This window comes from Pinus tabuliformis, chromosome 4_2 (genome assembly GCF_031772625.1).
Source record: "Pinus tabuliformis cultivar Carrire ecotype Pingquan chromosome 4_2, CPIR1, whole genome shotgun sequence".
Taxonomy (NCBI): Eukaryota; Viridiplantae; Streptophyta; class Pinopsida; order Pinales; family Pinaceae; genus Pinus; species Pinus tabuliformis.
Window position 1 is genome coordinate 1,009,896,170 of NC_142304.1, and position 144,179 is coordinate 1,010,040,348.

Sequence of the window (144,179 nt, forward strand, 5' to 3'; positions counted from 1 at the left end):
GGGCTTCCTCGAGAGCCCAAACTAATGCGATGGGTCGCAGTTATGTCCCGTCATCCGGACGAGGGGACAGAGGTTGTTCGATTCAAACCTGAGTATTTCCAATGGTTGGAAAACCAGGATTTTTCTATTCAGGACTTCCCTTACGTTGGGGTAGATTTTCGTGGTGACCCAGACATGGCTCTTCCACCAGGAGAGCAGTGGGATGACTCGGGTAAAATCATTTTCAACATTTTTCCTATTTTAATTTTAATTTTTTTATTTTTCCATCGTCCCAAAACTGATAGCAAAAGTTTGAAATGCAGATGTGGGTCCACATTGACCAGCCGCTCTTCGGCCTTACGAGATGAAACAACCAGTTGCAGCCGCGCCAGCCCCACAGGACGAATCAGTATAGGTTTTTGCTGAATTGGAGGGTCATCTCTTGTGCTTGACACGAGATCTTCCAGAGACCACTATAGATGAAATTCCTCCTCGACTTTAGCGCTATGTGATTGGGGTCCCAGGACCTTTTAGGAGGTTCCTTTGCAAGGTGGCCCGTGTAGTGGTTTCTCATCGAAATCATCACCAGTCACAAGATGATCACTTATGGTGGGCACATATGACAATTTTGTTTTTTGTACTTATCATTTTTGCCAATCATAAGGTGTTTTTCAACCTATGATCGAGGACGATGTATTTTTTGACACACTCCTATATATATATATATATATATATATATATATATATATATATATATCACTATTACTGGCTTACCTTGTAAATCATGTTATGGAATGGTTTTAAATTTACATGTATGATTATTGCAAATGTCTACTTAACATTTGAGAAGCAATTGCATCTACTAATGTATTTAAAGATCTTGGAATATGTTGATATTCAATATAATCAAATTCACGTTCCAAGAGATGCACTCTCAAAAATAATCTTAATAACATTGGATTTCTAATGGCATACACTCTATTAAGCTGTAATACAACGAGTTCAGATTCTAACCTCACTATCAAACTCCGAATCCCAAATGAAATAGATTCAGATAATAACTCAATCACTTCACTATACTCGGAAATGTTGTTCGTTGTTTGACCGAGGCTTAACCCATGCATAGATACTAACCCGTCAGAGGGCGAGTAGATAACCCAAGTTGTGGAAGAAATGTTACGTGTATTATGACAAGTACCATCAGTGAGACCAATGTATGTTTCGAGAGGCATCGACATCTACAATATCAAAAGTAAAACCAAGATAAGAAGGAATAATGACGAAAAACACTCTCTAAGCTAAGCACACTGTTTAAACTAAAACACACCAGCTAGAAAGAAAAACTATCCTAACTAAAAATCTCCATACCCTATTCTTTAAGCATAATACCTCCTCAGGTAAAGACCATTTTTGGGTAGTCCCCGTCAAAGTCTACCAATTCATAGACCCTTTTTGCTAGCTTTCGCTTGACAACATAGGGACCATGCCATATAGAAACAAATTTTCCAACGCCTAATTTATCATTAGCTTGATCGTAAACTAAGACTAGATCTCCTTCCGAAAAATTTTGAGGGGTCACATTTCGATCATACTGAGCTTTCATACGTTTTGCGTGAGTCTCGATCGCCAATGCAGCATCACGTCGATTCTCATCTAATTGAGCCAAGTATAACAAACGCTTTTCCTCTTCGGAAGTGGCTGGAAGTAACTTAATGGCCATTTGCAGTGACGGGATTTCGCATTCAATGGGTAACACAACTTCCAGACCATAGACTAGTTGGAAAGGAGTGAACCCTGTTGATGTTTTTACTAAGGTACGATATGCCCAAAGCGCTGAAAATAGCATGTTATGCCAATTCAACCGATGAATCACAATGATTCATCGGATCATGACGACTAAGAATTTGTTGATGGATTCAACCAGACCATTAGCTTGTGGATAATAAGGGGTTGAACTATCGTGACGCAAACCAAGCTGGTCTGTAAGTTTGGTCATCATAACGTTTCGAAAATGACGCCCATGATCAGTGATTATCGCTTGTGGGACACCAAACCTAGCAATTATTTGATTGAACATGAAAATTACAGCTGTCTTGCCATCTACCTCAAATGTAGGCATCGCCTCGGCGCACTTGGTAAAATAATCTACTGCAAGGATGATATACGCATGCTCCCCGGCCGAGTGAGGGTTACATGTAATAAAATTGATACCCCATTTGGAAAAAGGACCAATGGAAATTATAGGGTGGAGAGGAGTAGGTGGGGCGTGCATCTTTCGATCAAAAATTTGGCAGTTGTGGCATTTTCAGACCGCAGTAATACAATCTTTAAACAAAGACAGCCAGAAGTAGCCAGCGCACAATATCTTTTGGGCTGTGGCATACCCAGACATATGACCGCCACACACTCTAGAGTGACAGTCATTTAGAACCCTTTCAGCTTCCTCGTGAGTTAAGCAATGTCGAAAAACAGAGTCCTCCCCACGGCGATAAAGAGTATCTCCAATTATCCTGAATTGTTGGGACTGGAATCGAATTTTCCGACATTCTGACCTTGAAATTTCTGGCCGAAAGGATTGGGTCTAGAGATAAATGATGATATCCCCATACCATGGATCTAAAGTGCTGATTAGAAACAAGGATTCGTTTGCAATGGGCTCTTCCGCCACAGTTTCCATGTCAGCACGCGAGAAATCACACATTAATTCCGCAAAAACTAAAGATTTCTTAGACTTAGATTTTTCAAATTCCAAGTCAAACTCTTGCAGGATAAAAATCCATTTAGATTACTTTCCCCCTAGCAATTTCTTGGTCAAAATGTAGATCATAGGGTTGCAATCCGAAATTACTGTAGTTTTATGTAGTGAAATGTAATGACAAAAACGTTGGACGGCTTGAACAGCCGCCAATGCCAATTTCTCCACATGTGAGTATTTTAGCTCAGTTGGATTTAAAGTTCGACTAAGGTAATATATCACATGCTCAGTTCTGAATTCATCTTCCTGAGCTAAGACCATTCCAATGGTGGAATGAGAGGCGGTGAGATACAAGAAGTAATCCTGGTTGTAGTTGGGAGGATGCAATAACAGTGCATGGGTCAACGCGTGTTTGAGTGCATCAAAAGATTTCTGAGCTATCTCATCCCAATAGAATGGAGTATTCTATTTCAACAACCGGGTAAAACCCTTTGTAACCTCGGCGTAGTTCGGAATGAACGTCGTAAAAAGTTTGCTTTCCCTTGCAAACTTTGGAGTTAGCAAAGACATGAAGGAGGAGGCAATTTGACAATAGCTTCGACCTTCGAGGGATCGACGCGAATGCTGGATTTCGAAACTATAAACCCTAGCAATCAACCTGTTTCTATACAGAAGACACATTTGTGGGGGTTTAACCGAATCCGATAATGCATACACCTCATAAAGATTGCTCGTAAATGGACGAGGTGATCAGCTCGATGTAATGAATGAGCGGGAAAATCATCGAGATAGGGTTGCACAATGTGCTTGATGTCATGAAACGCATAAGACATGGCCCTTTGAAAAGTTGCTCCGGAATTCTTGAGCCCAAAAGGTAACTTGAAATAATAAAATGCCCCCTATGGACAAATGAAAGCCTTTTTTGGTTGATCGGCAGGTAGAATATTTATTTGGTTGTATCCGGAAAAACCATCCATGAAGGAGAATATTTCGCTGCTGGCACAATCATCAATGATTTGATCGATATAGGGAGTTGGGTAATTTTCCTTTGGACAGGCTCAATTAATGTCCCTATAATCGATGCATATTCTTATTGTTCCCTGCTTTTTGTTAACTGGAACAATATTTGATACCCAATCCGTTAACGGGATCGGATAAATGAAACCTGCTTTGAGTAATTTTTCAACTTCTGCTTTAATTGCAGTAGCTTTTCTTGGGTGAATCTGACGCAAACGTTGTCAGACGGGTTTAGCGTCTAGGTAAGTCTTTATTTCATGAAAAACAATTGCAGTATCAATTCCTAGCATTTCCTCATAGGACCAGGAAAACACGTCGCAGAATTCTTGAAATAGGGCCTTATATATTTGAATTTCGTCATCTGTACACGAGGCACCTATATGAATGTTCTCAACAATTCCAGGCTTAACCGAAATGTCAATAGGAATAGTTCGAGAGATGTTTCCCAAATTTAACTCTGAATCAAGATGTTTCATTGGATTCTGAGGTTCCTTGACATATTCAGTCGTAAAAATTGATGAAAAATCATTTTCAAAACGATCATTCTCAGGTAAAAATGAAGATCTGTGATGGAGATCTTCCCTTGGTAAATCATCTACACATAGGATTTCACTAATTTTCTCATTAGACTGAACAAGTTCAGAAAATGTGATTAAATCCGAGCTTGATGTGAAAAATGATTCCTCACGGACCACATTCATGAAGTCAATTTCGGTTGAAGATGGGTCGGTAAACGATTGCATGGCCTCATAAGCAAATTCCATATGGACTCAAAGGCATGGCATCACCAAATGACTCTATCTCAGATTCAGAAGGAATGATCCAAGGATCATCATAAACAATGGTGTCTGATGTAATCATATGAATAGTTGCAAATGAAGACGATGCGTTGATAGGAGGAAAATGAAAAGTTCCCAGTAAACTGGCATCTTTAACTAGTCCTACTCCAACATCCTTATATGGGATAGTCATTTTACCGACATGCTGAATACTTTCAGAAGAGGCTGGGTCGGATGAAAAGTAAGCCAGCTGGTCTATTGTTACGATCTTTCCATTATGAGGAAACTTTATAACCCGAAAGACCGATGAAACGATCGTTGTCATAGCGTAAGACCAACTTTGACCCAAGAGAAGGTTGTAATCTAGAGGGGCATCAACCACCTCCACATCTAGATTAATGGTTTTTCCTTCAACCCCTATAGGAAAATCCTGTAGAATGCCAAAAGGGTGAAACTCACGGCCATCAAAGGCCTTTAGAATCGTCGGGGATTGATTTAGCGTAGGAGAACCAAGCGATCTCCAACACTGTATCGACATAATACACGTTGAGGCTCCCTCATCAATCACAGTCGGATGAATAGGCTTGTTTTTTACTATCACTGGAATTTGGAAAGCCATTTGATGAGGTAAATGCAATGTACTATTTTCTACATCGAAAATTATTAGGTTCGAGTCCTGAACGTCAACAGCTCCTATAGCCGACAAAAGTAATTTACGATGTGCTGGACATGATTGCACCACTTCCAAAGCCGACATTGCTGAGGGCGAAACAGTTAAATCCTCAACAATGTTATAGTTCTGAGCCACTCTCGCATGTGGATTGAAAGCTGACTTTCGAAGTATACTCTTGGCGGGTGGTTTGATTACCAAGTCTGGATTAGGTTTCTCGATCTGTAGTGGATCAAAACCGGGAGCTGAGGTTGATGGATTAGAATGAGAATATTTTGCTTCTTTACCATCAACAGGACTTTTACTACCATAATCATGCGCTCGAGTCGCAATCCTAACATGGGACATCATCAGGATGGGTTCTTCATTGGCACTCAAGGAAGAACCTATCATCTTACTGTCTTGAGCTGGAAAAGGATCCTTCAAAACAACAGGCGTTTGGGAATCTTTAACAATCTTTGCAACCTCGGCACGATGAGGGCAGTCTCTTGTAAAATGTTCATCATCACAAATGGGACAAGGATAAAGAGGTTTGCATTTTTCATCATTTGATTCCGATTTTTCAGGTTTCTCCTTTGAATTTTTATCCGTTTTATTCTTCTTCTTTCCTTTCTTCTTCCCACCAGATTTTGATTTGGCTATAGAAGTCTCTACAACGTGAATATCATCAGAAATCTCCGCAGAAGAATCTCCTGTCAGGGAATCAGGCAAGGTTATGATAGGAGAAGAATTCTTGGAAGACTTCTTCTTACTTTTAGTGTTAACCGTACCAATCATACCATTTAAGGCATGAGATCCCAAAGGAGCTACAGCGATTTGATTTTTCTTGGGAAGATCGGGGATTTTCTCGTGTAACATACCTGACTGAGTATAGACCAAGTCAAGGTACTGTGCTTGAGAAATTACTTGCTCCTCAATAACAACTCCGGCTTTAGCTACATCTTCAGTGATCTTTGGCAACAAAGACTTTACAAACCATTCAGCCAAGATCTGATCCGGAATAAAAACCTTCACTAAATGGTGTCGACATCTCCACTCATGAATATGATCTGAAATGTAAGTGGACGTCGATTGCTTTAACGAAGTTAACAATTCCCGTGCCATTGTCATATCAGACTGGCAACTGAAAATGAGTTAAAAATGAGGTAGCTAACTGACTAAAATTATAAAAAGTGCCTCGCGGTAACTCAATGTACCACTTGGCCGCAAGACCAATTAGACTGCGCTGGAAAAGTCTTAGACGGACTGAATCATCTGAAATGGAGTTAGACGCACACCAGAGGTGATAAGTCATCACATGGTTCGACGGGTCCTCTCCCGATTTTCCTTCGAACTTAGGAATATCACTATGCAACTTATTCGACATTGGCGGCCAAAACGGAAGATAATTAATGGGATCGTTCGTTAGGCACGACAAGTTAGGCAAGTCCAAACTTACGATAAACGGTAACTAATGATTAGGGTCCCTAAAACTCTGGGCCATGAGACAACCCCCAGGAGGAGGATATCCAAGATAACTAGCAATGGGAATTGCATTTGGGATATTGTATCCTCTCGGAAAACCAGGATTAACTGGACCATACTGGGGTTGTTGAGGTTGTTGATATGTGTACCCAGGGTATGGTTGATACTGATAGACTGGCTGCTGCACAATAGGACCGAATTGGTACTGTCCCTGGTACGGTTGATAATTAAATTGTGGTTGACTTGTGACAACCGTACTTGAACCAGGTTGTCTTACAGGAATCTGAACCGAAGTTTGAATCATGGATCCAGATGGTGGTAAAGATGTCTGAGGAGTAGATACAGGAACAGTAGAAACCGGAGCTGACGATACTCCAGAAGTAGGTGGGGTAGATTGAACAGATGTCGCGGCAGTTGCAGCAGTTGTTTGAGGCGGAGTACGAGGCATACTAGTCCCGGGCTGAGAAAATACCAAAGGTACAAAAGTTTGAATATTAGACTCAACTGGTTGCTGGGGTGTACCAGAAACTAAAGGTTGTCCAGTTTGAGATGACAACTGTACATTTGGCTTCAACACCTATTGAGTTTGCGATGGATCCCACACTATATTCATTCTGGGGTATGGACCCATAACAGGTTGAGAATATTGTGGACCATAACCGGGTTGAGGGTAAGATTGATAATTCAAAGGTACATTTCTCGTTCCTTGAACATATGATTGACCGAAGGGTGGTTGGAAACCTTGGTTCGAGTACTGACCTTGGGGTTGACACCCTTGAGGAACATACTGATACTAGGGTTGACCTTGGGGTACATATTGAGTCTGGGGTTGACCTTGAGGAACGTATTGTCCCGTAGGTATGTACTGTCCTTGAGGTTTCCCCCCAGATGCAAATTGGGTACCTTGAGGTTGCCCCCCAGGCAATATTTGAGGTTGCCCCCCAGGCAGTAACTGGCCACCTATGCTCAACGGTTTAGTACCATTGCTTCCAGTTAATAACCCTTGCTCAATGGGTTGAGGAGATACTCCCGAAAAAGTACCAGAAAGTTACTGATACCCAGAGGGAACAGAAGGTCCGACGTACAAAAAGGATTCAGGCGATTGAGTAAACATGGACGACTATCTTGACATATTTAACAGAGGATAATAACCTCTAGGTGTTGGGTGATAAGGAACACGAGGTGGTGAAAAACTTAACCCTGGGTTTTCTAAGAAATTAGTCAAAGAAAGATACCAAGTACTGCTCCTAGGTGGACTGTAAAAAATTGATTCACGCTCCCTTAGCTCAATAACAGGTTGATTTTCAGGGATAGGGATGCCTACTTCTTCTTCCGGAGTAGCAAGTTATTCAATAGATATGAGTCCAGAAGGAAGATCTTGGGTGATTACTCTTTCTACCCTAGGTGAACCAGGACCACTAGAAACTGGAGAAGCAAACCCCGATGTCGGAGTAGCAGCAAATTCACTTTCAAGTTCGGATATTTCAGGTTCCTCATCTATATCACTAGTAGATGAAAAGCTACCAGTAACTTCGGAAATAGACACTGATTGCGGATTATAATCTGCTACTAAAGCTTGAAAATTAGGATGTACTACCAAAGAAGACTCTCCTTCTTCAGGTTACCCAACTCTACTGTCTCTAGGAGTTACGAGGACTTCCAAGCCTTAAAGCTGGCTCGGTGAAAACTCTGGAGGTTGGCCCCGAAGTCTATGGGACTTCCTCGGTAATTCAGCCACAGTTAAAAACTTTTAACTAATTCACACGCAAACAAAGTAAAATCTCAATGAAAACCACCTAAAGCCTCTAAAGAACCAAACAAATTTGAATCACACGCCTAAGAATCTAGGAGGTCAAACACACACAAACAGTAACTTTCCGTACTGAAAACACTAGTTGGTGATGAAATCCAACGTCGCAGAGTTCAATTCAGAAATGGCGGTTGGAACAGTTACCCCGGCAACCTGCTTAATGAATACACTGGCACAAGCTCCTCCACTTAACTGTCTCGAGTGAAGAGAACCCCCCAGAAAATCCAAGTGAGTCTAGGTGACGTTTGCTCCTGGTACAGTGGGATCTTCCCACCACTGTCACCTTAGGAAGAATCCTAAAGAATATGGCCACTAAGGTTACCAACTGAAACAAATATACCTGGGGGAACAATCTACGATCCGATATGCACTCAAGGGCAGAGTAGCAAGCTCAATCCCCTTGAAGGCTCCCTGACATAATCCAAGGTTTACCAACAAATGACCCCAGGCTCCTTGACAATGGTTAATCTGAGGTTTACCATTTTTAATACGTGAATATCTGGCGTCATTCCCAATGAGGAAGGATTGATTCCCACACTGGTTCGGACACGATCTCATGCTTCTCCTTTAAGAGGAGCTTTCCCAGAGCATAAATGCAACAATTGGATTTCTTCCCTACCACAAGATACAGCTACTTGTTTGTTTTTACTGTCTTGGATAGTTAATTACTCTCCTACTCCAAGACACTAGCCTAAGCTAAGTTGGTGTATCAGAGCCCTAGAAATAAAAATGTTACTAGATGAATTTTACTTTAAGCATTATTTTTATTGGTTTTTGTTTAAGTCAAAAGGTGCGGAGATGAAACTCATGGTATGAAGAATCGACTCAAAATCACTAAAAATGCACCTAAGATAATTTAAACAATCTTTTCCCTTCGATGAACTTCTAGCTAGGAAAGAGTTTGAGAATGCAAAATACTTTGTAAACACAAATCTTTCTTAACACACAAATTAAAAGAAGAGCTTTTGTCCTTTCCAATGCACTCAAAACGAGACAACTAGTTATTTCAAAAAAAATTCCCTTTTCTTTTCAAAGCACTCAATCAGTACAAAAAACAAACTTTTTCCAAAAGAGATCTTTTTTATTTTTTATAAAAGACTCAAAACTATGAAAATGACTAACTTTGAGATCTATAAACTATAAAAACCTATTTGAAGTCAAAGCCTACAATATGTCTTTTTAAGGATGTTTTACTTAGCTAGATGTAAGCTAAGGACCAATTTATGCAGAATCACAAATCAGTCAAAAACAACCAATTTTGTTTTCTTTTTTAAAAATTAAAATCTATACTTTTAAACACAAGCTTTTCGAAGTTTTGTAAAGAGAAAACACAAAGCGGATTCCTCAACAAGGGGAGATCTCATAAATGGTCAGACTCATAAGAAAGCTAGCGGCAACCAATGTGATCTGAGGTCCCTACAGCTTCTAAGCTCATAGCTACTACAAGACCAAAATGAAAAACAAACCCAACAAGCAAAACTCCTAGGAATTTCACCTAAAACCCTAACACCAATGAAATCAACCTAAGGAAAGCTTCTGATAGGTTATATGCAGGTCTGGGCAGTAGATAATAACTTCTAAGAAAAAATAAGCTGACTAACAGAGGAAATCTTAGGTTTTTCAAAATTTTGACAGGGTCTGCAGGCCCACAGTTAACACAGGTGCGGTCCTTCTCTGTGCTAAAAGCAAAAGTGTGGATAAGTACGCATTGTGTCAAAAGGCTAGGGTGCGGTCCTCTCCAAAAGCTATGAAAAACGAAAAATAACCCTGGATCTACAAACTCTACCCAATTCCACACACAACAAGCCAAAAATAGAAACAAAAACACATTTTCTCAGGTCAAAGTAAAAACAAGGAAAAAATCAAGTCCCCAGTATGGTCGCCATTTTGTCACACGGAATAAGTCGATCTTGCGGACAAGATAGACCTTCCTAGAATCTAAACAAGACCTAATGACAAGCAAACCAATCACACACTATCTTTCTCTAAATATGCTTTTATAAACAAGGCCTACCTTAGGTCCAACGCAAGTTTGTGGAAGCCTTCGCTCCGTTGATTCCAAATGAGCTCCTTTGTCGCAAATATGCAAACACAAACAAGAAAACAAATTAAATAGCACCTGAAAAGCCAATATCATAAAACATATTTAACATGAAATTCAAGGAGTTCATGAAACAAATGACATGAGACAAAATTTGTTGAGAAAAATGAGTTTGATTGTATTAATTCAAAAGAAGAAGAACTTTACAACCTGTGCCTCGACGTTGTACAAGCTCCTCCCAGGGTCCAGCAAGAAGTCTCCTCTACTTTGACAAGTTTCACTCTCTTCCCATTGAAGCCAAAAAGGTATGTGATCTCTCCTCTTAAGCTCAACTAGGAAGTCTTAATTTCACCAACATTTACCCTCAAAAATGTTCAGCTTCTAACCTCCCTAGCAACCAGCCCAATGCCTCAATTTATAGTGCAATGGAGGGAAGTTACTAGGTCCTCCTTCAAAGGGATAAAGCCCTCCTTCAAAGGGATAGCTCCTCTCATCAAGGGATTAGCTCCTTCTCTTTTGGGATGCATGAACCACTTAAGAGCGACCAATCCACGTCAAAATTCCTTCTAGAATCATCTAGAATTTACCCAAAGTGAGTTTTTTAGAATAAAATTGCACCTTTTTGAATTTCACAGGGGTCCGAACCCACACCTTTAGGGACAGAGCGGACAGGTCCACAGTTTTTGTAAACAGAAGGTGCGGGACCTCAGGTAACAGTGAGAGAAAGTGCGGAACCAGAGTTTCATTGATTTTCAATGTCTTTCTCTCATTTTAAAAATCTTGACTTGAAGAGCTGAGGTCTGAGACTTGCTTAGGAGGACGGTACAAGTGATGATAGACCCATACTGACTGCAAATAATCATGGTGACGATATTTTTGTGTAACAGTTCCTAGAAGGAGTTTCATTTCAGGTTCTCTATCTCAAGGTTGTAAAGGTTGTATGCTTGAGGAATGTAATAGTTTGAAACATACCTTGCAAGAAGAAGGTGCGCATAAGCATGCACTTGAACAAGAAAGTGGTGAAAGATCTAAAACCATTGAAGGGATTGATGGTGTTCGAAAAGGAGCTTCTTCTTCATTTGATTCACCTCCTCATGAAGGTAATGAAGCTGAAAGAGAAAGGTATAAATCTGATTTCCATCACCCTTCCTTTGATCATGTAAAGCATGGAAAATTTCCACACAAGCATTGGAAAAGAATTGCATGTTCTTTTTGTGGTTTAGTTAACCATAATGTTTCTAGATGTTGGAAAAGAATGGCAACATACAAGAAAATTTTGAAGGAAAGGAGGAAAGAAGCGAAAGTTCCATTAAACAATGCAAATCATGTTGTCGAGAAGATGAACATGTGTTGCACTTATTGCCATAAGCATGGACATATTGTTGAAAGGTGTTGGACTCTGAATCCAACAATGCTTCCACGAAAGTTGAAGAAATTGGAGAAAGAGTATGGCAAGAATGGGAAGGAAGTTTCCATCATTGATATGTGTAAGGATGATACACATGTTGATATCGATGTGCAATTTCCTTTGAAATGGATTGGTAAGAAATGGTTAGAATTCTTATCCAATTAAAGTTGCATGTATTTTGATTGAATGGATTTCTTTGTTAAGGGAATGCAAGTTGCAGGATGGAAAAGATGAGTATGAGACTCACTCTATTGCAGCAAAAGTTATATTCATTTCAGCTTTGAAAGTACATGTACATGTGATCGAGGATATTGTACTTATGATTGTACTTAAGAGAAAGTTGAAGGATAAACTGCATGCATGAGGATGATATGCATGAGCACAGGGATCATGATGATTTCTTTGTATTTTAACCATGCATGTAATGTCATATTGACTTGGAAAATGTTAATTTGATCTCCAAGATTGTAAAGAGGAGAAATGATGAAGTGTTTCATCTTTGTAAAATCCTTCTCATTTGGGAGGCAACTCTTCTTCTGGAGCGGAGGTGCCATGGATGGGCATCGTGACAGTTTGCAAGCCCACATGTTCAGAGGAAGATTTCAGCTTATATATCAACAAGTTTCATTGCTGGTTTCTGCAAATTTTCAGTTTCTCTGGCGAACAAACTGACTTGGCTTATGCAACAAAAAGTCGCCATGACGATCGTTGGCAAGGCAAGACATTTTGGCATCAGAATGCTCTTTTGGCTGACCGGAAGAGGATATTTCTGTTCCTCAATTGTTGTACAGTTCAATTCAGAGATTTAGTAAGCTTTTGGGGACCAAAAGCCTTCTCATTTGGGAGGTGTGATCAGGAGCTCAGGACCAAGTGTCGTAAAATGGTCAAAAATGAAAGTGCTCAGAACTGATTTGAACCTAAACGACCGGATAGAGCTCGTCTTCCTGATTCTGGCACCACAAACGGTTCGAAAAACGGTCTCCGTATGCAGAAGTTATGCCAAAAACAAAATCGCCCAATGACTCTTAATTTTTGAATTTTTTCAAAAAAATTTAAAAGAAGAATATTCCACAGAATGGCGGAATTGCCAAATTTAGTGGGGCTATTTGGCAGTTAGCCAGTTTTAACTGGAGTTTTTCTAGGGCAGACTGGAGAAACTTTAATGAGCCATAACTTTGGCTAGGAAAGCCCTTTTTGGACGAATTTTATTTATTTATTTTGGGTCTCTTCGACCTTCTGAATCCATTGGCACAGGTTTCACAACCATCTGAGGTTGTTTGCAGGTGTTTTGGCTTCTTGGAAGTTCCAGGAGCCACCAGGACCAAATCAGTTTGGGAGATGCATTGGGAATTGTGCAACCAATGAATGTGGAACGAAGGTCATTCCTGAAGGTTTTTAGCATTCTGAATCTATTTCTACAGCTCGTTTTTCCTGTTGAGGCATTCTTCTCATTGTTTAGCTTCAGGGAAGCTTTCAGGGCCACTAGGGCCATTTCAGTGTTTGAGCTATTTGGGGGCTATGTTCATCCATTTTTGGTGATTCAAAAGCCTATGTATGCTATTTTCGACCTTCTGAGTCTAATGGCAGAGGTTTCAAAACTAATTAAGGTCATCTTCACCTCGAAATTCTCCATGCAAGTTTAAAGGGCCACTAGGGCCAATTGGGGAAAGTATTGTATGAGGTACAATCTCACTGTTTAGTGTTTGGGAAAGAGAATGTTTAGCTAATTCCTATCTTCTGATTCTGTATTTACAGTCAGATCTGTCTTTCAAGACATTCAAATTCTTGTATTAGCCTTTGTAGCATTTTTAATACAAGAGGACAAGCCTAGTTTGAGAGGTTTGGTCCAGCAGATGTAGCCCAGAGGGGGTGAACTGCTTTATCATTTTGATATCTTTATTTGCTGAATATTATATGCTAAACAAAACTGATATAAAGTGTTAAACAACAAATATACATAACTTGCATACACACATAATCACCTATTCACCTGCAGAAAGTTATTTGTCTTATTCCGCAAGACATCAAACTTCAAGTATGTGTATGTCAAAGACTTCTAAGTGTTTACTTTGTTGTTTCTTTAGGCAGAGCCTATAGAGGGCCATGTAGCCTCTGGAACTCATCATCTCTTTAGAAGTGACATGTCCGGTGAATGCCCCTACAGTCTATCTTTGTATAAGAAATAAGAAGTTTTCACATTTTCAGAGGTCATTTGGAGTGTATAGCTCACATTTGAAATTATGTGAAATGGATACCTTGCACCCTTAAACAAGTACATTCCATTTTCAGATCAATGGCACATACAGATATGATGGAGGTTGCTTCATGGACCTCGATGTGGTACATCAAGAGTCAGAGCTTGATGAGATGATCTCTTCACTTTGAGGAGATGGATGTTTTGCAGATGGATGATGATGTTGGGATAGGTGCGGCTGATTTCATGCAACACATTGGCACCAAACATCATGGACATCATGTTGCAGATGAGATGGAGATTACTTCATGGACCTGAGCATGGCTTACACTTGTATGGAGATGGATTCTTGATCGAGTTGAGGATGTGACGGGATGTTTAGAGAAATGATTGATGATGACATGAGGATGTGCATTCTCATGGTTTGAGTGGATAGTTGGACTGATCACCCGACTAGTTCAAACATGAGAGACGTCAGTGTATAGAGATGTGTTAGCATTATGTTGGAGTATCATAACAACAGTTCACACGAAGACGACACATGATGAGATCAACACGATTGTCACAGAAAGCATGTAGCTTGAGATGGAGGGGCCAACATTCCACCATGGAGAGCAGCATGTGGAGATTGTGACAAGGTGGTCGATGATCATGGATTGAGATGGTTTCCAATGTATGGCATACCGATGGGGTATATGCATTGATATGGATAGCTTGGTGACAGATGGTTGCAGGGACGAGATGTTGTCGAGGACAACAATGATTTCAAGTGGAGGAGGATGTAAGGACCTGCGGTCCAAGGCACGATTGCTACGCGAAGTGTGATGAGTTTGGCGAGCAAATGAGCGCACGGTTAGATGAGTTAACAAATGGTGCAACGAACACTTGATGCGTGCATGCGAAAGTGAAGAGCGATTCATGTATATTTATAGATGATGAGTTGGTGGGTTCGTTCGAACAAGCCAACAACAAAGGAATGTAACTTGGGGCATTGGTCGATGGGCCGACCCATCAAATAGGCATACAAAGGCGTCGGTTGAACATAGAAGCACAAGTCGGCCATGGGTGGCATGACCATGTGTGAAGCATATATATTGTTGAATGTTGGAGCGTTGAAAGCCATCATTCAAACTTTGTCATTCTCTCTACATCAAAGGAGCAGTGCGAAAAAGTGTAGGAGGTCGAGCGGAGGCGCAGGTCTATGCGCCCGCTCCACGGGCAAAGCTACACAGAGAATAGCACGCAGGTTTGGTGAAGGGTGGAAGGCGCGGGTAAAGGCACCTATCGTTCGGACGAGGAGCATAGGTGGTCACTCAGGTGGGTTGCCCACCCGACACGCAAGAAGAAACGTAGTGGAGGTGAACGGGGACTCGGGTGAGGTCGCCTGCCTGCCGTGTGAAGGTGTCTCAGGTGACTCGAGTGGGTCGCCCGCCCGTTGTGTAAGAAGAAACACAGAGGTGTCTTCAGGTGACTTGGGTAGGTCGCCCACACGCCGTGTGAAAGTGTGAAGGGTGACTCGGGTAGGTCGCCTATCCGTCGAAACGAAGTTCGGTTGAGCGGTTGGAAGCACGTGTGAGGGCACGCCCGCCCAGCTTAGGCAAGAAACTTTGGTTGACACACAAAGGTGTGGCAAGTTGTAAATTTGGCTAAGTATGAAACTTGGTGTTTCCAAGTATACTTGTAAAGCTTTGTAACATTGAAAAGTTGATTAATATAATATATTCGAGCAGACTCATTGTTCAGGGAGTTGCCCATCCCTTTATACTATGCAATTTTGTCCTTCACGTATAATTTCTAATAATAATGAATGTGTATGGGTGTTCATTGGTATAAAAGAAACATAATAATTACTTGGTTGAAAAACACAAACTAAGTAGGACATATGGTTAGGCGTAGTCCATGAACATAAGTATTGGTGAAAAGAAAGTGTTCGGTGATGCCACACCTCGCCAAGAGTGGTTGAAATACTACCGCGGGCTTGGGGGCGTGACAAGAAGGGTCTAATGAAACCAACAACTTTTATATTTGTGTCATAATAAAAAAATTGGATAATATTTTAAATATAAAAAGGTCACTCAAAAGTTTTAACTTTCACACAAATCGATGTTTTATTTGAGTATCATCATGTGGCTTCCTTGAGTAAAACATGTGTTTGCTGTTATTGTATTTTGTAAATTTTGACACATGAAAATCAACTTTAATGCGTTTAGAGATACACCTATTTCATTAAACTCCTAAATTTCTTTTTCTTTTGTAACTTTTATTCACAAACCCCTAATCATCTTTTCATTTTCGTATCTTTTTAGCAAGTAATCTAAACATGCTAAAATTTCACTAAAAAAGTAATAGAAATTTTATTATGATTTTAAGAAAATTTAACAAATAATTTTGAAAATCTAGGTTACAAGTTTAAGTTTTAAAATTTTAAATGCTTCAAGAGTTTTTAATAGTACCAAATTCATTCTTGCCATTAAAAAAACCATTAAAACGTTACACTACTTTGATTTCTTAAAAAGGAATCGCCGAATTCCAACCACAAAAAAAAATTCAGTGTAAACAAAATTGTGATGTGATCTTAATAAAGAACACCTCTTTTTAATAATCCTCTCAAATTATTCCTGTAGTTATTATACCACCTAACTCTGACTTTTTAACTTTTCATCACAAACTCCTAGAACATCTTTTGACTTTCTTATCGTTTTAATCATTCACTCAAAGTATACACGGAGTTATCATACTACTTGAGTCTTTGACTTAATTGTAAGTCGTAAGATCATGTTTGTCTAGGGGTTACACAATATTTAACCAGTAGCATATAAACTGTTGGATTTGAATTGCTTTTATCACTCATCACAGCATTGAATGTTGCCTATCATAGTTTCATGGTGCATTGAATGTTGCATATCTTAGTGGATAGATGGGACCGATATCTAAGTATGATATTTAAAAGATTAATTTTAAGTTAAATAATGCATTTAGTTAATTTTTTGAAATTAAATATTAAAAAATGAATTAAAAATTAAATATATATTTAAAAATATATAATATTATAAATAAAAGGTAGTGTTTCTAATTATTTAAAATGTTTATATATTAGATATCATTTTTGGGATTCAACTGCGTTAAGTAAGTCATTCAAAGTATGACCATTTCCATGAGAGGTAGTCGTAAAGTGACTAATTTCTCATGATTTTTGAATAGTTCACTTAGCACTCATTGCATCGGGTGATGCTCACAGGGGTGAAGAAGTGGGATTGAAACTAGTGAAATGTGGAGAACGAATCACATAGCATCAATCATCACTTCCGGGGCTTGCACCCGGTAACCATGACTTCCCAGGAGGTCACCCATCCCAGAACTCCTCTGGCTCAAGCGCGCTTAACTGTGGAGTTTTTCCCCACAATCAAGCCCACTTAGCTTGCTACCCCATTTGCAAAACCTTAGCAAGTATTGTGCCTCATGAACCATTCAAGTAGAGATCCCTTGACTCTTTTTGAATTTAAGTGTGGGGGATTTACGCAGTGCATTATATTAGATATCATTTTTGGGATTCAACTGCGTTAAGTAAGTCATTCAAAGTATGACCATTTCCATGAGAGGTAGTCGTAAAGTGACTAATTTCTCATGATTTTTGAATAGTTCACTTAGCACTCATTGCATCGGGTGATGCTCACAGGGGTGAAGAAGTGGGATTGAAACTAGTGAAATGTGGAGAACGAATCACATAGCATCAATCATCACTTCCGGGGCTTGCACCCGGTAACCATGACTTCCCAGGAGGTCACCCATCCCAGAACTCCTCTGGCTCAAGCGCGCTTAACTGTGGAGTTTTTCCCCACAATCAAGCCCACTTAGCTTGCTACCCCATTTGCAAAACCTTAGCAAGTATTGTGCCTCATGAACCATTCAAGTAGAGATCCCTTGACTCTTTTTGGTTTATTTGGTCTATAGTATATGGTGAGAGGTGTTTTTGTTGACATTTTTTTGGTGTAAAGATCATATATTAGAAAATTTGTGGGAAAAAAATCTAACCATGGTAATTGCTGGTGTGGTCTAGGCTAGATGAGGTCCCTAGGTAATTTTGTTGGCTTAGATGCTTTTGGTAATGACTAGCTAAGTAACAAGTTAGTGATGCTAATGATATCGAAAATGACATAAAATCGGAAACAAAATAATACTAAAATACGTTATAATCTCAAATAAAACTTCTTGAGAGGTTATATATACATTAATAATAATCAAATTGTAGAACCATTAATCATGTGCTTTTAGAATAATTTCAAAATGTTAAATTACCTTCTAAAAGATTAAACACAATCACAAAACTTGTTTTTTTGTTTTTCTTTTTAATATCGATGTAAGAGATGATACAATTTTTATCCATATGATGCATTTGGAATGCATCACATATTTATATTTTGAGCATACTCCAATCTTACTTAACCATAGTAGCCATATTTATTCTAAATCTAGTTTAAAAAAAAATGTAATAGGTCTAGAAGTCTTTGTTAAAAGGTGGTAATCTTATCAAATTAATATGAAAGTAATAAAGAGACCTTACTTGCATTATAAGTCTCAGGAACATGATAATCTAGCATGACTATATATTTTGCTTATTATTTAGGTTAAGATATTTATGATTTGGAGTTTCCAAAGGTACATAAAAACATTAAATTAAAGGAAATTAATCTTCAAGACAATTAAGCATGTTAGTTTTATTGAAGATATGGTTATTCAATTTATCTCTCAAACCATGTGAAAATGCACAAAAGGATAGAATATTGGAGCACAATCTTTAATGCATAAGTTTAATGATAATAAAAATTGTGTTACTTTCTCTCTATCTTTCTTAAGAATGTAACAAATATTAATAATGATTTGTATTACTTTCTCTCTATCTTTCTTAAAAATGTCACCAATATCAATAATGATGTTTCAACCTTTAATGCTACAAAGAATATGTCTATATAATGATGTTTCAACCTTTAATGCTACAAAGAATATGTCTATATAAATCTCTACTTGATATGAGGTAATAAGAAATATAATGATAAAGCTTTCTCAAAATATTTTCAACATATCACTGCGTTAATGTCAATACTACTATAAACAAGAAAAATAAACTAAAAACATATAATAAAAAAATAGACATAAAATCCAACATCCAAATTTAAAACAATGTTAAAACTAAAATACTCATATAAATCAAATAATTAATAAACATTTAGAAACCCATCACTTTTATGCATCAAATTTTAACAAATGAAAAAAACATAATAACTAAAACAAAATTCTTACTCTCCACCAAAACTCTATTCAAAATTTCACATAATAAAAAAAACAAAAAACAAACCCACCTTTTTCCAATTTCCAACCGTCATCTAACTACAAATCACAACATCTATCAAACCCAGAGCTCGACTCACATACTGTTAGAGTCACATGTCACTGCAAACAGACATCAAAGTTCATGTTTTTTCTTTTTTACAATTAACTCACATAGTGTTAGGGTCACATATGACTGCAATCACACATCAAAGTTCATGTTTTTCATCAAAGTTTATGTTTTTTAAATGCCTCGGCAATATTACATCATCTGACTTGTAATTGTTTTTATGGTAGTTTAAAAGGATTATAAATTAATTCAGAAAAATAATAGAAATTTTGGTAAAATTATGACAATATTAATAAAAATTGTTGAAAATTTGAGTTACACTTATTAAATTTCAGAATTTTGGCTGTCCAAAAATCCTTTATGGTACTGAATCTATTTCACCATAAAAAAAGATTCAACACTCCATCCTTCTTATTTTTTGAAAAAAATTACCAAATTCTAACCAGAAAACTAAGAATTGAGAAAATTTATAATATCAATAAACAACAACATTTTTTTTTAATTCGATATTTTCTTTTATAAATTATAATATCGGAATTTATTGTAAATCATGATTTCAACCCCCCCCCCCCCCCAAAATTAAACATTTAAATTTACCAAATGTAAATCATAATTTCACTCCAAAATGTTTAAAGATTATGACATCACTCTTAAATGTTACGTGATCATGATCGGGTTTATACTCACGGTGACGAGGCATCGTGAGCCCAATTATGGAGGGAGGCGCCCGCTGGCAAGGACTGCAACCGACGTCCCTAGCGTTTCATCTGAGTTTGGTGCAATAGAGAGTCAACTTAAACGTGCTTAGTGATTTTATTCATTATCCAAATTTTCAAAACTATTTTCACTTTTAATTTGCTTTATCATTATTATCGTGTTTAAAAACAAAAAAATATTTTTTAAATATCTCTATCCACGTGACTTACTTTATCGTTATTATTATTATTAGTTGAAAATTATCTCTATCGCCTTTACAAGTCATACTGGAGGAATGAAATTTCTAGAAACTCTATAAGTAGATATTTTGTACGATGTCTTCGTCAGCCGTGACTGTTGGGTTTCTACCCTTATGATTGTGATCCAACTTGCTGATGTGGACATGCATTGCATCCCACTAGGTGGACTAAGACCACTATCTACAATTTGGTAAAGAGACAAGGAGGGTCTAATGAATCCAGCGACTTTTATATTGGTGTGATAACAATTTAAATATAGAATGATAACTCAAGTATCATCATGATGCTTCCTTGAGTAAGACATTTGTTTGTTATTATTGTATTTTGTAAAATTTTGACTCACGAAAATCAACTTTAACGCGTTTAGACATGCGCCTACATTCCTAAAATTCTTTTTCATTCCTCACTTTTAGTCACAAACTCGTGGAACATCTCACCGACTTTTGTATTTGTTCATCATCCACTCAAATTATACATGAAGCTATTATAACGCTTAACTCTTTGACTTCCCAACTTTTCATCTCAAATTCATCGAACATCTTTTGTTTTTCATGTTTTTTTAATCTTCCACTCATAAGTATACATGCACTTATTAATCCTTATTTAGCTAAGGACTATAGCACTCGCATGTAGTTAAAGTCTATTTATTCTCCATTAATTTATTAGTTTTCGTAACTTTAACTAAAGTTTCAAGGAAATGTTTTATATTTTTATTTTTCTTAAATTTAAAAAAAAAAAAAAAAAAAATTATTTTTGATTTTCGTTGGTCGAGGAAGCTTTGATGTGACATAATTCACCTAGTGGAAGACAATTTATTTCCGGTATTTGTTAGTGCCTAACAAATCACTTAAAAAAAAAAACTAATATTTTAAGTGCCTATTTAGTTGGTAAGTGCTTTGACGCTGACATTGAGACAATGCTCTAAGCAGATCCTTTACGTAAGCAAAGGCGGGGGGAGGAGGCATTTCATCAATGAGTTCTCTGACACTGATATTGACACTAACACTTTGAGAGAGGCTGCTATGGCATTTAACTCTTATTTGGTTACCTTTTTTTTTCATTTTAAATTTTTACAAATTCAACTGTGTGGGAGAATAGGGGCATGAAGATGTGAATATTTGTGAAATGATAGATGTGCAAAAGAGGGGGTCTGTGTAGAAGAACGAGGGCGTATAGAGAAATTTCTTCCAGAGACATGAACTAATTTTTAAGTGGAAACTTGGTATCCAATATTAAAAGAAATGTCTTTTTAATGTATGTGAAAAATAAGTGTTGTGCGGAAGAATGGGTGTCTAAAGCAAGGAACAAAAAATTTCATTCGCAATGTTCTACATCTTTGCATACATTTCCGTTCGACACTTCTTCCGCATACTCTTTGGATTATTAAAGTTTAAGACATGAATATTTTGGTTTACATGTATATCGGGTGTGAAATAAGGGTGGATAATTAACTTTTTCCATTACTATGAATTTTATTTGATATTTGGATACAAAGGAGTTGTTGCAAAACTGCTTTGTTGATGATCTGATGAACAATTTTCAAAAATATGTTTGACTTCTTTGATCGTTTAAAAACTAGAAAAAATGAATCTTGGTATTCAAAGTTCACAAATACTATGTGCATTTGTGATTTCACATTTGTGAATTAAATACTTATTATGCAATATTAAATGAATTGTCTTTTCCTTTTATGTTACTAGGGGAATTGATAACTCGACTGGTTTCTTACTCGTGTGAAATGGGGATTCCAACCGCTACCATTATAACCCCTACGTGCCTATGTACCCCTTTCTACAGACATGGGTTAGTTAGGGGTGTTTGAACTGGAATTACTTCGATCATAACACTTAAATTTACATGGGCTTGCGAGTCAAGCTACCCGCCAAGGGCTAAATGAAGTGTCTTTTTAATGCGTGTGAGGTAGAAGTGTTGTGCGGGAGAATGTTTGTGTAGAGTAAGGAACAAAAACATCTTTCCATAATGTTTCATACCTCCACATACATTCCCACATACCTCCTTCTGCACAACACTACTTATTGATCAATTAATAATTAGCTTCTTTGGCTTATTAAAGTTTGGGGCATGAAAAGTTTGGGTTATGTGTATGTCGGGTGTGAAATAAAGGTCGGCGATTAACTATCCCCACTGATGTGTCTACATGGGATCGTTTTATTTGAGTTTCTTGAATACTAAGTGTGATTTCACATTTGTGAATTAAATACTTAATATACAATATGAAATGAAGTGTATTTTTAATCCGTGTGAGGAAGAAGTGATGTGTAGGAGAATGGTTGTCAAGAAAAAACGATAGGAACTTTCATCTATAATGTTTGTATCTCTGTATAAATTCCCCCCCTACACACTTCTTTCGAAATAAGGGTGGGCGATTAACTGTCCACATAACTATGTCGACATGGGCTTGTTTTATTTGATATCGAGATGCAAAATACCATTGGAAAAATTTCTTTGTGGGTGGTTTGACGTGTGATTTTATAAATTATGTTCAAGGCCTATGATCATTTTACCATAGTCAATGGCTGATATCGAGTGCAGGGTTCATGTTCTATTTTTTATGAACTTCTTGCGCTACAAACTAAGGTATATTAATATGTAAGTGTTTTGGGTATTTGTTCAGTGAATTGCTCCATAATTAGGACATCGTAAGAGTGCTTAGAAGAATTTACTTTGGTAACTTGTTTCGTTATTAACTAATGTTTTACTTTGGCACTTACATTAAAACTCACACTAACATAGGGATTGCTAGTGTGTTTACCTCTTTTTTCATTATTTTTTTCCATTTTGAACCTTTACAGATTATGCTATGCATGAGAATGGGTGCATGGAACCGTCAATGTGTGTTGAATGAAGGATTTTCAAAAGAGGGTGTATGTGCGGGAGAATAGGGGTGCAAAGGGAAATTTTTACTGTAGACATGAAATTAATTTTAATTTTAAGCACAAACTTAGAATCCAATATTAAATGAAGTGTTTATCTAATTTTCTGACAAAGTAGTGTGAACTTTTATTCATAATGTTTTGCATCTCAGCACACATTTTCAAATTGCACACCTGTTTCTTATACCTCCAAATACTATATGTTAATCAATTAATTACCGGTTTTGACTTATTAAAATTTGGCGCATGAGATTTTTGGTTTACATGTATAACGGGTGCGAAATAAGGGTGGGTGATTAATTTTTTTCAATACGATATCGATGTTGGCTTGTTTTTTTTATATAGGGATGCAAAGGGGCTGTGAAAAATTTGATTTCCTGATGATCCAATGTGCGTTTTTCAAAACTATGTTCGATGGATTTGATGGTTTAATTTTTATTTTTTTTGTAAGGCTTGGTAGGACCTCCTGTTTTCTATTTATAAAATACAAGTTTGCACCACATAGACGAGATAGGTGGCCTTAACTTGCCCAGTGGGAAACCAACTCTGTTGGCCACCTATCCTCGTTATAAGCCATCAAAAAATAATATAGTTTAAGGCGATCTACCCAAGCTATATACATCTATATCATGATAAGAGTCTTAGTTTCTATCTATCATAAGCATACATTAATAAAAGTAAATGCTATCTGTTAAAAACCAAAAAACATTCAAGAACCTGACTATTCCTTTTGATCGTCTAAGGCTGAGTCAACCAGGGCCAGGTCTTCAGCTGAGTATCCTGGTGCATTTGCCAGCTTGATAATACAAGGGATATGCCTTTGAATACGATCTAGGCGAATGTCCTACTTGCATAACTGGAACTGGATGGCCTGCAGGTCTTTCCTGTAGTTTGGCATGTCCTAGAGGGTTATTGCCATCCCCATTGATAACTGCTCCATTGCCTTCTCCATGAGGCTCTTCATGAGCCAATACAAGTATAGAGTCTGCTTAAATTGTGTGAGTCTTCCCCTAGTGTTCCCTGGGTCCAGGATTACCTCACGCTAGGCCTCCATTTCCTCTTCTCAATCCGCCTCCTCTTTTATTTGTGCCTCCCAATCTTCTAAGATCTTCCGAATGCCTACATCTATCCCTACCCTATACGCTATTACCGCTTCATTGATAAGCCTTTCTATTGGCTTTCTTCCACGTTTGGGATCCGAGGTGCCCGGGTCAGTTGCACGAGGTAGTGCCCTTCCCCTTCTGCCTCGTCCTCTTCCACGGGTTGGTCTAACCATTTCTCCTGTTGTGCGAACCTATTCACATACATTTCGGATTAGATCACAGACAATAAGTTTTGGACTTTCCACAATGTTGCTGCTTCCCCTCTCCTCACATTTCCTGCCACACTCGTCTCTACCCCGGTGACCCTCTGTCCAAGGCTACAATACCTCTCCTTTTCCAAGATTATCAGTGCCTCTCCCTACCATGCAATAGCCTCTCCACCTTTTTGGTGTTTGCCTCTCCCTACTCTTCACCCAGGGGTACTAGCTTGGTGACCAATTTGAGTGAAACTTTCGACACTGAACGCCCTCCCCTCGAATTAGATAGCCACTATAACCATTTGATCCTCTCTATGACTCCCAGTTACCCTCTCTCATGCCTGATTATCTACATAATCTCCTTCCTCACTGGTTATCGCGCAGGCCAACTTAATTGTGGGTGTTTCCTCATGGTCTCGTCCCTGATGGTCTCTCTCTTTTCCATTTACAGGTTCGACCCCAGTCCCCTTCCTTCCCAGCATGCACAGGTCTGTCCCACCTATTTCCCAACACCCCTATCTGGTCATATGCCTCATTCCCCCTCAATGGAAATTCATAGACAACATTGCAATAGACGAATAGGGCCAGATAACATACCCGGTGCTACTTCGAAGTTGCGATTGCAGGTCTCTAGGTTGGTATTCCTTATTGTTTCTCTGTCTCTCCTCCGCAGCTATGCTCTCCCCATCACCTTTCATTCCTTCATAATCCCCTTCCTTCCCTCTTTGTCCCATCCATCTTGATGTCCTATCCTTCCCACCTCCGTCACTACCATGGCACTGGCTGCCACTTCTCCATGGCCCTCTGTACATTGTCATGCAGGAGGCCACTGCACCCATCACCATGGGCATGTGTGTTGCGGTGGGATGTATCCAGCATTTAGTTGTCCTGACAACCATATCTATATTTCATCCTCGGGTGCTCACCTCGATTGGGAGTTTAATCATTTAAAAATTGAAAACAACACGGCTTCTGAATATAGTATTGTAAGCAAATGAAGTGTGCGAAAGAAATGTGTGGAGGGAGAATGTACGGGAAAGTAAGAAACATTGTGGAAATTTTTTTATGTTCCACTTCATTCAATATTGGACAATAAGTGATCAATTCACAAATTGTCAAAGAAATCTAAGTTTTATGAATCTTTCTTCCTTTGCAACTCTACACTCCTCACATTGTATCAAGAACTATACACTTGATTTCTTTAGCACCCAACTATATTTATGGATGAACATAAATCCAAATTTGTTCGAATTCCGAGACAAACTAAATGTAACTTCGTATTCTTTAATCAAATTCCAACTATATTAAATATATAAATTTATAATTAACATAAACTTATTAATTCCATATATATTAAATATCCAAATCTATAATTAACATAAACTCAAATTTGTCTAAACCAAATTTATTAAAACAATGTATCTATGCGGAAGAGAAGTTTGTGGAAGAACTGTGTAGAGGGAGAATGTACGTGCACATATAGAACCTTTTCGAAATTTTTTTGTGTTTTTTACTTGTCATACATGTTCTCTCAGACAACATGTATCAACCACTATAAGCATGATTGTTGTACCATCCTACTATATTTATGGATGAATATAAATTCATAATTGTTTAAATTTTCACACAAGCAAAATGTGACCTTTTATTTAGTTAATGAAATTCCAACTGTAATTAATATCTAAATTTATAATTAATATTAACTTACTAATTTCGTATCTATTAAACATCCAAATCTATAATTAACATAGACTCAAAGTTTTGTAAATCAAATTATTTAAAACAATGCCTCTTTGCTTTGCATGTATGCTTCTATGTTGTGATTTATGTAAAAGTTTGGGTTACATGCATATTAGGTGAACAAAAAGGTGGGCGATTAACTATCTCCAATACTATATTTACCTCGGCTTGTTATATTTGAGCTTCCCAACCACTGAGTACATTTGTGATTTCAAAATTTTCAATTAAATATTTATTATTCAACATTAAGTGAAGTGACATTTTAACGCGGGTGAGAAAGAAATGTTGTGTTGGAAAATAGGCGTCCCAATAAAGAATAGAAACATTCATCCACAATGTCTATACCTCGCATATTTTTTTTTGGGGCAATGCTCTGCATCTCCGCATACCTCACTGCTGCACAATAATACATATTAATCAATTATTTAACAATTTTAATCTATTAATTGTTTGGGCGTGAAAAAATTGGATTGCGTGAAAAAAAATACCAGATTCTCGTAAGAAAACAACTATTTCGATGAATTTGTGGTATCTGTAAACTACGACATTGTTTTTGCTAATTCAATATTTTCTTTTATAAATTATAATATTGTAATTTAGAGTAAATCGAAATTTCATTCCATACCTTAAAATTTTTTTTTTTTACCAAATGTAAATCATAATTTTTTTTTTTTCTACAAAAAAAAGTTATGATATTATATTGAAATTATATATACAAGATATTCAGATAGTTCTGTATAAGAAAAAAAATTAATGAATACTGCCGATAAACATATAGCATAATACCCTCAAACTATAATGTACTAAATCATATAGCAACATTCAACTGATTGGAAGATAAATAGCAGAAAGGAAAGAGAGAAAAATCATAATTTCACTACCAAAAGATTAAAGATTAATATATACCTAATGTTTACCTTTTTGGCAAATGACACAACTCATAAATGTTCCGTGATCATGATCGGGTTTATACTCTCACCCAAATGGTGAGGAGGCATTGTGAGCCCGATTATGGAGGGACGCGCCAGCTGGCCAGGAATCGCAACTGACGTCCCTAGCGTTTCATCCGAGTTTCATTATCCAAATTTACAAAACTATTTTGACTTCTAAATTTTCCTTATCATTATTTTCATGTTTAAAAATAAAAATTTATTTTTTAAATATCTCTATCCACGGGACTTATTTTATCGTTATTATTATTATTAGTTGAAAATTCTATATAGCCTTTACAAGTCATGCTGATGGAATGAAATTTCTAGAAACTCTCTCAGTGGATATTTTGTACGATAGCTTCGTCAGCTGTGGTTGTTGGGTTGCTACCCTTATGATTGTTATCCAACAGGCTGACGTGGACATGAATTGCATCCCACTAGGTCGACTAAGACGACTATCTACAATTTGGGAAAGAGACAGGCAAGGTCTAATGAATCCAGCAAGGTCTAAATATAAAATGGTAAGTCAAGCATCATCATGATGCTTCCTGGAGTGAGTAAGACATTTGACTTGTGAAAATCAACCTTAACGCGTTTAGACATGCTCCTACATCATTGAATTCCTAATATTATTTTTCATTTCTAACCTTTAATACCAAACTCGTGGAACATCTCATTGACTTTTGTATTTGTTAATCATCAACTCAAATTATACATGGAACTATTATACCACTTAACTCTTCCACTCTCTGACTTTTTATTACAAATTCTTAGAAAATCTTTTGATTTTTATGGTTTTTTAATCTCCCACTCAAAAGTATAAATGGAGTTATTAGTCTTTATCTTGCTAGGGACTATAACACTTGCCTCAATGTCAAAGTCCATTTACTTTCTATTAGTTCCCTGAGTTTTTGTAACTTTAACCAAAGTTTTTGGGAAAAAGTTGTATATTCTTATTTTTTGTAAATTCAAAAAATAAAATTCTATTTTCTGAAAATCTTATTTCTAACTTTCTATTGGCTAAGCAAGCCTTGACGTGACATAATGCACCTACTGTAAGGAAGTTTATTTTTGGTATTTGTTAGTGCCTAACAAATCACTTAGAATAAAAATAAGACTAATATTGTAAGTGCCCATTCCGTTGGTGAGTGCTCTCACACTGACATTGACACCGTGCTCTGAGCAAGTCCTTTATGTAAGCAAGGGCGGGGGGAGGAGACATTTCATCAGTTTCCTTGATGTGACATAATGCACCTAGTGGAAGGCAATTTATTTTCGGTATTTGTTAGTGCCTAACAAATCACTTCGAATAAAAATAAGACTAATATTGTAAATGCCCATTCCATTAGTGAGTGCTCTCACACTGACATTGACATTGTGATCTGAGCAAGTCCTTTACATAAGCAAGGGCGGGAGGATTAGACATTTCATTAATGAATTCCTTGACACTGATATAGACACGGTCACTATCACAAGGGGATGCTACTGTGTTTACCTTTTATTTCATTTTTTTTTCATTTTAAACTTTTACATGTCCAACTCTGTGGGAGAATAAGGGCATGGAGACGTGAATCTTCGCGAAAAGAAGGATGTATGGAAGAGGGGGTCTGTGCAAGAGAACGAGGGTGTAGAGAGAACTTTCTTCGAAAGACATGAACTAATTTTTAAGTGGAAACTTGGTATCCAATATTAAAAGAAATGTATTTTTAATGTTTGTGAGAAATAAGTGTTGTGCGGAAGAATGTGTAAAGCAAGGAGCAAAAACTTTCATTCACAATGTTCTGCATCTTTGCATACATTTCCGCTTAGGACACTTCTTCCACATATGTTTTGGCTTATTAAAATTTAGGGTATGATTTTTTTGGTTTACGTGTATATCGGGTGTGAAATAAGGGTGGATAATTAACTCCCTCAATTACTATGTGTTTTATTTGATATTTGGATACAAAGGAGTTATGGAAAAATTGCTTTGTTGATGATCTGATGAACAATTTTCAAAATTATGTTTGACTCCTTTTGATCGTTTAAAAACAAGAAAGAACAAATCTTGGTATTCACGGTTCACGAATACTATGTGCATTAGTGATTTCACGTTTGTGAATTAAACACTTATTATGCAATATTAAATGAAGTGTCTTTTTCTTTTATGTTACTAGGGATTCGACAACTCGACTTGTTTCTTACTTGTGTGACACATGATCGATTCCAACCTTGACCACTATAACCCCTTGGTGCCTATTTACCCCTTTCTGCAGACATGAGTCAATAAGGGGGATTTGAACTCGAATTATTTCGATCATAACACTTCCATTTACATGGGCTTTCCAATTGAGTTCCCCCCCAAGGGATAAATGAAGTGTCTTTTTAATGCGCATGAGGAATAAGTGTTGTGTGGGAGAACGTGTGTGCAGAGTGAGGAACAAAAACTTTCTTTCCACAATATTTCATACCTCCGCAAACATTCTTGCATACCTTCCTCTGCACAACACTACATATTAATCAATTAATAATTAGCGTTTTTGGCTTATTAAAGTTTGGGGCCTGAAAAGCTTGGATTACGTGTATGTTGGGTGTGAAATAAAGGTGGGGCGATTAACTATTCTCACTACTGTGTCTACATGGGATTGTTTTATTTCAACTTCGTGAATACTAAGTGTGATTTCACATTCATCAATTAAATACTTATTATTCAATATTAAATGAAGTATGTGTGAGGAAGAAGCATTGTGTGGGAGAATGGGTGTGCAAAGAAAACAATATGAACTTTCATCTGCAATGTTCGTACCTTGTATAATTTCCCCCCTACACACTTCTTTGGAAATAAGGGTGGGCGATTAACTATCCACATAAATATGTCGACATGGGCTTGTTTTATTTGATATTGAGATGCAAAAGACCTTTGGAAAAATTCCTTTATGAGTGGTCCAACGTGTGATTTTATAAACTTTGTTTGACACCTATGATCATTTTACCGTAGTCAGTGGCTAATATTGAGTGCAAGGTTCCTATTCTAATTTCAATCAACTTCTTATGCTAGAAACTAACGTATATTAATATGTAAGTGTTTTGGGAATTTATTCAGCGAATTAATTTGTAACTAGGACATGGTAAGAGCGCTTAGAATCGTTTACTTTGATAACTTGTTTCGTTATTAGCTAATGTCTTACTTTGACACTTAGATTAACACTGACACTAACATAGGGGCTGCTAGTGTGTTTACCTCTTTTCTCATTTTTTTTTCCATTTTGAACCTTTACGGATTAAGTTCTGTAGGAGAATGGGTGCATGGAACCATCAAATTGTGTGGAATTAAGGATTTTCAAAAGAGGGTGTATGTGCAGGAGAACAAGGGTGTAGATGGAACTTTTTTATGTAGAAATCAAATTAATTTAAGCAAAAACTTAGTATCTAATATTAAATGAAGTGTTTATCTAATGCATGTGAGAAAGTAGTGTGAACTTGTATTCATAATTTTTTGCGTCTAAGCATACATTTTCCATTTCCACACTTCTTTCAGATAGCTCTCAAGTCTACATATTAATAAATTACTAGTAGTTTTGGCTTATTAAAATTTTTTGCATGAGATTTTTGGTTTAAATGTATATCGGGTGCAAAATAAGGGTGGGTGGTTAACTCTCTACATTACCATATCGATTTTGGTTCGGTTTTTTTATATAGGAATGCAAATGAGTTGTTCAAAGATTTCATTCTTGATGATCCAATGTGCATTTTTAAAAACTATGTTCAATGGATTTGATCATTTAAAAATGGAAAACAACATGGCTTGTGAATATAGTATTGTACGAATATGAAGTTTTCGAAAGAAATGTATGGAGGGAGAATGTACGTGGAAGTGTGGAACATTGTGGAAGAAAATTTTTGTTCCATTTCATTTAATATTGGACAATAGGTCTTCAATTCACAAGTGCTCAAAGAAATCTATGTTTTATGAAACTTTCTTCCTCTGCAACTCTCGACTCCGCACATTGTATCAAGAACTATACATGTGATTTCTTTAGCATCCAACTATATTTATGGATGAACATAAATCCAAATTTTTTCAAATTTCGAGACATACTAAATGTAGCTTCTTATTCAATTTATCAAACTCCAACTATATTAAATATATAAATTTATAATTAACATAAACTTACTAATTTCATATATATATTAAATATCCAAATCTATAATTAACATAAACTCAAATTTATGTAAATCATATTTATTAAAACAATGCATTTGTGCTTTATGCTCATGCTTTTGTGTTGTGATTTACGTAAAATTTTCGGTTACATGGATATCGAGTGCGAAACAAGGTTGGAAAATTAACTATTCCCATTACTATAACTATGTGGGTTCATTTTATTTGAGCTTCTCGAATACTAAGTGTTGGGCCTTTGTCAAATACCCCGGTAACCTCGCATGTAAAAGTAGGGAGTTAGAATTTTTATACAATTACCACAAGTAATTAATCAATTCACAACTCCACAAATCATCACTAACCATTAGATATACTATTCATTAGTACATCAAGTAATTTGCCATCAAGGACGGTAAGTTTCATAACCATTGCATAACCTTTACCATCACTGTAATAACATAAACTGTCTCATGAATCCATGCATCCATTTCTTGATATCCTTAACCATGTTAGATAATCATGTACTAAGACATTATGGTTGTCACATCAAATAAAGAACCATCATCATTAAGAACCCATCATTATCAACGGACACATAAGGCAATCACATCAATCACACCATTTGAACACGGATATACCCTGGAAACCCCGTAGGGTGAAAACCAGCAAACGTTTAATCTTATTATTAAACGCTCGTGAGGGTTTTCACCCCTCACTCAATGGCTTATAAGGGATTCCATCCCTTAACCATTGTATTAAAATCTTTACAATGAATTATCATTAAGCTGTCACATAACTAGCTAAAAGCTAATATAATTTTCATGTAATCTTTTATTTACATACCGCCACATGCAACATTCCTTGTGGCATAATTGTTCTAGCAATGGACAATACTGCAGCTTGAACTCATCTGCATGGACGAATAATCCTTTCCTGCCAATGTTAAACATTACTTTCCTTTGGCACCAACCGCCATCTTTTCTGTCAATGCTGTTGACAACAATCTTGGCAACAAGATTAGTTACAATATCAATAATCCATTAAACAACCTCTAAAAATGCTCTTTTATCATCTACTCATCTGCATGAGCAAGCATCACATACTACTACTAGTACATCTATTCAAGTAAACTCTTGTTCCACCCTTCACACATATCTCTCTCTAAGAGATCTATCCATTAGTTTTACAAGTCCATGTTTTCTTCTAAAACATATAACACATTCGTTATGTTTACATACCAAGTAATAACTATTACTGTGCGCCCTTGCACATGCATTCCTTTCCAATAAAATCCAACTTACTTCTATTTCTATTATATGCATTCTTTCTTTCCATAAATGCATTATTAACTTCCATTTCTTTAATATGCCAAGAATGCATTATTTAGATCTATTTCTTTAATATGCCAAGAATGCATTATTTAGATCTATTTTCTTTAATATGCCAAGAATGCATTATTTACATCTATTTCTTTAATGCATACTGTCGCTTGAACTCAAAGCCAGCAAGGAAATCAAATGTTTAACATCTACGATACCTGTCATAGCCGAGCTTATGAAAGATTTATCCCCAACCAATCAGAGGACTAATTGTTCCCTATTGTCTGACACCTCTGCTCATGCCAAGAAAGCCCTAAGGGGAGAACCGGCCATGACCATTCATCGTCATGTACATACAAAGAACAGTCACCGTCTGCTGATTTGAGGTTAACTTAACTACAGAGAAAGTATATACAAAAATCAGTCAGTTCCCGAGAGTCAGTAGTCAGAATCTTCATCTTCCCATGGTTCGATCTCGGAAACTTCAGACTTCCATGGTTCGATCTCGGAATCTTCATACTCCGTTGAGTCGCCTCCAGAAATCTCCACACAGGAATGAGTCCTCGTTGTACCTGCACGGGATGCAAACTGTAGCAGGGTCGGGAACCCAGAACATGGTCACGCCCTGGAGCTCGATGGAAACCTGAGAAGGGTTTTGAGACCACTTAACATTGCGAGGAGGTAGCTAGGAGCAAAGAAACACGGTGATTTTTTTGTCCGAGAATAATATACTTCCTGCTCCATAATCGTGTGCATACCAATAAGGGAGAGGGCATAAACCCTTCCATGCGGAAGAAGTATAGAGATAACCGTGGCTTCGGCAATCAAACGCGATTTCCAGAACTTGTATGTGGTCTACTGTGGATAATAATATATCACATTAATAGAGAAAGTAAGTGGGGTGAACGTCACCGGTATGAACAGATGTTACTTGAGCAAAATTGTAACAAAATCCAAGAGAAAAGTCGGACTATAAAGCAACGCCCTGAATAAAACACATCACAAGATTATGCAAGGCACTTTGATCTGAACTACGCCCTCTTGTTGCAGGCAGCAAAATCAGTGATAAAGATTAGGGTTTCAATTCTGCCGGATTTGATCAACCGTTGCAGAGGCCGCCCACTCTCTCCACGCAAAATGTGCATGTAGTGGCTTTCAAAAAACTAACCACCGAGTCGACGGCTTCTCCTATTAGACAACATAGCATAACACCAGAAACAGTTGTCTCCCCTCATTCAGTTCCATGGAAATCAAGAATCGGTTAATAACTGATAAGTAATCTTGAATTACTTTTACGCAGGGTTACGATTATTTATGATAGGGATATTACATACTCCCCCCCTTAACAGGAACACCGTCCTTGGTGTTCATCTTTCATTGGAACTTTAGACTTTACTCATGGTATTACCATCTAAACCACACAATGTGATCCTTTCTCTTTGAAATCAACAATTTCATTTCAAGAAAAGATGACAAACAAAATAGTAATGATATAGTCATAAGAAATATCATTAGTTATAAGCATCAATAGTCATAAGCATTCGTAATTGCAAAAATATGCAACTTTTAATTGCCACCACTTGGCCCTTATTCATTCATAATAAACAATTCTCTGTGTCAACTTACCATTACTTACCATCTATTCTTGAAAATCATGAATACCTTCATGTAAGCATTTTAATAGTGGCTGGACAACTCTTCAACCCTCCATGGTAAGTAATTCCTGTAACATATGACTAACAAATTCAATCACATTAGTCACTATATTTTGAGTCAAATGAAATACGTTTGACGATCAATCAATTGTGCAATGCTAGATGATTTCTAAATCTCAGTACTTTTACAAGTACTTAAAGAGCACTAACACTAATCATCAATTGATAAATCACTTCTCACGTGCACACTGAACGAATTCTCACTAAAGACATCCGCAAAGTACTTCTAAAAGTACCAAAAGAGCACCTAGCTCTCTAATCATCAAAACAGTCAATCACTGCATCAAGCAAAAACTGTCTTAGCTCCCACTAAGATGTTCACAAAATTAATAATACAATAAAGGAATTAAAATTTCCAATTACTCCTTATTGAGCACTAAGCTCATCTCCTGTTAAATGTGCATAACACATTTCACACAACTATATATAGAATTTATTTTTAACATCACATACAACTGATTAGTTAATTCCTTTAGCCATGAGACCACAATGGACTAAATAATTCCCAACCCATGGGAACTAGTTTCCACAACCCAATCGAGTCATTTTCACATCCAGACAGTTTCTTTGATAGAGACCTTACCAGGTCTAACATGGAATTCCACTGGCCAACCTGCTCAAGAATTCCAGGGAGAGGAAATCTGCGCAGACAAGTACCATCAACCTCTCCGGGCAAGTAGCTGCCATCAACCCAACTCTGGGCAGACAAGTACCATCAACCCCTCCGGGCAGGTAATTGCCATCAACCCAAGGCATTCCAGCCTTTCACAATCCGCGCAGACAAGTACCATCAACCCCTCCGGGCAGTTAACTGTCATCAACCCAATGCATTCAAGCCTTTCTCAATCCGGGCAGACAGGTACCATCAACCCCTCCAGGCAGGTAACTGTCATCAACCCAACTATCCGCAACTGTCTGGCATGTTAAATTTCTCTTTTATTACTCTTTCTCAAAGTAATTTACACAATGAACCATATAATCATTATCATTAACAAAATAAACATGCATGTACACCATGCATTTACACTTAACCCTCAACATGGGTCCACAACATCTAGATTGATGGGAACCATATCTATCATACACGTTGTATGCATGCAAATTTCCCATAATTCATGCATATCATATAACATCATTCTTTCTCATTTATGATTGTAATATCATACATGTTGTATGCATGCAAATTTCCCAAATAACATAATTCATGCATATCATATAACATCATTCTTTCTCATTTATGATTGCAATTCACATTGCAGCAATTTACGTGATGAGTTTTCTAGTTTCCATTAAGCTACCACCACTTAATCTTATCAACAACGTTAGTTATAAATATGCATCAGTTAACACGTATTCAATTTCCAAGCGTGTGCATGCATATAATATTGTCATGTATAAAAGCATATGAAAATACTCATTAATGGAGTATTATCTTACGTTTACTATGGCTAGCTTGGGTCATGCATAGTTAATGTAGTTAAACATAATCTCTCTAACATACAAAGATTATAACTCTATATCACAATGACTAATCTTTGTGCATACCATTGCTTATCATATAAGCCCTTCTTTAATGTATGCAACACATATTCCCTTCACTAGAATACTACCATCATTTCATACAACAAACTACATACCTCTTCCTTAAAGGAAGTCATTTTAACCTCATCCCTTTCAGGGAATTATTAAAGATATTCATCTTTATGCATAAAAATCAAGATACAGAACAAGATTTACTTATCCATCCAAAATCAAGAAATCAACACAAGTTATCTAGCAAGACAATCTCTTCAAAGATTATTGTCTTCAAGAAAGTTAACATGATCACTTCCTCTATGTACACACAGAGTCACAATAGCTACCATTATGCAACATGTCTTTTCCTGACACAATTACTTTACATCATTGCACATTGTTCTTTTCATGAACCAAGTAAGGATTTTGTTTCTTGCATGAACACTATTCTAATGTGTCTTTAAGGGAAAGAACCTCTAACTCTCACAAAATCCTTCATCTTCATGCATGAAGTATGCACACTCTTAGAATGAAACTATATTTATGTATATATATATATATATATATATAATATACTCTTTCTTCAAAAAGTTAGAAGTGAATATCTATGTGCCTAGAAGCACATCTTTAGCTATCTTTATCATGCATGTAATGCATAATCATTTCACTAGAACTTAGAAACTAACTAGTATCATAATGCAATTAGCATATATATATTTTCCAAGAAACTTTTATCAAATAAAAATACATATTTTAATTCAAGAAAACTTGGCCACCCTTCATGCTATGTCCTCAGGACATTTATATGCCTCATCCTCTTTTCTCAAGAAGATACTTTGGCTATATTTAGCAAGGATTTTATAGACAAGAGACAAGCATTTCACACACAAGACTCACGTGGAGTCTTTCTAATAGGAACTACCTATTTTCTTTATTAAGAAAGTATATAAAATAATCAATCTTTAACTGCATGCCTTAACACATTTCCTTTACCAAGAAAATCTATAAAAGAACTATTCTTTTATTGCATGCATTCAAATACTTTCTCTACTAAGAAATCATATAAAACATTCATACGTGTTCTTCAAGGAAGTGAGCAAGATACTTATCTTATCCTTGGGTCAACATGCATAACTTACAAATTAAACCACCCTTACCAGAAGCAATTACTCTACTTATGCAATTAGAAGCATAATCTCCTAAGTGTCACACATGCACCAGAGCTACCACTTGGTGCTATATGCAACAACTATCATAACACTACTATGTGACCATTTCAGAATAATGAGTTCAAGGAGACATTATGAAAATCATTAACATCAACAAACTAGAGTTATCATTTTCCAACTCCTTAAGCATGGTCAAGGGAATACTCACATGCACATCGAGTGCTATCTAGTCATTCCCAGACTTAGAGTTTCCTGCAAGATTCTGACACCCAAAGCTTGCTCTATCTGGTCATCACCAGACTTAGCGATTCTTTTTCCCATCTCCGTCTGTCCCTACAGCACGGTCTTCTTCCTTCTCCTTGCTTCCATTTCCTTTGGAAGCATCTATAGTTGGGGAAGGTAGTTAGAGTTTACTGACAACTATATTAACATAGGTAGTCTATTTATGAATAATTATCACATGTAATTATACCATGAATGGGTCCTAGAAATGTTACCCACTGAACAAGCCTCTCCAATTAACTTCACACTGGAATGCAACATGCATAAGAAATCCATCATTCCCATAGTAGAGATAAATTCAACCATCTCCAATGGTTTTTATCTCCCAATAAGTAATGATTAACATAAACACATACCATGCTAATGGATTTCAATTAATTAGAGGGTAATCATCATTAAATCTATTAGTACATAAGCATATACTATTCATCATGCATTCCCATGGTGAATAAAATTAAGAACTCTTCTCATAAACAACTGGAACTATAGCATAGAGAGAGTAAGAATCTTCATACCCACATTCCATGCATGTAACATCAATCAATCTTCACTTATTTTCGAATTTGTAATAATCTTAAGTCCAATTGAATTAATGCATATAAGTTCTATGGGTTAGTCATACAACACTAACCAATCTCAACTACCAATCATCTTCATGCATCCATGACAAGATTGAATCAAAAGTTAGTTATGACAATCAAGTCTCGCTGCTTGACTCATTGCATGTTTTCAATATCTAAAGGGGTTCTTCTAATGTCCTTTTTAAAAAAAAATTTCATCCTATTCAAGGATGTTCCCCATAATTTATATTCATGCATTGACTCATTAAGTTTCGTTCATTGTCAATTCAAGTTTGTTTAATGAATATATCATTGTTTTTACCATATTTGCAAATCAAAAGCTGGTAGTTCGTTGTCACTTTCCTCAATGACTGTTCAATATTTTTCTTACGTGTAATGAGTATTTAATATTGTTCATAAGTGCGACAAAAGTTTCATTGTCTTTTCCCTCATCAGGAATCCAATGTTATGAATGTAGTTATGCAACAACTTTATTACTTACTACTCAAAGCAGTTATAAATACGAATGACACATGTCACGCCAAAATAGTGTACTATGTAAATCAATATGTGAATGATTAAACTCCTACCTGAGTTAATACCCACTAACGACGTACCTCAATTTCTTTTCCGCTTACCAATTCCCAAAGGCGCCAGTGCTGCAACCTTTAGCTTTGATACCACTTGTCACATACCCCGGTAACCTCGCATGTAGAAGTAGGGAGTTAGAATTTTTATACAATTACCACAAGTAATTAATCAATTCACAACTCCACCAAATCATCACTAACCATTATATATACTATTCATTAGTACATCAAGTAATTTGCCATCAAGGATGGTAAGTTTCATAACCATTGCCTAACCTTTAACCATCACTGTAATAACATAAACTGTCTCATGAATCCATGCATCCATTTCTTGATATCCTTAACCATGTTAGATAATCATGTACTAAGACATTATGGTTGTCACATCAAATAAAGAACCATCATCATTAAGAACCCATCATTGTCAACGGACACATAAGGCAATCACATCAATCACACCATTTGAACACGGATATACCCTGGAAGCCCCATAGGGTGAAAACTAGCAAACGTTTAATCTTATTATTAAACGCTCGTGAGGGTTTTCACCCCTCACTCAATGGCTTATAAGGGATTCCATCCCTTAACCATTGTATTAAAATCTTTACAATGAATTATCATTAAGCTGTCACATAACTAGCTAAAAGCTAATATAATTTTCATGTAATCTTTTATTTACATACCGCCACATGCAACATTCCTTGTGGCATAATTGTTCTAGCAATGGACAATACTGTAGCTTGAACTCATCTGCATGGACGAATAATCCTTTCCTGCCAATGTTAAACATTACTTTCCTTTGGCACCAACCGCCATCTTTTCTGTCAATGTTGTTGACAACAATCTTGGCAACAAGATTAGTTACAATATCAATAATCCATTAAACAACCTCTAAAAATGATCTTTTATCATCTACTCATCTGCATGAGCAAGCATCACATACTACTACTAGTACATCTATTCAAGTAAATTCTTGTTCCACTTTTCACACATATCTCTCTCTAAGAGATCTATCCATTAGTTTTACAAGTCCATGTTTTCTTCTAAAACATATAACACATTAGTTATGTTTACATACCAAGTAATAACTATTACTGTGCGCCCTTGCACATGCATTCCTTTCCAATAAAATCCAACTTACTTCTATTTCTATTATATGCATTCTTTCTTTCCATAAATGCATTATTAACTTCCATTTCTTTAATATGCCAAGAATGCATTATTTAGATCTATTTCTTTAATATGCCAAGAATGCATTATTTAGATCTATTTTCTTTAATATGCCAAGAATGCATTATTTAGATCTATTTTCATTAATATGCCAAGAATCCATTATTTACATCTATTTCTTTAATGCATACTGTCACTTGAACTCAAAGCCAGCAAGGAAATCAAATGTTTAACATCTACGATACCTGTCATAGCCGAGCTTATGAAAGATTTATCCCCAACCAATCAGAGGACTAATTGTTCCCTATTGTCTGACACCTCTGCTCATGCCAAGAAAGCCCTAAGGGGAGAACCGGCCATGACCATTCATCGTCATGTACATACAAAGAACAGCCATCGTCTGCTGATTTGAGGTTAACTTAACTACAGAGAAAGTATATACAAAAATCAGTCAGTTCCCGAGAGTCAGTAGTCAGAATCTTCATCTTCCCATGGTTCGATCTCGGAAACTTTAGACTTCCATGGTTCGATCTCAGAATCTTCATACTCCATTGAGTCGCCTCCAGAAATCTCCACACAGGAATGAGTCCTCGCTGTACCTGCACAGGATGTAAACTGTAGCAGGGTCGGGAACCCAGAACATGGTCACGCCCTGGAGCTCGATGGAAACCTGAGAAGGGTTTTGAGACCACTTAACATTGCGAGGAGGTAGCTAGGAGCAAAGAAATACAGTGATTTTTTTGTCCGAGAATAGTATACTTCCTGCTCCATAATCGTGTGCATACCAATAAGGGAGAGGGCATAAACCCTTCCATGCGGAAGAAGTATAGAGATAACCGTGGCTTCGGCAGTCAAACGCGATTTCCAGAACTTGTATGCGGTCTACTGTGGATAATAATCTATCACATTAACAGAGAAAGTAAGTGGGGTGAACGTCACCGGTATGAACAGATGTTACTTGAGCAAAATTGTAACAAAATCCAAGAGAAAAGTCGGACTATAAAGCAACGCCCTGAATAAAACACATCACAAGATTATGCAAGGCACTTTGATCCGAACTGCGCCCTCTTGGTGCAGGCAGCAAAATCAGTGATAAAGATTAGGGTTTCAATTCTGCCGGATTTGATCAACCGTTGCAGAGGCCGCCCACTCTCTCCACGCAAAACGTGCATGCAGTGGCTTTCGAAAAACTAACCGCCGAGTCGACGGCTTCTCCTATTAGACAACATAGCATAACGCCAGAAACAGTTGTCTCCCCTCATTCAGTTCCATGGAAATCAAGAATCGGTTAATAACTGATAATTAATCTTGAATTACTTTTACGCAAGGTTACGATTATTTATGATAGGGATATTACAGCCTTGAAATTGTCGTTAACTTCCATTACATTTTTCAATTATATTTCCATATTGTCACCTTCATTCCAACTCTATTTCATTACATTCACCTTACCATTATCATTATTGGGCCACATTTATGTTTTTCCAAACTTTATTAATTCTTATCATTTTTAAGTGAATTTATGGTTAAAAATTAGAAAATAATGTACATATTCTTATATCTAACAAGTGGGATGAGATTGTTGACATGTGTAGGTCAAAAGGAAGCTTCTAAAAGAGCCTTATGTGGCCTCCCAAAACAAAATTCGAATTTGAGTGGAAAAGATCATGGGATCATAAGGATATGTGTCTCATTTCCTATTTGTATTGAAACTCTAAAAAGACATGTGTCTTATAATTTCCTATTTTGATTATAACTCTTGAGATATAGGGAGAGATTCATGGAATCTCATTAATAAGGTAGCTTCTCATATTTTTATATAAATAGGGGAAGTTTTCTCCTATCATTGGTATGTGAAATGTTGGGGAAATTCTCTTGTTTTGAATATAGAATTTGGATTTGGCACCATACTCATGAGTGATGTTCACTTTGATTTGGTTATACTTGTATTTGGAGCCTCTCAACTTTCCATGCTTCATGCTTTTGGATTGGCCACCTATAATATGTGAGATTTATTGTTTTTCATAGATTAAGATTTGTTGTTTTCATAGATTAATATTTATTGTTGTCATAGATTAAGATTTATTTATTTCATATCTTTTCCTGTGTGAGAGGTTAAGAGTGATTGTTTTTATTTGCTTTCATATTTAGAAATTAAGAGTGATTATTTTTGCTTTCATTTCATATCATGTGGTTTTGATTATTCATTTCATAGGATCCTTATTTGATAATGCACACATGATCCCTTAGAGTAGATTTCATTTCATGCAATTTCATTTCTTCGAGTGTGGTAGATTAAGATTTCAATTACTGCAAGTGTGATAGATCAAGATTTCAATTTCTGCAAGTGTGGTAGATCAAGATTTCAATTCCTGCAAGTGTGATAGATTAATATTTCGTAGTTAGATTGATCTAAATTGGAAGTTAATTTCTAGCATATATAGTACATGCATGCTTCGCAAGTTTTACAAAAGCCCTGGGTTGACAATTAAATGGTATGTCATTAATTTGCCTCAACATTTTGGCGCCGTTGCTAGGGAAGTGTGCATAGGAGCTAGCTTTCAGTTTAGAGTGTATTTTATTTGTTTTTGTTTTTATTAACCATTTATGGACAAAGGGTCTAGAATGTAGCCGAAATACTACATTGAGGAATGGTATCAAAAAGCAATTACGCCACAACATTCATCAATTCTTCAAGAGATCATTGCAGCAAATCGAAAGGTCAAGTCGATTTCGCATATCCTTCCAAACAATCAGGTACATTTTTCATGTTTGGATATGAGCATTTCAAAAATTCTAATCTGTAAATGGCTTCATTGGAAGCATGAATATACTTAAAAAGAAAATAGTTTTTAGATAGATAGAAAAAATAAAAAGAAAAGGATTGATAAAATCTTGACATGCTAACAAAAAAAAGGAAAAAAATCTCAAGTGTGCTCTCCTTCTGCACTTCGTGTGACCTGGAGGATCAGAAAAATAAATTGTTTTGTTAGTATATCATAAAAATTAGTTAGCTACATAATGCAATTCTTCAACTAATTTATCTTTTCATGATTTGAATTAATTCAATTTTATTTTTCAATAAACTTATTAAAAAAAATAAAAAAAATCCAAATGCATTTTCTTTATTAATAATTTTTTTTGTTTAAATGAAAGATATATGTATATATTTTTACTTAAAAAAAATGTATTATATATAAATTTTAAAACAAAACATATAATAAACATAATAATAATAAATCTATAAAAAAACAATACCAACGGAAACATATACGATAAAACAACACATATAATAAAAGAAAAAAAAAGGGCATGCATTACAAAATAAAATCCAACGTTATTATTGAACTGCATAAAAATGAAGGTAAAAAATTTATAAACCATTCGTCGTATGATTATGCGCTGGTTAATAAAACCCTTAGTATATGTAGCACATTGCAGTGTCAAATTTGATGTGTTCTTAGCTGCTCAGGTTTAGCCTGCCAAAAAAAAAAAAAAATCCTTGTATCTTGCACAAAACTGTCAACATTTGTTCAATGATAAAATGTTGGATTATATAATGAAAATATCTTCAATGTTTTCATGTTATACATGATGTTACACATACTATCTCCACTTGTTAGCATTGCAGAACTCGATTGATGTGTTTTATGCCGCCTCTCAAGAGCACAGGCACACAAGCACACTCGAATAGTGTGGTTAATGTTCTTATTATTGCACCGAGGTATATTCTGGTTGTAAGTATGCCTTGCATCTCTTCTTTTGTTTCATGGCCATAAAAACACCAAAATAGCCATTAAAGATAACTTACTGCAATTTTATGGCTAGATCACCATTGCAAGAAATTGCACCAGTCTTGACACCTGATTTAAAAAAAAAAAATCAGAGCAAACCAAGCCGAATCTGAAAAAATTGGGATATGGGTTTTTTCCAAAACGTGATGAATTTAGAAAAATAAAAATTGTTTCCTTGGATTCCAAACCGTTCGGTAGAAAATCATGGTTCCTCGGGACCCTATTTGGTGACTACATGAGGAAAACAAATTCTTTTTTTATGCACAAGGTTTTTCCTCGCAATAACACATTTAATTCACTAAGACTTCTAATGAGTCAATGACTCTTACTCCTCCGCAAAATTTCAACAGATTTACCCTCCTTACATCTTTGAACACTTGGAAAATTGCTAACTGAATGTTTCACTGATGTGTATACTCGTTTCGTCACGTGCCAGTGCAGTCAAAGAGTGATTCTGTTTTGAATGTTATCAAGTGTGAATACACAATCAATGAATTCAGATTTGTGGTCAATACATTAATGCGACTTGTGTCAAACTTGCAAATCAAAAATTCAACCACCAGAAATTGAATTTGGTTGTCGAAACATTTCTAGAAAACGTAATTATTTTTATAGACGTTTTTAACATGCATTTTCTGAATAAAACAAGGTGAATTAGAAAAATCCAAGACATGGGTTTTTTCCGGAACAGGGGCAGTTAGGTAACCCAGAAACCATTTTCTGGATTTTGCAACCAACAGAGCGAATTATGCGGTTCTTCAGAGCCCTATTTCACTGTCTATGTGAAAAAAAAAACGATTTTTATATATACACAATGAATGGTTTTTCAGCAAGCTTGTTGATCTTGATTGTCACTTGTGTGATGCATTTGTACTGTTAATTATATTGGCCTGTCTAATTGATGGATTTGGAATCGGATTAGCTATTACTCTTGTGCCAACTTATATATCAGAGATTGCATGTGGACAATTGAAGACTCTACCTCAGTTCTCTGGTTCTTTTGGGATGTTCAATAATGGCTTGCAGAATAATTGAAAAATTATTTAAATGATTTCTAAACATTTGACATTAATATTGTTGCTCTGTAATTTTTTTATAAAGTTTTAACTTGCAGGACATGTTATCCCTAAGGTGCAGCGCTGCTATTTTAAAGGACAAAGGAAGGAAATGGTCTGTTTTGATGTCATGGAGAGGTTCCTGCATGGTCCATCACCCCATTGTCCTCACTCTTGCACTCCCATTCATGTCCATTCATGTCCTAAACTCGACCCTCACATCATAACAAAACAAAATTTTTCCTTGGCCCTACACGAATTAACCCATTTTTGCTCGAACCTTACCTTTCCACCCATATGCGCCCTTTGCACATTTCTCAAGGACATCCTGTACCTCTGTGTCCCCCCGCCCTTGATCTTCCCACCGATCTGATGGTCTGCACTTCACTCGATCGATGTGATATGCTCGATTAATCATCACCATTAGATCATTCTTGCCAGATCTAATAGTTATCGTGCATATCGCTCGGGCAACAAGCGAGAGGGATACGCGCACAATAAAGGCAGTTTCCTCTCTCTCCTCCACTACTACGTGGCGCCCGATGAATGAAATCGGGTGTGCTTTGACCTTTACCGCTTACCGCCCAATTGACCGCCTGATAGAAACCATTTCTGCTCAAATGAAACCGCTCCTGGGTGTTATCTTCTGAACACCTCCTCCGCCCGATATCCGTTCAATCTACCCATCCAAAATTTGATGGCTTGGACTTATTCCACTCCCGCCATGACTCCAAGCCTCTCGTGATTGATCTCCTTTGTCCATCTCTCCTGATCCAACAACCTTCATTCATGATAACCTCAGTTCATCCTCCATCGCCCAACTAGCATCCCAACTGTCAATTCATGCCATCAAATGGCCCATGTGCCCCCGTACCCCACTTCCCATCAGTCACCCGGGGAGGAAAGTTGTTGGCTCTGTTAGTGTTTGTGACAGTCGAACAGTTGAACTGAAATAATAGAACACTTGGCTGAAAGGGGAAAAACAACAGCACGATGTAGCTGAACCAGCAAAAATGGTCACGGGATGTCACTGGCACGAGCGAGCCACCTGACAGTGCAGCAAAATTACTAGAATTTGATTACTGTGTTTGTTAGAAACATAGCCCCTATGCTCATGTTTGTCTGGTTATGGCATCAAGTAGTTAGAAGTCAAAGGAGATAGATTAAGACATCTCGAGCCCTAGAGAGCCCAAGAGCATTGTAAAAAACCTATAAATGGCTAAAAGTTAGAAGGAATAAGTGTTCAAATTTTGGAAACTATGGATACTCTGTTCCTTCAGTGTCTCATCTTCATTCCAGTAATACAAGCTTCTTTTGCTGTTACATGTTCAATTCCCATTTTCTCCTCTATTCTAAGCTTGCACTTGAATAGGTTATTCACGTTTTCCTCTGTATCTAATGCCAAATAACTGTCATCTTATCTCTGGGTTGATAAATTAGATTTGCAAGATTCATTTACTTTCTGTAGCTAGCCATTCATATGTGTTTATGTATGTATCTACTGGTACAGTCAGGATTCTCCATTTATTCATTGAATCTATAAACTATTGAGCATTAGTGGTCTAAAGCCTTATCAAGCTGAGGGTGTTCATGCATGTCTTTAGTGAAAACAGAGTTGAAATAGTCATCTGACTTGATCCAAACCATCATTCATTCTAATAGTTCCGAGAACGATATTGAAGATTTATATGTTACCAGGTATCTCCGAGCTACAACCTAGGAGAGTTTCCTAGAGTTTTAACATAATTTGCATTATTTCTAGGGTGAGGAGACTGAATCTTGGCTTCCTTGGGGGACGACACAGATCCAATTTTGATGATAGACAAAGTTTGGACACTTTTTTGGTTGTAATCATCTATCTGGCGACTCTACTGGAGGACGAACCTCTTGGCGACTCCACTCCATAGTTCTCGCTCAGTTTGGGAGGCATACTTGGAGAAATCCTCAGAAGCCACAAGATGACCCAGTACTCGACCTTGAAAATATCATCAAAGAAAGAAAGGCATTCTAGAAAGGAGCATCAGGTTTAGGTAGCTCTAAACAATATTCTATATCTCTTCAAGAAAATCCTGTAATAGAACAAATACATGTTGAGAGTATAGCATCTAATCCTTGCAGTGAAGAAAAAATCTCAGAGATCCATAGAGCTCCTTATTCTTTAGGTTCTTCTTTCGTTGTAAGCTAAAAGGGAATCTCCCCTCATATCCATCATACTCGTTTAGTCATATTAGTCACTCCTCAACCCTCTGTCATTCAGACTTCCAGTACCCTCGTAGCCACCACAGCTATGGCAAGACCACAAGCACCTACCAAAATGGAAAGAATCATAGCTGCTAGGTATGGACCTCTAATACTGCCCACTCCTTTGAATGCCATGCCTACTGGAGAATATCAGAAGTATAGGCCTAAGTTCACTAGGACTGAAGGTGTTATAGCTGAGGAACATCTTGAATCATTCTATAGCTATGTTGATAACCTAGACATTAGTGAAGATGATGTATGGATGAGAGTCTTTGTCCAAAGTCTAGATGGAGAGGCTAGAAAATGGTTTAGAGAACTGACCCCAAGGTCTATAGCAGATATTGAGGCTTTAGATGATGCATTCCTAAAGCATTGGGGGGATAAGAAGGATCTACTCTACTACCACACCGAGTTTGGAAACTTAAAGAGGGAAAATGGTGAGTTGTTGTCTGATTTTAATAAGAGGTTTAACTGCATGTACAACAAGATACCAGCTGAAGTAAAACCCACCACTACCTTTGCTAAACTCACCTATGCTAGTGCCTTTGATTATGAATTTTTGTCTACTATTGAGGGAGAGATGATGTGCTACCTTGGCTGATATGTGGGATGTAGCCCTGGAAGTAGAATAAAACATCATGGCTATAGAGAAGCTCAAGGGGAATGTTGATAGAAGGATACACAGGGGCAAATCTTCATCATCTTCAGAACCCAAGATAGATAAAATGACCAAGATGATAGAGTAATTAGCCTCTGAATATCCAAACTAAAGGTTGAGAAGCACCCTGGGAAAGGAAGAGTTCCTAATACCTTTGCTCCTAGAAACCCAAATCCATATAGAAGAGCTAATGAGCAGTTGCAGATTCTGCAACGAAGTAAAGATGCCAATGAAGACCAAAGGCTAAAGACCCCTTTCCAGAATGTATTCATGGAAGAAGAGCAGTTTGAAGAAGATGACGAGATCCATTGTATGGAAGACAAAGGGAGTGCCTCCTTTTTTACCTTAGCTGCCTATGAAAAGTCATTATTCAATGACCAGATGAACCAAGAGTGGGATGTTGGAGTTGTTCTGCAAACTAGTGATCAACATAGATACGATCTAAGGTCGAAGATGAATCATGTCAAGGAAACTCCTGTTCAGAAAACTGTTGTCCCTGTAATACAACAAGATAATAAGTAGAAACGACCAGAAGCTGATCCCATCATCCTCAAAGCTCCCACTCACGAGGTAATAGGGCTTGAAAAGTCTCCTTCTCCTTTCAGTTTTCAATCAAAAATTCAAAAGCTAAGAATACCTATACCTCTAATTGAACTAGTGAAGAATGAGCCCTTTAAAAGATCTATCCTTGAGGTCCTTGAGCCTAATGCCATCCAAGTCTCCACTAACTATGTAAATTTGCAATATGACAAACCAGCTCTTGTTCTCATCCCATGATTGAAAATTATGATGACATCTCCCCAACATTCTTTGTCTCTCTGACTATTCATGACAAAATCCTTCACAGTTGCCTTCTAGACACAGGAGCCAGCCATAATCTAATGCCCAAAGCTGTCATGGATGAGCTGGGTCATGACATTACCAAGCCTTATCATGACCTGTTTTCATTTGAATCTAGAAAAGTGAAATGTTTGGGATTAATCAAATACCTAGCCATCACCTTCTCTCAGCTTCCCATGAAGAATATGATGATGGATATTGTGGTAGTAGATGTACCCCCGAAGTTTGGCATGTTTCTCTTCAGAGGTTGGATCAAGAGATTAGGTGGAACATTGCAAAATGATCTGTCCTATGCTATTGTCCTAGTTTTTGGAGGTGAGAGTAGGAGATTATACAAAGAATCTTAGCTGGATTATATCATCAGTGATGAAAGGAATCCCACTAAACATCCCATCTATGTTGTCGACACTAACTTTGGAGCTTGTATTCTTTAGATTGAAGAATCCCAGTTGGCCTCCATGCAACCTAGGAAACTGGTCTGCCAGATCACAGAGGAAGAAGGCCCACAAATTTGGGACATGTTCTTTAACGGAGCTTGCTCTAAGGAAGATGCAGGGGCAGGTGTAGTCCTTGTGTCCCCCACACAAGAATGCATTCATTTATCTTTCAAATTAACTTTCCAGGTCACAACTGACATAGTAGAGTACGACGCCTTGATATTGGGCTTAAACATTGCTAAAGAAATGGGCATCAAAGGATTGAAGGTGTTTGGAGATGTAGACCTTATCATTCAGCAGGTGAACAAAATTTTCCAAGCAAAACATCCAAGGTTGAAAGCATATAGAGATGAGGTACGGAAGCTCAAGGGTTCTTTTAATAGTTTCAACATTTCTTACTTTCCTAGAATGAAGAACCAGCTTGTTGATTCCCTTGTTGTGTCTGCTAGCACGTTTATCTCTTCGTTGCCTCCTAAATTAAATATGAAGTTCAGGTGAAATATAGACCACCTCTACCTGACAATGTCAAACACTGGAAATTTTTTGAAGATGATGATGAAATAAATAGGTTTTTATAAGTCATTGATGAATTTTCTGAAATGCACATTGACCAAGAAAACAAAACCATTGAATAATGCAACCAGTCAAGATAGCATTGTTCAGCTACCTAGTAACCATATACCCAAAGGATTGGTGCCCATAGAGAAGCTGTTTGATCATAATGATGTACCTTACAGGCCTGCCAAAAAAGAAAATGATTTTGCAGTTCATAGACATAATGTAGGGAGTCCAGACCATCCAAAGTATATAAATCTATACACCCACTTGTCTTCTGCCCAAAGTTCTGAGTATCGGACCCTGATGAAACAATTTGCTGATATTTTTGCTTGGGAGTACAGTGATCTTAAGACCTATGACACAAACATCATTCAACAGAAGATTCCACTAGAGAAGAACACCATCCCTTTTAAGCAGAAATTAAGACCTATCAGCCCTATCTTATTGCCTTTGATTGAAAATGAAATCAAGAAGCTGTTGGATGCCAAGATCATAGTTCCTCTAAGGTATTCAAAGTGGATAGCTAACCTTGTGGTATTAATAAAGGAGAATGCGGAATAAGGATTTGTGTTGACTTTAGGAATCTGAACAAATGCTCTAAAAAAGACAACTACCCCCTGCCTAAGATGGAACACTTACTACAAAAAGTTTCAGGGGCTAGAGTAATGTCTTTCATAGATGGATTTTCAGGTTACAATCAGATTTTTGTACATCCAGAAGATTTAGGAAAAGACCGCCTTCACTACTCCTTGGGGCACTTTCATGTACTCCAAGATGCCTTTTGGACTGATGAATGTTGGGGCTACTTTTGAAAGGGCCATGGACATAGCCTTTGTGGGAGAGAAGGACAAGTTTGTCCTTATTTACCTTGATGACATAACAGTCTTTTCCAGCAGTCACAGGGACCATTTGCAGCATTTGAAGAAGGTGTTTCTGAAGTGCAAACAATTTGGAATTTCAGTGAACCCAAATAATTCATAGTTTTCTCTTGAAGAAGGAAAACTTTTGGGACATATTGTTTCTGCTGAAGGTGTGAATATTGACCGAGCAAGAGTTCAAGCAATTCAGACATTGTCCATCCCAAGGTCAAAGAGGGACATTGAATCTTTCCTGGGTAAGATTAATTTTGTGAGGTTCATTCCAAAATTTGCAAAGCTAGGGAAGCACATCACTTCCATGCTGAAGAAAGGATCATAAATAAAATGGACAAATGTTGCAAGAAGCTCTTTTGAAGCCATCAAACAAGCTATGATGGAGGCTTCCACTCTAATCAGCCCAGTTTACACCAAGGAGTTTTATATCTTCTCTTTTGCCTCTTATGATACACTTGTAGTAGTTCTATTGCAGAAAAATAATGAAGGTATAGAGCACCTTGTGGCCTTTTTTAGCAAAACTCTGAGGGATGCTGAACTAAGGTATGACCTTATTGAAAAATAGGCTTATGCTCTCATAAAATCTTTGAAGGCATTTAGAATTTATATCCTTCATTCTAAAGTGGTTACATATGTACCTTCAGCCTCAGTAAAAGATGTCCTAACTCAGCCAGATATTGATGGAAAGAGAGCTAAATGGATTGAAAAATTCATAGAGTTCAATATAGAGGTGAAGCCCACCAAGCTTGTCAAAGGCCAGGGCTTGGCTAAGATTATGGCTGAGGAAAATTGCGGTTTTCTAGACATAAATACATGAGATCAAATCCAGGTGGTGAGCAGAGAGAGGAAGCAGCTGAATCTGAGCAAGAGTAGAATCAGTCTTTGGTTGAAAATCTAGCCACTTGTAAATTGTATTCTAGTATAGTTATTTTTTTACAGAAGCTAGAAGTCCCTCCAAGGCTTAGCTCAAGTCAAGCCTGGGCCATTAAGCTTAGATAAGCCAAATTCTACATTAATAAAAGTCTGCTTTATTGGAGAGACCTATCAGGGATCCTCTTGAGATGTCTAGACAAAGGACAAACTATGGAAGTCATGCACCAGTTCCATTCTAGCATCTATGGAGGGCATCATTATTTGAAAACCACAGCCCATAAGATCCTAAGAGTGGGGTATTATTGGCCTCCTTTGTTCTCTGGTGTTTTTTATTTTGTGAAGTCTTGTGAAAAATGTCAAAGGTTTGAAGGAAGACAACAGCTAAAATATCTGCCCTTGAAGCCAATACACGCCAATGGTCCCTTCCAGTAGTGGGGCTTGGACTTTATAGGTGAGATCAATCCACAATCCAGTGGCCAGATAAAATGGATCTTGGTAGCCACTGATTATTTCACTAAGTGGATTGAGGCTATAACCACTAATAATGCTAATCATCTGGTCGTCATGAAGTTCTTGAATGAGAATATTTTCACTAGATTTGGTTGTCCAACAAAACTAATCACTGATAATGCAGTAGCTTTCAGGGCAAAATAATTGGTGGACATATGTGAATCCATGGGCATCCAATTAGTGCATTCTAGCTCATATTATCCTCAAGGCAATGGCCTGGTAGAATCATCTAACAAGAGTCTTGTAAGGATAATCAGAAAACTATTGGAGGACAACAAAAAGAGATGGGATTCCAGGTTGAAGTTTGCACTATGGACTTACATGGTTACCAAAAAGAAGTCCATAAGAAATTCTCCATTTAAGCTGGTTTATGGCACTAATGTTGTTTTTCCTATCCAGTTGATTCTCCCTGTGGCCAAATTCTTACAATAAGAACAGGATGAAGAGAATGACATGGCGAGGAGAATGAATAAGTTGGTTGAATTACAACAAATAAGAGAACAACTGGTTGAGAAGTCAAGAAATCATCAGAAGAAGATCAAAGAAGCCTTTGATAAAAAGGCAAAAATGGACAGTTTTCAGGTTGGTGACTCGGTTATCAAATGGGATGCACTGAAGGAAAAGAAGGGCAACCATGGTAAATTTGATGCCTTATGGACAGGACCGTTTGTCATTGCTCAAGATCAGATGAACAATACTTTCATTTTGCATAATTTGGAAGGGGAAGATGTCTTTGATGGCCGAGTCAATGGGAAATTTTTGAAACTTTACTTCATATGAGGCTTTAAGGCCTTAATATTGTAATAGGTTTTTCAGGTTTTGTTTTTATGCAAATAAACTCCATGCCCAATGGAACACTAGGAGATAAGTTTGTTTTGGTTGTTACTAGAAAGGCAGTAGTCTGTAGTTCTTGAAACCTCACGGGAAGGCTTTCATCCTTAGAAGGAGCCAGTGTTAGCCCTAAGGTGCAGCGCTGCTATTTTGAAGGCTAAAGGAAGAAAATGGTCTGTTTTGCTGTCACAGAGAATTTCCCACACAGTCCATCACCCCACTATCCTCACTCTTGCACTCCCATTCACGTCCATTCATGTCCTAAAATCGACCCTCACATCATAACGAAACCCACTTTTTCCTTGGCCCTACGCGAATTAACCCATTTTTACCTGAACCTTACCTTTCCTCCCATATGCACCCTTTACACATTTCTCGAGGACATCCCGCACCTCCATGTCCCCCCACCATCGATCTTCCCACCGATCCGACGGTTCACACTTCACCCGATCGACGTGATATACTCGATCAACCATCACCATTAGATCATTCCCACCAGATCTAACGGCTATCATGCATATAACTCGGGCAACAAGTGAGGGATACTCGCCTGATAAAGGCAGTTTCCTTTATCTCCTTCACTACTACGTGGCACTTGATGAATGGAATCGGGCGGGCCCTGACCTTTACCGCTTACTACCTGATTGACTGCTCGATAGAAACAATTTCTGCTCAAATGAAACTACTCACGGGCCTTATCTTCCGAACACCTCCTCCACCTAATAGCCGTTTGATTTACCCATCCAAGATCTGATGGCTTAGACTTATTTGGCTCTCGCCACGACTCTAGGCCTTCGGTGATTGATCTCCTCCATCCATCTCTCCCAATCCAATGGCCTTCGTTCATGATCACCTCAGTTCATCCTCCATCGCCCAAGCAACATCCTGACCATCGATTCATGCCATCCAATGGCCCATGTGGCCTCGTACCCCACTTCCCATCAGTCACCTGGGGAGAAAAGTTGTTGGCTTCGTTAGTGTTTGTGACAGTTAGACAGTTGAACTGAAATAATGGAATACTTGGCCGAAAGGGGAAAAACAATAGCACGATGCAGCCGAACAAACAGAAATGATCATGGGACGTCGCTGGCACAAGCGAGCCACCTCACAGTGCGACAAAATTACCAAAATTTGATTATCGTGTTTGTTAGAAACATAACCCATGTGCTCATGTTTGTCTGGTTATGGCATCAAGTAGTTAGAAGCCAGAGGGGATATATTAATACATCCCGAGCCCTAGCAAGCCCAAGAGCATTGTAAAAAGCCTATAAATGGCTAAAAGTTAGAAGGAATAAGGGTTCAACTTTTGGAGACTGTGGATACTTTGTTCCTTCAGCGTCTCATATTCATTCCAGTAATACAAGCTTCTTTTGTTTTTACATGTTCAATTCCCATTTTCTCCTCTATTCTAAGCTTTCACTTGAATAGGTTATTCATGTTTTCTTCTATATATAATGCCAGATAACTATCATCTTATCTCTGCGTTGATAAATTAGATTTGCAAGCTTCATTTATTTTCTGTAGCTAGCCATTCATATGTGTTAATGTATGTATCTGCTGGTACAGTCATGATTCTCCATCTATTCATTGAATCTATAAACTATTGAGCATTAGTGGTCTAAAGCCTTGTCAAGTTGAGGGTGTTCATGAATGTCTTGAGTGAAAATAGAGTTGAAACAGTCATCTGACTTGATCCAAACCATCATCCATTCCAATAGTTCCGATAACGATATTGAAGATTTATATGTTACTAGGCATCTGCGAGTTACAACCTAGGAGAGTTTCCTGAAGTGTTAACAGCACACAACGAATCTTTGTGATGCCAATCATTTTACTGAGCATAGTGCACGAAGTCATCCGATAACAGGGAGTTAATTTAATTTTCATGGTTATTTCTTAAAATGGATTGTTATCAATATCATGAATTGGACTGAATATAACACTTTTAATTTTCGTTAGTCTATTTCATTTGAAATTTTGTGTAAGAATAAGAAAGGAACTGATCATTTATTTTTTTGAACACACTTATGTTCTTTATGTCAAGTTTTTTTTTGCAGGTTTGGGATGATCGAATGATCAGTGAAAAAAACTAATTGTGTGCACAATTGGCCTTCAAAGGTGATCCAGACTTAGACAGGAACGCAACAAATTACAGAGATAACCATAAATATAGAGATGAGATAACCATAAATATTGAGATGCAGCGGAAATAATACTTCATTTCATTAATGGAAAATACTGAAATCTGCTTACAAACAGAAATGGAAAGAAACCAGCTAGGGCGATGGTAGCTTATCTCTGAGAAGAGATGTGGCGGCTACATGCCTCTAAACTGTTCCGAACTGTGTTACAATGAGGCTCGAAGGCCTATTTATTGTTGAGAAACAATGTAAAACCCTTCACATCCCGAAACCTAACCCAAGAAGATGAAACGCCAAATTGTGGGCCCCGTTTGGGTAAACTGGTACATCAATTTCCCAGGGTCGTAACTTTGGCATATGATATCCGTTTGACGCGTACGATAGCTCGTTAGAAATATCTATCCGAGTACTACCACTTTGGGAGGCAACATCGTTCCATGGACCCATGTTGCCCCAGATTCCCAAAAAAATGTCGTTTAGGGCCTCAAAACGACTCCGGAAGTTCAGGACCCGAAAAACTGCTAAAAATAGTAAACTGTGCTACAATTTAGGAAACTGAAAAAGCTGAAAGAGACAGTTGTGGGGGTCCAAATGGGATAGGTGGGTAGCCACCAACATCCACCTGGATCATTCCTCCCCCCTTAGGAAGCAATGGTCCCCATTGCGTTGAGTTCCTCCATCTGCTGAACTTGTCCTGCAATCTCTGATGTGTCCAGTAATGGTGGGAAGCATGGTCGACGATGGTCCATATTGAACACTTGGTGCAGGCAAAGGAATGGAGGAATGAGGTGCTCCAAAGAATTGTTCCCCACAGCCTTGGTACTGCTGTAAGGACCATGTCGGAGTGGTCTGAGCTTTTGATGGGTTCTGGTAAAGCGTTCTCTCTGCAGATGCAACCAGACTTTGTTGCCAACCTTAAACTTGTGTGGTATCTTTGTGGGTGAGGAGAAGTTGTTCCTTTGTTCTGTCATGACCGTATCCCTTTGTTGATGCTGCTGCATGGCGGAACCCTTTGCAGGGGTCATGGAGGTAGCAATGATCTTCCCCTTACTTTGGGAGTGAACCAGACAGATAAATTTCTTGGTCTGTGAGATGAGCTTGCTGCCTTTCTTAGCAGTGATCAAAGATGTCGCAGTAGGTGGGGCTACCTCCGGTATCTTGTATAATGAATCACCCAAAGAAATAATGACAGCACGAGGCCTTGACTCATATACAGCATGTCGCCTCCACAAGTATGGCTGGCTTAATAATACATCACAAACATCCAGAGGTGTAGCATCACACAATACCTCGTCTGTGAAGGGTTTGATGCTATAGGGAAGGCGGCACTGCTGGCGAACTTTCAGATCTCGTCCTTCGTGAAGCCACCCGATACTGTACGACTGTGGGTGTGGTGTAGTCAGTAGGCCCAACTGCTTCACGACCTCTGCTGAAACCAAGTTCTTTTGGCTGCCACTGTCGACAATGAATTGTAGCGGCGAACCCTTCACCCACATTTGTGAGTGGAAAAGACGCTCCCCTTCCTCTAGATTTTCGGGCTCATCTTTTTGGATCTTGGCAGTGGCAAGAGTGGCGCTGGGATCCGCATCAATGATCTGCTTCCCTTTTCCATTCCCCTTGTCGGGTTCTGGCTCAGGGTCGGAACATGCATCTGATTCGGAAGCCTTCAACTCAGCCACCAGTGACTGCTTGGTCCGACACTCACTTGTGTTATGAGTGGGACCCTTGTGGAACTCACACCACTTTCCTGTGTCCTTCTTCAGCTTCGTGGTGTTGTTCTTTTCTTGTGGCTTCGACTGGTTGTCTTGGGTCACCCCGCCTTGGCTTTGTCCTTTGGGCTTCGGATTTGCAGATCGACAGTCTTGCTTCTTCTGTTTGAACTTTTGCTCGATTTTGACAGCATATCGGTATGTTGTGCCGAGTGAGGAGATGTTCAAGAACCCCATCTCTTCTTGGATGTATCTGTGTAGGCAGCCGCGGTATTTGAGTACCAGATGCTGCTCAGTATCTTTGATACCCAACTGTGTGCGAAGGGTATGAAAAATGTCTGTGAACTCCGGCACATCTTGGTCTCGTCCCTGCCGCAGTGTGGTCCATTTGATGTATTTGTCCTCATAGCTTCCGACAGGGTAGCACTGCTCCTTGATGGCATCCCGGAAGCCATTCCAAGTGGGTGCAGCTGAAAATAGTGAGCCTGTACTTTCATCCTTCTGCTCGCAGTAGGTTTCCCACCAGTACTTGACGTGGGGGGCTGCTTTGAGAAGAGCGAAAACAATCTTTTCCCGACTTGAAAATTCGTGAACAGAAAAGTACCCATCTAGCAGATTTAACCATTTATCTACGGCATCTGCGTCTATTTGACCCTCAAATATGGGGATTTCAAAATTAACTTGTACCTTGAAGGGTGTGGCATTTCCAGAGTCGCTGTTGGAAGCTGATGCGTCGCCTCTGGGTAGCCGCTGAAGAATCTGCGCAAAGCTATCCATCATCGCGTTCCTTTGTCGCTCGAGCGCTTCTTCGAGCAAGATTTTGATAGGATCTCCTGCCCCCTCGTCTTTCTTCTCATCTACCATGGGAGGCCGTCGGGATTTGCGAGGCTGGTCTTGCAAAGGTTCGACCAGTTCAAGCCCTAACTCCTTATATCCCGACCTCGTTGGGGACATGCAAAGAAAAACAGAGAAAAAGCAGACCGCTCTGATACCACTGATCCGGATTTAGACAGGAACGCAACAAATTACAGAGATAACCATAAATACAGAGATGAGATAACCATAAATACTGAGATGCAGCGGAAATAATACTTCATTTCATTAATGGAAAATACTGAAATCTGCTTACAAACAAAAATGGAAAGAAACCAGCTAGGGCGATGGTAGCTTATCTCTGAGAAGAGATGTGGCGGCTACATGCCTCTGAACTGTTCCTAACTGTGTTACAATGAGGCTCGAAGGCCTATTTATTGTTGAGAAACAATGGAAAACCCTTCACATCCTGAAACCTAACCGAAGAAGATGAAATGCCAAATTGTGGGCCCCGTTTGGGTAAACTGGTACATCAATTTCCCGGGGTCGTAGCTTTGGCATACGATCTCCGTTTGACGCATACAATAGCTCGTTAGAAATATCTATCCGAGTACTACCACTTTGGGTTGCCCCAGATTCCCAAAAAAATGTCGTTTATGGCCGAAAAACGACTCCGGGAGTTTAGGACCCGAAAAACTGCTAAAAATAGTAAACTGTGCTACAATTTAGGAAACTGAAAAAGCTGAAAGAGACAGTTGTGGGGGTCCAAATGGGATAGGTGGGTAGCCACCAACATCCACCTGGATCAAAAGGACCGATTCCATGAGAAACACAAGAACAAGTCCATCTCCATATCCATCAAAACCATTACCTTTCCTCCCTTTTGAATTATAAATCCAACAAAGTAATTAAAAGCAAGGCACAATCATTTTTCCCAGCTATAGACAATTGTTCATTTTCCTTTATTCACATACACTTTCTGTCTAATCCACAAATAAAAGCAAGAAGATTACTTTCATGCTTATTGCCCATTGTCATCTTCCATTTTAATTTTCCTTTTCCTATCCTTTTAACTTCACAAATAACCCTGCTTCAATGCAAATTATTGGACTCCACAGTCCTTTGAGTATAAAATCCTTGCAAAAAAATCTTCAGGCTTGCATGTCTTAATGGCAAGTCCTCATGCTGACAAGCAATGGGAATACATCAATGTCCCTTGTTCATCGGATCTTCTAGGTACTCGACAACAACAAAATTATTCGTACTTAGCAATATCTATTAAGGGTATATTGAATCTCATTGTCATCAATGGTGAGAGCTTTCGTGTTGACTAGTTGCATCCATTAATGGCCACTAAGTCAACAATTTCCTGCTATGTTCAACATCAGAACATCTATTCACATAGCAGGAATTGTGCCAATGAGTTTTGGAGACATGAAGACTATCATTTTCAGCATTTTGGAGCAAATGTTGAAGATATGTAGCTATAGAACCAGATGGTAGCTGTGGAATCAGACGATATTTACAGAATCAGATGACAACTACAGAATCAAATAACAGCTATAGAATCAGATGGCGGCAGTAGAATCAACACTATTCTGTAGCAAATTCAACAAGTTTTAATAAAAGTAAATAAAAAGTCATCTTGACCCTTTTCTCCATGACTTATCTAGCCACTTGAAGAAGATTATGATCAAAATTTTGTAGCCACCACTCATACAACTCATCCATTTCTAAAGGGTAAGTTAAGGTATGTCATTTTCTAACTTTTCGCCATAAAATTTCTTAAAAATATAGAATGATAATTTATGGAAAAAAACATTTATCTTCCTCATCTCATAAAATTGACAATATCATTAGTTGGGGGGGATACATTCATATTCATATCACATTAAAAAACCCACATACTTCCAAAAGATATTAACTATTACATTATTGTTATGAGTATACAAAGGCTTGTCAAAAGTACTAAAAATATAATTGGATACAAACACAATCATGGTTGTCGCGCAAGAACCAACTATGATGCAATCCAATAAAGATATACTTTGCAACAATAATCAAATTATAATTTTTCAAAGTTCAAAGATAATAAATGAATGCAACAACAAAATATGCTTGTAACACAAGAACCAACCATGTTGCAATTCAATTAAAATATTTTGCAGAAGTATGAAGTTATCAAATGATATCATGCAAAGTTAAGCCAAAGTTCAAGGATAAAAAAGAATTAATGTAATAGATTGCATGAGGACATTCAATAGCTTCAGTTTGGAGGTATGTTGGGCCTTGAAATTTTCGTTCACTTCCATTACATTTTCACTTATATTTCCATATTATCATCTTCACTCCACCTCTATTTCATTACATTTACCTACATTTCATTACATTTACTTTATCATTATCATTATTGGGTCACATTTATGTTTTTCCAAAATTTATTAATTCTTAGCATTTTTAAGTGAATTTATGGTTAACAATTAGAAAATAATGTGCATATTCTTATCCCTAACAAGTGGGATGAGATTGTTGACATGTGTAGGTGAAAAGGAAGCTTCTAAAAGACCCTTATGTGTCCTCCCAAAACCAAATTCGAATTTGAGTGGAGAAGATCATGGGATCATAAGGATATGTGTCTCATTTCCTATTTTGATTGTTACACTAGAGATATAGGGAGAGATTCATGGACTCTCATTAATAAGGTAGCTTCTTATCTTTTTGTATAAATAGGGGAAGTTTTCTCCTATCACTAGTATGTGAAAAGTTGGGGAAATGCTCTTGTTTTGAATATAGAATTTGTATTTGGCACCATAATCATGAGTGTTGTTCACTTAGATTTGGTTATGCTTGTATTTGGAGCCTCTCAACTTTCCATCCCTCATGCGTTTGGATTAGCCACCTATAAGGTTTGAGATTTATTGTTTTTCATAGATTAAGATTTATTGTTTTCATACTTTAAGATTTATTTCTTTCATATATTTTCTTGTGTGAGAGGTTAAGAGTGATTATTTTTATTTGCTTTCATATCTAGAAATTAAGAGCGATTGTTTTTGCTTTCATTTCATATCATGTGGTTTTGATTATTCATTTCATAGGATCCTGATTTCATAGTGCACACATGATCCCTTAGAGTAGATTTCATTTCATGCAATTTCATTTCTGCAAGTGTGGTAGATTAAGATTTCAATTCTTGCAAGTGTGATAGATCAAGATTTCAAATTCTGCAAGTGTGGTAGATCAAGATTTCAATTCCGGCAAGTGTGATAGATTAAGATTTCATAGTTAGATTGATCTAAATTGGAAGTTAATTTCTAGCATATATAATGCACGCATTCTTCGCAAGTTTTACGAACCCCCGTGATGACAATTAAATGATAGGTAATTAATTTGCCTCAACACTAAATACATCTTTGATTTCACATCTGTCAATTAAACAATTATTATCTAATATGAAGTCAAGTGTCTTTATAATTCATATGAGAAATAAATGTTGTGTGGGATAATAGGTGTCCAGAACAAAGAACATAAACTTTTATCTACAATGTTCTAACCTCCATATAATTTTATTTTATTTTCGTAATGTTTCGCACCTCCGCATGCATTCACATTTCGTGGGCTTGTTTTATATGATAGCAGGACACAAAGGATCTATAGAAAAACTACCTTTTCAATGATCTAATGCATGTGATTTTCAAAACTATGTTAGATGGATTTCATTGTTTAAAAACTAGAAACAATAAATCTTGGTATTCACGGTTCCCGAATATAATATTGTATGGAAAGGAAGTTTTTGGAAGAACTCCGTAGAGGGAGAATGTAGGCGAAAGTGCAGAACATTGTGGAAGAAATTTTGGGATCCTTATTTCTCACATCTGTTCTTTCACACAACATGTATCAACCACCGTAAGAATGATTTCTGTACTATCCAACTATATTTATGGAGGAACATAAATCCAGAATTGTTCAAATTTTGAGATAAGAAAAATGTAACTTCTTATTGAGTTGATCAAATTCCAATTGTAATAAATATCCAAATTTATAATTAACATAAACTTAGTAATTATATATATATTAAATATCTAAATCTATAATTAACATAAACTCAAAATTTTGAATCAAATTTATTAAAACAATGCCTCTATGCTTTGCATTCATACTTCTATGTTGTGATTTATGTAAAAATCTGCATTACGTGCATATTGGGTGCAAAATAAGGGTGGGCTCGAATACTGTATCTATGTGTTCTCTTTATATTTGAGCTTCCAGAATACTAAGTACATTTGTGATTTCACATTTTTCAATTAAATATTTATTATCCAATATTAAGTGAAGTGTCTTTTTATTGCATGTGAGAAAGAAGTGTTGTGCAGGAGAATATGCATCCCAATAAAGAATAGAAACATTCATCTGAAATGTCCATGCCTCTGCCTCTGCAAAAGCTTTGGTTTTTTTGGAATGTTCTGCACCTCTACATACACTCACCTTTGGCACACTTATTCTGCACACCTCACTGCTGCACAATAATACATATTAATAAATTATTTAACAGTTTTACTCTATTATTTTTTTTGGCATCAAAAGTTTGGTTTGCATGTGTATCTGGTGTGAAATGGTGTGGAAGGTTAAATGTGCCCACTGCTATGTAAACATGGGCTCAATTGGTTTGGTATTACAATGCAATAGTGACATGGGACAAACCATGTACATTTCAATATTTAAACGTTTATCTGGATTTAAATATTTATGGTATTATATTTGTTTATTTAGTTGGGGAAATACAATAAAAATGAACGTAATGCGTCTATTTGTTGAATAAATTCTGAAAATACTTAGATTTATCATTAGAAATGCCTATTTCAGTGGTTTTGTTAGGTTATTTCTTTGCATAAGGATATGCAGAAAAGGGGCATGTTAAAGAGACTCTTTATTCCCCATGTTCATACCCCACACACATTTCTCTTCTATACACTTCTCTAGCATATTTCTAATCTACACAACACTTATAAATATTAATTTTCAAGTTATTTTACATGGATATTGTTATCAAAATATATGAGTATTTAGAATAGTGTATAGTGGAGCCAACACACTTTTAAAATGGGATGTGCACGTAGTTTCATTGACCAGGTGTTTATCACATGCTTTTTGGAATGCATGTTTCCAACGTATACTCGATTAGTTCTCGAGGGGGATTATTATGAATGGTTTTCTACAAAGTGCTTTTCTATGTGCTCTACTAGGTTGTCGTTTTGCTAGTTGTCAGTATGAGTAGTAAGAATTGTTGTTCGCTTTAGTTGTTAGCATATGAATATGCATATAATCTATTATTGAAGACAGGGGTATATTCTATGATATCTTTATTAGGTATGTTGTGGTTCCTTTACTCTCAATGCAAGTCCTTAGAGAATTTCCACAATATACATAGGAGTGAGCAGGGTTAATGATATCCATAGCTTAGTTTGTTACAATTAACTTCCAAATCTAGTTTTTGATTATGTAAAGACCAAAGGAAAAATTGTACATGTACATAATGTGTCAAAATCACTTTTGAATGAATTGAAAAGTTGTGTTGAGTAATGTGGGTATAGAGGAAATATGAGTAATTGTAGTAATTGTTAATTCATTTACCCTGGGAGAAGTTTTAGTCATGTAACTTTAACCATATTAAAACAAAATAAAATAAAAGTTTTTCCATCAAAGTGGATATATGCATATGCTATTATTGTATACATTCTCTGTTATCTTATGAATTTATCGTGTATATCTAAATCGTGTTGTCTGTTTCCGTGAATGTTATTTATTCCTATTTGGTTGTGTCATAGATATTGAAGTTGCATACATGGTTAACTGGTGAATCTCGAAAGCATTAAATTCTTCAAGACTGAGTACTAACTAAATAGCGGAATAATCAATAGTCACTTTAGAACAAATCCATGATGTTTAGCTTCTAAAGAGTAGTTTTGTTGTTCTTATCATGGAGTGATAGATCATAGTGAATTTAGAATATGTTTGAACTATGATTCCTCAAGGCATAAATGGAAAAGCATCTATTTTCTATAAAGGAGAGTGCACAAATGCAATTCTATGCCAGCATAATCTATTTTGTAAAAATAATAATGCATATGTTGTAGGAGATTTCCTATTTGATGTTATGTGAATTCTATGGCATTTTAGATACACATCAATATAATCACAATAATGAACGATAAAACATTTCAGAAATTATGTAGATGGAAGGAACACTAAATCAATATTATCTTACCAACATGAATTGAACATAGATGCATTGATAGAGATACATGGCATAAATAGCCCAAATGATTATTTGAAAAGGATGGAAAAATGATCTTCAACTTCTATAATTGCACAAACATAAATGCATTTATTTGTGCACAAACAATTTTAATTCAAGCACAAGAAAATTATGCTAGTAATGAAGAAGACCCCAATTACATTGACTCCCAAAGAATTCAAATGGATATTCAAGATACTATAACCAAATATGTTCTCAAGATTATCGGAAGTAGATAGGTTTCTAATGTCATAGGAGGGAAAGATGAACATTATTCGAGAATTCATTTCCGCAACTTCCTAGGTTCCTTATGATCTGTCCATTCTATGTATATTTTTATATACATAGTATTTTAGGGATTTTTGTCGGTTCTATTCCCTCCTGATGGGAAAAAAACTACAACGAATGTTCCAAAATCCATTCTATTTGCTTTATTTCCCATACAAAAGATATATTTATTCGACTCGGCTAATTTTATCTCCAATGAACTAGTTTTTTAGTTAGTCAATTTGTCCATGAGCAATATATTATTTATGATGGTATACTAGATAGCATCTCTTGTGCCAATGCATGTCTTTAACAACTTACCCTACAAAAATAAACTAAATCCCAATGAAGAACCAATGGAATTCTCATATCCAATACTATGGAAGTAGAAATCTTCTTTAATTTGTTTCCTAATCCAAGATGTATTTGTAAAGCATATCATTTACATGATAAATCTACAAGAGCCACATAAAATATCTATGAAAACCCAAGTTTTCCTTTGGGGAAAAGGCATGCATGAAGAAAGAGAAAATAATATTCTTATTCAAATTTATGGATTTAAAGGTAATTCGCTACTGCTGCAAAATTTGTTATAGATAGGTGTTTTTTTCCTAATGTCTGTAGACAATAACATAATTGGTTAGTTATATTTAAATTCAAAATAAAAAATAATTTCTCTCTTTTTCGTTTACTATTAGACAAGTCATCGTGAAAAATGCAAGTCATGTTGTAAAGCTTGCAAAGTATTTGGATTCTTTTAACTTAAGAGAAGTTTAATCCTATTGAGGCTTTGATCTAGATGGCCTATTTACTGCACACCTAGGTAATTTTAAATACAAAAACTTGTTTCCAAGGGTTACTAGGGAAGGAAAGGAGACTTAGAGTTCTCTAACCAAAAATAAACATCTAGTAATTAAGACTTAAAAAATTGTTGAAGATACAAACATTAGCATGGAAACAAGATACAGGAAAAGAGGTGTAAATCCCACACAACAATGCTCTACTTCCACATCTGTTACTGATCCAACTTCATCCTCCAGTCAAAATAAGAGAAAGAGAACTATAGTTAGAAAATTGGTTCATGGGGATTTATTAGGTGATGAAGATGATGAAGATCCTCCTTAGTGATTCGCTCCAGATAGAGAACATACAGATCAATCAACCAAATCCAAAAGTCCCACCAAAAGAGAAAGCATTGAAAAAGAATGGGTTCAGTATTTGCAGTTGGTGTTTTCATGTGTGATGTCTATATTGATATGATTATGTATATACATGTATCATGTTAATTTGGATAGATCTTGAAGATGAGATAAACTCCCTTGAAATCCACTAAGGTATGCTGGTTATGTTTTTAGGAAGGAGAAGAACATCAAGATGACTAGTAGAATTTTGGATTAGTGTTCATGTGGTTCTACCTAGAGGTGAGATGAATATGATGGTTATGGGTACTCTCCTGACACAATGGACATTTTGAGGAGTTTAAAGGCGGATATCCAAAGTTGCAAGGAGGATAATGAAAGAACTATTCAGTCATAGGAAAGACTTGTTAGGGCAGAGGAGAAACAATCCGAGGCCAATGTAGTCATCCTTCAAAGTTTTTTATATTTGGAGCGACAGGGGTAGCCACATATCAGATATGGACATGAGAAAAGGACTAATTGGGCATATGGTAGTACGTCTCATGGTGAGAACAGGTCGGACATAGATGACATGGTCAAAGATGTCATGTCCTTGGATACACATGATATGAGAGGCAGTGGACATGCGTTCTACTCTAGTTCTGGTTAAGACATGCATCATGGTCATCATTGCCATCACCATTATAGGAGGAGTGATAGGGGATATTTATCAGATGAGTTCAAGAAATACAATCCACCTAAATTTGATGGAGGTTTGAAGAAGACAGAAGATTCAATGGCATGGTTACTAGGGATGAATAACTTTGAGTTCCATGACTATACAGAGAACATGAAGGCCAAAATAATTATTTTCAGACTTAAAGGGAAAGAAACCATCTGGTGGGAAGATGTGAAGCAATTATGCGATATTAGGACACAAGAGACGAGTTGGCATGAGTTCAAAATGCTTTTCCGGAAGAAGAATTTATCAGAGAGGTATTATAATGGTAAGGACAAGGAGTTTTATGAGCTAAATATGGGATTGATGATAGATGATGAGTACAAGACTAAGTTTTTGTAGTTGTTGAGGTATGTTTCGTATATTAAGGATGAGAAAACCAAATTTTAGAGATTTATAAGTGGATTCCTATTAAAATTTAAGGATTGGACTGAGTATGATGAGCCTCGGTCACTGGAGGAAGTCATTGGGAAGTTGAAATATTGTTATGAACAATCGTAGCGTAAGACTGAATCTAAGTAGGGTTGGAAAGGGAGTGACAAGAATAAAGGTAAATGGACACCGACGCAAACAAGAGCTCAGGATACATGTGAGAAAGAGATTGTTGTTCCTTACAAGAAGTTTAATGTAGTTGAGGAGGGGCATGGGTTACAACCTGGAGAATAGCATAATAAAGGTTATGATAGGAGACAATTTTAGTGTTGGATATGTGGTAAGGAGCATCTCAAGAATGATTTTCTGTCGTATCAGGGTGGTAGGCCTTAGATCTACAGTGCTCAAGAGGCACAAATAGTTGGGGATGTTTGACAGAGCATTCCTTGAATTTATGCAACATTAGATAACAAGCATGCAAATCATCATGCGTCTATCAATGAGATGGAAGGTAAGCTTTGTGATCAAGTTGTTTCTATTTTGATTGGCCCTAGATCTAATTATATTTATGTTAATCCTGAACTGGTGGATAAGTATGGTTTGAGAAAAGAAGTGCATGAAGAGTCTTGGTTGGTAAATTTGGCTACAGGTATTATGAAAAGAGTTCATCATTGGGTAAGAGTTTGTGCATTTGAGCTTAATGTTATGCCTAGATCAATACATCTGAATGTACTTCCATTGGGATGATACAATATACTTCTAGGCATGGATTGGTTATACCTTAACAAGACTAAGGTGGATTATTGTGAGAAGGCTATTGAGTTCTTGGATGACAATGTAGAACATAGAATCTTGTAGGGTAAGGAGAAGGCGACATGAGCTAGAATGGTAACAACTATGTAGAAAAAATATGGTCGTGGAAAGGGTGTGTATTGTTTGCAGTACATGTCTCCATTAATAAAGGTAAGGATGTTGAAGATGCATAAGTTTTGATGAGGTATCCAATTTTACAATAGTTTCAAGGCGTATTCCTAGCAGGGATTTTATAGTTTCCACCTCACAAGGAAGTGGAATTTTCTATTGAGTTGATGTCACAAGTAGCACTAGCATTAAAGGCACCATACATGATGACCACACTAGATCTAGTGTAATTGAAGTTGCAATTGAAGGAAATGCTTGATAAGGGATACATTAGGCTAACTATGTTGCCTTGGGGTGCATCTATTCTATTCGTAAAGAAGAAGGATGGTACTCTCAAGTTATGTATTAATTACATGCAACTGAACAAGGTGATGATTAAGAACAGGCATCTGTTGATGAGGGTTGATGAGTTGTTTGAGAAGTTGAAGGGAGAAATAGTGTTCTTTAGGATTGATTTGAGATCACGATATCATCAGATACACATCAAGGAAGAGGACATCTACAAGACTTCTTTCTAGACCAGGTATCAAAATTATGAGTTTATCATGATTCCTTTCGGTTTGATTAATGCTCTAGTTACTTTCACGTGTTTTATGAATAGTGTGTTGCATCATTATCTCGACAAGTTTTTAATTGTATTCATTGACGATATATGATATATTCTAAGAATGAAGAAGAGCACGCCAAACACTTAACAATAGTATTGGGATTTGTAATAGAGAATTCGTTTGATGCCCAGCTTAATAAATTTAGTTTCTTTCAGACAAAGGTACATTAGTTGGGACATGATGTTTCCAAGGAAGGGATAACAATGAATCCAGAAAAGATAAGAGCTATCATGGAATAGGCAACTTCTAGAAATGTGGATGAGGTTAGATCATTCATGGGGTTAGTAGGTTATTACAAGAGGTTCATCAGGAACTTCTCGTGGATTTCCTATCCTATTACATCATTATAGAGGAAAGGGAAGAAATTTGAATGGACAAAGGAATGTGCAGCTAGTTTTGAGCATTTGAAGCAATTGCTTACAAATGCTCTGGTTCTAAACGTTGCAGATCTAGACAAAGAGCTTGTGGCATGTGTAGATGCTTGCAAGAGAGGAATTGGTGGAGTCGTGATGAAAGGGGCATAGGTAGTATGTTATGAGTCAAGGAAATTGAATGAGCATGAGACAAATTATGTGATACATGATCTTGAGTTGGCAATCATTCATGCATTGAAGATGTGGAGGCACTATCTTCTCGGCACGAGGTTTGTGTTGATGAGTGATCATAGTAGGTTGAGATAGTTATTTGACCAAAATAATTTGAATTCCAATAAATCTAGATGGTTGGGAATGCTCAGTGAGTTTGACTTCGAGATCAGGTACATTAAGGAAAAATAGAACATGGTTGCAGATTCTCTTAAGATAAGAGTATAGGTAAAAAAACATAGCAACTATAAATTCATATGGGACAAATTTACATGATCAGATCTTACAGTTAGGACAACAGGATGATAGAAAAGGGATATTAAGCACAAGTTACAACAATAGGGTACAGGTGATCAGGATGTGCATTATCATCTCATAGAAGATTTTTTCGTTAGATTTAAGGACAAGATCTATGTTCCAGACAACAGTGAGCTTAAGAATCTTATCTTGAGTGAATTTCATGTTAAGTCATATTTAGGTCATTTGGGATATCAAACGACTTTGACAACTGTGACGAAATTGTATTATTGACTAAATTTGAAGAAGGAAGTGGCAGAGTTTGTGGCTAGATGTTTTAATCGTTAGCAGGTAAAAGAAGAGTGTAAGTATCTAGGTGTCTTACTACAACCGATTTTGATTTTGGAATGGAAATTGGAGGTCATTTCTATGGATTTCACCATAGGTTTGTCGAGGACATCTAGACAACATGATTTTATATGGTTGTGGTTGAGAAGTTGACTAAGGTAGCTCACTTCATAGTGCTTAAGTTTACTAATTCATATAGTGAGGTAGCACAGGTCTTCATCAAGGAGATAGTGATATTGCATGGTATTCCTAAGAAGATCGTATCAGATAAAGATGCCAAGTTCACTTCTAGGTTTTGGAAGAAGTTATTTGAAGGTTTGGGTATAGAGTTGGCCTTCATCACAACTTATCATCCATAAACAAATGGATAGATAGAGAGGGTCAACAAGATTTTGGAGGACGTGTTGAGGATGTATGTTATGCACCAACTGAGGAGGTGGGAGGAGTAGCTTCCAGTAGTTGAGTTTTCTTGCAATAATGGGTATAAGGAGTCACTCAAGATGAGTCTATTTGAAGAAATTTATGGGCAAAGTTGTAGCACTCCCATCGGCTGGAGTGATTTAGTGAACAGGGTACTAATTGGACTGAACATGTTAGCAGAGATGGAATAGGAAATGCAGGTTATCAAGAAGAATATAAAGGTGGGACAATATAGATAGAAACGTTACATAGATCAACATAGGGAATTTAAGGAGTTTCAGGCTAGGGAGCATGTCTACTTACACATCAAGTCCAAGAGCAAGTCATTGAGGATTGGATCATGTTCTAAGTTGGTACCTTGGTAATGTAGGCCTTCACGATGCTGGAGAGGATTGAACCAGCGGCCTACCGATTTGCACTGCCTCCGACAATGAATGTCCATGATGTTTTCCATGGGTCGTTTCATAAGAAGTATGTTAAATATGTTGATCATGTGGTTGACGGGTTTGTATTTTAGGTGCAACAAAAAGGAGAATTCCAACTCGAACCTTAGAGAATTTTGTAGCGAAAATAGCTCATGCTCCAAAACCGAGAACTCGAGCAAGTTAAAGTGCAATGGAAGTAGTTTGTGTATGATGAAGCTACATAGGAGATGGTTGATCATATGTGGGCTATGTATCCTTCATTATTTTCCAGTTTTGGCAACGGAGTTTTAGTATATGTATATATTTATGTATGGTTTTTATTGTAAATACCACAATGAGCCATGTTATAAAGCTCCAATAAGTGGTATGCCTATCATCTTGCTATGTTGTCAAGTTGGTTATTTTTTTAGAAGGTTGTTATTGTAAATACTATTGAGCTAAGTTATAAATCTCCATGGGAAGTATATTTTGGTTTTCAGTGGTCTTGCTGATTATAGGTGTTATTGAACACTAAGGATGGTGTTCCCCTAAGGAGGAGGGGTCTGTAACAACATTGGGTTAAAAATTCATGTAATAAAGTTAATAAAGGAAAAATAAGACCAAGGTCATGGGACACATATTCCAAGCTGAATGCTAGAAAAAACATCCTAGTGGTGTTCATTTGGTTTATTATGGCTAAGGAAATTAGCAAAGGCATTAGAAAAGGCTTTGAAAATTTAAGAGGCATAAATTGACATTTTATTTATGAAAATAATGTAAAATAGGAGAATAGAAAGATGAAAGGTCATAGCTTTGCATGAGAGGAAATTGAAGGAAAAATAGAGGAAAATAAAGAAAATAGAGGCCTCAATGATAAAAAGTCTGCTCAAGATTAGTTCACAACTGTTTTTAGTTTTAGCTTGGAGTTCTCTCTCTCATACTCTTGGACACTTAGAGAATTCTTGGAGCACTCTAGCATTGGAGAAAGGAAAGGAAAGAAAAAACCAAAAGGAAAAGTGAAGCAAGGATCAAGCAAGGAAAAGTTAGATCAAGAAATTTCAACAAGAATACTTATAGGTAATAGGTTTCATGTGTGATTTCCTAGCTGGTTTGGGAAGGTATGGTACATGCATGTGTCTATTTGGTTCCGTTATTATCATTGGAATGTGTTTTTCCAAATGTGATAGTCATTTCAGCCTTGCCTTTCCATTTCTGAATAGCCATGGTGTGATGGGGTTCTTTCGTTTGATAGAGATTTGGATTGTCGGATGGTTTTGAGACTGTGTGAGGTGGTCTCAGGAAAATTCCCAAGGGCTTGGGAATCCCTTGGAAAAATTTGGTGGGATTGCAGTAAACCTTGAGGGTGGAGCTAGGTAAATTCCTCAAGGTATTGGTGAATAAATTTTGATTCATCCAAGATTTTTTTGGGCCTAGTCATCCTTTGACGATTTTGGTAGGATTGTAGTAAAATCTGGTAGTATATTTTCTTATTTTGGTCCTAGTTATCCCTTGATTGGTTTTGGTGGGATTGCAGTAAAGCTTAGTTTTTTATGTGTTCGTTGGGCCTAGGAATCCATTGACCGATTTTGGCGGGATTGTGGTAAAGCTTGAGTGTGGAGATACTTTAATCTCCAAGAAGCCCTATTTTGTTTTTTCTTGAGTCCCACATTCATGCTTGGAATATGGCATGGGGGTGATTAGCTAAAAAAAAGATTTGGTTCAACCCAATCTATGGTCAGGTGGTACATGGAAGTCCCTCACTTGGTTGGATTTTTCATATGTTAATAAGAGATATTCTACTCTTGTATTTCATGAGTATATGTACTGGTTATGATGTGGCTTTGAAGGCTATTATATCATGGTTATTATTCTAGTTATATGTTGGTTATAAGCATGGTTTCATAACAGGTCTTGGTTATGGATCTTGATATGTTTGATTAGTTGATGAATGCATAAGCTAATAGATGTTATTGTAGATATTGTGAGAGGGTGTTATACCTTCTTGATGATTCTCAGATAAGTATCAAACCCCTATGCTCAAAGATGCATCCATGACCTATAATTTACATGTTCTCAATGTGTTTGATGAAATCGCTATGATGGCTAAGCCTAACTAGGTCAATTTTTTGATTCATGTTTTGTATGAATGCATTTTTATTGATGTTAATTATAATTATGGAAAGTCCAACTGAGTTTTGGGCAGTGGTTTGGCGCTTGAACTGTAATTTAGGCTCAGAAGCTGGGACTGCATGCACAAAACTGAAGATTTTAGGTCACAACCACTTGTAGATAAGCTTGCCAGAGCAGTTGGTGGCCCTCAATCACATTCATGTCTTCTTGTGGGAGTGGTGGGGATGTCAAATCACTAAAAATTCACTTTAGCTCAGGGTTTTGGAACATGTAGTGGTGGGTTTTACCTCGAGTGTGATTTAAGCCTTGTAGGATGTAATTTTTTGGTTGGTAAGTTTCAGGTTGTCGATTCCATTTCCTTAACTATACTAAATAGGTTGAGTCATGTCGTAGTATCCGTCAACACATGTTTAGCCCAACAGGCTGGTGAAAGTAGGTAAATGTGGGAGGGGTGTTTACACCAATTTTGTGGATAATTTTGTGATAATGTTTTGCATAAGTTCTTGAAGATATGTTTTGAGATTTTATATTACATCTAATGTTGCGCTATTGATTAGAATGAAAATGAAAGTTTGACAACAGTTTTGGATCTCAAACATACATTTCTCAAGAATACAATGCTAACACGATAAACATGTTAGATGTTTTAATCTCTTAAAGTTAGAAAGGTGTTATATGATCAGTATTGAGTTAATTTCATTGTGCAAAATATGAAGTGTCGATGAATCTTTCATTATGCTTCCTCCACACTCTCACACTCTGCAATGAAAACTTCCTCCACTTTGTATGAAGCTAATTTGAAATTTTATGCAACAATATTCTTACTGTCGAGTTAATTTGTACGCTGGTCCAACAATTTTCATGTAGTTTTTCTCATGCTGAGTCCGTTTCGTAAACCTTGGAATTCATATATCAGAAAACAATTTTTTGACTTAAGAAACGTACATGGGTTTTCTCACATCTATTATTACATTATGTCATCTAATCATAGAATAATCTAGTTCTCTGCAAAGATTACACATGATTCAACATCATAATCACTTTTCAATGATCCAAAATGTCCATTTGCATTGTGTTTCCTCTGAACTCTGGATAGTGAAATATTTTTTCACACCTCCTTATCGATGTCAACTGGAATACTATAGCTTAACAATATTTCAATTATGAGTTTTAGAAATGCTATATTCATTATATTTCCATCAGTCTCACATAGGAATGCATTCTCCAAAAAGGGAATTTCCTCAACTTCACAATATGTAAAGCATTTCATTTCTATAAAATACGTCTGCCACGGGCGAACACAATCCATGATCTCATTATATGTTATGCATGGCATATGTCTAGAAATGAAGGACCACCTTAGAGAAATGAGATAAATGAAGCCCTGGAAATCTATTGAAAAATATCCATAGTTTATATTTAATGTGAAATTAGTAAGTTTATGTTAATTATAAATTTAATATATGAAAAAAATACACTAAATTTTATAATTAAATTTATTAATATATTAAATATATTATGCAATTCTCAAGAAATTTTGAGAATTATTAAATAGTTTTATGTGAAACAAATAAAAAAATATACATTATCTTTACGATGAGCTTGACTTAACATGTATAAGATTGGTGGATTGTTGAGAGATTTATATTGAATTCTTAGATACATGTATTTTCCCCACATATATTGTATTAGTGGCAATGACATGAATAACATTCTAAATAGTTGAGGGAGCCTCATATATATGTTAAAATAATAATCGTATTAGATATCCAAGATATAACAATGTCATGAATTTAATAGACAAACAAATAGAATTAAGAATGCAAAAAATAGCTATGTATCAACATGTTTGATAATATGAGTGAGATTGAATATGTGACCACAAAAAAAATATGTATGACTTGATTCGCTTGTATTTGCTAAATATTTATTATTTTATTTTCAAAATGGAACCACCCCTTCCCACATTTACACAATTTCACTTGTCTACTAGGGCAAGCATGACACAAAGAGTTACTATGACATGTCCTAACCTCCTAGCTCCAGTTAAGGAAGTGGGGCCTACAAATTGACCACCCACTGACAACTCAGAACATCCCTCACGGCTAAAGGATAGTTAGGGGCCAAAGAACTACCCCAGGTGACCAAACCCTAAGTTGGGGCTCCTTTTTACTGACCTAGGCCCCAAATCACATGCACGGCAAGTCATGGGTGCAATTGAAGGCCTCCAATCACATGCATAATACTACCTCCATGAGATTGTGACCCAACTTGCCTAGTTCAGATGATGTTGTTATAAGATATGAGCCACACTTCCAGTCCACCCTCCGCACCATTGCGTAGAACTTCCCGAGACTTTGCAAAATCATAATAGACATTACAATAAATCTAAACATTCAAACTTGAATAACATAGCCTAGATTGTCTAGAACACACAAGACATTTAGTTAAACATGTGGAAAACATGTAAGCTATAGGTCATGAGTGCATATTTGATCATAATAGTCTGAGATTCATATGATAATCACTAAGAAGGTCTTATGCCCTCTCTACATAGTTGAAACAACACTATTATTCCATACATTCATTAACCAATCAATAACTAAATAATTCATGACAAGAGCCATAGATGGCACACATCACATAATTAGAAAATAACAAAAAAATAAACAGTATAGAAACCATGGAAATTCAACCATAATATCACCAATATAATACTACAAATGCTCATAGATCACAATAAAGAAATATCTCATATTAACATGTGAAAATACTATCCAAGTCAGGGACTTACACGTATCACTCGATCATAGATTGGGTTGAACCAAATATCTCTTTCAACCAATCATTGTCACACCATATTCCAAGCATGAATGTGGGATCTCATGTAATAAAGCAAGACAAAACCAACCCAACACTTGCATAGGAAAAACCACATCAACCCTTAACAATAGTGATTCCACCTCCATGGTCGGACATCATTAACACCAACGAAATTGGTCTCTACCCAAGTTGTCTAGGGCTCCAGGAACTAGTAAATGAAACCACAACCTTCCAGGGCTCCAAATCATTTTTCCAACCCGAAGCACCTTGGTTCACCTTCCCTTTGAGGATCAAACTATATCAGTTGAAGAGACAAAAGGTGGAAACAACAAAAATACAAGAGTTAGATCACTTTCACTTCATCACAAAAAGAATTTCATAGATATGATCCAAGGAGAGTGTATAGGAAACATTGTGAAAGGGTTGGTTTCAATACGAGGTATTGATCAATTTCCATAGGGTGAATGCATGAGTATGGGTTACACCTTTGGGCCAAATTTGGCAATGAAATTTCAAAAAATATCTTCTTTTATCGAATTGAAGCCCTTAAAATTCATATAAGCATTGCGAATTTTGATTTAGAGTGAAAAAATAATATGTGAAGAATTATGTTGTTATCCTAATGATATTTTTTGCAAACAATTTTAGTGTCATATAATCTCTCATTTTTCCTGTAAATGCAATAATTATCCTTTCAAATTATTGCACATCTTAGGAGGTATGTTTGTGTTCATGCAAGATAACTTAGTCTAAAATGTGAAGTTTATATATATATATATATATATATATATATATATATATATATATATATATATATATGAGCATGATGTACATGGAGAGAACTAAGTTTTTCATATTAAAAAAACATTTTTTTTATGCAAAACTATACATTTTATTATTTTTAGAAGTTGGCGAAGCAATATTTCAATTGCATTTTGAAAACACATGTGTTTGTGTGAGATTTTTTTCAACTCTTTAAATAAATTGAAAAAACAAAAGTACTCTTTTTAAGAGGACCTTTGAATGAAGATAGTGGTACTTTTTAAAAAAAAATCATTGTGTATATTTTATGTTATTGATTTTCTATTTAGCCCCTTTGAAACAGTCCAAAAGAATTTCAAGGATTATGTTTAAAAGAAATTAGATGAATAATATCATATGGATTTGAAAGTGTCAAACTCATATGCCATTGGATAGAGGATTCTCTCATGAACCCAAAATGATGAACTTTACTACTTAACGACAAATGTTTTCCTAAATCTATTAGGGTACAAAGTGGGGTTGCAGAGAAATCTGTAGAAGGGGTGCTAAAGTTGTGATTTTTAAGACTTTAAGAGCTCGGTCAAGCACTTAAAACACTCGATCAAGTGATTTATTTTAAAATTCAAATAGATCAATCAAGGGTTTAAGAAACCCTCGATCAACTGATTTATTTTAAAATTCAAATAGATCAATCAAGGGTTTAAGAAACCCTCGATCAATCCCTTAACATGGTAAAATAAAGGCTCGATCTAGCTTTAAAGCTCGATCTAGCATATAACTCAATCTAGCTTTAAGGCTCAATCTAGCTTTTAGGCTAGAACTAGCATATAGCTAGATCTAGATTTAAGGATAAATCTAGCTTTAAGGATCAATCGAGCTCGTAGCTCGGTTGAGATTTAAGGCTTGATTAAGCCACATTGATTAATTCCATTCCATGAGAAATTTCAAAAACATAGCTCAGTTGAGCTCCTAGATAACTTTGGGTTACATTTTTTAAGACCTCAAACAACGCAATCAAGGCCATGCATATTTCTTGATTGAGAGCTTAAAATGGCTCAATCAATCTATTGTTTTTCACCCAAAACGTGTTGTATTTTGTCAAAAAGTGTAATCTAGCTTCATTCATAGACCCCACAATAAAATATGAGAAATTGAAGAACTGGTATAATGCAGTCAGAAAGACACATCCAACAACAGATACTTGTTCACCCCATGATCCACTAGCATAAGATATCCAGGTGCAGGAGGAAGAAAAAATTATCCCTCAAATAAGGAAACTGGCTCTTAAGAAGAGGATTAGGTACGATTCAAAAGGGGAGAGCAACATGCAGTGGAAAGTTGATCCTTTGAACATAGGACTTACTGAAGTAGGACATGAGAGGAGAGAAGTCCAAGAGAAGGAGAAGAGGAAGCAAGATGAGTTGTTGGAGAAGAAACAAGCAGAAGAAGATGAGAGGATAAGGATAGAAGTGGAACAACAGAGGAAGTCCCAAGAGAAAGAAGCAGCCCAGAGGCTAGAACATGAATAATTGACTTAGGAGATAGAGGAACAATATTTGGAGGAAGAAAAATACTATCCAACCTATGGATGATGAACCGGGTTTTCCAGAGGAACGTCCTCTCACAGGTAATCATCTTACATTTGGATAGATCAGTATCACACCTCCATCAATAGATAGAGTCATGGATGTATGTAGTATCTTGTTTTATCAACTTAAGAAGAGGATCATGCAATAGAGGGATATATACTTCCTGAAGGATCCTTAGAATCAAGTATTAGTTTCTATAGAGAAGGTGATTACTTCCAACACTAGAAGGAATCCTAGGGTGATCATGGTAGCAAATGTTGCTTTGGCCACAACAACACAAGAAAAATTAGAATATTTACTGAGTGAGAATACTAGATTGAGGAAAGAAATTGTTACAGTGAAGAAACAGGTGGAACATCTTGTGACAAAGAATCAATGACTATCACCACAGATTTTCACCACCGTAGAATGACATTCAGTCATGTAGGAAGAATTGGGGCCAATGGAGGACACCATGGCACGACTATATGATAAGATGATACTTATATAGCAAGTGGTGTCTCCTCTCATTGGAATTCATAAGAAATCACTCGAAGTGGTAAAACTCCTGAAAGTAGAAAATAGAGCAGTTGATCAACTTTAGGAGTGGGCTGCCAAGTATCTTAATGCTCCACAAGATTTGGAAAATAATGACAAGAGTTTCATAGAGATAGACAAATTTCGGTTGAGACTCCACCATCATAACTACATGTGTCTTTGAGAACAATATATTAGTATTGTTTCTACCTATAATCGACTACATAATGGTTTCGAGTCTCTAACACAGAAACATGGGATGCCTAGAAAAGGAACACTTGAAGAAATCAAAGGAAGATATGTCATCTTCCATGAAATCAACAAATACGTTGAACATATCAAGCAAGTAGCAAAACAAGAAGGCTTGGAGGTAACCAAGGACATTATTCTACGGTATTCCATCGCACCAGTCAAAGGTCATCTTAAAATTTCATGGATATGGAATAATTTACAGTCAATCTCCAAGACTATATTGACAGAGGCACTAGAGGTGAAGATGCAGTATATAGGGGTCTTAACAGTTCGGGCGAAAGCCATCTCAATAGGGTTTAGGTGAATGGCACACTTGCATTACAGATGAGCTCCATGAGGAAGCAAATGACTTATCAATTTAATGACCATTTGTCCCATTCTCAATTTTTTCTTATTAGGCCATTGTCTCATATGTAATTTGTCTCATGTAATAAATGACATGTAATGAAGTCCAAGGGACACATGTCGAATGTAAATAGTCACATATAGAATGTAATAAGTCATGAATAGAATATGAATAGTAATTTAAGTCAAAGAGTCATGGGGAAGCTCAAAGGTCATTGTCATTTGTTATAAATAGCTCCTCATAACTCAGAGAAGGGGCTTGGATTCTTGGAGTCTTGCTTGGGCTTCTCTTGTAGTGCATTGGCTATATCTCATTCTTTGGTGAAGCAAGTTGTGGCTTCATGTTCCACTATTCGATATAGTGTTTTATTCACGTAATAATGTACTTGGGATCTTTCAATCTTAATTAAAAGCTCTATGAGCCAACAATTCATATATATATGATAGATATAATAGGACTATTCTTGTTATGTCTATGATATATGTCGTTTTAATTCATACTAAGTGAATGAACTCATTTGTTTCTTAGTTATGGTTGTTATTGAATGAGTGTCATTATGCTTTAATGATTGTTGTTTATTATGTGGACTAATCTACAGGTATTCAATAAGTCTTTCTCTTCCTTCCTAGGCCCCCCTTTAGGATAATACTATTACTTTTCTAATAGGAGGCTCATTTTCCTTTGCTAATATTGGATGTCCCCTCATGCACCTTACATTGAGTGTCTCACAAAGCCTACATTGTTTCTTCCCAAAGAGGTGTTGTAATATCTTGTGTGTGTGTGTAACCAAGGAATATATTTGAAACCTTTCCAACAGTGGTTGGACCATATGACCATATGGGACTGCTACACCAAATGGTGTGAGGTATAATTTGGATTTCAAATCAGGGAGATCCCCTTACAATGTGGGCGACATCCAACACCATCAGTAGGTGGTTAAATAATCCAAATAAGGTCATCTCCCTCCTTGGGAAAAAATGGAGAATTTTTCCTTTTTGTGTTTTCTAGTGCCTTCTTGGACCATAACTTATTCTAACTATTTCCTGGTAGTTAAGAGTCTAACCTCTCATACAGTGACTCCTATTTTCTTTCCAAAAATAATAATAATAAAAACAATTTTAGTTTATTAAGAGAAATAAATATTCACATCCTCAAAAATATGTTCACTTTTCACTTTTTAGCTTTCCATTGATAAGGTCAAATTTATAAAATCATAAAAGTTTTTTTTTTTTTTTTCATTAAGGGTATTACAAATGAGAATCAAGTTTACACTAAGAATAAGGCTTAATGTGAGCTATCTGCTTTTCAATCTTATCTCGGAAATAATTCTGGTTACGGTGATATATTTTCACATCCTCGAATCCGACAAATATGTTGTATCTCTTAGCTTGTTTATCCATCAAGATTCTACCCAGTAAATTCTTCATCTTCCAATATAATGTTAAGGCTCCAAAGTAATTATTTCTTGGTACTCGCCTATTCTTTGGGCCAAGAATCCACATGCCTACATCTTTTAGGATTTTAGAATCCAAGAAGACGTGTCTTTATTGGACACCACAAATATCTATATTATGGATTTAATTCTGGGTGTTGGAGGTAAATGATGCTTGATATATCTCAATAGTCTCTTGGTCCTATTTTTGGGATCTATTGAGACCTTGGGGGCCATAGTCGCTTTCCCCATTCATGTTGCACATTCTTTGGTGCTCCACTTTCCACCAAAAAAGTTGGGACCTTCTACTAACACTCACTAGGATTAACGCCAAGCCAAGGGAGACACAAGTAATTGTCCTGGTATAGCTTGAATTATTGAGTCTAATACCACCCTTAAATTGCGATAACAAATTACCAACAGAATAATACCATGATAGGGGAAGACAACACTAGTCCACAGAAAAATCCCACAGAAGGCTAGTTGTCAACAACTGCTTAGGAGGGTTGTAAAAGGTAACGCCACAGGGACCCTTCACTTTATAAACGAATTCACCATAGCGCAAACCCAAAAAATCCCAAACATGTATCAATAAGACTCAGAACTAGAAAGAGGGACGCAAACCTATAACATCACAAATACATCTCAATAGAGAATGAATGAAATTAACACCAATAGGATCACTGATGGAGACAATAGAAGCATACAATATAGTAATTTTTTTAACCCACATGCTATTCAAACTATCATACTAATAACATTGAATCTCTTGGGCAGTAAAATAATAGCCAAATCTATACTAAACTAAACACATAGAATAATCCTTCATATTTGAAAACACCCAAAACAGGTGGAGAGATACTTTTTTACTACAAGTTAGGGGAAGAATCATGCTCCAAAAAGGGTTGGAAACATGTGAATTCTTGAGATGGCGTAGGCCGATATGTTCCTTATAGCTGCCTCAATTACCAGTTTGGCAACATGTGAATTCTCGAGATGGCGTAGGCCAATATGTTCCTTATAGCTGCCTCAATTACCAGTTTCTTCTTCAGACAAATCCAACTCCTTCCTGTAGTTAGTCCATCACGCCAGCCACAAACAGTTGGCTTCCTTGCTCCTTTTCTCAAACACAGTCAAAATTTCCTTTTTGAACTAGACCTTGCAACCATTTTTCCAACGTCTTGGTCAAAATGTTTCTTGAAGTCTCTCCCATGCAAGAAAATGAGTGGCGCTTTGACTAACCAAGCTAGGCCTCACTCCTTCCCCACTTTATCACTCCTTTGAGCTTCATGTTAAAGACAACGATTAAGTTGGAATGTAGCTGCATGCGAGGGTGTGCCCACCTAAATTTTATGGTCTCTCGGGAGTCATCCCCATTAGGGGTAAGATAAACCATTTAAACTTTACTATTCATTATGTATTCTTTAAGTTTTTGGCAAGACTAATCTGCCATGTTAGTTGTGTCAAAAGCAACATTGCAGTGATTGATTTATTGTTGGTTTTGCATTCTTTAATGTTTTGAATATAAAGTTGAGGAGAGGTACCACCGAGAGACTGGTTCAACATGAATGATATAAGAATATCCATTTCATGGCGGCGACTTCGGGTGCAGATTGACTTCGGGTGCGGATTGATTAAGGTGTAGATTGCTTATTGCATATACAGATCGAGATCGAGATGCTTACCTTCACGAGTAATATCCAGTCCCAGGGGTAGAGCCAGTTGAAGGACCACCCTATGTTCATTCTCCAAGTGGTTACCATGTTCATGCACAGTTACAAATGTCTTCATGGTTCTATTAAGATTTGGGGCATGCTGCATCTAAAACCCTTCTAATCCGTTGTTGCATATACTATAGTTTGGAGACTCTAGGCCTAGGTCATCAACCACACAGGCCACAATTTGACACAAATCGGTCCTATACTATAGCCAAATGAACTCTATATTGTAGCCACATCGCTACAACCATTTCACCAAGAGAATCAAAGATCAATATAGGAAAAGAGAACCAGGTTACCTATCAGGAGATCTTAAACTTGTTGATCCCATAGCAGGGATATCCAGTGGCTGATCCTAGTAGCAGGAAAATCAAGTGGCAGGAAAATTCACAATAAAAGATATGTTAATTATGAATTAAGTCATTATTTTTAAATTTATGAAATAATGAAATAAAATAAAATTTCTTGAAGCTTTTTAATCTAAGCAAGTAAATACGAACAAATGTGAAGATGATAATATCACACGTCAAAAAGACAATGCCACATTTCTTATATCTGTCAAAAAGACTCTACCACATTTCATATATTTTTCATGCAGCTTGCTGTCTGTAAATTGACTCCATCAATGCCCCTCACCTTCCCGAGGTCGGCTTATGGTGGCTACAAAGGCCGAAGTTAAAGAGGTTGCATATCCAGTTTATCAAGTGAAGGAAGAAGGCATAAGGAAGGGCGCGACGGTTAACCCACCACCGTGGAGACATGGACAGATATAGAGGCGGGAGCAGATTCACCTAAAATTGCTTAAACCTGGTAAACGATAAATTCTTGGTCTATCCTATATCTATAGTGTGTGGTCTGGTTGACGCCAGTAAACTGATAATTCCCATCCCCTATTTTTGACAAGCAACAGGAGACGATTCTACGGCGGCATCATAAGGCGATAGCAAGATCTTACTACAGGAGTAGGTCAGAATGCAGATATATGAAAATGTCGTAGTGGCTGCCATGGGAACAACAATTTGATTTTCGACCAAATTCAGAGGAACTGCGCTGAGAATTGGATATTCACTATCTACGCTCTACCACAATTAGAATGGGATTAGCATGGGTATTTCCTATTTCAATTTTCAACTTCTCAGTCGAGACCCATTTTGAGCAGGAGCGTGAATAGGAGGGCCTAGACCCATTTTGAGTAGGAGCGTGAATAGGAGGAGCATGAACAGGGAACGTACCAGAATGATGCAAGAACTTGGAAAAATCCACCAGAGGCTTGGGAAGGCTCAGAGTAAGCGGGCGTAGCCTTGTTCCAATTCCTCTTTGAAAAATCTGAGCCACCCACCTGAGAAAATCTTGGTTTCAGTGGCTGTTTGTTGTGAAAAATCTCAGGTACCCACCTGAGACAAACCGGGTGGTTTCAGTGGCTGTGCTGAGATCTTTGGGACTTTCGGTTTGTGGGACTCTGTTCCACCATGTCAATGTATGGGCGAGATCCGTGGGGAGGAGCCCTGGAGATCAATGCCGATTCAGCCACGGACGATGACAGGAGTAGGAACTTGCAGGACTTTGACAGATCCGCCTCCTGATAGTTATACCAAGGCACTTCACAAGGCTCTGATGTTTTTCAATGCACAGAGATGTAAGTTGGGAGACCCACTCTTTTACATCTGGCTTTAAATTTTATTTTATTTTCCAATGCAAGTTAATTGTTGTGTTACAGATTGTCCTAAAAGTCCAAATTTTGCAGTTTTTGCGTGGTTAGGTAACCTGGTTCTCTTTTCCTATATTGATCTTTGATTCTCCTGGTGAAATGGTTGTAGCGATGTGGCTACAATATAGAATTCATTTGGTTATAGTATAGGACCGATTTGTGTCAAATTGTGGCCTGTGTGGTTGATGACCTAGGCCTAGAGTCTCCAAACTATAGTATATGCAACAACGGATTAGAAGGGTTTTAGATGCAGCATGCCCCAAATCTGAATAGAACCATGAAGACATTTGTAACTGTGCATGAACATGGTAACCACCTGGAGAATGAACATAGGGTGGTCCTTCAACCGGCTCTACGCCTGGGACTGGATCTTACTCATGAAGGTAAGCATCTCAATCTCGATCTGTATATGCAATAAGCAATCTGCACCTTAATCAATCCGCACCCGAAGTCGCCGCCATGAAATGGATATTCTTATATCATTCATGTTGAACCACTCTCCCGGCGGTACCTCTCCTCGACTTTAGTCGGTCGGTCAGTCCTCTATCAATCATTCTCCTTTCAATGCCCTTCTCAGGGTGGTTGTTTGTAGTTCCTCAACAAGAAAAGAAGGCAGTTCCGACGATCGACTGGTGGTTCCTATGCCGCCATTTTCCTTCCTGCAATTCAACAACTGGTGCTTGCTATCTGTAGGTCCAACTGGCAGTCAGTCAGTCATCCATCCATCATCAAGTAGGCTTCAGAAAGGTAAGACCACTGTGTTCCTCAAGCCAATAGGTAATATCAAAATTGTTTTTGAATAAGCATAACAAAAACAAGCTACTTGTAATTATTTTTATAATGAAAACAATTTTGAAGAATCATAACAAACCAAGCTACTGTAATCATTTTTGTAATGAAAAGTTAGGTTGAAAAAAAAATATAATTGAATTTCCAAACTGTACCTCCAAGCGCAGATTAACCGGAGAAGATAGGCGTTGGGTGAAGCCAGGCGTTGGGTGAAGCCATGGATCGATGAAAAAGTGAAAATCAACTAAAGAAATGTTCAGTGAAACAGTGGAGCTCTTGTCTTTCTCTGCTTTTCTTCTGCGAATTGAACAGGTTGGCTCTGATGCGAATTGAATTGAACCGACTGGCTCAACTATTGCAGAGAACAACTATTGCAGAGAACAATGAGCTAACATGAGCATGGAGGGGCAAGAGGAATGACGCGGAGGGAACATATATTGCATGTATTGTTTATTGCGTGGAACAAAACAGGACAGGAGATATAGGAGGTGACAAGTGGCCCGAAGAACATGCAGGTGGCATGCAGCCTCCACTGGAAGTGGAGGCTTAAAAACTTTGCATAAAATATTTCAAACGCTGCGATATAAATAAACTGCAAAAACTTTGATATAAAGCAATTGGCACTGGTATATAAAATGACAGAGCTTTGGATAAAATGGTATTGCCATAATTTTCATGCATCGGGCCACGTGAAGCCTCTAATAAGAGGTAGAATGCTTTCAGAGTTAAAAATTTGGATAAAATTTAAGTGAACAAAATTGCTACGATTAAACTTTGGTTAGAACACAAAAAAGCATAAAAAGAACGGTCAACGGATGGATTAATAGGTAGTCAAACGTTTGATCAAACGCTATAGTCCCTGCTATGCCAAAGGTAAGGACTAATAATATTGGAAGCTTTAAGTAACCATATCTCTAACCTTTTTCCTCTTAACTTTATCCATTGCAGTCATGGCAATAATGTTATAATAAGAATATAACAACCAATATAAAGCCTTTCTATACAACGATATTAAAGATTTTATGTAAATATTTTTCCTTCTCCCTTTTGACTTTATAAGTTGCAGTCATCACAATGATGCTCACAATGGTACTCAAAACAAATAGAGAAACCAATACAGACACTTCCTTCTATGTTAAAAACTTTAATAATTATATTTCTAAGTTTCATTATTTTCCTCAAATTTTAAATTCACTTTCACTCATCATATCCTAAATTTGTTTTTTCATACTCGTATTTAAGTATATAGTAAACCAACAAATTCTCACTTATATATTTTATACTTAGATATCTTAATTTTATTTTTAAATTAAAACTGATTACAACTCATATTTATTTTAAATTAAATAGTGAACGGATTGCTTATTTCATTTTTCTATTTATATGTTCTTATAAATCCAATTTTATCCTTAAAAATAAAGTATGAGCATTAACTTACAAAATTTTAGCAATAGTATTTAAAGTGCTTATTACTCGTACTAAATTTGATTATTTTATATTTTTAAACTTATTCACAACAAAATTTATTCATTTGAAATTGGATTATTATTATATATTTTAAACTATAGAGTGGGATTCTTATTATATTGGTATGCTATTACACATTCTATTTTTGTGTTGAAGGAGTATTAGTTTGTTTTAACAGAGTGTAACCCACTTTGATACCATGTTAAAAAATATTTGGGAAATTTAATTTTCGCAGAGGGGTAGAGGTCTTTGACTTTCGCAAAACTACTTTCGTGCAGCTAGCTTCGTGCACCACAGAGTTAATTTCGCGCAGCTACCTTCGCACACCGCGAGGCTATTTCACAGACTTAGATTTCGCAAACCTCGATTTCGCGGAGCTATTGCATAGACTCAAAGATAAACAACATAAGGTTGGAGCAACACAATAAAAACTTAGTATTGAATTCTAAAACATGAAAATACATTCACATGAGGCTATGGCTCATTCACCAAGTAAAAACTAAGGTTTATATTGATTTACATTCAAGTGGAGTAACACACTGAAACACAGTAACTGTTGTTTTAAGGCGCCCACCAAAATTTGCTCCACCATTTTCTCCCTAGAGACTTGCTCTCTTTTTCTCTCTTACCTCTTACACTCTAACCTATCAAAATGAATTTTACATTCATATATAACTCAACATACAATTTTTAACTTTAATTGATGGCATAGCGAAATTAATATGATGTTGTTGTTGAGTGTGATCAGAATCGCGTAGGTGTTTGTGGAGTGTGGGCAATGGTTGCTGAATGAATTCTTGCCCATATCTATTTACCAAAGAACGTTAACTGTTTTAAATGCCTTTGCTGAGTTTTAGAATGGTTCTCGTCTGGCTTCAGTCCTTCGATCTTCAAACAGAGACGTAACTTGCAAAAATATGTCTGAAAAGTATGGCTGCTGTCAGGCTATTTATTGCGGTGGTTGGGATTATTATTTCCAACACTCCGCCTTAATTACAATTGCCACGATTGACAATTCCCAATTAGTTTCTGAGATAAACAAAACTTTCACATGCCAATGGCTTTGTGAAAATATCAACAAATTGTTCCTGTGACCTGTAGTGCTGCAACATAATTTCATCATTATTAATCAACTCTCTAATAAAATGATATTTAGCATCAATATGCATGGTCCTCTTGTGGAAGACATAATTCTTTGACAATGCAATTACTGAGGTGTTGTCACAGAAAATAGTTATCGAGCCCTCCTGGTCATGACAAAGATCCCTTAACATCCTTCTCATCCAAACTACCTGATACACTGCTGCTGTTGTTGCGACATATCCAGATTTTGCTATTGATAGTGACACTATTGGCTGCTTCCTGGAGGCCCATGAAATGGCTCTGGAACCCAAATGAAAAACATATCCTGACGTGCTCTTTCTGTCATCAACACTGTGTGCCCAATCATTGTCAGTGAAACCAACCAACCTAAAATTACTTGTTGCTGTGTACAAAATGCCATACTGTTTTGTCCCATTGACATACCTCAGAATCCTTTTTGTTGCTTTCCAATATGTCTACTTGGGTGTCTCCATCAACCTTAACACGAAACTTAATGCATACATTATATTCGGCCTAGTGGCGGTAAAATACATAAAGCTGCCTATCATACTTTTGTATAATGTTGGATTGACATTGCTGCTACAATATTCTTTGCTCAACTTCAACCCTATGACAGTTGGAGTTGGTGCGAACTAGTTGTTATGCATTTTAAATCTCTCCAAAATTTCTCCCACATACTTTTCTTGAGAGATAAAAATTCCATTTTCTGTTTACTTCACTTCTATGCCCAAAAAAAATCTTAACAATCCCAAGTCAGTGATTTCAAATTCACTCTTCATGACTTGTTTGAAATCAGCGATGAGGAAATCATAACTTCCTCTAAAGATCAAATCATCTACATATAAGATGACAATGAGAATCTTACCTTCGCTCTATTTTATGTAAAGAGTAGGATCACCATCACATTTGTCGAAACCATTATCCAACAAGTAAGCATCTATCCTACTATACTATGCGCGCGGTGCTTGCTTCAATCCATGAAGAGCTTTCCTCAACCGATACACTTTGTCTTCTTGGCCTTCAACCTCATAACCAGGCCGTTGCGTGACATACACTTCCTCTTTTAGCACTCCATTCAAGAGCGATGATTTTACATCCATTTGATACACTATCCATTTATGTTTCATGCTGATCGCCACCACTATGTGCACTGTCTCCATGCGCGTGACTAGAGTGAACGTCTCCGCGTAATCTCTTCCATGCTCATGCTTGTATTCTTTGACAACTAGCCTTGCTTTGTGCCTTTCAATATTTCCCTCAATGTTTCTTTTTGTTTTATAGACCCACTTCACTCCAATGACATGTTTTCCTTTCAGAAGGCTCACTAACTTCCATGTGTCATTCCTTTCTATTCCTTCTATTTATTCCTCCATTGCTGCAATCCATTTTTCTTCTTTGACTGCATATTCAAAGTGGACTGGATCATCTACATGACAAAATAATGCAAATAAGGAATTCAGAGCTGCGCTACTATCAACTTCATCTTGCTTATAAATTTCATTTAAATTAATGAATTTTGGCCTTCTTGTGCTTGCTGAAGATGGGCTGGAAATGTCACTTGGTGTCGTGCTTCGCGGTGTGCTTGGAGAAGCACTTGCTTGGATTCACGAAATTGTCCTATTATTGGTTGATGGCGTTGCTTGCTACCTACTCTACTGCACTTGAATAGGAGTAGAGGGAGTCACAGTTGAGGAATTACTTGCTGTTGTTAATTCCTCTCTGTCCTCATGTGGTATGCATGCTTTGACATTGACTGTCTTTTCTAAACTTCCATCCCATGCTTCCTCTTTTATAAATTACACATCGTTGCTGATTATAATTTTCTTGGTTAATGGATTGTAGAGTTTCTATGCCTTGCATTCATCACTATATCCAAAAAATATGCATTTCTCTCCCTTTTTGTCCAACTTCTTTCTCCACTTATCCGAGACATGTGCATAAGCCACACATCTAAAAACTATCATGTGACTGAGAGTATGCTTTCTTCCACTCCATGCTTCTTCAAGAACTATGTTCTAGACGCTTTTGGTTTGACATCTATTCAAGATATATGCTACACATGCGACAGCTTCAGCCCAATAGTCATTTGGAAAATGCTTTTCCTTCACCATAGTCCTTGCCATCTCCATAATGGTCCTATTCTTCCTTTCTGCCACACCATTTTGCTGAGGTGTATACCTTGTTGTAAACTGCTTGTGAATTCCATGCTCCTTGCGAAATCAACGGAAATCATTTGAGATATATTCGCCACCTCTGTCAATCTTGAGGACTTTGATGTAGTATCCGCTTTGCTTCTCAACAGAGTCTTGCACTGGCGAAAGCGCTCAAACACTTCACTTTTATGTTTTAGGAGAAAGACGCATGTCTTCCTGATGTAGTCATCTAAGAAGGTCAATACATAGTGACTGCCACTAACTGATGGTGTCTACATTGGTCCACATAAATTTGAGTGGACAATCTCCAAAGGTGCTTTTACCCTCATTGACTTTCCTACTAGAAATGTCTCTCTATGTTGCTTGCCCAAGATACATCCTTCACATACGATGTCTGGTTTTTCTATGAGTGGTAAACCCCTCACTGTGTTTTTCCTACGCAGCAAATTCAAACCTCCAAAGTTGATATGTTCAAACTCAAGTGCCATAACCAGTTTTTGTCTTTTACCTCTGCTTGAAAGTTTACTTGTGTGACAACTGCCTCTTTTTTCCATCCTCTTGTGAGTTCATTGATAGTTGTGCTTGTGCACCTTCTTTCAAATTTGATCTTATCTTTAGGGGAAACATCCTATTTTTTGTCATCTGAACCTTTGCAATTAGCTGTCTGCTTGGAGGCTTATCCAAAATTGTGCACACATCATTTTTGAGGAAGACATTGTAGCCTTTCTCCATGAGTTGTCCAACGCTCATGAGATTATGTCTCAAACCGGGGACAAAGTAAACATTTGAGATGTATTTCTTCTCCCTCTTCTTTGTTAGGAAATTAACTCTTCCTTTTCCCATGACAGAGACTTTTCTATCAGTCCGTAATGTCACTTTAGATTTCACATTCTCATCTAGATTAGAAAGCATTTCTATGTTTCCTGACATGTGGTTGCTCCATGTTGTGAAGGTAAATCCCCTCCACGGACAGAGGCGATCCCTACTAGCCCAAATGGGGTCTAGCAACAATAAAACAACGCTAACACGCAGGTTCCTAATTTCAAATCAAAGACCGATGATGAGGGCCTACCTGGATTCCAACACTAATATTTGTAGAAGTGTCGTTGCTCCCGTTCCTTTGCTTCGGCTAGTCACAATCCCCACGATCCTCGTGAACGGACACCTACACATGCAAAGAACGACACAAATACAAGCATAAAATCCAATAGATGCAACTATGTATCATTCAGAAAGGATATAACTCAATCATCATTACAAAGACAATAAGAGTGGAACCATAATGATAGTCGTCTATTTTGATAAACAACAAAGAAGAATACAACCATAGTTCTGACGTCAAATCCTCCTTTGGCTAGGTGATCAGCAACACATGCCTTGCAAAGCTTGTTGGGAATGGGGAACAAGCCTTTCTCTCCTTGGTCAATTGAATAAGAATCTCCTCACTTAAGATTTAGCCTCATGGAAATGAATAAGGTTCCTTGTAGCATGAACTTGGCAATTCTCAGACATTGAGACTTAGAATTTGGAACTTGGAGACTCTAACTTGTGAAAGGCAAAAGGACAAGCTTTTATAGATAGAGTAGGAGGAGTTAGGGTCATCCACAAGATTCATGGGATTGGATTTATCACTAAGAATCTTTCATGAGAGGTGGATAACTACTTCCCTTCTATGGAGATTCGAAGCCCAACTGAACTAACCCAAGATGGAATCAGTTCATGAATAGGTTAGGAAGAACCTTCGTAAGTTTGTTTGTTAAAAACTTTACCCAACTGGGCTGGCGTAAGTGCGACTCTGAGACAGAGTGCCAGCTGGCACACCCTCTTTGGAGGATTTCCCCCATTGGCGCGAGTGATACACAGTGGAACCGCGCTAATGGAAAAAGGGCTATTTTTATAGGTATTTTGGAGAAGGTGTCTTCAGGGCATATGAAGTGCATACTCAAGGGGATACAATGCATCTATTTTCAGGTTATGTACCTCATTTTGTGTCATTATGCTAGGGGCATGCGAACTTATAACAAGCATAGTTTTTTGTTTCAAGCTTTTGTAAACATGAAACCGAATCCAAGCAGAGTTCTCCATGGTTCAAGCTTGTGTAAAAATGAACCCATACCTAATTCACATCTTATGATTGCCGCTTTATCCGCTAAATTCTGCTAGATGAGCCTTGGTTGTTTCGTTCCATTGCTACCATCTCTTTGGCCGATCATATGCTCTCACTTGGTTGTTTTTCCTTTCCTGAGGAACCGCAGCGATGAGTGGTTTTATTAGCCAGCCTCTTGACCATTACATGTTTTGAGCAGTTCCACCATTACCAGAACTAGTTGCTACCCTTTATACCACTCGTTCCTCCAGGAGGAGTCACCTTTTTGCTCTTTTTTGACTCTCTAAACCTGAAACGAATGCCAAGTTGTGTCTCTCGAGCCCGAAAAAGTATAAAACAATGCCCGAAAGAACCGCCCGATCATTACGATTGAGGAGTTCTTTTCATGAGTAGTGATTTCGACCTGAAAAAGTAAAAAAGCGATCGAAACCACGTCGCTTCGTAACCGTTAACGAACTTGAAACAACAAGGGTCCGACAATCTTTTCGTTTTTACACGGTCGGAAAAGGGTTTAAAGACGACTGCCTGTCATTTACCTTTAGGGAGTCGAGAGGACCAACTCGGCATTATTTTCACGTTTAGAGAGTCAGAAAAGAGCAAAAAGGTGACTCCTCCTGGAGGAACGAGTGGTATAAAGGGTAGCAACTGATTCCGATAATGGTGGAACTGCTTAAAACATGTAATGGTCAAGAGGCTGGCTAGTGGTCAAGAGGCTGGCATCTGTTACATAGTAATTTGTCACCGTCCCTATTACCCCTTCTCCTGCACATTGGAGGACTTATTTCGGGACCTATGAGAAGTGACATAACCTGAAAACACTTGCATTGTATCCCCTTGAGTATGCACTTCATATGCCCTGAAGACACCTTCTGCAAAATACCTATAAAAATAGCCCTTTTTCCATTGGCGCGGTTCCACTGTGTGTCACTCGTGCCAATGGGGGAAATCCTCCAAAGAGGGCGCGCCAGCTGGCACTCTGTCTCAGATTCGCACTCGCGCCAGCCCATTTGTGTAAAGTTTTTAACAAACAACCTTACGAAGGTTCTTCCTAACCTATTCATGAACTGATTCCATCTTGAGTTAGTTCAGTTGGGCTTTGAATCTCCATAGAAGGGAAGTAGTTCTCCACCTCTCATGGAAGCTTCTTCATGATAAAGCCAATCCCAGGAATCTTGTGGATGACCCTAACTCCTCCTCCTCTATCTATAAAAGCTTGTCCTTTTGCCTTTGAGAAGTTAGAGTCTCCAAGTTCCAAATTCTAAGTCTCAAAGTCTGAGAACTGCCAAGTTCATGCTACAAGGAGCCTTATTCATTCCCATGAGGCTAAATCTTAAGTGAGGATGTTCTTATTCAAGTGACCAAGGAGAGAGAGGCTTGTTCCCCATTCCCAATAAGCTTTGCAAGGCATGTGTTGCTGATCACCCAGCCAAAGGAGGATTTGACGTTATAACTATGGTTGTATTCTTCTTTGTTGTTTATCAATAATAGACGACTATCATTATGGTTCCACTCTTATTGCCTTTGTAATGATGATTGAGTTATATCCTTTCTGACTCATATATAGTTGCATCTATTGGATTTTATGCTTGTATTTGTGTCGTTCTTTGCATGTGCAGGTGTTCGTTCATGAGGATCGTGGGGATTGTGACCAGCCGGAGCAAAGGAATGGGAGAAACGACTCTTCTACAAATATTAGCTTTGGAATCCAGGTAGGCCCTCATCATTGGTCTTTGATTTTTAATTAGGAACCTGCATGTTAGTGTTGTTTGATTTTTGCTAGACCCCATTTGGGCTAGTAGGGATTGCCTCTGTCCGTAGAGGGGATTTACCTCCACAACAATTTGGCAACTCCGCTGGGGAGTTGGCTTTTTGCCTTGTTGTTTGTTTTGTCTTGTTGTTTGATTTGTAAACTTTAGACGGAGCCTGAAGTACGGCCAGATAGCCTTCGAAACGCTATTGCTCCGCATTAGCAAAGTAGATCAACGCCACTTCAGTCCATCTCCGGTTTGGTTTATGAGCTGAACGGCTTGGAGCTTGCCTTGTTTCTTGGTTTCTCCTGCTTGATTGGCTTTCTGGGTTGAGTCCCTGTATTGCTTCTTGCCCCTTGGTGTACCTGGGTACTGTTGACTTAGCTTTGGCTCATTTGTTTTTATTTTTCCATAGCAAACTCGGTTGGCGCTCTTTTATAGTGTTACAGTCTCGCCAATTGGCACCAGTTTCTCACTGACAACCCGCGCCAATATCTGAAAGGCACTCTTTTTGGCCTGACAGTCGCGCCAGGCCTGGGACCTTATGAAGTTTGCTTGGTTGTGAGCCCTCTGAGCTTGGTTTTTGTTCTAGGTACCTTTTTTAGACTACTTCAGTGTGTTGGAGTGTGATTTGACTGGCTTTGATCATTACCCTTTGGGTGTTTGCTTTTTTCCATCGATTTCACATTTCTAGCCCTAGGGCATCTAGTGGCTTTGTGTGTCGAGCCTTCCTCAGGTGTTTTGATCTTCTAGTAGTCCAGTCAACTCTCTGATTGCTCCCTTGCACTTGTTTGGTGGTTGTAAATCGTTTTATTGTGTTATTTGGGTGACTTTCTTTGTCTTCACTTGAATTCTGCTTCGTCTCACTTTGAGCCTAGATTACACGGCTCATTGGTGTCTTTGGGACTTTTTTTCATTCTTTGGAGGTTTGCTTTGTGATTTAGGGAACTGATTGTGTTTACATTGAGTGAAATTTGTGTTTTTACTCTTTTATTATCATTTCTCAAAGTTTGTTTAATGCACTTTGCCATCGACATAAAAGAAAAAAATCTCTTTTGCTTTGTATTAGTTAATGAGAATTAGAGCTGTTCATTTTGATTAGTGATTAGTGATCTTAAAGAAAAGTTTGTTAATTTCCATTAGCTGCATTAGGGAAGTCCTTTGTTTTTTTGTGATCATTTCATTTGCGTCAAAGCTCTCAAACCCTCTCATAACTAGCATTCATCGAATGAAATGACATATTTTGGCATATAGTTTGCATTTAGGGAATTTTGGGAGATTACATACGGTAGGGCCTGAAAACTGAAACCTAATACAAGATCAAGTTTAAAATGAACTGAATGAATCTAAAAATGCATTGGAACATAACGCACACATTTAGAGGTCTAGGCTCCGGTGTCGTTAAACCTAGTCACTTTTGTTTCACTCAAGGTTGGGTATTCCTCCTTTCATGACTCAATAGTGGTCTAGCACGGATTTGAGATCCCACGTACCGTTGAGTATATGGGGAAACCCCACTAGGTTATCATCCTTTATCCATAGGAAGCCGTGTCTGCCGCCTTACAAGCCGTAACGCACCGAACACAACATTCGGGAAGATTGACTCCCGTACAGAAAGTCCTTGGTTTTCATGTGATTGCCAAGGTGTATATGCAGTTTTACGGATTTGTTTGGTAAACCTTTTTCCTAGTTCTCCAGAGTAGTCACTTTTGATCCTTTTCGGACACCCTAAAAGAAAAGGCTCATCTGAGAACCTGTCACTTCAGGCTCATTAAACATTCGAAGGCGACTAGAGTCATGTTTTTGTCCTTTTCTCGACTCTTAAAAAATGAAGAGGTCAAGTTATGTCCTTGCGTCTTAAAATTTATTCGGCCACAATTCACATTTACCCAGTTAGATCTTGTTTGAGTTGGTTTGAGTAGGGTTTTTTCTCATTTGTGATGGCAACTTTTCCAGAGTTTACCAACCCAGGCATCCCCTCTGATGGGAATCCTGGTCATTTCCCTCCTTTTGGAAATGTTGGTGCTCCTTACATGGAAACGTTGTCCCTTCCTGGGTTAACTATTGGGTTGCCTGTTTGGTTGTTCTCAACCTCTCTAGTCCCTACCGTCCCAACTGCTAGTCAATCAGTTCCTCCACCCGAACAACATTATGTTGATTCTAAGGTGGACCTCTCCCCTTGTTCACCTGTTTCTGCGTCCTCATCTTCTACATCGCCTGGTGAAAAAATGGATTAAAGTAACCAGGTGGCTAAGAAGAAGAAGAAGAAGACGAAGAAGAAGAAGTCTCCTAAGTGAGAGGTTAAAAGTACAACTCAAGTCGAGCCACGTTCTGCTCCTCTGCGGAAGGTCAAATTTCCTTGTAGATTGTGCAAGGATGACCACCTTCTTCGTGATTGTCCTGGCATTCCCAAGATCCTTGAAGTATGGTCTCGTGATCTGGCTCATCCCTCATCATCCTCTAAAGCTCATGGCGATGCCATCCTATCAACTGACAACATTCAGAAGAAAGGGAAGATTCGAATTCCCTCTAGACTATGTGAGGGCAATCATCCCCTTCACCTTTTTCCGCTCATGGATAAAGCTTCCGCTGTTTTGGAAATCCTTACAGCTTCTCCACCCCAACTTCCTGTTGGTTATCAGAGGCTCTCTTCAGACCCTCTCCCTATTGACAAAGAGATTGACTTATATTCTTCTCTTGTCCAGGATCCTCTTCCCGAACCAGGCTGTGCCAAGCTTGTTCCAGACCAACCATTGGTCGAAAAGAGTGTCAAATCGAGCTCACCACCCGTCGATCACTCTGCTTTAGAAGAGCATCATGCCCATGTTCTTCTCGTCTCCTCAGATTCCCCTGAGTCCAGAAATGACTCTCCTATCCCAGTTGCTCTCGAAAGTCCTTCTTCGGTTCCTATAGAGCATGGGGGCAATCATACGATTCCCCCACCAAGTAGTTTGGCCATCTCCTTTGACTGGAGTCACCTGACTGCTTTCCGCCTTACATTCCATGTTCCTTTCTAGATTACAGTACTTGCCTATGATAAGGCAGTACCTGGCACTGTTCTGGATGAAGGTGTGTCTCTCAGTGTCATGCCGTCCACTACTTGGCAAGCTTTAGGTTCCCCGCAGCTTGGGCCGGTCGCACAGAATATGTTAGCATTTGACGGGGGAACCAGTCAACCTCTAGGGGTCCTCCCAAAATTTCCTATTACTTTGCGAGGCAAAACCATCTATATGGACGTGCTGGTTGTCCAAGGTGCTTTAGATTTCAGTCTTCTCCTTGGCCGTGACTATGTTTATGCCATGGGGGCCCTTGTCTCTTCGCTTTTCCGTGTGGTTTTCTTTCCACACGACGGAAGAATCATGACTATAGATCAATTATCATTCTTTAGTCCCCCGGTGCCTCCTGCGCAGCTGCCACCCCCTCCTGGTTTTTATCCACCGGTTGTGTCTGCCTCACCGCAGGTCAACTACTTGGCTACTTACCATGTGCCTGTATCCCATGATGATGCCATCGTGCATAATGTCCTGGGGGCATTGGGTCCTGACTTCCAAGATGTTGTCCTTCTACTGAGAGTGCCATTCTTGGAAGCGACGACTTCCTATTCATTATGATGAATTTCATTCGGAGCATAGTTCACTTTCCTATGTCAAGCTCCTTAAAAAATGAAACTAGGTCTAGTCGGAGCATAGTTCGCTTTCCTATGTCAAGCTCCTTAAAAAATGAAACTGGGTCTGGTCGGAGCATAGTTCGCTTTCCTACGACAAGCTCCTTAAAAAATGAAATAGGTGTGCGAGGATAGTTTGTTCCCGTCTCAACCTCATTAAAAAATGAAACTAGATGTTTCGAGCATAGTTCCTGATCTTGTGTCAAGCTCGTTAAAAAAAATGAACAAGGGTTACAAGGAAAGATCTTGATCTTGTGTCGACCTCGTTAACAAATGAAACAAAGGTTATGAGGATAGTTCTTTTACTGTGTCAACCTCATTAAAAAATGAAACAACTCCTCCCTTTCCAAATCGAGTCTTTCCAAGATCTCGAAAGTGAACCTTCATTCCATCCACTTTGTTGAATGCAATGAAGCTGGGGGGGCATGTACCTCGTTTTGCGTCATTATGCTAGGGGCATGCGAACTTATAACAAGCATAGTTTTTCGTTTCAAGCTTGTGTAAACATGAAACCGAATCCAAGCAGAGTTCTCCATGGTTCAAGCTTGTGTAAAAATGAACCCATACCTAATTCACATCTTGTGATTGCCGCTTTATCCACTAAATTCTGCTAGATGAGCCTTGGTTATTTCATTCCATTGCTACCATCTCTTTGGCCGATCATATGCTCTCACTTGGTTGTTTTTCCTTTCCTGAGGAACCGTAGCGATGAGTGGTTTTATTAGCCAGCCTCTTGACCATTACATGTTTTGAGCAGTTCCACCATTACCGGAACATGTTACTACCCTTTATACCACTCGTTCCTTCAGGAGGAGTCACCTTTTTTCTCTTTTCTGGCTCTCTAAACGTGAAAAGAATGCCGAGTTGGTCCTCTCGACTCATTAAAGGTAAATGAGAGGCGGTTGTCTTTAAACCCTTTTCCGACCGTGTAAAAATGAAAAGATTGTCGGACCCTTGTTGTTTCAGGTTCGTTAACGGTTATGAAGCAACGTGGTTTCGATCGCTTTTTTACTTTTTCAGGTCGAAATCACTACTCATGAAAAGTACTCCTCACGTAATGATCGGGTTGTTCTCTCGGGCATTGTTTTATACTTTTTCGGGCTCGAGAGACACAACTTTGCGAAAAAGGACACCCCTGGAGTTTCCTTTTCCGCTGTCTTTTCAAACTCTCTAAACATGAAAAGACGTTGAGTTCTTCCTTTGTCAGACTTGTTAAAACTTAATGACATCGGATTCAGTCAAAATGATGTCTTTCAAACATATGCTATCCCCGTCAAGCTTGTCATCAAAAAATAACCGGGGTACTCGCTAGCAATGCTGGGGAAAATGGAACCACAATTATTGTCGGCAGTATGTCACTCTAGAACATGGCACTTGTCTGCATTCGTGTCTGGGTGGGGACATCTCATATTGTTTTTACACTTGCCTCCGTGGGTTTACGTTATCTTGTTTGACCTCTCATCTGCTCATTAGCTCATCACCATGACCCCTGATCATTTGATGTCAAATGCTGCCAAGTCCACTGTCGTGCCACCAATATGTTCAAGAGAAGTTGACCTCTGCAGAATACTCAACCTCCCTCTGATACCTCACACAAAACATATTATCTTTCTTTGTCTCGTGTCGATGATGTGGGAAACATTATGGCCCACCTTCGATTAAGGTCACTTCCTATCGACTTCAGCTCATTATCCAGGAAGTTTACCTAGAGACTCCCTTCAGGTGCCTTGGAGCCTGCATGCCTCAATGGCAGGTTCTTCGTGTTCGACGCGATGTTTTCATCATTGGCCTCTGATCGAATGATTCTACGGGTGTTCAACGTCGGCTCACTGATTTTCATGTCGTAGATTGTACCTATAGTACCTTGAGGACTATTGTCATTATTGGTGGTACCTCTCGCGTCTGTTAACAGTTTTCATCATTGACTGGTAATCAGATGATGTTCTTGCATGTTCGACTTCGACTCCCATATTCGCATGCTTGAACTTGTACTTTGTTCAAGTCGAGATGGAGCGCAAGACCCTGGATTTTGTCTGCTGAGATCCATGTTGCGATTTTGTGGATTATTATGATCATTACATGACTCATTCACTGGATGGCTGCGACCATGCCTGAGTCTACTTATCTATCCTTACTGGATGGTTGTGCCCATACCTTCGATCTGTATTTTTATATACTCTGATATGGATGGTTGCGCCCATACCACATACATCATGTACTTGAGATATCAATTGTACTTCTTCATGCAAGTCCTCCGGCGGAAGTGTTTTCAGTTGGCCATGTTCTTGTAAAGCATTTCACCCCTCTCTCTCTCTCGGGCTTCTTGCTTTAGGGGGCATCTGTTACATAGTAATTTGTCGCCGTCCCTGTTACCCCTTCTCCCGCACATTCGAGGACTTATTCCAGGACCTGTGAGAAGTGACATAACCTGAAAACGCTTGCATTGTATCCCCTTGAGTATGCACTTCAGATGCCCTGAAGACACCTTCTGCAAAATACCTATAAAAATAGCCCTTTTTCCATTGGCGCGGTTCAATTTTGTATCACTCGCGCCAATGGGGGAAATCCTCCAAAGAGGGCACGCCAGCTGGCACTCTGTCTCAGAGTCGCACTCGTGCCAGCCCAGTTGGGTAAAGTTTTTAACAAACAAACTTACGAAGGTTCTTCCTAACCTATTCATGAACTGATTCCATCTTGAGTTAGTTTAGTTGGGCTTCGAATCTCCATAGAAGGGAAGTAGTTCTCCACCTCTCATGGAAGCTTCTTAATGATAAAGCCAATCCCATGAATCTTGTGGATGACCCTAACTCCTCCTCCTCTATCTATAAAATCTTGTCCTTTTGCCTTTGACAAGTTAGAGTCTCCAAGTTCCAAATTCTAAGTCTCAAAGTCTGAGAATTGCCAAGTTCATGCTACAAGGAGCCTTATTCATTCCCATGAGGCTAAATCTTAAGTGAGGAGATTCTTATTCAAGCAACCAAGGAGAGAGAGGCTTGTTCCCCATTCCCAACAAGCTTTGCAAGGCATGTGTTGCTGATCACCAGCCAAAGGAGGATTTGATGTCAGAACTATGGTTGTATTCTTCTTTGTTGTTTATCAGTAATAGATGACTATCATTATGGTTCCACTCTTATTGTCTTTGTAATGATGATTGAGTTATATCCTTTCTGAATGATATATAGTTGCATCTATTGGATTTTATGCTTGTATTTGTGTCGTTCTTTGCATGTGTAGGTGTTCGTTCACGAGGATCGTGGGGATTGTGACCAGCCGGAGCAAAGGAACGGGAGCGACGACTCTTCTACAAATATTAGCATTGGAATCTAGGTAGGCCCTCATCATCGGTCTTTGATTTGCAGTTAGGAACCTGCGTGTTAGCGTTCTTTGATTGTTGCTAGACCCCATTTGGGCTAGTAGGGATCGCCTCTATCCGCAGAGGGGATTTACCTCCACAACACTCCACCCTGAATCTAGATACCATATATCACTCTGTTTTTCTTGTGGAACATTACAAGCTAAAAACATGCTATCATGGTTATGATTTTCTCTTGTGAAAGTTACACTTGGTTTGTTACTAATGTCATATTTCTTCTTTCTACATTCATTTTCATAATGACCATACTTCATATAGTAATGACATTGAACTTGAGATTTATCATACCGCTGACCTTGTGCTTGATTTTGGCTTGGGCCTTGACTTGGATTTTGATTGTTGCCTCTTCCATTTGAGCTTGAAGTGCTACTTCTTCCACCTCTATGTGGGCTTCTTCCTCTTCCTCTAGCATATGATCTTCCTCTGCCTCGACCTTGACCAAATGATACTTGTGTATTGAAGGCATGCTCCAATGAGGAGCTTGCTACTCTACTCAGTCTATGTTCATGAGAAATTAGTGATGCATTAAGCTCATCCACTAAGAACTATGATAGATCCTTTGTCTCTTCTATGGCCATAACAATGGCCTCAAACCTTGTTGGAAAACTTCTCAAAACTTTCTCAACTATTCTTATTTCCTCAAGTGTCTCACCATGAGACCTGATTTGAGTAACCAACCCACTTACATGTGTAAAAAATGAGTCTATATTCTCAGACTCTTTCATACAAAGTGTTTCAAAATCTCTCCTCAACATTTGTAGCTTTGTTGTACTGACTTTTTCCATGCCTTGGTAGGCTGTTTGGAGGGTGTCCCATGCTTGCTTGGACTTCGTTGCTGTTGCAACCCTTGGAAAAATACTTTCATGAATTGCCTAGAAGATATAAAACAAGGCTTTTGAATCCTTCTTCTTATTGTTCCTTAACAAATCTTTTTCTTGTTGAGATAAGGCATTGTACTATGCTGCATTTGCTGGTTCTTGAAAACCATTCTCCACCAAATCCCAAATGTCTTGAGAAGAAAACATGGCCTTCATTGTAATAGCCCAATAATCACAATTTTTCCCATTAAACTATATTTGAGGATTAGTCAAGCTTGCTCTTGATGTTGCCATTTCTGAGCGTAAAAAAAAGCTTTCCACCTGCTGGTAAATATGCTAAAAAACAATCTGTGCTCAAAAAAAATTTCACTGTTAGTAAAAACACTTGTTTTTACACTAACAAAGTTTAACCTGCTCTGATACCATGTTAGAAAATATCTGGGAAATTTAATTTTCGTAGAGGGGCAAAGGTCTTTGACTTTCGCGAAGCTTCTTTCGTGCAACTAGCTTCATGCACTGTGGAGTTGATTTCGCGTAGCTACCTTTTCACACGACGAGGCTATTTCACAAAGTCGGATTTCAAGAACCTGGATTTCGCGGAGCTATTATAGTGGCTAAAAGATAAACAACATAAGGTTGGATCAACACAATAAAAACTTAGTATTGAATTCTAAAACATGAAAATACATTCACATGAGGCTGCAACTCATTCACCAAGTAAAAACTAAGGTTTATACTGATTTACATTCACGCGGAGTAACACAGTAAAACACAATAACTATTGTTTTCACACGCCCACCAAAATTTGCTCCACCATTTTCTCCCCACAGACTTGCACTCTTTTTATGTCTTACCTCTTACTCTCTAACCTATCAAAACAAATTTTACATTCATATATAACTCAACATACAATTTTTACATTTGATTCATGACATAGCGAAATTAATATGATGTTGTTGTTGAGTGTGATCAGAATTGCGTAGGTGTTTGTGGAGTGTGGGTAATGGTTGTTCAATGAATTGTTGCCCATATCTATTTACCAAAGCACGTTAACTATTTTAAATGCCTTTGCTGAGTTTCAGAATGGTTCATGTCTATCTTCAGTCCTTCGATCTTCAAACAGAGACGCAACCTGCAAAAATATGTTTGACAAGTATGGCTATTGTCAGGCTGTTTATTGTGGTGGTTGGGATTATTATTTCCAACACTCCCCCTTAATTACAATTGTCACCATTGATAATTCCCAAACAGTTTCTGAGATAAACAAAACTTTCACATGCCAATGGCTTAGTGAAAATATCAACAAATTATTCTTTTGACTTGCAGTGTTGCAACACAATTTCATCACTGTTAATCAACTCTTTAATAAAATGATATTTAGCATCAATATGCTTGGTCCTCTTGTGGAAGACAAAATTCTTTGATAGTGCAATTGTTGAGGTGTTGTTGCACCCTCTTGGTCATGACGAAGATCCCTCAACATCCTTCTCATCCAAACTTCCTGAAACGTTACTGCTATTGTTGCGACATATTTAGATTCTGCTATTGACAATGACACTATTGGTTGCTTCTTGGAGGCCCATGAAATGGCTCTGGAACCCAAATGAAAAACATATCCTGACGTGCTCTTTTTTTCATTGACACTGTGTGCCCAATCATTGTCAGTGAAACCAACCAACCTAAAATTACTTGTTGCTGTGTACAAAACGCCATATTGTTTTGTCCCATTGACACACCTCAGAATCCTTTTCACTACTTTCCAATGTGTTTGCTTGGGTGTCTCCATGAACCTTGACACCAAACTTACTGCATACATTATATCCGGCCTAGTGGCGGTCAGATACATAAAGCTTCCTATCATAATTTTGTATAATGTTGGATTGACATTTCTGCTGCAATCTTCTTTGCTCAACTTCAAACCTATGACAGTTGGAGTTGGTGTTGACTTGCTGTTCTGCATTCTAAACCTCCCCGAAATTTCTACCACATACTTTGCTTGAGAGATAAAAATGCCATTTTTTATTTGCTTCACTTCTATGCCCAAAAAATATCTTAACAATCCCAAGCAGGTCATTTCAAATTCATTCATCATGACTTGTTTGAAATCAACGATGAGGAAATCATCACTGCCTATAAAAATCAAATCATCTAGATATAAGACGACAATGAGAATCTTACCTTTGCTCTCTTTGATGTATACAATAGGCTCACCGTCACATTTGTCGAAACCATCGTCCAACAAGTAAGCATCTATCCTGCTATACCATGCACACAGTGCTTGCTTTAATCCATAAAGAGATTTCCTTAACCGATACACTTTGTCTTCTTGGCCTTCAACCTCATAACCAAGCTGTTGCGCGACATACACTTCCTCTTTTAGCACTCCATTCAAGAACGATGATTTTATGTCCATCTGATACACTGTCCATTTATGCTGCATGACGATCACCACCACTGCATGCATTATCTCCATGCGTGCGAATGGCGTGAATGTCTCCACGTAATCTCTTCCATGCTACTGCTTGTATTCTTTGACAACTAGCCTTGCTTTGTGCCTTTCAATCTTTCCCTCAATGTTGCTTTTGGTCTTATAGACCCACTTCACTCCAATGACATGTTTTCCTTTCGAAAGTCTCACTAACTTCCATGTGTCATTCCTTTCTATTGCTTTTATTTATTCCTCCATTTCTGCAACCCATTTTTCTTCTTTGACTGAATCTTCGAAGTGGATTGGGTCATCTACATGACAAAATAATGCAAATAAGGAATTCAAACCTGTGCTACTATCAACTTTTTTTTTCTCTGTAAAAGCTAATTCTATTAAAAGGAAGGAAAAATAAAATTACAATGAGGCTGCAGTCTCAGTCGAGAACAACTAAGTTCCTTCTGGAAATCATAACTACCCCATATTTGGGGAAAACAGTTTAAACTTACCAAAAACCATGCAAAAGATCAGGAGAGCGATGACAAAACTAGAATGAAGCCTTGAGATGTCACCATTGGAAACAATTGAGAAACAAGACATAATTGCCTAACCAGAGAACAAGAAACAAAACCACAGACAACAAGACCTGACCAGTCAGCAACAAAACTTTGAGGTGGCACTTGGGAGGCCACATGGAATTACATTGGGATGTCCTGGTTAAGAGCCTCCTCGACAACTGGACACGCGTTCCCATACGAAATATCGCCTTCCTTCGCCACGTCGCTATCTGCCCTACTACCTGGAAGATCCATTGCGTGAGGGATACCGCTCGAGTTGCCAGCAATGGCCATCGGATTTGTGGCACCGTGAGCGCTACCACCTGGAGTTTCCGTTGCCTGAGGAATGCCGCTTGAGCTACCAACAAAAGCCATCAAAACTGTGGCTCCATGAGCGCTGCCACCTGGATGCCAAGTGTCGCCTACGATATCACCTTCAACATTCTGACTGCCACGCTTGGTTGCCATGCCTTCATCTGACGGGAGCTACTTAGAGCCCAGATGAACTTCCATTCTGCAAATGTCTTGAGGAGCACTGTGTTGTTCTTCTTCTTCAATGAACATGATAGTGACATTAGTCGAAATAATGGGTTGGTTCAGGTTGTTCTGGAACCTGAAATGATTGGAATGGAAGGCAGAGTGAGGATATTGTCTGCGGGGCAGACTAGGAGGGGGAGAGCTGGCCTGAGAAGAGGGCAGAGACACAGGTGGTGGTGGAGGAGCATCACTATGCGTAGCCTAAGAGTGAGCGCTACCACCTCGGTCACCTCCTTTGTGACTTCACAAGCGGTGATGAACCATCGCGCTACAGCGGGAGAGAAGCTCAGGAGAATTGGGGGTCTAGAAGGAAAACAAAGAATGCGTAGAGGGCTCTTGGATAGGGTTCAAAGGGCAGTGCTTGGAATGGGAATAATGGAACCCATTTCCAAAGGTGAGATAGTAGAGAATCCAACAACGTTTTCCTATAACAGTTCTGTTGCAAGGGTTTCCTACTTGGAGCAGGAAAATGCTGAAGGATGGAGGGCAAACAGATGGGTTGATGGGCACCATGTTAAATCGAACATACTTCATTTTTCGGCTAGAGCGAGCATTAAATATTTCCTACAAGTTGGCCTGCTCTCGCCTGATGTGAGTCTGCAGGTGCCATAACTGAGCCTGGGATGGTGCGCTGGCTACCATCTGGCTGGGCCGAGTGCTGTCAATCCATTGCCTCACCATTAATTTTCTGGAAATTCACCCACATCCGGGTGCACTTCGCCTCCCTGTTTCATTTCATTCTTTAAAAGATTCTGGTATTCCATTTATTGGTCTTACGAGGCCAGCATAGAGAGTGAACCTCTGTGTAGATCCATCCCACTTTCCACTCCTCACAAGCAATTATTAAGCAAGAAAAAGGTTGATTTCATGGTTTCAAGGAGGAAAAAACAAATCTTCCTTGGGAAAAATAATCCCAAATTATTTTGGAAGGAGCTCCAGCCGAAAAAGATACAAATCCGAAATAATATTATAGCTTCTAAATGGTTTGACTATGCAAGACAACTAGCTGAACTCCAAGCAGAATATCTAAAGTGGGGCTCAAAGATTCTTGCACCTCACATTATAAAAATCTTCAACAACATCATACAACAAGGGCTCCCCACAAATTGGACAACTAGTCTTGCAACATCTATTTTGAAGAGCGATGACATCAATAATCCCTCCAATTATAGGACCATCATGATAAACCCTTTGTTTGCAAAGCTATTTGGAAGCATGCTAGAAAAAAAAATTAGCAAGTGGGCATAAGGAAGAGATAAGCATGCTAAAGGGCAAGCAGGTTTTAGACCTAAGCATTCCACAGTTGATCATTGCATAACTTTAAGGCACATCATTGATAAAGTCTGGGAGAAAAAGGAAGAAGTATTTTGTTGCTTTGTTGATTTCAGAAAAGTGTTTGACCCGTTTTCTAGGGATAAACTTTGGCAGAGAATGGAGGAACTTGGGGTTACTAAACATTTGAGAGCAGTTGTGCATAGGTTGTATGAAGAGGTGAAAGTCAAAATTAGAACTTCAGCAGGCATTTCTTAAAGTTCTAGAAGCAATATCGGGGTCAAGCAAGGTTGCCCACTATCTCCTACCCTTTTTGGTTTATATATCAACGTGCTTGAGGAGTTTTTAAATTCACAAGGGGGTGATGGTATCTATTTGTGCAAATTTGTTATAAGGCTTCTTTTGTATGCAGATGACCTTATTCTGATTGCTAAATCGGCTCTTGGTTTGCAAGGGCACTTACTATCCCTTGAGAATTTTTGTAGAAGTGTGGGGATGCAAGTCAATATCATTAAAACAAAAGTAGTGGTCTTCTCTAAGAAAATAAAACATAACCAGCATAAGTTCTACTTTGAAGGCAACATTCTGGAAGAAGTTGCAGATTACAAATACCTCAGAATTGACTTCAATAAAAATCTAAGCTGGAATAGTTGTAGAAAGAAAAGAAATTTGGGAGGTTGGAAAGCATTTTATGCTTTACAAAATAGGTGTAGAGAGGCAGAGTTATGAGACTGAAAGACCACTCAAACTCTTATTTGGCTTGTAGTGATTTCGGTGATTCTCTATGGTTGTGAATTGTCGGCTAGCAGACTAGCAGTACCTCCGACATGCAGTGGAGACAAATTGATAAAATTCATAAGCATTCGATTACAAACAAATTTAAGATTAAAAGTGCAGTTCCTTATGATATCTTGTTAAGTGAAACATGGACTACTCCTATTGAAGCAATTGCTATGGTGCGAGTCATAAGGTACTTAAAAAAAATTGAGCAAATGGAAGAGGGTAGATGGCCTAAAGTTGTCTTTAATGATAGATTGTGCAAGAGCAAAAACACTTGGATGCAAAAAAATAACAAATGGTTTAGTAAATGTGGTATTTGCTTGAACGCGTGTCCCATAAACAACAAATAGATAAAGCATTTGTTATGAAAAAGTTCCACAAACGTACTTGGGATATGGAGCTAGGAATAAAAAAAAATTACTATATTGATGTGTTTAATCCCACTCATAATCATCAACCAAAAGCATACATAGAGGAAAAAATCTCTTGGAGAGCCAAAATTTTTATTGCTCAGTTAAGGACTAATTCTCATCAACTCCATTGTGAAACACGACGCTGGAAAAGGCCAAAGGAAGTGTGGGAGGAAAGGGTATGCGTTTTTTGTTCTTCCAGAAAAGTGGAAACAAAAAACATTTCATTTTAGAATGTAAGGCCTTCAAAGACAACAAGGAAAGTTATGCAGATACGCTGGCAACTAGCTCCTAGGATAATCTATTTAGTAAAGGGTTTGTCGAGAAGCTGAGAGCATTTATTGTGAAGCTTCACAAAAAAAGGCCAAATACATCAAGCAGATGAGAAGCAATCTGTCCCATATGTTATCTTTAGCCTTGTGCACATTAAAATAATTTCTTTCTTGCTTTCTTTCTATTCGATCTGTTTTCAGCAAATTTGACCCAACTTAGAGTGGAACCTAATTCACGAAATGGGTCACTGAAGTGACGTTCGGCAGTCCCTCAGTCTGTTTTCCAATTATATCCGATTCCATGGACACCTGAAACAAATGGCACCATAGGCTTCGTTGCTTTGCCCCGAAATGATGCACGTGGAACAAAGTTACGAGACTAGCCTGTTTGCTTAATTAAGTTCAGCCGTCACTCCACCGCTAACCTATTTTGCCGATTTAAAATTAGGGCTTTTTTGGAACGAATCCCACGGCATCTGCAAGTGCGTTTCCACATATTCGTTGGACGCCTAAAACACGTCAGTGCAATGATGCCAGTGGTTCTTCTCACTATCTTCAACCGTAAATGGTGCACAAGGAACAAAGTCACGTGAGACCAGCATGGTTTAATTGAAAGGGCAAAAACCTCTGTTAGTCAGACTGCGCCATCACAAAGTTACGAAACCACCAAGGTTTAGTCTCGTGGAATGGATTCCAGTGTGTGTTTTATAAAGGTAAATGTTGTTTGTTTAACATTCCGACAAGTCTGCACCTGTATTAATATGAAAGGGCATGGAAATATGTAAAAATATTATTAAAATATATAAAAACATGGAAAATCTATCACAGCTGCTATTTGTTAATACAGGTTAATTTATCATAATTATTCAAATGAAATCAGGTTATTTTGTTTTGAAATTATTATTAGTGGTTTAGGTCATTGGCCATTACATTATTTCCTCACCTCTAAAAAGAAGATGAACTTTTTGCTAACCATAAACATGTTTAGAACATACTCTGGGTTCACTAAGGTAATCAATATATTTATTAAAACTCTTAAAATAATTTATTTATTAAAAGAAAATTATAAGTCAAATATGTGTAATAAAATATGTTAAACTATATATATTTTTTAATAAACTTTGTGTAAAATATAATTATTAGGTTTTGTATTTTATTATTTATATCTTATAATTAAGTTGATAAAGGACCCCAATTTTTTAATGGAATATGTTTTATTAGATATTAAGAAATAAATAAATTATTTGAATTTTTTTACAATTTTATTTTTATATTTTAAAAAATTCTAAAATTACTATAATTAAAAAATAAGTCAAAAATAGTAGTAGTGATTAGTTAAAGTAAAAAAAAATACGTTTTTTTTTATTAAATTGATTTTTTTTATAATATCTCAATTTCTTTTATCCTTCTAACTCTTTATCACATCATAATTTCTCTTTAAATTATAATTTAATACTTCTTTTACAAACTCTACACATTTATATAAATATCTTATTTTAAAATCCAATAATTAAAATTCCCAAAATGGAAAAAATTTATTAAAAATCATGACAATTTTTCAAAACAAAAAAAATAATGAAATAAAATGTATTTTCACAAATAACCAAATTGTAAACACTTAAATTGTACCTTTCATTTACAATATATTTCCAATATACTTTTGTGAAACCCTCGATGGTGAGAGTACTAAGAAAGTTGAACATGGATTAGGAATACGAATAAGATCACATTCTCAAAACCTTTAGAATTTAAAGACTCACTTGTAGAGTTTATGGCAGGTATTATATAAGGTCATTCTTGATGGGTTCTAGAAATGACATATTTTTGTATTACGTTTTCCCTACTTTTAACCCCTTTTCGTTTGCATAGACATTGTCTCAATCCATTATTACGTGGGATTATATATTTAATATGTTTTATTACAATTTTTTATTATTTTCTTTAAATTTATAATTAAGTTTTATAAGAAGACAACATTTTCTGATAACATTTGTATTAATTTTGAGTTAATTTGTAAAAATGATGTGTCAAATAACTTGCTTTTTGGGTTGTGACGTTACCCTAGGGTATATTTTGGTATTTTTTGCAACTCTGGTTGGTATTTGATGCAACACTCTTGCGCTATAGCATTTTTCAGCAATCCTTGAAATGCTCTTTTCTATTGTCGCAACATAATCATTATTACGTAGTTGATGTCACACCAGCATTGTCTCATTGAAATGGAGACATCCATAAATGCTGCACCACTAAACCATGGGCCAACATTGAAACCGTGAACCATCAGAGCCTTGAGCTATCAAAACCATGAGATAAGACTATGATTGTGAGCCATGAGCATCTTGATCCATCAAAACCATGAGCCATGTTGTTACATATTTTTCACTAATTTATATGGTAAATATGGATCCATACAACAATAATGTTAATGTAATGAAATGAAATCTAAGAAGATAATTTTGAATTTTAAAACAAAATACTAGTTTGAGTGGTTAACCAAGAATCTTGGAGTCCTTTGGTAAAATGATTTTAGAGGTATTTAACAGTCTTGGAATTATTCATTATCTACTCATTGTTAGCAAATGTCATGGAAATCATTCATTATTTAGTAAATTGTTGTAGCCACTAAGGATTTATTTAAATAGTCGCTATTACTAACTTCAATTAAATGTATGTATAAAAAGGGGCACTCTCTCCATTGTTGGGTAAGATTGTTAGAACACATGTCCGAGTGATAATGCAATATTTTATAATTTGATATATTTTATTTTATTTGTAATTTTATATTTTTCATATTCTGTGATTTAATTAATTAATTTAATTGTTCTCTTTTTAATATTTCTAATAGATTGATTTCTTTTAATTAACTTAATAAATTTATAGTGTCGACATAGAAAGTATTGATATAGAATAATATCAACACTCTATTATAGATAGGAATGACCTCCTCCAATAGTAGAATATAGTGTTGTGTAGTTTAAAAAAATTATTTAATTTCTTATTGTTTACATTATTATCTATTCATGTAAGATTTTGTGACATGATTCAATTTGTTTATGCAATTAGATTACTCATGTATACTTTTTTTATTTATTTATGCAAATAATTAATTGTGTTAGATTTTATTTTATTTTTTATTTTTTATAATGCTTGCATTTCATATTAGATGGCATTCCCTTATATCATTGAATAAATGTTCTTAACACAACGATTAAATTTGGTAATTTGGGTGAAAACAATGATCACATTGACAAGAATTAGATTAGGTTGTTTCTTTATACTGCAATCTAGATTAGCATTTCAATTCATGGAACTCAGTTATTTGATTTCATTTCAGTCTATATGGCGTGTTTTGTTAAAAATATTAAAAGTACCAAGGAAGTGTTTCCTAGTGCATTAGCCTTTTTTCCAAGGAAGACACTTTAATTACTTTTTTGGCATGTGACTTTATGGGTTATAATAAAGTCATGTGGAGAAAGTCACTTTATGAGGTATATATACTAGGTACTTTATATTAATGCCACTTTATGTCTTAAAGCAACTTTATAAGAAAACGTACTAAAGTACTTCCTAATATTAAAGTCACTTTTTATTTTAAAGTAGACTTTATTTGGAGAAACAGTACAAGGTACAAAACTAAAGTTATAAAATGACTAGGAGTAATTAGTGAAGGGGACCACATTAAAAGAAGGTCAAGTGAGGCCCACCGGGCTTTGGATTGATGGTGAATGGGTGTATTGTTAAGGGACTCCTTTCGATAGGTCATCGGTTCAAATCCCCTGTGGGTGCTTAGGTAGTATTATATAGAAAAAAAATAAAAAAGGAGGGTCAAGTGAAGGAATGATCTTCACCATCGATCTCAACAATCTCATAGTAATTTGAAGACATCCTCTCCTTTGAAACCTTGGCTATCTCAGTGCCAAAACCAATCTTGGCATAAAGGTTGGAAAGGACCTTATGGAAGAAATCCATATGCTAAGATATAATTTTAGCCCTTTTTCAAAGAGGGTTAGGATTTCATGTCTAATGAGAGGAAAAAAGGGAGAAAATTAATTGTATCTCATTCATTCTTCACATAAGCATTTTGGAGAAGGAAATTAAGGAGGAAGAGTAGAAGGAGCATGAAGGAGAAGACGAGATTTACAGTTGAGAATACTTTCTACAACAGGCTCAAGTTTTAGAAGGCCTGAATTTCTAGGAGGCCAAGCTTCTGGCAGGCCTGAGTTTCTAGGAGTCCTGAGTTTCTAGTAGGTTCAAGTTTCTAGGAGACCGAGTATAGGATCAAGGGAAGGGCACAAAAATAAATGAGGTAGCCAAAGTATTGCAACACATTTATTGAGGTATAATAAGAGGTCTGATTAAGTGATTTTTTATGGAAGAGAGAAGCTTCACACTACACAAAATTTGAGGTAATCAACAACAAGTTGTGGCATGAATTTTTAGGATATAATAGTTAATTCTAGACATGAATTTGTAGGTTGTGTAGAGTGTATAGAGATCTAGAAATTTCTAAATGGTGAGGATAGTGTGCGACCTAGAATTCTAGGAGAAGGAAAGAACTCTTTCCAAGGGAGAGATAAGTATAAATTTTGTTGTATTAAAGGATGTAATAATTTTCTTGACAAGCTAATAAATCCTCTTTGATGATTTCTTTTCCCCTTTTGGTATTTTCTAGGGTCTAGTTGACTAAAAAAATTTGTTTCATGTGTGTCAAATGCTTGCATAAATTTTTATATCAATTGAAATAAAAGTGGAGTAGAGTAGTAAACTATATGCTACATGCTACAAGTGAAAGTGAAAGTGAAGTAGATTAGTAAATCGAGGGCATTAAACTATATGCTACAACCTTGACACTCATAGGGCTACATATTTGCAAAATAATTCTTCATGGTATCAGAGCTTATGAAACTACAATGACACTTTTATATCATAGAAATAAAACGAGCAACAAACACCTCTTCTACTAAAATTATGAACAATAAAAAAAACTACCTTCAAATACCCAAAGATTGGTGGTTGAGGGTGACAAAGATTTTAGGTCCAGATCTGAGATTTAGTGTTGGTTATAAGGGTTATGGAAATTGGTTTGAGGGTGGGGGATAGATTGAGTGGAGCTAGAAAATTTGGTCGTTGGAAGGAGAGGATGACGCTTTTTCTTGAAAAAGTTGATGTGTGGGACATAGTGGATATTCTTGTGTAGCCTCTTACTAATGCAATTGATTTCATGGACTTCAACAAGAGGAATGTGAAAGAAATGATAAATCATTATTGATGCCATTAAATACTACATATTTCCTCACATGATAGGAATGAATTTTTCCTACGAGATGTGCGAGTCCCTAGTTACACTACACTAGATTTCTAATGAGAATAGGAAGATGGTGTTGAGGTAGAAGCTAATAAACACCAAGATGACCAAGACTGACACCGTGACCTCATATAAAACGAAGATCACACAGGTGAGAGATGAGTTGGAAGTAGTGGGAAAGGTTATCCCTGAGGACTAGTTAGTCAGGATGATACTAAATCATTTTTCCAAATAGTGGGATGGATTCATAGATAACATTGTGGCCAAAGAGAATTTTCCATACTAGGGGAGGATGTGGGATGATTTCATCTGGGAGGAGTGCCAAGAGTGGTAGCAAACATAGTGGGGGATATGAGGAAGTATTTTTTCCCTCATAGCTAAGGGGAAGAAGGAAAACAAGAAGGGGTTTTTTAATGGGGTTGCACAACAGAAGGGGAAGAAGAAGGCCAAGGAAAAGGACATGAACAAAGTGAAATTATTTGGTTGTGGGAAGTTGGGTTACTATGTTGTTCAGTATCCCAACAAGAAGAAAAAGAAGAAGGGTGTAGAAATTTCAGTAGAGGTGGATGATTTTCCACCAGCTTTAACAAATTTTTTTCCTTATTGTTGAATCTTTCCACTAATGTCATGTCTTCCCGTGTGTCGTTTGTAGATATGGAGCCATATCACTAGAGTGAAAGAACACTTCACAAGTCTCACATAGGATAATATTGACTTGGACATGGTTCTTTGAGATAACTCCAAGATTAAGTAGTAGGAGTGGAGATAATATCTTTTCGGAGGGAGTCATTACCTCCTACAAATGTGACATATGTTCTTTATGTTCTAGGGCTAAAGAAGAACTTGATTTTAGTCTCCAGTATTGAGGAAAAGGGGTATGTAGTCGTGTTTCAAGGAGGACATATGCTTATATATCCCACAATATCTATTTTTGAGTTTGCTAGAGTGATTAGAGTCTGTAGTGGGGGACTCTACATGTTTATGTTTCGGGCTACTAGAACCATAGTGGAAAATTCTAACATTAGTGAGTTGTGTGAGATATTGCACAAGAATATGGACTACTTGCAGTAAGGATATTTCAATATGTTGAGGGAGACAATAAAAGGTTTACCTTAGTTCAACACTGAGCATCATGATGTGTGCAGGCGGTGTGATTTGGGAAAGTACACTAAGACAACTTTCCCAAGCAGTGACAGGAGAGTATCAAGTATCCTAGGTTTAGTACACTCTCTTGTGTGTGGTCCTATGTCTCATATATCATTGAGAAAACATGATTATTATGTGACTTTTATTTATGGCTATTGTAGTAAGACCAACATTTTATTTATGAAGACCAAGGATGAGGACTTCAAAAGATTGCAAGAGTTTAAGGTTCTTGTGGAGAATAATATGGGGAAGAAGATCAAGGTGCTGAGATCAAAAAATTGAGGTGGGTATAGCTCCAAAGAGATGAAGGAATTTTGTCAGAGTGCATGCACAAGGAGGAAGTACATAGTGCCTTATAATCCCCAACCGAATGGGGTGGCACAAAGGAATAATTGAGCCATAGTGGGTGCAACTAGAGCTATGTTGCATGTTTAGAGGCTACCTTTCATTTGATCGGTGGAGTCATCTAACAATGTAATGTATATATAGAACAAGAGATCATATATATTCCTGGGGAGTAAGACTCTTGAGGAGTATTTTTTTAAGAAGAATCTTGTGATTGGGCACATCAAGATTTTTATGTGCCTTACATATTCACACATCCTGGAGGAGAAGAGGACAAAGATATAACCCATTGTAGAGAAGGATGTATTTGTGGCTTATAGTAAGACTGCAAGGCCCTATCATATATACATTCTTGCATAAAGGAAAGTTGTGTTGAGGTGGGATTTGAGATTTGAGAAGGAGAGGGCCTTGGGAGGTTTATCGAGTAGAGAATTAGGCTCATCATCAAGGAGCCACACCATAGATATTAAGATATTCATTGGGTACACCAAGGTTGGGAGGATCACCTACTTCTAGGGTGACAAGTTCACAGATTCCACTATCACCAAGCACATGATCTCAGAGTACAGGTTCATCACATGCCATTACAGGGGATACCTCATCAAGAGAAGAGGATATAATGGAGGATTTTCCCATGTCAGTAGAGGAGGCTACTAGGCTACGAGGCTAATTTTCTTCAAAATATGATATGTGACTTATTTGGTCACAGTCTGAGACCGACTGTGATATACTGTAATAATCATAGTTGCATAAAAATCATAGAGAATCCAATATTTCATGGCTCAGCAAAGCACATAGATATCAAGTAACACTTCATCATGGATTATATTCAGAGAGGAATAATGAGGCTTTAAAATATATGCATTGATGAAAAGGTTACAACTATTCTCACAAAGTCATTACCAAGGGGAAATCAGGTACATTTCAGAGGCACGATGTGGGTGGTGTGCAACACATTCCTCAATAAGAGGGGTTTTTAAAAATATTAAGGGTAACAAGGACGCGTTTCCTAGTTCATTAGCATTTTTGCCTATTTTTGATGGTGCTGGAAATTCGTCAACCAAGGGGTTCTCCTTGATATGAAGTCCCAATTACACCTCACATAGTTTGGAATAGGAGCCCCATCTAAAATATCAACCTGACTGCCATATATTTTTGTAGATTTGACTTCGCTACAAAATTTGACAAAAGAGAATAATGCACATGTAATCTTGGATCAACAAGTGAGTATGCTTGGTGAGCATTCAACCATATGTGTGCCAATATTATTATAATGTGGAGGGAAAGGAAAGTGAACCTCTAGGATAGAGGAAATAATACCACCCTATTAGAGACACACACACATAAAATATCTGTCTAACATCTAGCGGAATAGTACACAAAGATACGATGGTCATTGCAACCATAAGAAATATCTGTCTAACATCCAACGAAATAGTCCACAAAGATAAGACATTCATCACAACTGTTACAACACAGTCCCAATAAGATAAGCACTAAAATAACTGAAATAGTTCAACTACTTTAGCACAGGTGGAAAACTAACTTGAATTACAAACATTCACAAAACAATCCTACAAATATTCATAATCCATGCAAGAAGGACATGTTGACCATCATACTTCAGATATTAAGTAAAATTTCCAAGATACATGTATACAAGAAACGCCACTAGCTCCAATAGTGGAGCATTGGAGCCACTCCTTACTCCCCAAAAGAACTATCCTGTCTCTCTAATTCCTTGCAGGAGGATCCAAGGTGAAAAGTACTTTGCATGAACAATGAGGGTCTATATATAACAAATGGGGTGATCCTTCGCCTTCCTTGTCACTCTTGGACTACCCTCATGATTGTTTGACTTCTCATGACCTTTTGACTTCCCAAATGACTCTTCACATTACATAGATGACTCTTCGACTTCCACTTCACATTATGCTTTTTAATATAGAATTACATAATCCACAAATGATGTGGCACATGATGACTTGTGATAGCACATGACATGACACTGATGACATGGATTTCATAATGATTTGGCAGTGCTAAGATGTCCTCCTATCTTATTATTTCTTTCTTCTTTAATAACATATGTATCTAATGCTTAATCTTCATGAGAGATATTCTTTTTTTTCCATATGTACCCTCCAAAGGGTTTTGAATCAGATGGAGTATTGATGCGATCCTGATCCTTGGTCTTCTATTATAATCTAGTGTTCCTTCATATTCTTGTATGATGATCATATTATCTCTTTAACCCCTAGGTGTATTCTAGCATGTCTTCCTTCTCTATATCCTTCGTCATAATGTTTCCATATCATAATAGACTTCCTACATAAGAAATCCACTCAAGACAAGACGACATCAGTCTGATGAACCCTTAGTCTAAAATGTTGCATGATGATCCATTGACTGAGCTAGAACTGGGTGGTAGGCCGAGGGATACACTCAATGACTACATAGTTGCGCAACAAAGGAAGTCAACAATCAAGCTTGATATTTGAGACTGCACAATGCGTAGTTGAGGCCTGGACCAAGAAAAATGATTGCACGGTTTGGGAGATTAGGGACCTAGGATGAGGGCTTCAACACTGATTTTTCCCATTGCACAGTTCTTGAAGATAGAGGCTCCCCAGTGACTATGTAGATCGAGATCCCAGGTCTGAGGCTTGAGCCTTGTGACTACACAATGTACAGTTCAGGATGGACTGTGTAGGCAGATTGCATAGTTTTGAGGCTTATTGATTTAGGTGACAGGGTTTTGCAATATTTCTATCAACTACATAGTTCTGCAAGGAAAATAAGACGTGATGATTACACAGTTATAGAGCTCATGGTTTGGGCTTAAGCTTAGAGAATGCACAATACGTAGTTGGGGTAAGAAGGGAGGGCTGAATTACACAATTTTGGAGGCCAAGGTTTGGGCTTGAGCATCAAAACTGTGCAATACGTTGTCATAGAAAGCAGTAAATGTGCATTGCATAGTGTCAAGAGGAAGGGGTGAATCTTGAATGTTGACACTGCACAATGCATAGTTTAGGAAGGCCAGATGAGCTAATTTTTTGGGAATTTTTTGAAATTTGGCTAAGTGTGGGATCAGTGAAATTGATGTGAATAGGGATAGGACTTGACTACGACTCATACACTTGGAGCATCTATAACACATTAACAAAAGAATTACCTCGATGCGACAACCTTTACGACAACTTACAACAAGTGTGACAATAAATATACACTTTTCTATGACCATGAAGACACTTGTGTGACAATGCGTAAAACTTTGGAAATGAGCTTGAAATAGGTTTACATGGTAATATAGATTCATTTACAGAAGGACAATCTCTTGAAACCACCTAAAGAAGCTTATATACATTATGCGACACTTATCATGCCATAATATGACAAGTGCTAAAGTGCGAATGATACTTGCGATATGTGAACAAAAATGAAAACAACACATGCTAGAGTAGAGATAACATGAAAACGACACTAATTAAAGTGAAAGAAAGAAAAAGAAACAACCAAGAACATCAAAACGATACTCGTGAAAGAAAAGGTGCGTGAAAGCGAGAGTTTGCAAAACTCACCAAAATAGAAGTACAAATGCAGCTAGAAGAGAGAAATTGTCAATGTTAGTGTGCAATAATTATAGCGCAATGATGTCTTGGTGAGGCAGATTCCGAGCCAAGGTTGCTAGACCATTCAAAGGGAAACTGAAAGAAAATGAAGAAGTGAGTGCATGAAGATACTGAGTGTAAGAAGGAGTGAATGATCATGCATGAAAATAGTGAATGCAAGATTCAGAAAATGAAACAAGATGCATGTGTGTGAAGCGAGTCGCCAAATCAGCGTCCATTCATGAAAAACAGTGTCATGCATGTGGCAATAGTGAGATGCTAACTAAAACTGAAATGATGTTAGTACAAGATAATATCCATGCAAATGACAACAAGCGTTCACGGAAAGCAAGCAACAATACTCACACAAGCCAAAACACAAAAAGCGATAGAAATGCTGCACAAGACAAGTTAAGTGGACTTACCTGGAAATAGTTGAGCTGGATGTGTTGAAGACTCCTGGATGTGCTGTGGGATGTTAGATATCTAATATCGATGTGAACAAGTGAGCTCTGAAGTGTCAAATAAATAATTTTGAGGCTTATGACATGGATGCCACAAATCTGGGAAAAAGTGACGCTCGGAGGAAGGTTTCTAAAATGATCTTTTCATGTAACCTCAAACTGCAAAAAATAGCTCCCAAAAATCTAGGGATGCTATTTGCATGTTGATTTTTTCTATTTTGGGAAAATCATCCCATGCATGCATGTCAATGTTTCTCGATCTTGGGTGGAACCGGTCAACATGAGGACACATGTAACAACCTGCTTTCCTGAGGGAGAAATTTGTGTAGTTCTGGGAGGGAGCTGGGCTGGCTGGCTAGAGGAATTGCGCAATTTTTTGGCTGAGCAGTTGACTGCTATGCATAATTGTGCAATTTATGGGTTGAGCAGTCCTATTGGGTCAGATTGTATAGTTTTAACTGGGAAGGTTGACTGACAGGATTTCGTAGTTTCTGAGCCCAGCAGGCTGCTAGTCAGGATTACGAAAATTTCGGAGGGAAGACTGGTTCCCCTCCAGAATTGCGCAATTCATTGAGGGAGCTACTCAGCTAGCAGGTGGACCAAGTCTAGAGAAGAGGCCTTTGAGGGGAGTGAAATAAGCTACCATGCACAAGCTAGCAATATTCTAGAGAACCACTGAAGCTCATGTACTTGATAGTGCCAGTTTTACTGCTGAGGATGGTTGGTAGGGATGCTCCAAAATGAATCTAAGGCAAAATTTTGGAGGTTGGTTGTAGCCGCTACAACACTTGGCGACACACTAGTAGAACTACAGCTCTCTAAATGCACATTGTTCGTGAAAAGCAAGTATAACAACTCTAAAAGTATTGTTCAGTTCTCTGTTCATCTTAGTTTCCACACTTGCTTGATTGTAAGATGTAGCATCTACCAAGACCGTGATCGGTCGACACACATTCCAAGCCAAGCCAATAGAGTTGTTTCAATTGGGGATGAGGGGTATATTGGTGCATAAGAAGTATAGTTGTCAAAGTCTTATTTTCATCTCCGGTGTTTCTCTGCTGCCAGCAGGATTGGACAGTACCGCAACAGAGCCATGCAGGAACAAAAGCATGGCTTCACTGGCAGCATGCCTGGTCAGTACCCCAGCGGATTTACTTGCATCACCTCTCTGCATGGGAAGCCTTTCTCTTCTTTCACCTTATTCATTTTTGTTATTTCGAAATTTTTCACTTTTCAATTTTTTTTTTCATTTTCATAACTATGGATAGCACTTATTCATTTCAAAGGCAGAAGAGGGATCATGACTTATTGAGAGCATAAGAGGTTGTTCCTTCAGAGAAGTAGTTTATATATACCTCTGAAGTGCTTGTTAAGGTTTTTCCCCTCACCTTACTCTACTTGATTGAGCTGACAACGGTTAACCCAAAAACCACCCACTAGAGTAGGTGACACTAGTTAGTGTGCAAGCATTGTGTTTTCAACAAGGTTCACTTTGAACAGTACATATTTTCCATAGACGTATCATGAACTAAAGATAACAAGTTATTCATACATAGGCAGGATGACGGATAATCAAGTATTGATAATTTCACAAGTCCTCTTGTACTTTAACCAACTTGTTTCAAGATTCGCGCATGGTCTCATGCGAAACTAACCTACAACGTAAGAAGAAAACAAATGACGATAACAACAAAAAATCATAAGTAAATGTGAAAGCAAATATTGTAAGAAAACAAGAAAGCAGACAAACAAACACGTAAAGCAAGTAAGAAGACAAGCATGCAAGCAAACAAATGGAAAGAAAACACTACTCCTACTCCTAAGATAACGCTGCATGGGCTTGATCATGTGAAGTGATACTTCTAATGCAGCCACTGGCACATTGGTTGATCCATGTTGGTGAAGGCATGGTTCGTGAGCAATACAGTTGTTTGAACTAGAAAACATGAATTATATAACAATGAAGACAAACACACTCCAAGTTTAAATGTGTCCACAAAACATAAGTGACTGCAAGTGCATGACATGCAATCCGTGGACTTGTCATGTTGTTGTGTGACACTACTTGCAGCTGTGGAGCATACGCATACTCTTGACTATGACATGAAAGCAAATGAAAGAAGCAAAGAAAAATTGCATTGTGCACATGTGCTTGCTATGTAAGATTCCTCCAATGCATGAGCGATGGGATCTTGTAGTTCGAGTGGAGGAAGAATGATTTGTGTGTGATATCGATCTTCAATGCATACAGATGAGTGATGAGGAGCCTTGGTTGTTTCAACAATTTCCTAATCCGAAGTGAAACCAACCTCAGGACAACAAGGGACTGACATAACCACCAGCTCAGGTTGAAGTGCCTCGATATTCTGGGGGTTTTTGACTTTGTCGACAGATAGATAATCATAAGTAGGTGGCTTCGAAAAATCAACTGTGATAGAATCATCATCGTCATCGAATACGAGATTAAATAGATCAAATTAGCTAAGATAAAAAAATCAATGATTTCATCGCTATCCTCATCATCTGAATCTAAAAGAGTAGTAGATGAGAAGTGGACAAATTCAACCTCTGTGTTTCTGGAAAAAGCAGATGAAAATTCAAGTGGATTTTCAATGAATAATTTATCCTCCATTGTCAAATGACGGACTGACATCTATTGTTTCGTGTGAATAATCAACAATGGGTCCATTTGTAGACGTAGATACACATGTGAAATCATGTATGGTAGGTTCACCAAAGATGTCGAGAAAAAGCGGAGGAGGCTCAGACAGAAGGGAGTCATCCTTCACCAAGTGTTGATGCTTAAGTTCCCAGTCAGACTCTTCATGAATGACAGCACATGTTGGTTGTGCAACACCAACATGTTCACAACAAGTGCAGAGTTTGGAGTGGAAGAACATAGGACAGTATCATCCAGAGGATCATCCGAGTATCAAGATAGAGGTTGAGGTACAAAATGAACGTGATAACGCAATGGACTGACAACAAAATTTGTGCAAAAATTAAGTGAAGTGATGTTGAGAGAATGTGACAATTGAACAAATGTGTGTTCTTGTTCTTTGCATCACTCTACAGCTTGATCCCTGTTCACAACAAGTGCTGAGTTTGTAATGGAAGAACACAGGGCAATATCATCTAGAGGATCATCCGAGTACGAAGACAGAGGTTGAGGTACAAAATCGACGTGATAATGCAATTGACTGACAACCAAATTTGTGTGAAAATTAAGTGAAGTGATGTTGGGAGGATGTGACAGTTGAACAAATGTGTGTTCCCATTCTCTGCATCACTCTACAATGGTGGAGCTGTTTGATCAGGGGACGGTGGACAATCACTTGTGACAGTGCTTGTGTCTGTCTATAATTGCGCGGCTCCAACACTAAAGTATGCTGAGCAAGGCTTGGGCTCAAACTCCTTGGGATGGACTAATTTATTAAGACAGTATTTGAATCTATCCCAAAGGTATGGAAATTTCATCTATCTTTTTGTTGCTTCAAACTGCAAAACAAGGAAGTGCTACCAAAAATCCATAGGCGATTCATGCCGGGCCTTCTGTTGTTGTAATAGGTTTTGGTCAAGATGTTCTGGATCAAAATGATGGAAATTATATTCGATGAGATCACAAAAATGCTCAAGTGAGTGCACGTTGTCAATTGGTGGGTTGGAGCTCCACCGTTGTGGGGATTCGTGAAGTGAGTATGCAAGAAGCAGACTAACCTCTTTTGCATAGAACTCATCTGCATTCTCAAGGAATGCATAGAAGTACTCTATGTACTCAAGCCAGTTTACTTCGCCTTCACTATCATACGTGAATTCTGATAAGAGATAAAAAAGCTCCGTTGTGATGTTGAGAGGTGTGGCATGCAAAAAACATCGTGGAGTGGTGAGTGTAATAGAATCCATGATAGATGTGAAAAGGTTCAAAACAGGATGAGAGGACACCGCTTGTTATCTAACCCTCCTTCTAGCGCTAGAAATATTGATGGTGCTGGACCTGCCAACATGTAAGGGGATCTCCCTAGTAAGAAGTCCCAATTATACCTCAGACTATTTGGTGTAGGAGTCCCAGCAGTGGGTCGTACCATATTGCCTTGACTGCGGTTTCACACAGAGGCAAGTAAGATGTCCCTGTTTGTAGCAAGCATGTGGCATATGTGGCAAGTTAAGGAACGTACATCAGTGGTTCTAACACACAGAGGGTGAGGTGAGTGCGCCCCTTGGAAACCTATGAAAGCACAGAGTTAAGAAGGGAACACACAAGAAAAGATGCATCACAACATGGAAGGCACGTAAGTCAGCAATCCAAAGTGGTTGTTAAACCAACAACACATTTCAGTAAGATTCATACATACATATAGAAAAAACAACTACACATGCATGCATAAGGAAACGTATACATATATCATTTAGAGTAAACAAGATAGTTGAAATACAATATGACATATGCACGGAACGTGTTGGCTCTCTTATATTAAGAAGCGAAATTTCCGGTCATACAATACAAGCATGGCCAACCACTACTTCTAACAGCGGAACATTACAACCACTCTTGCCTGCTCCTCCAAACAAATTTACTAGCTCTGCACAGTGGAGAAGCCTATATATAGCAAAGGATGGGGTGGCCCTTGACATTCCCGTTTGTGTGTGTTCACTTATCCTCATGAATCTTCATCTACTCTGTGAATGTTACATCCAACTATCGACACTTGAACTTTCACTTGAAAAGACATTACATAAAATTTTCACATGTACCCATGTGAGACAAAATATGCTTGAACAAGTCATGGAAGAGATCGCTATGACTCAGACAACTGTGCGAAGACCAACTCTTCGAGATCCTCGTGATGGTTGACAATTGTGAAGTGATGCCAAGCTTGGTAGCCTACGATGGTGTCCATGTACTCTATGGTGACATCTTTCTGGAAATGAACTCTTTCCTCCATAGCATTTGGGTACACTGCTCAAGCTCCTTTGTCCAACTGATCTAATAACATGCACATCATTGTCTTGAGTGTGGTTAGACCAACGACATACTGATGCATGGTGTCGACATTGATCACCAAGTCTGCGATCATGGCTATGCACATCAACTCGTTAAGGTACGAGTCAAGCTACAGTCAGACCTGTGCCTTTGTCTTTTCTTGGGTGAGTGTCCCAATAGATGGGATCATGTGTGCGCACACAAGAACATCCATACTCCTGAACACCCATGCATGGGAATCCTGTAGAATAGTGATGAGCTTTGGTAGGTCTTCATAATTCTGAATATGACTCTGGATATGTGGCTTCAGCTCGAATGCTTTGGGTTTCATCATCTTGGGAAAGTGGAACAGGGATCCATTGTATCTCATTATCCATGTTTGCATGTAGTCAACAACAGTATGCACGTTTGAAAAGATATGTACTCTCCTAACACATCGCTGCTTCCAACCATTGATATGGACAACTACCTTATGCATGATGCCAAACATGGAATATAATGCCCGCATGACTAAATCAAGGGACAATACTTCATCTAATATTTTCATTTTCAACTCTGCTCGAATGAATTGTATAACCAATTCTCCTCCCTCCTTTGCCATCTGTAACTCCTTAGTCATTTTCTCATTCTCTCGTATTGGTAAGCTAACACTCGAGCTAGTGGCTTCGTCATATGCTCTGGTAGCATTGGTGAATGTTGTTGGATGCTTGTGCATGTCGGACATGATCACTTGTTCCTCAAAATGCACAGGAGATGTGTTGTCATCCAGAGTAGACATTCTTTGACATTGCACAACTCTGTGTTATGACTTGTCAAATGAGATGTTGTGCATCTCTCCTTTCAGATTTTCTTCGGAGATCTTAGTGTCTCCTTGGTCACTTGGGACTTGATCCACTTTTGGATCCAGTGAAGCTGGTAAGTTGACCTCCTGGTGGTAAGGCATGAGGTTGATGTCTTTCTTTAACTCCTTTTGCTCCATATTTGTATCCATCTACTCAAGTGGTTGTTCAATCTCTTGAGAGAAGTCTTGTTGTTGTGATCGCTCACCCTGTTTGTTTGGTGCTAGTTGTTCGTATGAATCGACTACCTGTATGGGTGTAGTTTCATCTTCCTATACATGTTGCCCCTTGTTGTATATGTTCTTGTTGCGCTTCTTTCTCCTGTCTCTGAAATTTATATTCCTTCCAGAGTTTCTCCTTCAACTCATGCAACTCCTTCTCTATTTCCTCCATTCTCTATTTTGCTTTCTACCTTTGTGCATTCCTATTGTCGCGTTGTTTCCTCTTTGCCTCTATTGCCAAAGTTTCTTTCTGCACAAGTGGGTCTACTCGGAACTTGCATATTTGTTCCTCTTCCATGTTGTTGACAATCTTCCTCTTGCCTTTGTCACGCATCAGTATGTTTACCTCTGTTACTGCTGGTGGTGCTCTCCTGGATGCTGCTTCACACTGCTTTTCTAACCATTCCACAACGATGCCGATTGGTTCATTGGGGCTGGAGAAGTTGTAAAAATATCTCCATGGGTCCTCCTCCGCCCAATGACATGCATCGTGGATTCAATAAAACTATACTTTCATGCAATGATCTTTTACAAAACAATGCGGGTCATATAGGTTGTAGCTTTGGGCATCAAAAGTATATTTATTGATCTCCTCTGCTTTGATATCCGTGTGCTTGAAATTTTGTGTCTCGTATAACCCCATCCACAATGGAAGAGTGGCACAAGGTGCCTTCTTCTTTCGGTGCAGCCTAGTTGACAATCCTTTCGAGATGTGATATGACACTTCCTGCATGACAAGCATGCCCGTGGCAAACTTCGGCAAAAAATGTAGAGGCTTCTCCACATTGTACATCTGTATGAAGGTTTAGGATGGTGAGGCATACCAATCTACTATATCGATTAGTGCATCCATTGCTGCCTTCGACATTCCAAGTGGATCATGCTCAAATATCATCTTGTACGCCAGGGGTGAAAAAATTATCTGAAAGTTCTGTGATGACTCCTCTAAAGCTAAATTTGGAAAAAATGTTACAATAAGTATTTACAAAGGTTTCCATCAATGTCCATCCCCAGTTCAAGCCCGAGAAATCCTGACGGGCACAAATTTCATCTAAGATGTAAGCGAACATGTATATTTTTCCTTGCTGACCTTTGGGCAACTGCCAGGCTCTTGTTACCTATTCCTTCATCCTGTGAGACAACATGTCGGACCAGTTGCATGCTTTTCCTTCAATGGGTAGTTTGTTCAACGTGATCACCCAACTCTGCAGGAAGGTTTTTGTGCTCTCTTAGCCATACAAAGAACATGCAAAGATGACCAAGAATTGATATGCCTTCCGCAATATCTTCTTTTTGTAAACCTGGTTGGGTGTCATCCTGAATTTGGTTAGCTCGTTCACCTAGTTCTTCAAGATATCCATGGAGTTGGCATTACTATTAGGTAGGTTGAAAGGTGTCTCCACGGTGATCACTGGCTTTGACATATGGTACATCTATTCATAATCATGTGCCCTGAAGGTAGAAATATTTTCCCTGCTAACACTGCTCAATGTCATCGTCTCAGGACCATTGTGTGAGACGATATAATGTATCATATTCATGCATGGAAACACGGGGTACCTGCATGCAATCCGGTACAAGACAGACTTGTGAATGTTCACATAGACTTGGCATCTTCAATGTCTTCCCCAAATGTTCCTACAAATGCATCATTGACCTCTTGCCATTTCAATTTGATGTCCCTCTCTACAATCAGATTGGCGTCTTCATAGATCTGAAAACTTGTAGACACTCGCTCAACTCTTGCTCTTGTTGTGCTTCTGTCAGTGTCCATTGATCCTTCTCTGTTGAATGCCATTGATCCTGAATTGCTGAGAGGTGGACAAACACGTACTAGATCTCGATACATGGCAACAATAAATCTGCCACCTAAGACCAAGGAAAACTTGAGCGATGATGTGCTACATACTTGGGGATTTACTGGAAATGATTGTGCAATTTTACCTAGGAGGTCAGGAGATTGGTTGCCAGAACTGCGCAAAAGGAAATCCAGACTGCTGGGAGGCTAATTTTCTAATGGAATTGTGCAATGCGTAATCTGGAATGGCCTTTTGGGTGCTGGGATTATGTAGTACGCAATTTCAGCTGGCAAGGGTTGCAGGCCCAGTGACTGCATTGCACAATTTTCTGGGCCAACAGTCACTGCCTTTGAGAATTGCACAATTCAAGTTTGTAGGAGAGTCACTGGGAAAAAATGTGAATTTTTTGGGAGGATGGCACAGCCTTCCCTCTCAGGATTGTGCAATGTTGTCTTGTTGAGGGAGAGTTCAGGCCAAGGTTTCCCAGACCCACCGACGGGCAATTGAAAGAAAATAAAGAAGTGAATGCATGTTGATACTGAGTCTAAGCAAGAGTGAATGATCATGCATGAAAACATTGAATGCAAGATTCAGAAAAAGGAACAACATGCATGTGTGTGAAGCGAGTCACCGAATCGGTGATTGTTCATGCAAAGCAGTGTCATGCATGTGGCAACAATGAGATGCTAACGAAAACTGAAACAATGCTTGTACAATCTAATATGCATGCAAGGAATAACAAGTTTTCACTCAAATCAAGTAGACAACACTCACAGAAGCCAAAACACAAAAAGCAAAGGAAATGTTGCAATAGCCAAGTTAAGTAGACTTACCCAAAAATAGTCGAGCCAGATGTGTCAAAGACTCCTGGATGTGCTATGGGATGTCAGAGCTCTAAGATTGATGTAAAGAAGTGAGCTTTGAAGTGTCGAATAAATAAGTTTGAGGCTCATGACACGCATTCCACAAATATGGGAAAAAGTGACACCTGGAGGATGGTTTCTAAAACGATCTTTGCATGTAACCTTGAGCTGCTAAAAATAGCTCCCTAAAATCTAAGGATGTTTTTTTCATATTGCCTATCACTATTTCCAGAAAAAGCAGCCCATGCATGGAAGTCAAGTTTTCTCGGTCCCAGGTGGAAGTGGTCAACTTGAGAACACATGTAACCACAGGGGCTTCACTTAATGAACCTCTGACATATCACATGCACTTGTGACATATTAAACAATACCCTTAACTTGACTACACATTGGAAAATACCTCTAAAAATCACATTATTTAACCCCATACCAATATGATCCCAATACACCTTCCCAATTAAAAAAAAACCTACTTTCACTAGATGTTATAGTTATCCATTTTTTCATTAACAATATTTATAGCCATTTATAATTTTTCATTAACTTTGAGCTCAATTTTTTATACTTGCCAATATAAAAAACCTTTACCCCCTATATATCTCCCAATATATTATGTCATGTTTTCCTTAATATATATCGCCCAATATGAACCGACGTGGTATGGTATTTCTCCACCATTGAAGCCCCAGTCCATGTAACAACCTACTTGCTTGAGGGAGATATTTGTTTAGTTTTGGGAGGGAGTTGAGCTGGCTACCCAGATGGATTGCACAATTTCTGGGCTGAGCGGCTGACTGGTGGCCAGAAGTGCGCAATTTTTGGGTTGAGTAGTCCTACTAGGTCAGATTGCGCAGTTTTCACTCAGAAGGTTGACTGATAGGATTGAACAATTTCTTAGCACAACAAGCTACTAGTCGAGATTGCGAAATTTCTGGAGGGAAGACTGGTTCCCCTCCAGAATTATGCAATTTCTTGAGGGAGCTATTCAGCCAGCAGCGGGACCAAGTCCAGAGAAGCGGCCTATGAGGGGAGTGAAATAACCTACCATGCACACACTGGAAATCTGCTAGAGAACCGTGGAAGCTCATGTACTCAACAATTCAATACATGCTGCTGAGGATGGTTGGTAGGGAGGCACCAAAACTAAGCTAAGGCAAACTTTTGGAGGGTGGTTGTAGCCGCTACAACAATTTATTAATTGAAAAAAAAAATCTTTGTTCATCGACCATTTAACGTATATGGCCGAGCTAGAAGCTAATATCCTTTTTTTATTCTAATGTTTAATTTTAAGTTGTGAGAAAATCAATGCTATTAATAATCTTCCTACCTAAATTTTGTGCGATGACATACATAAATTTTAGTGCTTATTATTTTTGGTAAATGTGCATGATTACACTTTTACTCTAGCTAAATTAATATAAAAAATATTAATTATAATGAGTATTAGCTCTTAGTAAATATTTTTGTTTATTGAAATATAAAAAATATCCAAAATAACTTTTGAATTGATCACTATCCAAATTTAACATTTCTTTAATTTATATGACTTTGTTAGCCTAAGATTTATTTTTTTGTAAACTGAGGCGGTATTCTATTACTGAAAATAAGAGATATTACATACATAGGCAGGTCTCAACCCGCCCTTAAGGGAAACCGGGTGACCATCGAAGGTTTTTAACAGCCATCCAAAAAAAGTATATGACCAGTCTATCTAACCATGCAAAAAGCCCAGCTATTCTTGCTACAATCAAACTGTTTTTTCTTTGAAGCATTACCATCCAATATTACAAAAAACAAAAAGAAATAGATAAAAACCTCCTTGCAGCAATTCCATATCCTACTGATTCATTGTATCTGGCTTGGGCCCGCTCTCTGCCTTGACCTCCATTCCACTCGCTTTAAACATCTGCAGAATCTTGTCCATCTTTCTGTCTTGCATAAGAAGAGTAACCTGGATATTCTTCAGCTCCCTTTTGAGGGTGGGGAATCCTTGAGCCAATTCCACCATCTCCATGGCCACCTGCTCCATAGCTTTGGCCAATAATCTCTTCATTCCCCAATAAACATGTAATGACTGCTTGTACAAGGACATTCTTCCTCTTGTGTGCCCCGGGTCAGGGATAAACCGCTCCCAATCTTCCATTTCAGGATCTGAAATTTCCTGCATGGCCTCTTCCTCTAAGTGGTCAATAATTCTTCTGATATTCGGGTTTGTTTCATGAAGATATGCTTCCTCTGCCTCTTGCAGTTTTTTCCTCATATCTTTCTTCCCTCTTTTTCTGCCTCTGACCTCACTAGCTGATCCCTCCTCATATTCAGATCTTTGAGCCCTGCTCCCTCGACCTCCGCATCCGCCAGTCCTCCCTCTACCCCTCTGGTTACCACGTCCTCGCATTCCTCTGTTAGCCTAAGATTGATAATATATCACATCTTCCTTTTAACTAGATTTAAATAAACTATTTATTTTTAGGAAATGTAGTTAATTCAATTTTTATTATTCATTATCCGTTTCCCCAAGTTCTCGACAAATATTGACCTGCAATGTTAGTTTTATCAAAGCCTAGCATTACAGAATGATTTATTTTGATTTCAAATATTTCAAAGATTTCATTATAAACGGTCTTTATTTTAATATTTTATGCTAATTAGAAATTGATTTCTACACCAATAAGATGGTGGAGAAGTTTAAAATATTATTGCTCAGTGTTTAGTTTTTCTATGTTTAGGGTGATTTTCTAACTTTTAATCATGGATACCATGACAATAATACTAAAAAAAACAGAGAATAATATTCGGCTGTTTTAATAACATCAGTTGAACTGAAACTTTGAGAGGTAAATCCTATATATGTACATATATAACAAAATCACGTCACAATGTTATATATGGGGATCAGTGATCAAATTTGAAGGGTAGGTCTTAATTTCATTTAGAAGGGTACACATCTAGGTCGCACTTCTATAATGAAAAGCATAAAAAAAAGGCAATTCAATTGACAATAGTAAATTATTTTCAAATTTCTTTTTATTTTTTTACAAACAAAAAGATACCACTACATCACAGGCTGCATTAGTAAATGAATTACTCTTAGACGTGATTGAGATATGTAACCACATAAGATCATATTGCGCAGGCCTTGAACTCAGCCACAACTGAACCAGCTATAGGGACAAAATCATAGTTGAGAAACTGCATATGAGTACAAAAAATAAACACATAGGCATAATTATATGTTAATGAAATTGAAATAAAAATAAAAATACGAAGAAACAAAAATACTTATATTAAAAGTATATGGAAGGTCTCATTTATAAAATTAAAAATAAATTCTAGCTTATAGAGGAAGTATCAGTGTAATTCTAGCTTATAAACTTCAAATTTGACCAACTCACTATTCTATTGTCTATTAAAACTCTTTTGGAAAGTTGAGACTTCCAATATTTGCACATATCAAATTATTGGAACTACAGTCCCTATACTTGGCTGCAAAATTGATACTCCTCATTAGTCTCCCTTCTACATGCAGCAAAAGGAGACCTGTCTATGTAGCAAGAAGAGGATCAGTATATGCTGGGGAGAGGAGGCCTTAACCAGCCCTAGACACAGTCAAAGAGGAGTTTATATAAGCTTCCCTAGCCACAGTCCTCAAGGTTGATGTAATCCGCAATTAAGGGTGACACTTACACGCTATCAAAGGAGCCCTAACGAAGCCTAGTAATCTATTTTTTGATGATGGCCTAATCTGCAGTTAAGATGATTCCCTATTCGCAACGAATGAGAGTTGATTAGTAGTGAACGCATACACTGTAATAAGGACCCTAAATATGCAGTTTAGAAGGGCTTCTATTTGTTGTCATCTAGCCGTAGCAAAGTAGCCATCATACAGAATGAAACTGGAATAAGTTAAGGGACGGATTGAGCCTCCCTCTTGCAACTGTGTGAGGATGGTTCCTTCTTGTAAGGACTTCGAGTTAAAAGAAGCAGTGGATCAACCTGTTGGGATATCATTGGAAAATCAAGAGTGTTTATGCTGCTATAGGAAAACTATGTGTTAGGCTATAGGCCATAACACCACACTCAAATATTTCTTATGGGTATTTGAGGGTTCAGATCATTAGCCTAATCTAACAAGGTGTTGTGTATAATGTTGTTGAGATGTAAGGCTAATTTTGATGACTATATGATGTTGCCTAGAGAAAATGGACTAATTGCTAGATGTGGGGTAATAAAAACCACTTGTATTTCACATTTCATGTTTGTGGATGACTTGTTGTTTTCTATAAAAATAAGTTAAGCAAACTACAAGCATTCTGTAACATACTTTTCATATTCGGGGTGGCATCTAGAATTATTATGAACAAAGATAAATCTGTTCTCTGATTACTAGTATCTTGCCTCCAAGTCACTAGCACATTTACTAACACTGATACAAGTAACTCATTCAGAAATTGGGAATATGAAAACATACTAGGAATTGGGAATCTGAAAACAAATAAAATCCAGTACGTTAGGAAGCCTGTGCAATGCGCTCCTCTCCAAGCATAAATTGTGCTTAAACCTTGCTTGATAGGTGTTTGCTGAATCATGAATCTATGCTCCTCTCTAGCTTAAATCGTTGTCAAACCTTGCTTTGGATAGCCTTCAGGAACAACCCAATAAAATTACAGACCAAATACATGACCCATATTGACATCTAGTGGCTCTCAATTGAAACTACCAAATGAAATGGTATCAAAGGGTAATTGTGAAATAAAAATTAATAAGAACTTAGATCATATGCACAATTAGAAAAAACAACTCAAAAAGAAACTATTGTTTTTTAAATGAGAGCAACTTAGAAATTGCGAAATGTAATGGTATGAAAAGGTAATTTTGACATAATAAGTAATAAGAACTTGCATCATATGCACAATTAGAAAAAACAACCCAAAAAGAAATTGTTGTTTTTGAAATGGGAGTTTCTCAAATGGAATTTAACTTTTAACATGAAAGGAAATTCACAAATTCAACATTCTTAAAATTTTAATTTCAGAAAAAATGAAATTTAAAAAAATGTTGAAAATTTAACAGCCCTTCTTAAAAAATTTTAAATATTATTCCAATTTTTTTTTTTAAATTACAAAAATCATATTTTAAATTTCTTTTGACGCATAAAAATTTATCCTTACTTCTCTGACGTGCCAAAGGCCCCTTGAAGGGCTCGTGTTCAATTTTGAACGCTGATGGGGATGCAGCTGGCAATAACAGATTAACGAATAAACTTTATACGTGGAAACCCAATCGTATTACTGCATTTGATAGGAGGCCTGGATTTTGCAGTCTTTTGACCAATGGATTGTTACCAACTTAGGTAAAATATCTGTTGTTATTGCTTATGTCCAAAGTTCCTCCCATATCTCCGGAGAATCAACATGTGTTTTTTAGCAGGAGGTTTCTTAGCATTACGTGTCCACAGAGTATACATTATATTGAAAATGCTTCCGCTAATAATATATATCTTTCTGCGGTTACATGCAATCACAAGTTTTTGAAACAACAAAGTATAAAGAAAAAATTGTTTAGGGAGATGGACAGGAGTTTGAAAAAAAATATTCAAATGCGCTAAGAAATTGCAAATGTATGACTGGAAAATTTGTGCTTTTGGATACCATTTCTTCCAAGTCAGTGAATGAGATCATGAGGGCATGCCACCATGTGGAATAGTGATAATAGTATTTTGGAAATACACTAGTAAATTATAATACTATTTTGGAGATATGCTAGTATAGTAAGTTAAATAGTGGCCAGTGAATATAAATATTAACGTTTAACGTTTCATTGGAATAGCAAGGAGGATACATGGATAATAACAATTTACTTTTCGGTAATTTAATATTGGATTATCCATTAATTAAATGTAAATTTTAGGAAAATGTGAAAACATAATTTTGAATTTAGAGATCATATATATATTATTTTAATTAAATTTATAAGTTGGAAAATATTTAGTTGTAAGTTTGTCTTTAATATTTAGGAGTTTGTTGAAGTTTAGTTGGTTGAGCAATTTTGTTCAACTAGTTAGTTTCCTAGATTTGTATGTGGTTGAGATATTCACTCAACTAAGAGATTGTATGTCCCAGATAGATTATCTATCTTGAGACATAGATTCTTATATTTATATTGTATTATTATTTTGATGTGAATTGAATTTTTGTGTGAATTATGCAAGTTTAAATTGGTATTAGAACTGGTGTTGGGAAATAAAAGGGATGTGTGTCTTTTAGAGTGTATTGTTGTTAGTGTTTGTCCATTATTTAGATACATTTGGGTGCCTAAGAATCTGTTGTGATAGGCATCAACAAAATACAATGTAGTGACAAAACCATAAGAATCTATTATGGGGGCAGCTCATGGTTGTGGCCTGAATTCAAGTTCCATGGCCAGTGAATGCTAAGTTTACCTTGTTGATTTAGAAATATCAATAGAAGCACCCATTGATATAAGTTGATCTACCAACATTTGTAGCATAGGTATTATAGACAAAGGCAACAAAGGTCAACACATAGACTAACTGTAGACAATATATCTGACTCAGATCCAATTGATCATGATTGAGATTGAAACTTGTAGGATAAGAGACAACTTAGTGGCATCTTTATTGGTGTAGATGAAAGAACGTTTCATTGCATATTAGTCTTAGAATCATGCTTCAAATGGATGTGGCAGTACAACAAGAAGATTTTTGTTCTTGATAGAGATGGACACAAGGTCGCTATATCATTGAACCAGTTGGCGAAGGTCGTAAATGTTGACCCCGATGTCTCCTATAGTAGATCATATGATAGAGATGGAGGCAAGGTCACTAGATCATTGATGGATTTCGTGAAGGTCGTAAGTGTCGACCCCAGTGTGTCCTATAGTAGACCATATGAGATGAATTCTAAAAAGGAGGAGGAGAATTCAAGAAAATATAGGGACTGTGAGGTCAAAAATAGGTTATTCTTGGGAAGGAATCAAGGAAGCTTGAGAAATATTTGGAACATGAGAATGGTGGAGCTGGAAGCTTGAAGATATGGTATATTTTTCCTCATTAACCATGAGTAGTTCATGTTATTTATTTCTGTATTGATTTTCTTAGTTTTCTACAAAAATATTTCAGTCATGATGTCATCGTGTTGCCACAAGAAAATAAAAAAATTTAACCTTTGATTCAAATTTAACGATCCATCCTCTGTCTTCTCAAACATAAAATATCATGCAGGCATTATAGTGCAAGAGCCTATATTAGTCATTATAGGGTGTGGATATTTGTGAAGCTTCATTTTTGGAGGGTGAAAATGCTTTACAACAAAGGAGTTTTAATGTCGTGCCTGTTTCCAATCCTATTTTTCATCTCTGAGAAAAATATGTTGATTGAGAGGGAACTATAATTGTATGACCATTTTTTGTTTGTCATAAGTTTCTAATTATGTTCAATGTTACTCTGGTTTATAACCTATAATGTGAGGGAGGTTAGAAAATTGGTTTACTGGTCTAAATCTATTTATAAAATGAATCAAGTGCAGGTAAAAGCTCAACATGGATAGATGTCGAGTTAGTTAGGCAGTTGTGAATCTAGGGAAGGATCCCTCATTTTTTGAAGACGTGAGAGTGGTTTTCTAGTGAGGTTATGTGATAGCTTGGGTCATTATACAGTAATTGACTATGGGAGATCCATGATTGGGAAATTCAAGAGTAGAACTCAGGAATCCAACTTGCCAACAACACCTTTACAATGGTTAAGAGACAAGTTGATGGACGGGGACTTACTGGTATAGGTACATGTATGCAAATATAATAGTTGACTGAACCATACACAGGAACGACATCCTAGTAGACTGGTGGTTGCAGTGGTTGGTACCATGCATTCTAGTAGACAGTTGTTCCTTTATATGGACATCAGCATATTATTTTTTATCTTATTTATAAACACTAGGAGCAAATATAGACTTTGTTGATTAAGATCGAGACAAGTAGTCATTAAAGGGGGTACTTGCTAAATATAATTTGTACATGTCTTAGTTGTGATTTTTACTGTAGTGTTGAGGCCTAGTTGGTTGAAATATTCTCTCTAACTAGTTAGCTTCCTAGATTGGTGTGTGTTTGAGATATTCACTCAACTAAGATATTGTATGTCCAAGATAGATTAGCTATCTCGAGACATAGCTTCTTGTATTTATATTGTATTATTATTTTGATGTGAAATAATTTTTTTTGTGAATTATGCAATTTTAAATCACTACAAGTTCCAGTTCATTGACTAAAAAACAAGGACGGAAAGTGACATCTCAGAGCCTTGCACAAGGAAATGTATATATATATATATATATATATATATATATTCCTTGAACTTTCTCTCTTCCCAATTATCATTTTAAGTCCCTCAATATATTATTTCTCAACATGCCCTACCCATTTTCCTTAACATTTCCCTATTCTAATTTAGGAGAATCTTAAAAGAAAAATTCTCGTTTTATATATATATATATATATATATATATATATATATATATATATAATCCAATATTGCAGTATTTTATAAGATATTAATGTGTAATCATAATAATATTTATTATAATTTACTCTTATCTAAATAACATTAAATTTTTTTTCCAAGGAAAAATGAGCAATTTTCTATTAATAAAAAGAAATTTTACATAGAGTACATGCAAAAAGAATTCAGGAATAGTCCTAATAGACCAGCGTATGTGCTTGACAGTGAATGTGGGCTTTGCCTTGGTTCATTAGCTCGTAGCACAATGGGAAGCAGAGATAAATGAGAGAGATGAATTACTAGGCATTGACTTGGATGAATGACAGACATTAGTGCCTAACGCTAGGCACTCTCAGGGATGAAATTCTTAGTATAAATAGACTCTTCATTTGTATTGGATGATAAACAACCTCTTGGTTAAAGCCTTGGAGCATATCCCTCCAAGCTCGACCACATCCTCTCACACATCCCCAGATTACAGTCACAATTTTCAACAATTTAAATTCCAACTACAAAAGCAAAATGGTTGACTGAGCTGCATAGAACAACATATCCTACACATTCTGCAATTTTCACTTCCCAGGTCAAGTGAAAAGAATCCGACTCCTATTGACTTAGTTGATGATGAGTAGTCTAGTGTATCACCTCTTATTTTGACTGCCATTATATGCAATAGTTTCTGCCTTTTCAGTACTTTTAGTATGTTTATAGATATCTAGATGTTAGGTAGCATAAGGACAATCAGAATTTTTTAGCATTGATGGATAGACTTATTATATTCCATTTTTGGATGGCTTATAATGTTGTTAGGTGGCCAATAGACCTAGTTTCCCTCAAGGTAGGTTGAGGCTAGCTAATGATTTATTATTTTGATGTAACCAACCTATTTTTCAAGATAATGAAAATAAAGGTCCAACCAAGCTTACAAAAATAAATAAATAAACCCAAGTGATTATTAATACTATAAACACAAGGGGTCAATAAACTCAAGAAATTACTATTATAAACCAAAGGAATTAATGCTATAAGCCCAAGAATTGATATTATAAACCGTACGACTATAAACATTAAGATTATAAATCCTTAATCCAATAATATAAACCATAATCTTAAGCCCTAAATTATTCAATGTCATAATGGAACATTGGATAAATTGTAATGTAATGTATCATTGTCCCAATTATCGTCACACTACTTGACACATTGTAAATATTCCTATGACACTCGGAGGTTGGATAGACTTCCAACACAAAAATATTATACCTTAATCAAACATTATAAACCTTAACATAATAAACCCTAAGATTAATATTATAATCTCTATGATAAATATTATAAACCCTACAATAAATGTTATAAACCATAGCATTAATATTATAAACACAAAGGTTAATATTACAACCCTTTACATCAATATTATAACCCGTAATATTATAAAACCAAATTTTAAAGCCTAAAATAATACAATTATAAACCTTATGATTATAAACCAAGAGATTAATATTATAAACCTAAATGATTAAAGGTTGGTCATGGTTGACCATGATTAATCAAGGTTGATGTTGGTTGAGCATGGTTGACAATGCTTGATCTAAGTTGATCACGATTGACCATGGAGACCTTAATTGACCATTACAGTTGACTCTATTTGACTAATGGTTGAAATTTTTTGGCTATGTTTGACTGATGTGGTTAACTATGTTTAATTATTGATAGTAATCAAAAATATTAAAAAGTGATTATGTTTAGCCGAATTTTATGAGCATTGGCTATGAATCACAGTGAAGCATAGTTAAAAAAATCAGTAAATGTGGTTGGAAAATTTGTTGATGTCGCATTACAAAATTAGATAAGTTGTAATGTAATGTAACATTTTGATAATGTGTGTAACATAGCGACATGTTTGTCACATTACGCCGATGTTTATCACATTGTGACATTGAATAGACTTTTGTACACAATACTATAAACCCAATATTATACACCCCAATATTAAACACTAATATTACAAATCCAATATTTTAAACAATATTTCAAAGAAAAATAATGTGAGTTATAATATCCAAAGTTAATCATGGTTGAGCATGGTTAATCATGATTGACCCTAACATGTTCGATTGTAACACCACTCCCTTCTGTGTTATACTATTGTAACCTAAGCTGAGAAAAGCTAGGTGTGATATGTAATATGGAAAACAAAAATAGTATTAAATAAATTAATAAACAAATCACCTGGAAAGGTGAGGCACCAAGAGATGAGATTCTTGCCAATTCCCATTGAAGAATGGGATAGGATAAATCTTTCATGATAAAGCTTCTAGATGTGATTCTAGATAAGCTTCGATGGATTGGATATAAATATCCATCAGATGGATTAGAGAGAAATATCCATGAAAGGAAAAAATAAAAGCTTTATGGGAGATAAAGGCAATTTTTTATGAGGAAATGCCTCACGGAGATAAAGGCAAGCTTTTTTGAAAACAACCTAGGCAATTAGATGAAAAATTCACCTAAAAAGCAAGACGCCGCTTAAGGAATCTATATCATGAAAGAGGGTTTTAAATACCCATTGCATTGATCAATTGGAGGCAGTTGATCCATGGCAAGAACCACGGCTCCGGGGGAATCAAAGGTGATTCATGGTTGGGTGGTGGTGCTCTGCGCTCCAAGTGATGTTTTAGTTGGTTTCATATGCATGAAATGTACTGTATGTTATTCCTTACCTTGTAAATTACTTCAATTCTTTCAACATATAGGTTTAGCTATATGTGTGATATTTGTATAGGAGAATGATATCTATACATGATAAATGATTTTTGGTTCTAAGTCTGAAACTGTAGAGCTTGAGGTACATGTTATCTAATCTATGCATTATGATGATTTGCATCCACTGAGGTGTTCTAGTTCTTTACTCGTATTGTGTTAGATATGTGTTGGTGATGCACGAAATTGATTTCATTCTTATTCATGTGACTTTTATTGCCGCCAAAAGTAGAGGTAGCAATAGGAGCAAGGTATGAGATCTTTAATGCTTACTCATGATAGAATCTGCATGGGATCCTTATGCATAGGTAGGATTAATGCACTAACTTTTTTTATGAGATAGACATGTATGGAGGAGTGAAATATCGAGTGAATCTAAATCTGATCATCATTATGTTAGAGAAGGAACAAAGTATTTATTTAATGTTATATAATGTCTCTAGTTTAACATGGAAGATAATGGGCACGAGATATACATGCCTTCATGTAACTATATAGTCTATGATTGTCCAACTATCTATTGCAAGTGCACTGAAAGAGGCTCGTTAGCCATTCTTCCTGTGGTATAAAAGCTGACAATGTTTGTAGAACTGTGAACCCGATGAATTGCCAGGGTAAATGTATTAGACGTAAGATAATTAATGTTGGTGGGGATTTATTAATGAATGTTATGAGTTGCATGTCATGATTAGTTTCTTCAATAATTTATAAATGGTGCTTAAAGATGGATTTGATGTATAGGTTGTATAAGGAATTTAAAGGCTCCATCGTGGATGTAGTAAAGTATGCAAAGAGTATATTGTCCTATAGATTCTTTTATTGATATTGCTATATTGTTATAAGTGTGGTTGTCTCCATAATAGTCTTCATATAATTAATGCACTCGTGACTAGAGTTAAATTTTAACTGTAGCCGAGGCCAAATATAAAGTTTTAAGGGAGCCTAGTAACTAAATTCCCGAATAAGCTCAGGGGTACGTTACAGTTTCAAGTTCAAACCTTTAGCCTATGGGTCAATCGACCTCTTCAAAATAGGACAAAGTGTGAAAATTAAATAAAAAAATTAACCCCAAAATTTATATAAAACTTTAAGCACATGAAATTCATAATGATTTCTAGCCTCTAAGGGAAATTAGGATTTATTTGAAAGATAATCCAATCATAATCATCGTTATTGAAGGATCAAGAAAATAGATATATAGCATGTTATATTTCAAAATATTTAAACAAGAAGGCTTTTTATGAATACGATTCTTATTAAATAAAGGTTTTAATTGATTAAATTGAGAGCTAAACAAGTTCGCTTTTTTGACCAACCTTTATTCTAATTAAGTGACACAATGTCAAGTCTGGCTGTTGTAATACATGGCTTATGTTCATGCAAAGCTAATATGAAAAGCGGTTTGAATTATTTACATGCGAAACTGTAGGGATATATAATAAATATCAGAGAGTAATTTATTAAAAATGGAAAATCTATAAGCTGGCATAACTTCTTGGAAGAACTTATGGGTCAAAAATTGATTATTTGGTCAAATCAACCAATATACATTGGTTTCTTAAAATCAAAGGGGTGTTCATGATTTTCACTTATGCTTTTTCTCCGTTTCTGGACGTGCAAACTGTAAATGCAATGACAACGGGCGAATCGGATACTTTGCCTAATTGTTAGTGGAACTCTTCCTTGAACTGTTGAAATCTAATTTCAACGCAGCCGTACGCTCCCCAAAACCGCCAGCAAAAACCACAAACCAGTTTAAAGATTTCTCGGACCGCCTTCCTGCAGAGAATGGTTTTCGTACACAAGGGCCCGAGAAAATTTGGAGCTGACACGTGGTTCAGCCCTGACGTAATGCAACGTCATTTTCTCGGGTGTTAAAGTTGGGCAGCTAACTGACTTCCGATATTGCTGTCAGTCGTTCGATTTGCTTCTTCATCCTCCACCGTCGATCTCCGAAGATGCAGTCAGCCTGCATCAAATCAAGTTACGTGGAGTGAAAGGTTTATGGGTTGACCGCCGCGAGGAAATTTAATGTTTTTATTGTTGTTCGTAGGAAGTAGGTAGTTTGTTTTTATTTCCTTACGGCACATGGTATTTCTCATAGTTTTAGGTGGATATCATAAATTTCGTTATGGGCACGTTTTATTTTTTTATATATTTACATACGGCATGTATTAAATGTAAAAAAACGTATGTAATAAGTTTTTTTTGAGTGTGTTGACTTTTAATTTTACATGTATTGCACACGGGAGGAAAATGTAAGGTGTTCGCAGCAGCGAAAAGAAGAACCAGAGGCTGTATGCACAGCAGTGCACAAATGTCTTTTGTAATGTTTTTGTGAGGCATAGTAAAACAGAGGTGTAAGAAAAACCATGTGTGGTTTTGCAAGTGCATAAAGAAAATGGTGGAGCGAATTTTGTAAGACTGTGTAAGTTTTGCTTTTACAGCAGTATGTAAAATTGTTTTACACCAGTAAATGTGAATGGAGGTTTTACAGCAGTAAATGTTAATGGGAATTTTTCCAGCAGTGTAAATTCTCATATGGAGACACAGTGAATGTTTTTTTTGTTTTAATGAATAGAAATATTTTATGGTGAAATCCTCTGTTCCTCAGTGAAATTTTTTTAAGTCTTCTGTGTGCACAAAAGATCCTGGAGCAAAAGAAACAGAGCATTGCCTCTGTGTGTTTGAATATTTGGTTTTTGGTATTTTCCCCATTAAAAATACCCAACAGTGGTATCAGAGCAGGCTTAGGCTCTTTGAAGGTGACAAAGAAGCTGAAGGGAGAAGGTTTGTAGCTGCAGCAAAACTTCTCAGGCAGACAGAAGACTCAGACATCAAAGGATTCAGGTATTTCAAAAGTTTTTTTTGTGTTGCTAAAGAAACAGTCAGTTGTTTTAAACACACAGTCAAGGATTTAGAGACATAGATCAGAATACAAGGAATGGCTAGCACAAGCACTGGTATGGGTTTGTTTAACACCTAGCTCCCACAGTTTAATGGGAAGAACTATGACTACTGGTCAATAACTATGACAGCCCTGCTTGCTTCCCAAGATTTATGGGAAATAGTTGAAGAAGGTTTTGAAGAACCAGCAGATGAAACTGAGTTCAATGCATTAACTCAGGGAGAGAAGGATCTGCTGAAGAACAATAGGAAGAAGGACTCAAAAGCCCGTGTGTTGTTGTATCTAGCAGTAGACCAGAGTATGTTTCCAAGGTTAGCAGCAGCTAAGACAGCCAATGAAGCATGGCAAACCCTTAAGACAGCCTATCAAGGCATGGAAAGAGTAAAGACAGCAAAACTACAATTGCTGAGGAAGGATTTTGAGAATCTGAACATGAAGGAGTCAGATAACATTGACTCATTCTTCACTCATGTGATTGGTGTAATCACACAAATGAGAACTCATGGAGAAGCCATTGAAGACAGAAGGATTGTGGAGAAAATATTGAGGGTCTTACCCTCAAGGTTCGATGCCATAGTCACCACCATTGAAGAGACAAAGGATCTCTCAAACTATTCAGTTGATGAGCTACATGCATCACTGATAACACATGAGCAGAGGTTGAGTAGGAATGAAAACTCATCTCTTGAGCAAGCCTTCAAGACCCAGATGTCCTTTGGAAGAGGCAGAGGTCAAGGCAGAGGAAACAAAAGAGGAAGAGGCAGAAGCCAGAATAGAGGTGGAAGGAACAACTCATCAAATGCACAAGGAAGAGGCAACAATCCAAATCAGAACCAAGGCCAAGGCAGCAGCCAACAAGGAGGACAACATCATGCTCAAGGACAAAGGTATGATAAATCTAATGTTCAATGCTATTATTGCAAAAAGTATGGACATTATGCTAGTGATTGTAGAAAGAAACAGCATGATATGAACAACAGACAAAATGCAAATGTTACAAGAGAAAACAGCAGTCAAGAAAATGTCCTGTTAGCTTGTAACATGGCTGAAACACATAGTGAGGACATATGGTTTTTAGACTCAGGTTGCAGCAATCATATGACAGGGAATATAGCCCTCTTTCAGCCTTAAATCAGAATTTGAAATCAGAGGTCACACTAGGAACTGATAGTAAAGTGTCTGTTATGGGAAAAGGGGAGGTAAAAATATTTACAAAGCAAGGAGAAAGGAAAACCATAGCAGATGTATATTATGTCCCCGGAATGAGATGTAACCTATTGAGTGTTGGACAGCTTATGCAAAAGGGTTACAATGTTTACTTTGTAAATGATGTGTGCACCATCATGGACATACCACCCAGCAAAAGATGCATTGCTGAAGTGAAGATGACAAGGAACAGGATGTTCCCTCTCCGGATCAGGGCAGACATGAAAAACAAAGGTGAAATTGCAGCAGTCACCCAAGAGGCCTTCCAAAGCGTGCCAAAGGATGAGAACTGGTTATGGCACTTGAGATTTGGGCATCTAAATTTTGGAGGTCTAAACTTGTTGAGCAGAGAAGGAATGGTAAGAGGATTACCATTGATAGAGAAACCGGACAGCCTATGTGAAGGCTGCATTTTGGGAAAACAACATAGAGAAAGTTTTCCATCAGGGAAGAGTATAAGGGCAAAGACACCCTTAGAGATTATCCACTCAGATTTGTGTGGACCAATGCAAGCTCCATCATTAGCTGGCAGCCTATATTTCTTGACATTCATTGATGATTTTACAAGAAAGACTTGGATATATTTCCTCAAGAACAAAAGTGAAGTCTTTGAGAAATTCCAAAATTTCAAAGCACTTGTGGAGAACCAAAGCGGGCTGCACATAAAAGTATTGAGAATTGATAGAGGAGGTGAGTATATCTCCAATGAATTCCTTAAGTTTTGTAGAGAAAATGGAATACATAAACAATTCACAACTCGGTACACCCCTCAGCAAAATGGAGTTGCTGAAAGGAAAAACAGAACCATCATGGATATGGCGAGGAGCATGCTAAAGGCAAAGCATTTGCCAAATGAGTATTGGGCTGAAGCTGTACATTGTGCAGTTTATATTTTGAACAGGTGTCCTACAAAAGCAGTGATGAACAAGGTGCCAGAAGAAGCATGGAGTGGGAGAAAGCAAGGAGTCACCCACATGAGAGTTTTCGGGTGTGTGGCCTATGCACACATTCCAGATAAGCTAAGGAGGAAGTTGGACAGCAAAGGGGAGAAATGTTTATTCATTGGATACAGTGAGGAATCCAAAGCCTACAGGTTGTATATTCCATCTACCAAGAAGTTTTTTGTAAGCAGGGATGTTCAATTCATTGAAGAGGAAGCTTGGGATGGAAGCATAGAGAAAACAGTGAACATTAAAAGCTGTTTGCCTCATGATGAAGATGAAGAGGAGGTGTCTGAAATGAATCCCCAAACAGCAGCGCCAACACAAGGACAGCAAGGTACACCATTGAGGATAAATGAGAGTGCTTCTCCAAGCACACCACAAGGAGGAAATTCAAGTGCATCTTCAAGCACTTGCACACCAAGTGAACGAGGTAAGAAGTTTAGAAATCTAAGTGAAATTTATGATGAAGGAATGAATTCCTTATTTGCCTTGTATTGTCATATTGATGATCCTATTCATTTCGAAGATGCAATTAAAGATAGGAAATTGATAGAAGCTATGGATGAGGAAATCAATGCCATAGAGAGAAACAAAACATGGGATTTGGTTGAGTTACCAAAAGGCAAAGAAGTCATTGGTGTGAAATGGGTCTACAAGACCAAGAGCAACGCTGAAGGCAAGATTGAAAGGCATAAAGCAAGGCTAGTTGTCAAGGGGTATAAGCAGCAGTATGGGAGAGATTATGAGGAGACTTTCGCCCCGGTTGCAAGAATGGAAACAGTGAGGGCAGTGCTGTCCATAGCAGCACAAAACAAATGGAAAGTCTACCAAATGGATGTGAAATCAGCATTCCTAAATGGAGTGTTAATGGAAGAGGTTTATGTTGAACAGCCTCTCGGATATGAGAAGAAAGGTGAAGAGCACAAAGTGTGCAAATTGAAGAAAGCTCTTTATGGGCTGAAGCAAGCGCCAAGAGCATGGTACAGCAGGATAGATTCATATCTATTAGATAATGAATTTGACAAATGTGAAGGAGAACCCACCGTCTACATCAAAGAAAAGGATGGTAAGATTTTGATTGTGGTCTTATATGTTGATGATGTTATTTTCACAGGTAATGATGATCAGCTCATTAAGAATTTTAAATCAGTCATGAAGGATGAATTTGAAATGACTGATATGGGTTTCTTGAGATACTTCTTAGGCATAGAAGTAGATCAAAATGAAAAAGGAATATTTATCTCACAAGCTAGATATGTAAATCAAATTTTGAGCAGATTTAAGATGGAAGAATGCAAGGCAGCAATCACTCCCACAGTAATGGGATTAAAGCTCAGCAGAGAGGACAGCAGCAAGGATTTTGATCCTAGCTTGTACAAAAGTATTGTAGGCAGCCTTATGTATTTAACAGCTACTAGGCCTGATTTAATGTATGCTGTTAGTTTAATTTCCAGGTTCATGGAGAGACCAAAGGAGGCACATTGGCAGGCAGCAAAGAGAATTTTGAGGTATGTTAAAGGCACCAAAATGTTTGGAATTTTATATCATGCCTCAGAACATTCAGATTTGGTTGGATACACAGACAGCGATTGGGCTGGAAGTGTAGATGATCGGAAGAGCACTTCCGGTTATGTTTTTAATATGGGTTCAGGAGCCATTTCATGGGCTTCTAAGAAGCAGTCCATTGTAGCATTGTCTACAGCAGAGGCTGAATATGTGGCAGCTACAGCAGCAGCATGTCAAGCAGTGTGGATGAGAAGAATGTTGAGAAGCTTAGGCCAAGAGCAGGCAAAAGCGACAGTGATCTTTTGTGACAATAGCTCAGCTATTGCATTGTCAAAGAACTCAGTGTTTCATAAGAGAACGAAACACATTGATACCAGGTTTCACTACATCAGAGAATTGGTGAACAATGGAGAAATTGTCCTAGAACATTGCAGGACTCAAGAACAGGTAGCAGACATCTTGACAAAGCCATTGGATCGGAAAAGTTTTGAATTTTTGAGAAAGTGTCTGGGTATGACCGAATGCCCAGCTGTTGAAATTAAAGGGGAGTGTTGAAATCTAATTTCAACGCAGCCGTACGCTCCCCAAAACCGCCAGCAAAAACCACAAACCAGTTTAAAGATTTCTCGGACCG